At 42.6% G+C, this 126,543-nt stretch overlaps 3 protein-coding genes across 4 annotated transcripts; 2 read left to right on the top strand and 1 right to left on the bottom strand.

The window, feature by feature from the left end:
- Positions 1-20,724: 20,724 nt before the first annotated feature.
- Positions 20,725-41,567, bottom strand: KLHL15 (kelch like family member 15). Its single transcript, XM_054382951.1, has 3 exons — positions 41,533-41,567; positions 31,510-32,221; positions 20,725-21,981 (listed from the first exon to the last, which is right to left on the bottom strand). The coding sequence occupies exons 2-3, from the start codon at positions 32,212-32,214 to the stop codon at positions 20,872-20,874; spliced, it is 1,815 nt and encodes a 604-aa protein (XP_054238926.1). The 5' UTR covers positions 32,215-32,221; positions 41,533-41,567; the 3' UTR covers positions 20,725-20,871.
- Positions 41,568-45,863: 4,296 nt separating this feature from the next.
- Positions 45,864-64,385, top strand: EIF2S3 (eukaryotic translation initiation factor 2 subunit gamma). Its single transcript, XM_054391384.1, has 12 exons — positions 45,864-45,932; positions 48,134-48,197; positions 49,324-49,451; positions 49,583-49,704; positions 51,413-51,507; positions 52,731-52,889; positions 54,495-54,629; positions 56,224-56,318; positions 57,244-57,388; positions 58,007-58,176; positions 59,686-59,858; positions 63,611-64,385. Exons 1-12 carry the CDS (start codon positions 45,864-45,866, stop codon positions 63,672-63,674), a joined length of 1,419 nt encoding a protein of 472 aa, XP_054247359.1. The 3' UTR covers positions 63,675-64,385.
- Positions 64,386-83,881: 19,496 nt separating this feature from the next.
- Positions 83,882-107,882, top strand: ZFX (zinc finger protein X-linked). 2 transcript variants are annotated; one of them, XM_054391391.1, is made up of 8 exons: positions 83,882-83,920; positions 89,738-89,826; positions 90,288-90,854; positions 100,310-100,459; positions 100,660-100,803; positions 100,907-101,041; positions 103,226-103,366; positions 105,462-107,882. In XM_054391391.1, the coding sequence occupies exons 2-8, from the start codon at positions 89,766-89,768 to the stop codon at positions 106,646-106,648; spliced, it is 2,385 nt and encodes a 794-aa protein (XP_054247366.1). In that variant the 5' UTR covers positions 83,882-83,920; positions 89,738-89,765; the 3' UTR covers positions 106,649-107,882. The 2 variants fall into 2 exon arrangements, with proteins under 2 accessions (XP_054247366.1, XP_054247375.1); XM_054391400.1 differs by lacking the exon at positions 100,310-100,459.
- Positions 107,883-126,543: the final 18,661 nt, after the last annotated feature.

Raw genomic sequence — 126,543 nt, 5'->3', positions numbered from 1 at the left:
CTCCAGTTGGACAGCAGTAAGTTTTTTCTGCTCATATCTGCAGAGTGGGAAGGTCTGGTACACATCCCACACTGTCTGACCTGTTACTCAGTAGTAAAAGAACATTAGAAATAACAAGTACTAAATCATGGCCAGGTTGGATGAGGCCTTGAGCAACCTGGTCTAGTGAAAGGTGTCCCTGCCCCTGGCAGGGGAGTTCGAGCTAAATGATGTTTAAGGTCCATTCCAACAAAAAACAACTCTATGAATCTTTGAATCTCTGTCAGGTAAAATAAACCAAGGCAAGGTTCCCTTCTGATTTAAATAACAGGAAATCTGTTCTCATATTGCCAGTTAATAAACTTCTTTGTTTCTTCAGCTTTACTGGTCAGGAGTTTCTTCTTTTCATTGTTTAAAATCTTTTGCAGCACTGAAGGCCAAGACAGCAAACACATTAGAGGAAAAAGAACAGTAAATCCATCAAATGAAATTATTTATTTCACAGAATCATAGGATGGTCTGGGTTGGAAGGAACCTCCAAAGCTCATCCAGTCCAACCCCCTCTGCAGTCAGCAGGGACATCCTCAACTAGATCAGGCTGCCCAGAGCCTTGTCGAGCCACCTTGAATATCTCCAGGGATGGGGCCCCAACCACCTCCCTGTTCATACATCTTAATTTTCTGACCAGTTACTTGGATCTTTGTGCTTGTTATTTTTAACATTTTAAAATACATTTATCCTTGTACTTAATCTTGGCCACATTACCCTGCATTTCATATGCAAACGAGTGACTTGGTTTTACTAAATAATGTTCATTTTTAGGTTGCAGTGAAAAATTACCTTGACACTTAAAGACACAAAGATACTTGAAAGCATTTGCCTGTATTCTCTGCTCAGATTAACTTTTATGGATTGAAAATGCAGGTTCCAGAGGCTGAACAATACACTTGCCATCACAGTTCTGTTGAGGGGCTACGTTGGCAGGACTTTGGGTAAAGGGATGATTCAGGCTGCCCAAGTTTTTGAAACCTCATAGAAGCCTCTCCTGCCTTGGTAAGGATTGAGCATAGGCTCCAGCAGAGAGTTCACAGCACTCAAATTCTGATTTGAAATACACTCTCACCCCCTTCTTCTCCTTGGCACTGGGAGAGAAGTGTACGCTCCTACTTTCATAAGAACACCAAAATAACAATGTGGAACCTCTCTTTATGATGTCTACTTTTCAGGTCCCCCAAAATATTATCATAATCTGAAACAGTTCATATTCATTTTAGGATGTGAGGAACAGCACCCTGTAAGTCCTGGAAAATCCTAGAAAAAAAGAATTTTTATGTAAAAAGTAAAGCACCTGAAGAACATGGTAGCAAGTAGTTCATCAGGAAGGCTATTGTGGGAAGACAGACCAGGTATGCACCTTCTTACTGTCTTAGATTTTCTTTATGATGATAATTTTTGCTGTTCCCTCTTGAATAAAATTCCTACATGTCTTTACTGCACTTTTTATAGACTTGATTGAACCAGCTGTAGCAGGAACAAGTATTTTTCCAGACTTATGGGGATGTTTAACCATCACACTGCAGAATTGGGTGATGGCTTCTTGACGAGCTGTTTGTCAAATCCGAGCCCTTCTCATTTGTTAGATTACTGGCAGGAGCAATCTGAATTGAAATAAGATTTCGGGTTTGTGCCTTTTCTTTTTAAAGCTTTGGTTTCATGCTGCATTTCACAGGCAGCAGATGATGCTTGTGAGCTAATGGGATAGCAGAAATACCGTGGATAAATGGTACATGATGGGCTTCAGTACCCAAACCGCAGGATAACAGATGAGAATGGTATTTTATTATGCATTTGGTTATGAAGATTCCCTCTTTAGGGAAAAAGTTACATCTAAAATGCATATAAGTGACCAGTGGGTGAAGAACACTAATGAGCTTCTTTCTCCACTGCAGGATTCTTTGCACAGTCAGTCCTATCTGTGGAAAATAAGCAGCCAGGGTGCAGCAAATAGTTGTGGAAAATTGACTTTGCAGGGTTTTATGGCAATTCTGTGAGAGCGTGGAGAGTGACCAGGTAATTTGCAAAACAGTCACATTCCTTGATGCATTTTATTCATCCCTAAGGAGGAAAGAAAATTCTCCAAGCTCAAAATGGCAGGAGTGATGATACTGAGGTGAATAATAGCACCTGCTCTGGTTAGTCTCAGGATGTAGGTGGGTCTGGCTGTTTCCCAGTTTCACAGAGGACAGACATAGGAATATTTCAAGTCCATTTTCTTTCTAAGTTTGATACGGAAACAGTAAAGAAAATTCCAGTTGTTTCTGAGCACACAAAGTTACAAATTCATATTTTTGTGACCAATTTATATACACAACAATTAGTGATGCAGTTCTATAACACAGATAGAAATATCTGAAGAATAAGTATATTGTTTATATTTTTTTTTAACCAAACAATTTTATCAGCTCGAGCACCTTCAGTGTTTGGTTTTTTTTAACTTTAATGTGGAAATTAATCTTTAAAATTAATTTAAAATAATGGGGAAAGCTTTATAAAGCACAATACAAATATAATAGCTTTCATGTAGGTGTGTTGTTCTCTTGCAGTCTACCAGTAACCTGGATGAAAGCCCTTCTTAATTTGGTGGCTGGAATAACTGCTGGATAAGGTTGTCATTGCAAAATTTCCCTGGGGTAATGATAATATATTCCATAGTGGATTAGGCACAGTCCAAAACATCCTCAGACAGGCTGAAGTTGCTGCTGCTGAGACCACAGAACAGAGATATTTGACATGATTGACTCCTGGTTGTTTCTAATGTAAGAACCTACAAATTTCAGGTTTGTTTTGCATCCCTTTCCTTAATAAGTTGCTTTTCTAAATACTTGTCAAGAAAAAAAAATCCTTTAGAAAGCTGCAGCTCAAAGGAGCATGAAAATGTTGCCACATTTCACAAACTGTGGCAGCCCAGGCAAAAATACAGCAGAATGAGAAAGGTGATTCTGCCACTTTGCTCTGGTAAGACCTCACCTGCAGTGCTGCATCCAGCTCTGGAGCCCTCAACACAGGAAGGACATAGACCTGATGGAGGGGGTCCAGAGGAGGGCCATGAACATGATCCAAGGGCTGGAAAACCTCTGCTATGAGGACAGGCTGAGAGAGCTGGGGATGTTCAGCCTGGAAAAGAAAAGTCTCTAGGGAGACCTAATAGCAACCTTCCAGTACCTGAAGGGGGCTACAAGAAAGCTGCAGAGGGCCTGCAGTGATAGGATGAGGGACAATGGTTTGAAATTAGAGGAGATTTAGACTGGATGTTAGGAACATGTTCTGCACCATGAGGGTAGTGGAACACTGGCACAGGTTTCCCAGGGAGATAGTTGGGGCCATCCCTGGAAACATTCAAGGTGAGGCTCAATAAGGCTCTGAGCAACCTCATCTAGTGGAGGATGTCCCTGCTGACCACAGAGGGGGTTGGACTAGATGACCTTTGGAGGTCCCTTCCAACTCAAACCATTCTATGATTTACAGGTATGGTAGATAAAAAATGGATTTGTTGCAGATTCCTGTTACTATGTGAGTTTGTAACTTCTGTCCATTAAATGTCGGTGCAGTTACCTACTCATACTGATCACTAAACATAATCCTGAAAGGCTGACTGGCTTATTTTTATGTTCTTCTTCAGGATAAAGCTTCTTTTTTTTCACTATGCGTCAGTGTGAGCTGAAATTCCCACCCCCCACCAACAATAACCAGGCTAGCTCAGTCTGGAAGCAAATGCAAGCTGTATTTACAAGCAGATCTACAATCTATGATGAAATGCAATGAATATGTACAACTATACAAAATTCACAACATTTACAAATATGTGCAACCAACAGAAAAAGCACAACCAAGCTCCCTTTGCTTCCACCCAAAGGGGACCTTTCCCAAGGGGCCGCCTCTCTCCCAGGGGCTTCCCCCAAGACCTCCCTGGCAGAAAGCAGAGTTAGCTAAAGCAGAAAAGTTGTTAACTTAGCTCACCAAGGTCAGTGTGTTATCTTCAGCCAGAAGAGAAGAAGAAACAGCAGCCAGACAGCCCAGCAACTGCCCCCACTGCTGAACGCAGAATGTGCAGAGTGCCTACTTTGTTTTGGGTAATAGTTCTTAAACATTTCTCTCTATCCAATGGAAGTGTTTAGAACAATCGTTATTTTGCTTTCTTACACCCAATAGTGACTTATTTACACTCTTTCACTTTCTCTGCTTGAACTTTGAGAAGAAAAATTAAAGAGACAGTTTCAAACCATCACACTGATCACTAAACATAATCCTGAAAGGCTGACTGGCTTATTTTTATGTTCTTCTTCAGGATAAATCTTCTTTTTTAAAAAAAAAAAACAAACACATTTTTCCATGCACCTTTTCCTCACTAAAATGAATTACATTTTTTTTAATACCATGACTTGCCACTACAGTTCTATCAGCTTATTTAAATTTTCTTTTTGAGGTCTTTATAAAATAAACTGCTTTTCTAAAGCCTCTTACAGCATTTTGTGTGTGTTGTAAGTTAAAAGAATGCTGTTTGCCAGATCTCTCCAAGTTTGTTTGTGTTTCTGAAAATACGTAGTTAATAGAAAACACACAACCACAAGAGCTCAAATGAATTCAACATTAAGCAGCTTCACCTAACACCATGAGCCTGGCTTTCTAAAAGCTCTTCACAAAGCAGTCAGAGATGTTGTGGCAGGTATGCAGCTTTTCTAGATCAGTCTCCAAAGCACACAATCCATTTCATAGAATAGAAGCATAGAATCCAATCATAGAATCAAGACTGGAAAAGACCTTTAAGATCCTTGAGTCCAACTGGAACCCAGCTACCATGACCATTAAACCATATCCTGAAGCACAGCATCTACAGCTTCTTGAACACCTCCAGGGATGGTGACTCTACCACCTCCCTAGGCAGCCTGATCCAACCCCTCACCGCTCTCTCAGTAAAGAATTTTTTCCTAATGTCCAATCTAAACCTCCCCTGGCACAACTCAAACCCATTTCCTCTCATCCTATCACTGGTTGAGAGAAGAGACCAACACCAGCCTCACTCCAACCTCCCTTCAGGTAGGTGTAGAGAGCAATGAGATCTCCCTTCAGCCTGCTCTTCTCCAGACTATTTCTCACATTCTTAAACAGCTAATTGAACTGGCTTTTCTAGGGGTGCATGATCATAGATCTTTCCCAGTGCCTTTACAAAGGGAGTGTAGTTTGCATATTCATTAAAATACTCTTTCATTCTTTCTACTTGATTCACTTCCTAACTTGAAAAAAAACAACAAACAGGAGGTTGAACAGATTTATGTATTTAACAATACTGTTTTATTTGGAGTGAAACTTACCTTGTGCCTTTGCTTTTCATACTTAAGGTGAGTCATTTCTCAACGTTTGTCAGATGCTATTGTGGCAGCTACGAGGTCTGAAGTCATACATTCTGAAAGTGGATTGAATGTTAATCAGACGCCACTGCAGAGCTCTTTGTGCTTTCCCACCGACCTACCTTTAATCGTAGCAAAGGTGTTACTGCGTTCACATCTGGGCTAAAGCAGCACTCGAATTTCTCTGTGTGCTGTCTCATCAGCTTTGTCATGTTCTGACAGTGTCCAAAATAAACTCAGTGCTTTTCCCAATAGAGATCCTATATTCTAAGACATTGGACAGGTAGAAAAGGGAAACATATCATGCAAAAACCGCAGTGTAATCCCACTGCATATACTTTCCCTTTTGGTATTGCCATGGGTAAAACCCCAAACATTCCATCCCTAATTCAAATTCTCCACATCTTACTGCAGGCATCAGTAGCTCTAGAGCCACATTTGTCAATTACTCTCTTCCAGCAAGAACCCATAGCTCTATTATTTGTTGATACTACCAACAGAGAGCTCAGTTAATGTGTGGTGTAGCAATTCTCTTCTAAAACAGAGATACATGCTATAAGTATCAGTGAGAACACAAAAACCTTTCTGATGCTCTTAAGCAGGCATCACAACAAAGTCTGACTTGTTTCAAAATTCAAGTGCATTCTCAGATTTCAGTCAAACTGGATATGTGAGTCAGCAGTATACCCAGGAGGCCAAGGAGGCCAGTGGCATCCTGGCTTGTATTAGAAAGACCGTGGTCAGCAGGCTGATCATCCCCCTGTACTCAGCACTGCTGAGGCCACACCTTGAGTACTGTCTTCAGTTCTGGGCCCCTCACTATAGGAAGGAGACTGAGGGGGTGGAATGTGTCCAGAGAATGGCCATGAGGATGATCAGAGAGCTGGAGCTCCTCTCCTGTGGAGACAGACTGAGAGAATTGGGGTTGTTCAGCTTGGAGAAGAGAAGGCTCAGAGGAGACCTTATCGTGGTCTTCCAGTATCTGAAGGGGGCTACAAGAAAGCTGGGGGTGTACTTTTTAGGGTGTCAGATAATGATAGGACTGGGGGGAATGGATCCAAGCTAGAGGAGGGGAGATTTAGATTAGATGTCAGGAAGAAATTCTTCACCATAGAGCTGGTGAGACACTGGAACAGGTTGCCCAGGGAGGTGGTAGAAGCCTCATCCCTGGAGGATTTTAAGGCCAGGCTGGATGTGGCTCTGAACAACCTGCTCTAGTGTGAAGTGTCCCTTTCCCATGGCAGGGGGGTTGGAACTAGGTGATCCTTGAGGTCCCTTCCAACCCTGACAATTCTGTGTTTCAGTATTACATGGTTACTATATATACCTATACCATTGCATGATTATTAGAGTCTATTACTGAAGGCATTCTAGTGTCTTCATTTTTGCTATCAGGAAAGGGCATTCTAATGTTTCTATCAGGACAGACACTGGTAATAGTGAGGTCTATGGTCCAGTCTCATGACTTACCACTCACCCAGACACCATCTGGAGAATTCAGCACGTACCAGCACTTGCTACGCAAGAGTCTGCTTGATATGAGTTACTGCAAAATAGGCAAAGATTTGTGTACTTGAATAATGAACCCTATATTTACATCGTAAATTAAATCTTTACTGAAGCTCTAATTTGCTTTCCCACTAAGCCCCTAGGCTGGAGCTTGAAGCCTTGGATCCAGAAGAGCAGCAGACTGTTCTGCAGGGGTTTGTTGTGCAGCCTGAAGAAGAAAGGAGACAGAGCTGAGCAGCACATGATGAATCCTCCAAGTTGCTTCTTCAGTGGTGCTGCCACTATCACTTGATGTTATAAGAGAGGAGGGTAAGGGTGAAAAATTTATTATTCAGTTTGTAGAAGGCAGAATTTGGTTTCATGGTTTTATTTATTTAATCTAGAGTAACACCCTTTTTGAGAGGCAAAGTCTACATTTGGATTTTAAATATTTTCCCTTTCAAGATCTTCATTTCCACATGTTACCTCTTTGTTTTATTCTTACTATCCCACTACACTGTCCCTGAAGCCAGCCTGTTGCTCTTCTCAAGCTCAACAGAATCTAGCAAAAATGAAAAGGGCACACAGGACAGAGAGGCATGAGGCAAAACTGGAAGCAAGATGCCCTTTCCAGGACATAATCCTGTGTTTCTGTGGGGAGTGCTCATTAGCCAGGGAGTCCTACTTCAGCTCCTTGCTACCACAGCATTTGTTCAGGCTGGTTTTGCAACTTTACATTCCTTTGCTTGACATTTATCAAAAAAACCTGGTGTCTGCTTCAACTAGTGCTTTCATTCTGAGAGGATTTTCCCAAGGAAGTAACACCAAATCTTAAACATCCTTAATCCTGAAGTGCATACAGCAAACTCTAGGACTGGTTTCAAGAGTCCTTCATAATCACTGTCATTTTAATAGTTTCACAGAATAAAGAATTATCAGGGTTGGAAGGGACCTCAAGGATCATCCAGTTCCAACCCCTCTGCCATGGGCAGAGACACCTCCCACTAGATCAGTCTGGCCAGAGACACATCCAGCCTGGCCTTAAAAACCTCCAGGGATGGGCCTTCCAACACCACCTTGCACAACCTGTTCCACTGTTTCCTCCCGTGATCCCTTATATGTTTAACATGCATTATCACCTACAATTTCTCCAAACTTGAAGTTACTTGGTTCTGCACAACTCCTCCACACTCCATGGAGGAGGGCATGGAGCTGGCATAGTTGCACCTTAGGGAGTAGGAACTGAAGGAACACAGGGTAGCGGAGAACAGACTGACATTGCCTTTAAACTGTTTGTTTCTAGCACAGCATTTGAAACTACCTCTCCAGTATCTTTAAATTAGTACAATATGGTGCTGGCACAGGTGAAAACCCAATGCTTTACCTTGCTTTAGTAGTTTTATAGATGAGAAAAATGTCACAGTTTTCAAATGTGACTGAATAGGTTCCTACTCCTGTACATGTGGAACAATACCTGGCATTATACAGGTACAGAACTGGATGTTACAAATAGGAGCGAGTTTGATGAACACCAAGGGATGGCAATTTCATCAACTGAAAAGCCTGAGGCTTCTGTAGCTTCTATTGCTGCAGAAGAATGAAAACATGAAGCAGGTAAATTGTATGCCTGGTCCCAAGCATTATCTCTGGAGGGTACTGGATGGTTTCTATCCACAGCAGATGCATAAATCTTCAAAAGTTAAGGCACTGGAAAATTGCTAACCCTTCCAGTCACATTAATGGACTCTGCCCTGCTCTGAACAAGGCTGTAAATCTGAAAGCATAGCCTTCTACACTGGTTTAACAAGTTTAGCAAAACATACGTTCTTGTAATTGATTTGTACTATAGGAAAAGTAAAAACCTCCACACTGCAAAGCTGAGACAAAACTAAAACTGAGCAACTGTGATAATATTTTAACACCTGTAACTGCTGCAAAGTACAGCTGGCTGATTATTTGGGTGGTACAGAATCACACAATGTTAGAGGTTGGAAGGGACTTAGAAAGATCATGAAGTCCACCCCCCTACCAGAGCAGGACCACCTACAGCAGATCACACAGGAACACATCCAGGTCCCACTCCCTTCAGCATTTTTGTAGCTCTGCGCTGGACTCTTTCAAGCAGTTCCCTGAGGGCCTTCTTGACCTGAGTGACCCAGAACTGGACACAATATTCCAGATGTGGCCTCACCAGGGCAGAGTAGAGGGGAAGAGAACCTCCCTCAACCTACTAATCACAGCCCTTCTAACCCACCCCAGGATGTCATTTGCCTTCTTGGGCACATTGCTGGCTCATGGTCAACCTTCCATCCACTAGGACCCCCATACTGTTATTTCTTTGGCTGGAGTATTTAGTTTATCTAACTTACGTAGAAGTCAGCCTCATCTCCTTGTTTTCAAGGAACAGTACCCAGCTAAAATCCATCTCTTTCAGAAATCAGCTAAAACATTTCTAATAAGGTTGTTAATTGGATCAGCTCCCAACTTTAAGACTACAAAAAGCCATTAAATTAAAAGCTATAGTTCAGCTAATTATCATCACTTTTTTTTTTTTTCATTCCTGACTACATAACTCTTTTTAGTGTTTTGGATGATCTGTCAGGAGAAACAATGAAGGGAAAGCTATTACTTGACAGTAAGTCTTCCTGATTTCAATAAATGAATTGAGACTCAGCAGCAGAAGAAATATTTTTAAAAGGTCTTGCATTCTGAAATGTCTTCATTATAACAAGTTAAAATAAGTTCTTGGTATCAGGTTGCCACTCGTGTTAAATGAAAAAATATAAATCCTTGCAAAACTACCTGTAAGGGCCAGAGGCATAAAGCAAATCCCATGGAACATCCTCAGCTGATCAAGGATACCCAACTGACTAGGACTCCATCCTGGGAATAAATTAGCCAAGAGAGCTTTCTGAGAGATGTAAGATGACAGTAGAGCAAATTCTTACTTTCCAGGAGTGAAAATGAAGGCCATCAGGGAAAACACTTAAGCTGTGCCTTTGCAGTGTCACCACCACAAACACAACCCCATGCATTTTGTATGGCTTCAGCAATCCAGGAAGGTAAACACAAGAGGAATACACCAACCACCTTGGATTTTCTCCCCTGAGACTATGGAAGCTAAAGATGGGGGAAATACTTGGTTTCAGGTGGCATTATGCAAATTTTTTCCCAAAGAAGGGATGGTAAAGTCAGAAAGTCTCATCAGCAGTACTTAAATACACATAAACGTAGCCATAACATGCACGATTCACCACTGGAGATAAAGATTCTCACACAGAAAGAGTTATATGGTTGGCGTAACTCAGATTTGTGAGATGAGTCCCATGACAGAAAAGCAGAAACCAACCAATGCTTAGAAGATGCTTGAGGACACACTGAAATGGGTATGGGAAAGGAGGCTTGCTGGTTTAGGCCAAAGATGTATCTGTCTGGTAAAATGAAATAGAGCAGTGAAGGGGTTAAGTGTCGAAGCCATCTATCCCATCGGAAAACAATCATTGTTTCAGCACTGAGCTGACACTGAGCAACACATCCGTAATACAGGAGAGCTGTTACCAAGGGTGGCATCACCAGGAGCCAATCTGACAGACATCAGATACATGGCAAGAAGAGTATTGTTTCAGTTGAAGTACTGCATAGCATCAAGTCTAGAAGGCACAGTGCTTAGGACATCATGATGTTTAAGGCTAGCATTCATTCCAATGGACAGATGACTAAAGAGTCACTGGGTACTTAAACAGAGATCATGATGAGGTTTATTTCTACCTGTAAATATCACCTACAGTACCTGTCAGTGCAACTAAAGCATTGAATGTAGAAGTGGGAAGTCACAGAATCATGGAATTGTTAGGATTGGAAGGGACCTCAAGGATCATCCAGTTCCAACCCCCCTGCCATGGGGCAGAGACATCTCACACTAGATCAGGTTGCTCAGAGCCACATCCAGCCTAGCCTTCAAAACCTCCAGGGATGAGGCTTCTACCACCTCCCTCAGCAACCTCTTCCCTACCCTCATGGGAAGAATTTCTTCCTAACATCCATTCTTGATCTACCCATTTCTATTTTTGCTCCATTCCCCCTAGTCCTATCATTACCTGACACCATAAAAAAAATCCTTCCCCAGCTTTGTTGTATGCCCCCTTCAGATACTGGAAGGCCACAATAAGGTCTCCTCTGAGCCTTCTCTTTGCCAGACTGAAAAGCCCCAACTCGCTGTCTGTCTTCATAGGAGCGGTCAGACAGTCCTAAAGAAAACTAGAAACTACAGCTGTCTTTACACATATCCCCTGCCCTCTTTTATTGCCAGTTGATGTGGTCAGCAGAAGGGACACAGACACCAAGTTAAAGAAGTAAACTCATATTTTGCTTATGTAGAAGAACAAGCAATATAATAATACTGCAAGGACGAAGTAATACTACAAGGATGAAATAATACTGCAAAGATAAGATACATCATGGTAATGCACCTAACCATTACTTCAACAGGTTAACTACATTAAGAAGGATGCACCACTAATTGCTTTAATACTTTACCATCATCCAGATACACAGTGGCTGAGGAGCCCTGGTTACAGCAAGGCAACTTTCCTGGCAACTGGGAGGTTCTACACAGCGTCCACTCATAGGTGAGGTCTCCAAAGTCACTGCAAGAGGGTCCAGCTTTTTATATTGTTTAATAAACAAGCTGACATGATTTCAAATGTGGAAACATCTGACTTCACCCTTCTCTTGGATTTCCTCCACAGCCTGGGCAGGGCTCAGGAAGAAACCAAGTCTTTATCTGTTTAGCTTTGAGCACACCCCCACCTCCACAAAGCCAGGTATCTGACTTCATGGTTTGCCTCTGATTAGGGCATTTCATCCCCACTATATTTTGGCTAAGCTACATCTTTTACCAATAATCATCCATATCTCACTAATAATAAAATACTAGCAACAGACACTAATGACAATACAAATTTCTCTAATGATTAGAGACTATATAACTATATATAGAGATTATATAACGTGTGGTTGGGAGGTTCATCTAGAGGTCAACTTTGGTTCAATGCCTGTTGCTCAGGCCTCGGTACACTGCCTGTACCTTGAAAGAATGAAAATTTTGCACATGCCAACTAAGTGGCCTTGGACTAGAAAGCACTTTGATTGACAGATGACAGTGAACCATCAGTAAGACTCAGTACTCACCTGGAGAAGCATGTCCAGCTCTGAGGCACCCAACACAGGAGAGGCATGGACCCGCTGGAGCGGATCCGGAGGAGGGTCACCAAGTCCATCAGAGGACTGCAGAACCTCTCCTATGGGGACAGACTGAAAGAATTGGGGCTGTTCAGCCTAGAAAAGAGAAGGCTCCAGGGAGACCTTAGACCTACATTTCAATATGTAAAGGGGACCTACAGAAAGGCAGGAAAAGGACTGTTTAGAAGGGCTTGAAGTGACAGGATGAGGAGAAATGGTTTGAAACTGGAGCAAGGGAGATTTAGGCTGGACATAAGGAAGAAGTTCTTTAGAATCAGAGTGGTAAAATACTGGAACAGACTGCTCAGGGATGTGGTTAAGGCACCATTTCCTGGAGACATTCAAGATCAGACTCGATGTGGCCCTGGGCAGCCTGATCTAGTTGGAGGTGTCCCTGCTCACTGCAGGGAGGCTGGACAAGATGACCTTTGAGGGTCCCTACCAACTCAATACAATCTGTGAATGGGCTAAAGGCTGGGTGGGAGTTCCCATGTCCATGATATGTTATGAACTCAAAAGGTACAGAACTAATACAGTATTTGTGCAATATGCAGAGCAACAGCCTTCTCATATTATGAAGCTGATTGAACTAGGAAAGAAAAAACCCCACAAAACCAAAGCCCCAAACTGTAACAAAAGGAGACTATCTATTGAAATTATGAATTTCAAGTCAACAAGGGTGAATAACTTACACCAAAGAATCTGGAAGCAATTAACTGAAAAAACCCTTTGCCAAACAAATGTCAGTTTCTTATCACACAAACCAAGTGAACAGAGATGACTGAGCTACTGCCAAAAAAATAAGGCTGCATATTCCAGGGAAGTGAAGAATTTTGTATTGCAACTAAAATTAAACTGTGAGAGCTGTACTTAGTAAAAGAACGGAATCATTATTGGACATTCCTAATCAAGTCAGTCAAAACAGCCAGTGTAGCACTGTGGAAAAAAGTTATTGCCAAGAATATAACCTGGTTCACAGAGAAGGAAAATTAAGATGGTGAACAAACCCAACACTAAGTAACATTTACAGAGTGAAAAGATTGCTGCCATCTTCTCCTCCACTCTATCACTCCAATACATACTTTGAACTAAAAAATGGAGACAAATTACAATTAAAAGAGGGCCTTCCTCCCATTACACATAACATTGGGACCAGCACAAAGCCCTCAACACAGGAAGGACATGGACCTGATGGAGTGGGTGCAGAGGAGGCCACAAAAATGATCAGGGGGCAGGCTGAGGGATCTGGGGTTGTTCAATCAGAAGAGAAGGCTCTGCAGAGACCTCATAGCAGCTTTCCAGTACATGAAGGGGGCCTACAAGAAGGCTGCAGAGGGACTGTTTACAAAGATCTGCAGTGATAGGATGAGGGGCAATGGTTTGAAATTAGAGATTTAGGTGGGATGTTGGGAAGTTCTTTACCATGAGCATTGTGGAAAACTGCAACAGGTTGAATGGGGAGGTAGCTGAGGTCCCATCCCTGGAGATCTTCAAAATCAGGCTCAACAAGGTCTCCCCTGGTGTCTTCTCTTCTCCAGGCTGAACACCCTCAGCTCCCTCAGCTTATGCTCACAGCAGAGGTGCTCCAGCCCTTGGATCATCTTTGTGGCCCTCCTCTGGACTGGCTCCAACAGCTCTGTGTCCTTCTTATGATGGGGACACCAGAACTGGACATAGTATTGGAGGTGGGGTCTCACCAGAGTGGAGTGAAGGGGCAGAATCCTCTCTCTTGCCTTGCTGGCCACACTCCTCTTGATGCAGCCCAGCACACGATTTCCGTTCTGGGCTGCATAGCTCATGGTGAGCTTCTCAGCAACAAGTTTAAGAAGAGTTCCTTATCCGAGTAAACTCTCAAGCCCTGTAGAAAGTATTCCAGGTCCACCACACTTTCAGCATTACAAAGTTTTACACAGGAGTGTTTAAAGATTAAAAATATTTTATTTACACTTTTCTTTATACACATTTTATACATTTTGGTTTTTTTTTTTTTTCAGTTTAAAACCCAAACAAAGCACATATGCAACTCTGAGCATACTGTATCCATAGCTGGGGAAAATTACTTTATGCCAAAAAGAAAAAAAGACATGAAAAAAGGCTTTGAAACAGTTAAAAAGAGGCAATTCTTAAATTATTCAGAGGTTTATAGCAGCCCTGGGGTAATAATTAGACAGTTAATCCAAACAGATGTATGAGGTCATATATATATAGATACATAATTTTAATTTTCAGTAGGCAGAGTATTTCCAATTGATAGACACGAACACAGCACAATTTGAAAATAACTTCTCCTCTTAACTTATAAAACTTATCAAATACATTCTTTTCAATACAAACAATCTGATATTATACACTGGAATCAGGTGGGATAATACCATAGTGGAACTGCAGTCTCCAGCATAGAATTTGTTTTAAAAAGATCTACAAAAATAACAATATCTAGGGGAAAAAAATATTTAAAATAAAAACATAGCTCATTCTTCCCTTTACCTGCTCCCAGAACTGACTTAGAAGTTAGATGGGTCCCGCTGAGGTAAATAAAAGCCCTATACATATAGCTAACTTGACAGCCCTACGTAACACTGGATTTTCTAGGCTTACAATAAGGTTTTCTACCACACATAAATGAAAACTGCTATCTGCATATAGAAGTGGTTTTCCCCTAGTCACCAACTTAATATGAATCTAAAAATGTTTGAAATCGATCCTTGAAAGTTATTAAAAAAAAAAATAGACACTGAAACTTAAGGAAATGAAAAAAAAAATGGTAGAGGGAACTCCAGAAAAGCTGTGCTCAACACACATCCATTTTGCTGATGTGCCAACTACGTTTGATGACATTTACCCCATGAATGGAAATGTTCAAGTTACCAACTTGCAAAAATCAAATACAGATGCAAAAGTAGTCGCTAGTTTTTATTTCAAGCAGCTTCAGACTGGTTGTGTTACAAACATTAAAATGTCAAAATGTCAGCTAGAAGACACCAGCAAGCTTTGTTTTAAATAGATGCCATGTGCTTTCCAGTTTTGTTCTTTCCCACTCTACTTTCAGTGGACCACACTTACTCAAGTAACTTCACCAGCTAGATTTTTACTAATGGAAGAAGAGTAGGACACTTGAGCACATGTTTCGTAACAGTTGTGCTTTTAGGTTTTAAGTACCTTACAGTTTTCTGTTTTCTTTATACTGGATTGTTAACATACTTCAAGTGTTTAAAGAATGAGGGGCCTGATTCACTACTTCTTCTTTTCTACCTTTTGGGGGTAAGGAAAAATATAATAAAAAGGCAAAATACGCCCTATGAATGCCACTTTTTCTAAGACGACTGTCATATAAACACTGACACAAGCTTGAAGATTAAAGAGCCATTACCATGTCCAAATAATGCTATCCCTCCCTTTGCAAATGAATGAAGGTAACCATAAAATGGCTTAGGTTGGAAAGGACCTCAGAGATCATCTACTACAAACTCACCCACAATGGGCAGGGACACCTCTCAACTAGACTCAGCTGCTCAAGGCCTCATCCAACCTGGCCTTGGACACCCCCATGGAGGAGGCATCCACAGCCTCCCTGGGCAATCTATTCGAGTCCCACCACCCTTCTACTGAAGAACTGCTTCCTAAGATCCAGTCTAAATCTACTCTCCCTCAGCTTCAAACCATTCCCCCTTGCCCTGTTGCTAGACACCCTTATGAAAAGTCCCTCTGCATCCTTCCTGTAGGATCTCTTCAGGAATTGGAAGGCAGCTCTAAGGTCCCCAGAGCTCTTCTCTAGGCTGAACACCCCCAACTCCCTCAGCGTATCCTCAGAGTAGAGGTGTTCCAGCCCTTGGATCATCTTTGTGGCCCTCCTCTGGATTCTCCATCAGCTCCAATGAGTTAAGCAATGTTTTTCTTTTTCAACCAATTTGAATTTGTACCTGCTGAATTTTATTCTTTGCTTCCTGAATGTCAAGTGATGATGATTCCTCCCTGATGCAGGTAGTTACCACATTATCATAATGAATAAAAAGCAGCACTTGGGTTTGTAAGGCAGGAGGTCCTCAAGAAAAAAAAAACGGCTGCAAATCTCAGAAAGCAAAGAAATATTAGTCAGAAAACCTTGGAGCTAGTTACAAGAGGACTGCTATCAGTCAGCAGAAAAGTAGGGCATCCACACTTTTAAAAAGAGAGTAACATAAAAGCAGGTTGCCAGGTAGCTCATATGCTGCCACTACCCCCTCTTGCTAGCAGGGCTTTCTGAAATAGCAGTCTTTGTCAAAACAAGAACTGACTTTCTCCAGCTGAATCAATGCGGGGGAAGGGGGGTGGGGGGGGAAGGGATTAAATTCCCCCCCAATACCTCCCACTATGAAACTATCACTGACAATTTGTAGGGAAAAAATGAACTTTTTTTTAGCATTGAAACAAATCCTCTGTCCCCTAAAGAGAGAGAGAGAGCAGCATGTGCAATGGGAGCTGGCAGTTTCCAGTCCCTTTACAGGAGCACCATGGGTTTTTTGTCCGTTCTGGCTCATTTAAAAATAAAATTTGCTTCCAGAGCTTGCTGCTAAATCAAGACATGAAGCTGATATATTTACAACAAGGACAAGTGTGGAGTCGTGCTTCTGGGAAAGAACAACTCTGTGGACTAGTATAGGTTGGGGACTGACCTGTTGGAGAACAGCATAGGGGAAAGGATGTGGGAGTCCTGGTGGACAGAAGACTGACCACGAGCAAGCAATGTGCCCTTGTGGCCAAGGCCAATGGTATCCTAGGGTGTATTAGAAGGGCTGTGGTTAGAAGGTCCAGAGAGGTTCTCCTCCCCCTTTACTCTGCCCTGGTCAGGCCACATCTGGAATATTGTATCCAGTTCTGGGCCCCTCAGGTCAAAAATAACCTCAGGGAACTCCTCGAAAGAGTCCAGCACAGAGCCACAAAGATGCTGAAGGGAGTGGAACATCTCCCTGCTGAGCAAAGGCTGAGGGAGCTGAGGGCTCTTGAGCTTGGAGAGGAGCCTGAGGGGTGACCTCATGCATGTTGATAAAGATGCAAAGGGCAGTGTCAGGAGGACAGAGCCAGGCTCTGCTCAGGGATGTCAAATGATAGGACAAGGGGCACTGGGTGCCAGCTGGAGCAGAGGAGGTTCCATGTGAACAGAAGGAAAAACATTTTCACTGTGAGGGTGCCAGAGCCCTGAAACAGGCTGCCCAGAGAGGTTGTGGAGTTTCCTTCTCTGGTGACATTCCAAACATGCATTTCTGTGAGACCTGCTCTAGGTGCTCCTACTCTGGTAGGGGGGTTGGACTGGATGATCTTTTGAGGTCCCTTCCAACCCCTAACAATCTGTGATTCTGTGAAATGTGAAAAAAACAATTCCTAGGCTGTAGCACACTATGTCCTCCTTTTTAAGAAAAGCCAAGTATTTGCTGTTCAAAAGCAGGTCAGGTGTTAAATATGAGGGTGAGATTAAGATTTGCTGGTATTCCACCCTAATGGCTGGGAACAGAAGAAGAAACCCCTCCAATTTAATAATCAAAGATTGTAACTTACCTTTTCCTTGACAAATCAGAGACATTTAAATGTTTTTAATACTCATCTTATTCATTACAGTTGAAATTTGATAGTAACAGGCATTTCTTATTAGCTGGCTTAGTTTCATTTTTAACTAAACACTAAAACCAAGCACAGACAATTATTTTTGGTTAAAAAAAAAGAAAAATATCTCTCTGATATATAAAGTAACAAAATAACAGCCTCAAAAGTTCCTCTGCAATGGAAAAAAGGAGGTAAGCTAATTTTGCATTTCATGTCTGTAACAATAAAAGTACAGTGGAAATGTAAATTAACAAAACATTCTTGCACACCCCTGCACTAAACCCAAGCAAATTACAATCATTCCTAAAGCTTGGTTAAAGCCAGCTTCTCAATGAAGAGACAGCTTCAGAGAAGCTAAAACCAACAGTTCAAGTCAGAATTTCACAGAAGAATTACAATTACAGCCCTGAACAAGATCTTTCAGAACTGGGTATCTGATGATACAGACATTTAAAAACAGAGCACCTGAAACTGATCTGGTTCTTCATGTTTCAAGTGTCAATACTCACCAATCACTTTAGTGGCAGTTGCTCTGAGCAATAAAAAACTTCAGAAGGTGCTTAAATGCAAAAAACTTAACTTGAGACACTCCCATCCTTATCCTTATTATATTCTTGATCAAGTCTTGGCCATGTCTCTTTTCTACACCTGAATCATGGGAGACCAGATATCCAGAACCACATCTCCACCCTAGATAAAGTCCTCCATACACCCATGAAAGCCTACACACGCAGGATTAGTTTCGGCTACCACATAAACTTATAAAGAAATTAGCTGGTAACAAAAAGAATTAGACCAATTTAAAAAACAAACGAAACAACAAACTTGCTTTTTTCCCCCTTGTGCCCCAATATTCCATGAACTATATACAGTAGAACCTTTTTACTTGCAGAGTCACAATCTACTAGAGTCAGTTTATCTCTGCACCCATGCAGGGCAACATTACACACGAGTCTCACAGTGAAACTGAGGTAAGCCACACTGGCTTTAAGTTACACTATTAATAAAGTAATTCAGTAAACTGAATTTTGATTAAAATAGACTTAAATTTAACTGTAAGTTAGTCTGTATCAGAAGGCTGTATATCAATATTTGGTCCAGTCACTATTGGTGTAAATAACTTACCACTACAGCTATGATGGCAGGGATTCTTTCTTGCTGTTAAAACACATGGAAAGAAAACATTCTATCAATAAACCATTTGTAATTTAAAAATAAAAATAAAAAAATCTGCCAACATGCCATATAGCTCCAAACCCTCATATCTCAACCCAGAATGGAATTACTACAAAAATATCAAAATATAAGTATGAGGAGTTTTACACTTTAACTTCTATCAATTATTTCAAACTCAGTTTAGGCAAGAAGTTGTTATTTTTAACATTATTTAACATTATTTGTTATTTTTAACATTATTTTGGTCCCTTTTGGTCCCTTTGTAAGTGCATTCTTTTGAACTCCCTGAGTACTGTACATTCCTTTTCTACAGTGATTTCTGACTGGAAGATGCTGAATAAAGTGGTTTTGCATTGCTGCATATAAAGTAAAGTCTATTGCTTAAAGTGCAACACAGCAGCATCAAGATTTTACAAAATATGCAGGTGCATGTTTCAGCATTTTGCCCCTATGCATCTGAACTAAGTGTGAGCCTTCAGCTTCTCCAGATTTCTCCTTTAGATTCTACAAGTGGCTAATTTCACATCATTAAAGATGATCATTACTTAGGTCTTGGCAGACAATTCTTACCAATCTACTTGTCAGTAATATCTGCAAGTCTACACAATGGAGTTATTCAAAGCCCTCCTGGACCGCACATCTTGATTCAGGCACTCTGAGGTCAGTAGCTATAGCTGTGTAGGTTTTGTTTGTAGAAGAAATATAAATGGTACTAACTATCCAACCACCTAACCCCACATGTTCAAAACACAGTAGTTCATAGCAGTTGATATTTACTTCAATACAAGCACAAAAGAACTTGTACTGAAGCAGGAGTACAAGCAGAGTACTGAGAACAGACTCTGGTATTATCCAGTTCTGAAAATGACTGTGCTGAGCTTTTGCTTATTGACATTTTCCATTTTCATTAAAAAAAAAAACAAACAACACAACTGGGCAACACATTCAAACATGAAAGAGAGTCTGCTAGGTTGTCTTTACTTTTGGGGAAAAAAATTATAAAATAAATTCTCAATGGTTTGTTATGTAGCATCAATATAAAGAGTTTAATGTTACTGAATCAATCAGTATAGACTAAAGGTATTTCGATACCAAACTAGGCTCCCAGTTATTTAAGAATTCTGAATTACTTAGCTCATTAAAGGACAGTACTATACTTTAAATTCAACAGGTCTGGATGAATTTGTGCACTAGTTAAAACAGAGTATTGTAACTGCACATAAAAAGGTCTATTTATATTTTTTTTTACAATGTATGCAGTGTGTGCATATAATTTTTCACTCACCAACAAACACAATGCAGACAATAGAAGGCAGCAGAGAAATAGTGTTTTGAATATAAAAAAAAAAGTTTTGTTTTCAATTTAGTAGAACATGTGTAATTTGAATTTTGGCAGACTTACTGGTACTACTACATAAAACTAGGAAAAAGAACATGCAAAGGGGTTAAGATTATTCTTCAACATATATAAGGGAAAACAAAACCACCTAGTAGATTCAAGAATACTTGGCAATTAATGGGAAAAGCATCCAAGACAGAAATGGTTCAGTTTTGATGTTTTAGACCTGGTTGTACTCTAGTACAACCAGGTGATGAGTTTTATTTTAATGCTCGATAAAAAATGAAAATAAAGTCCTTCTTCTTCCACAAATATTTTGTCAAACTCAACTGATTTCAGAAGCACAGTTGTATGTATGGCCATTTTAAAAAAAGGAAGAAGAAAGTATTATGGACATAAAATGTTACTCCCCCCCCAAAAAAAAAGCACACTGAGATTTTTTTCCCCTACTTAGAATTATATTTGTTAAAAAAACAAAAAACTTTACAATATCAGACCAACTTATTGGCTCTTCTGATGAACTTGGTAAGTATACTCCCTGTACATCCTGTTTCTCTCAAGCTTTTAGCAGTTGTTCTCACACACAAGGTAATGTCTCTGAAGGAATTGTTTGTATTTTTTAAACAAACTGGGTATAGCTTTTTGCATTTCACTGAGTTGTTTATTTTAGCTGCAACGTCTGACATGCTCCAAAACATATTCAGGAAAATGCAAGCTGCAGACTTGCAAGCCATCCAGCTTGCATGGCATCCTTGGATATTCATCTTCTTTCCATTTGTTTTCCTCTGGATCAAAGGTGAGAATCGAATCACTGTAGTGACCATTGTAACAAAGGCCTCCAAGAACCATTATCTGTTTGTCCAGCACAGCTACACCATGACCGCTCCTACCAATCGGCATAGAAGCCAATATAGTCCATTGATCAGTATCTGGGTCATAAACCTCTGTAGAAGGACATCCTTGAGATTCAAAGGAGGCCCTCAGGATCACACAGACGCCACCAAAGACATAAAGCTTACCATTGTAAGAAATCATTTTGTGAAAGCATCTTGCATAATTCATTTTGCATTTGTTCTCCCAACAGTTAGTGACCACTTGAGTTCTCCTTGTTCGCTGCTCTACTGTCCCTTCTTTACTGGGATCAAACACACACACTTGCTTAGAAGTTGAAGATGATGTAATTCCACCAGTGATATACAACTTGTTACCAAGCACAGTCCCTTCATGTCCGTATTTATTGACGGGATAGGGATCCACAAACTCCCATTTATCTTCAGTAATATCATACCGTTCAGTTGAGTAAAACGTTTCATCCCTGGTCCTCCCAGCCACTGCATAAACATATCTCCCAATAACTCCAACAGCAAACTCTGAACGTGGAACAGACATGTCTGCCATTCGTAACCAAGTGTTCTGTCTTGGGTCATATCTAAACACTTTGGATGATGCATGAAACTCACCATCTGGTCCCAGTTCTTCCCCACCTAACAGGAACACAAAGTTATTCACAATGGCAAGGCAGTCTGGTCGTAAAGGTACTTGAGGACCCTCTAGTTCCCACCAGACCCTTGGTTTGTGCAAGAGAAGGATTTTACTGTTTACCATACTGTGTCCTATCATTCCTCTAAATACTGCAGTCTGGGGTTTGGCAGAGCGAATTTTGTTCGATTTCATTTCCATCAAAGGCTGTTGGTGAACGCTATGAAAGTAATTCATGGCTTGGTCAACCTCATGTCGCAGCTGCCGGGAGTAGCGATAAAACTCTGATGTTTTTACCTATGAATACATTTAAAAGACATTAAAATTCCGACCAAGAGAAACGATCTAAAACATCTAAATGACTATGTGTCATCAGAAGATTATTTTACTTCTTTTCATTCAGGCAATCTTGACAGCAATTGCATTTGTGCACAGAGGCTTAAGCTAATATACTGTTACCCAAAATCCAGAAGGCAATTTAGCGATTAACGGCGGTGACTAACGTTTTCAGAATACTCACATGCAGAATTTAAGCCAGAATTAGACACAAATGAAATCCCCAAGTCTAAGAATCATTATTCCTTCTCTCAAAAAAAGCCTCTGCTCATCTTCTTCTTAAGCCATGAAGCACATAAATTACAAATGGACTGTTTTCCTGGTTTTGAAAGCATTCTACACACCTCTTCTGCATTTACCAAGATCTACTCTAGTCTAATTACTGCTGAATTCCCACAAGCCCAAGCAGGTACTCCCAAATGCCAGGCTTGCTCATAAGACTGTTTACTTGGGGTGGAGTGGGAAGGGAAAGTACCCAAACCCCTTCCTTCAGAGTACATGATTGCACTAACCACTTGCCATGATGGTTGCCTTCATGGTTTCCCCTCTGTGAGTCTCCACGTTACAAAATGCCTTTAACACAAGAAGAAAACACAGCAACCTTGAATCTTTTGGTTGCGTGTTTATTTAGTAAGCTGTGGAGGTAGGTAGGTTAGAACTTCCACTTTCCCATAGTCACAACTTTTGAATTACCACACAGTAGTGAAGTGCTCCTTCTTGGTGTCATCTCAACTTGAAAAGAGTTCTCTCTGATCAGTTTTATTGGAGTTGGGAGGTTGTAGGGGCAGACTGCAAGAATTTACCTTTCCAAAACCCCCTCCTCCTATCTAAACCAATTTAAGTCCTTGAGACTGGTCCTGAAAAACCACATCCCTGTCTTGAACAGTTTAATAAATCTAGCTCCAGGCAGCCCTCGAGTCACTGTGTGATTCTCTTCAAAGACGCTTCGCTCTTCCTGTAGAGTCTGGTCTAAACCAGCATTCTAAATTACATTTCTAAAAAACAAATGAAAACCCTCTAGATACTGCCAAATCCACAAATTCTCTATCAGATTTGATCCTAAGTCACAATTTCTTCCACATAAATCTGGACTGCTTTCAAACACTCTGAATGCCTTTAGTTACCATCAGCTCCAAAGCAAAGAAGCAATGCTCTGAAGAAATGTCAGGCCACTGGCATTTCAAAGCAGCCACAAGATAGTATCAGGAGCTACTATTTTTTCAGTATCTGTTCCTCCACCTTCTTCTATTCACCGTCCCAAGGGACAAAAGCCTGTACCACCACTTGCCTAAGAGCAGTAGTGCAAGTTTTCACAGATATGAAAAAGAATTTGGAAATGGTTTTTATACTATGTGAATGAAGTAGTTTCTTGTTCCATAAACATGTATCAATCAAATTTTGTTAGCCTTCTGTTCATCATTTCACTTCCTTGTATAGCAATTAAGATATTCTGCTGTTAGATGAAATGGTGTTATTGGATATGATTCACACAGATTGTGATACTGGTTTACAGATCAGATTTTCCAACCCCCCTGATTACTAACCTGCCATCATAAAGCACTGTATAGCTCAAGAGTTACATGATATGATGATTTTATTTACACTTTTTCTTTCCCCTACTTTGTTTTCACAAGTTTGACTTATCTTTGTTTGGGAAAAGAGTATGGTTACATGAAGACTGTATATATTATTCTTGGGGCAATATTCAACATCTTTCGACTGTTTTTTGGTAGCTCTGGAGCCCTCAATACAGGAAGGACATGAACATGATGGAGTGAGTCCAGAAGAGGGCCACCAAGAGGATCAGGGGGCTGCAGCTCCTCTCCTATGAGGACAGGCTGAGGAAGCTGAGGTTGTGCAGCCTGGAGAAGGCTCCAGGGAGACCTAATAGCATCCTTCCTACCTGAAGGGGGCCTACAAGAAGGCTGCAGGGGGACTGTTTACAAAGGCCTGGGGTGATAGGATGAGAGGCAATGGTTTGAAATTAGAGAAGAGGAGATTTAGATTGGATGTGAGGAACAAATTCTTTACCATGAGGGTAGTAGAACACTGGAACAGATTGCCCAGGGAGATAGCTGAGGCTACATCCCCGGAGCTATTCAAGGTCAGGTTTGACAAGGCTCTGAGTAACCTGGTCTAGTGGAAAATGTCTCTGCTGAGTGCAGGGGGGTTAGACTAGATGACCTTTTGTGGTCCCTTCCAACACAAATCATTCTATGATTTTTACCAGTTTGACGATGGCACAGAAAGGTTTGCTTAGGTGTAGTGCTTTACAAAACACACAGAATAAACCAAACTCTTCTCAGGAATAACAGATCTATTTTCTTATTGCAAACAAAGACTATATTATACAAACATTCCTTGCCTGACTGAAAAGATTGAACAGAAATTACAGAAAATACACTGGGGCAGGGATGGTGGGAAGGATAACAGCACAGAAAAATGGTAAAGGAAGCCTTAAAGGTTTTAAAAAGAGGAAGGGAGGGGAGGGAGGGGAGGGAGGGGAGGGAAGGGAGAAATCCAAAGTTAAAATAACAAAGAATCTTGGACAGGTTACTTTTAAGGATAAAGTAACTTTCCAGTTCTACAAAATTAGGACTATTTCATGCATTCCCAAACTGGAGCTATCATTTTTGGAATGAAATAAAAAGGTGATTTTTGTTCCACCTACATGCATTTCAAGTTTTCTTGGATGATTATGGAAGACAACAGGATCAACATGCTTACAACGTGAAGCATGCCAGAAAAGCCTGGCACAGATGGAAAATGTTTTTTCTTTCCCCTCAGCATTTACAACTCTGTCTTTAGATCTAGAAATTGAAATGCCAGCCAGAAACTAGAATTAACATAAGCCTTATATATCCTCAACACTCTACTCCTTCGCATAGCCTAAATCTCACCCCATGAGAGCATGCAAAGGAAACAAGGAAGATCTCTAATTCCAGAGACAGTCTCAAGACTAGTACTTGATGAAGGCATTAACATCAAAGCAAAACCTCACTCCCTCACCTAAAGACGTCAGGAAGCAAATGCAACTACCAGATATAAACAGCTCTTTAGACTAAAGTTCCTGGGGAAGCTATTTTCAAGCATAACCCTGAAGAGATGAACACGACAATATGCAAGTACTAAGAATTCTTAGAACATTCAGAGAAAAAAAAAAAAGGCAAACCTATGCTTTACAGGAGCAGTACCACTTATGAGGCTGAAATAATGGTCTATGACAAATGTTAGGATATGCCTGTATGAAAGTACACTTGCTTGTAATAAAGAGGACAAAGCAAATGTAGGTCAGTTTGCTCATTTTCACACCCACACAGTATCTGTGGGAAAGTCCTATTCAGCCCATAGTAGAGGAAAACCCACCACCTACACTTCTGAATAATTTTCACAGAATCATTCACTGACCCTATTCTACAAAGTTCACCCCTAGACCAGATCCCCAAAACCCACATGCAAAAGACCTTTAAACACATCCAGGGATGGTGACTCAACCACCTCCCTGGGCACCCTGTTCCAATGCTTGACCACTCTTTCTGTGAAAGATTTTTTCTTAATTTCCAGTCTAAACCTACCCTGCTGCAGTTTTAGGCTATTCCCTCCTGTTCTATCACTAATTACCTGTGAGGAGACCAGCACCAACCTCTCTACATTGTGCTTTCAGGCAGTTGTAGAGAGCGATGAGGTCTCCCCTTAGTCTCTGCTGCTCAAATTAAACAGCCCCAGCTCATTCAGTCGCTCTTGTAAGTTCCCCAGGCACTTCACCAGCTTTGCTGCCCTCCTCTGCACTTGCTCCACCAAGTGTGTACAATGAAAGAGAAACATTAAAACTTAGGTGTTTAAATTTTACAACACAACTTCAAGCTGTGCACATATTTTAGTAGATTTTAGCCTCATCAAGCCTTTTGTGGGAACTGCTGACACCCAAAATACACTGAAGGAAATCCCTCAGTGTTCAAAAGTAGACTTCTGGCATTTTCCTGTAAGCAGAAAGAAGCAGCTAACCAACAAATGTCTAAGTGCTTACCAAAAGACCAATTTCAAATTAGACCAATTTCAATTAAGTTCAAACGGAGAGGCTCTAGAAGGAAGATGCAACTCCTAACCAACATCCTCAGCTAGAGACAATACTCACAAGTTTCTGCAAAATATGTAGAACTGATGGAAACTATGATGAACCTTCAAGCAAACCAAAAGGGTGTTCTTGAGAGTACATTGGCAACTCTAGAACTGATAAAAAATATAAATGCTTCACAGCATTTTCCAAGTTTAAAAACCAGACTGTTACCTTGCTGAAGGGTCTCCAGGAAAGTTTAAGTTGGTCTTCCTCACAAGCCCCAGTTATATTTTTAAAAAGGATTTAATTCAAGTATAAAGCTTTTCCTACATTCCTTCTACTACTGCTCTTCAGTTTTCTGGACAAAATCTTACAGAGGGTCTGCTAGGATACAGCACTAATGTAAGAGGTCCCCAAAGAATTATCTCATGAGAACTGTCTCACTGCATCACCTACCAGTTACAGTGGTTCACAATCAGACAGAGAACAGAATAAAATCAAACGTGTAATTTCATTTAAAATAACAAAACAAAACATCCATTCACTCCCTAGGTAGTCAACACGAAAAAGATCCAAGGCTTCACAAAAATCACCACCACTCCTCCAGCCATAATAAATTTTGAGCTTGAATGCATTTTCTTCATTTTGAATCAGTGAAATACTCCACGAAAAGTGCTGACTTTCCAAATTAATGTAGCTATAATCATTGTCTATTTTTTTTTGCTGTATTTCAATGCATGCTCTTCTCGTTGCAGGAGATATGCAAATTTCAAAATTTTCCATCTAGGAAAAAGTAAAGCAAAAACTGTAAGCCACTGGTTCTAATTTGCAAAGTGATCCTCACAAAACACACCTGATGTATCCCATATTAATGTTTGTCATCTTCCTACCCCCTTAAAACAATCAAGCTGCAGGAAGAACAATGAAATGCAAGATAAATGTTGTATAAAACAAGTCTGACTTCAGTATATAGGGTTTTTTTCCCCCCTTTTTCATCATACAAATATTTACAGCCATTATATTTTTGTTGCTTGGGCATTTAGCAAAAAGCTTTCAAAACCATGAAGAAATGCCTTTTTGGGTTTTTTTTAAGTGCCCAAACTAAACATCTATTATTTGTACAACTGGCAACTAAATTTACATGAGGTATATATGTATATGTTAGTTAATAACTGGTTATTATATGGAATAGATACTAACTTGGTTCCTTCTGCAGAACTGGTTAAAAAAAAAATACACAGAAAAAAATCTGGATGGCTCATAATCTGACACTATCATAAAATCATAGATGGGTTTGGGTTGGAAGGGACCTCCAAAGGCCAGCCAGTCCAACTCTGCCCTGCAGTCAGCAGGGGCATCCTCCATTAGATCAGGTTGCTCAGAGCCCTGTTGAGCCTCACCTTGAGTATCTCTGAGGATGAGGCCTCAATTACCTCCCTGGGCAACCTGTTCCAGCGTTCCACCACTCTCATGGTAAAGAGCTTCCTTCTAACGTCCAACCTGAATCATCATCTCTAGCTACATAAGCAGAGAAATATATCAAAGGTTATAAAATTGTGCTTACCTAAGTTTTCAAAACCTGCCAATTCTGAAGCTTTAATTGATGCAACTCAAACTCAGCTACTAGCAACAGAGAAGCTATGCTACACCTTTTCAATTAATAATGATGGCATTTGTATCAGACTTCGAGAGAGCACAAGTTGATATTTTACTACAGATTAAATTGAATTTAAACTAAAGATCCATCAATGCTACTAAGATCCTTATTATTTCCACATCTGCTTCTCTCTGGCCATATTCTAAGCACAATTGTAAGCCTGTCAGCAAACACTACCAAATTGTTAACAAACTTATTCCACAACAAAACACAGTTAAATAGAAAAATACATATGTCTCTAAAACAGCAGCAATCAAATGATTTTGCAACTAAATTGGAAAAGCTGCTGTACTTAACTTCCCCTTTTTCTAGCATGGGGCATTACTTAGCTACATCTCTTGGCCACCACAAAAACTGGTCAGCACCAGCACAGAGTATTCTGCAAGTGCTACAAAACACTCGCTGTTTTTCACACTAATGACAGAAAGTCAAGATGACATAGCCTCTGTGCTGAAAGGACAATGCCCTCAAACTGAGCATTTTGCTGTTCCTTTTTAGAAATTGGCAAGAGAAATTACTACACATCAATCTAACTCTAACCTCTCAAATCAAAGTGGAACAAACAACTTATATGCCAGAATTGAGAGGCTCAGCTTAAACAGTAAAGGAAATCATGACATGGCTGACCCCAGTAACAGAGATTAATTCGAATGATCTAGGAGAAATGCCCTCTCAGTTTTATCTCCAACCTTCCTCAGGACTTACTGATCCAAGGATATGTTTCAATAAAGTGTAACACGGATAGTGGAACTTGTGCTTCTACCCATATACTTTGCTTTATTTTGTAACTATTCCTCAAATCCTTACTTCATTCATCTTTCCATTTTCTCTCATACACCTATACCTATTTTAAGGGCTGAGGAACTAAAAGGAGTATATACCCATACTTCAGAAGCAGTTTTGCCAGAACAGTTCAGAGTAAGCAAATAGGCTGAACCATCACTTGTGCAGTCCAAACACACATCAGCCTCAAGGTCTAAGTCTAGAGTCATTACCTCATTTTTAAAAGGACAAAGCTATCCCACTCAAAATCACTTTTAAACAATTATGTAAGAAAGAGTGGCTTGAGAGGCCAAAAGTATTCTTACTGTAACTTGCAAGGTTATGTAAGTTATTCATATACTACAATGACAGGCATCTTAGAAATATGTATTAGAAAGATTACATAACAGTACATATGACAAGCCAGACAGTGTACAGTGAATACAGTTTGCTGAACCAGAAGAGTCAACCTCAGATTGTATTTGGTACATTCATGCAGGCCTTCAGTATGTGCTGGCTTCAGGAAAAGGGTGAATTCTGCTTGTGAATCCCAGAAAAAAAATGAAAAAACATCCCCTTGCAAAAAACAAACAAACAAACAAAAAAAAACTGAAACAAAACCAAAAAAACAACCAACCAACCAAAACTCACAAAAAATGAAGAACAATCAAACCATTTAACCAACACATCTTCCCCTTCTACACACAGAAGAGACATTCCCTCAAGTTACTTACAGAAGAATTAATGGATATATTTTGGGTTTGGGTTTATTTTTGGTTCCCCTCCCCGGAAAAACTCCATGGTCTATATTTTAATGTTAGCTCCAACTGCACTTGTCCTTTGTCACCTGTCATACTGGACTACTCAGCACTATCTAGCCAAGGCAAAACACAAATACCTTCCTGGCTACAGTAACAAATGACAGAGTTATTTATCTGTATTGTCCTGCTTCAGAATCTCCACTTACCATTAATGGAAAAGTTGCTCACAGATAAAGCTTTTACATGTAGGTGTATGAACTGTGATGCTGAAAATTACTTCTCTCCTTAAGTCAGACCTATCTGGTCATCTGGTAGCTGCCCAGGTAAAATATGAGAAGCACAGTATGCGGGATTTATACAACTGATACCAAAACCAGCTCCACAAGTTACACCTAAACATGCTGAAGACCAGCATGTATTCTTCACTTGTGCTTACAGAAATGTAACTGAAGACAGCTCGATGCTTGAATTTTTATCCCAAAAACTCAAAGAGCTGAAGCAGGCTCTTTCACAACACTCTTACACTATTAGACTGTCCTTAAGAATACTCTGAGAATCATAGAATGGCTTAGGTTGGAAGTGACCTTAGAGATCATCTACTCCAACACCCCTGTCATGGATGCCTTGGTAGCCCAAGGCCTCATCCAGCCTGCCCTTGAACACCCTCAGGGAGGAGGCATATACAACCTCTCTGGGCAGCCTATTCCAGAGTCTCACCACCCTTGTATTGAAGAACTTTTTCCTAAGATCCAGTCTAAACCTACTCTCCCTCAGCTCAGAACCATTCTCCCTTACCCTATGGCTAGACACCCTTATGAAAAGTACCTCTCCAGCCTTCCTGTAGGATCCCTTCAGGTATCGGAAGGCAGCAATAAGGTCCCCCAAGTTAAATCTATCAGTTTAACTGCTGAAGGGCTTTAGAAGATGTAATAAGGTAAAAAAAATTACAAAAACCAAGACACTACACATTATCTTGCAGAGTTCAGCTCTGACTAGCTGGAAATGTTTTAACCCAATATAAACATTACTATTCTAAAACATGTTGAGTATTTGTCTATAAGCTAACACAGAACCATAAACATGCTTCATGCATTACTTCTATATTCACACACAATCCATAATATAAAAGCTCGCTAGTCTCTCAAGTAATAGCTCTTATAATTTAATATATGAAAATGTGTAAGCATAAGCATTACCACTTAAATGATTCAGTAGCCCTTAAAACCACCAAGAACAATGTACCATTATCTGTATATTCACTAGGTACCAAAGTAAAGCGTAAAGCTACACAGGAAAGTGATTTGTAAGAAGCCCCAAAAAATCACAGGGCTTTGAATCCTATTAATTCCTTGAGGGGTGAAAAATACACAAATTAAAATTGTACCTTGTCACACAAGATTAACATTGTTAAAACAAAATAGCAGTTTAAGTAATTCCTACCCTGAACACTCTTACTGTTACTAGCTGCTTACTAAGTTTTGTAATTCTCAATGGTTGACAAATACTCAAGATTCTCAGGAACTAGAAAACAATGTAGTTTTTTTCTATTCCTAACAGAACAGTAGAAAAAGCAAGCTCTCTTTCAGCTTAATACATACAGTGATCAGCTGAACTTCAGACTATCGGTTACAAAGATTCCTCTGACACTTAGAATACACCATTACATTTTACACCATCCAATAACTTTTGATTGCATTATGTGCCTTGCGTAGAACCAAATGCATGTGTAACTTTGCAGCATCAGGGCTTGTTTCTAACTGTCGTGTAGCAGCATGAGCACTAAAAATACAACAACAAATCTGCAGATTTAACAGCAGCTGCTAGTTTTCATCCGTACCTAAACCACATAAAATCTAGTCACTGTTTTGATCGTATCAATAATTATCATGGCATATGCTCTAAATACTATATGTAGCTCTAAAATCTCTGGAAAGCAAGAAGCAACTTGTTGAAAACAGTAAGAATGACTGAAAGAAAACTTGTTACCAGTGACCTTATATTAAAACGTCCTTTCCATATGAAAGTCATCTAAAAACATGCATTGCAAACCTACCTGTTCTCCAGTCACTGTACATACTATTATCTAATAACCAGTTGACAATACTTTTAGATGTCTGTCTTCTATAGATTTATTAGAAAAATAAATGCTATCTTTTTGTTACTCCTAATAGGTTTGGAAATCTTACCTATTTAATGGCATGCTGCCCTAGCTAAAGGCTGAATCCTGTCTATTGTTTTTCAAATGCACCAACCTTCTCAAAAACACTGGATGGTGTCATCAAACAAAACCTGATGTTCTGAATGATGGTGTCCGTATGCCTCCAGCGTCTTCTATCATGGCGCAGCCAGGCCTGAACAGCTTCATACAGCTCTATCTCTGGAAACCTGCTCAGGTGATCATTATCCAAGTAAGACATGAGCTTCTCAAAGCTCAGATATGAAAGGAAGTCAGGTCTGGACATGAGTGGCACAAAATTCTCTAGTAGAAAGGAGTCCAACTTTTCTCTGACTCCTTCGATGTTTACACCAAAATCATCCAGAAGTCTCATAATTTCTGCACAGTTTTCTAAGCAGATTTTAGCTAAGAGAAAAGAGCAGCAAAATTTTACAACCTCTATAAGCTGGACATACATGGCAGCCTGAAGTATTTCATGAACAGTGTTCATACTCAGTTCAATAGTTCCATAGTACATGAATTGGAGGACATGACTGAAGCCTGTAGCTGTCAGACCTTTCAAATGGATTTTGTCCTGATCTCGTTCTCGCATATCAGCTGTGAACATAATCCTGAAGTAATCACTCTGGGTGGCAAGCAGTGCTTTATGAGCCTGAAACTGGTGGTCTTCAATGACAAGTGTGACATCAAGAAGCAATCCCTCCTCATACAGTGCTCTGAATCCCGCAGAGACACTAGTGTCATGGATGGAGGAGCTAAACCCTTCCACGTCCCCTGCCATGAATCACCTGGGGGGAAGAAAACATAAATAAATAAAAATAGTATTTTTTTTTTCTAGTAACATATCACAAACCCTTCCTGATCAGGTAAGAATTCAAAGTCTTCACCATCCTTTTTTTTTTTTCTTTTCAGCTGAAAAATCAACTTAAGAAACAACATAAAACACAAACTTTAGATACTTCTCCCCCCCAAAACACTCTCTTGTTAATGAGCAAAAGTAACTATGTGAAACCGCCAAAGTGATTCCTTATTGCAAGCTACTTACTGGTCAGATAATTAATATGCAATGCTAAAAAGGTTGTTAAGTTTCCTTCCTTTCTCCCCCTCAATCTTTCTAAAGAATTTATCTCAGGGAGCAATAAAACACCCACTCTTAAATACCAAAGATTTCAGAAAAAAAGCTGAGCTTCCTTAACTTCAGAAACAAGCTCCAGTAGATCTGTACAAGGTATAACCTAAAAAAAAAGTAAAGTCTCTTAAAAAGATGTATCAATTTACTCAAAAGTTATTTCTAGGAAACTCAGTATTTTCAGAAATACTGTTTATGTATTTCACTTCTGTAACAGCATAGTTCCTTTCCCCTGCTGTTTCTTGCTTTAGGGATTAATTGGTGATGAGATTTATGAAGTGCAAAATACTAAGGCACAAGAAGCACTGACAAGATTAGGTCACAATAAATAATATTCTGTACACTAGGTTTAGTGAAGCTTAATTGCTTATTAAGCATTTGAACATTTGCAGATGCAGTGTTACTTACATGCAAGCTATAGTCAAGCTGCAGAAGAAATTAAAGACTACCAGGATCCCTGTTAAAGTTAAGGAAGATAAATATTCAATAAAAATATGTACCAGAAACTTTTCATAGAATCATTAAGGTTGAAAAAGACCTCTAAGGTCATCAAGTCCAATCGTCAACCCAATACCTCCGTGACCACTGTCCTGACGTGCCAGGTTTACATGTTTTTTGAACACCTCTAGGGATGGTGACTCCACCACCTCCCTGGGCTGCAGTCTGTTCCAATACCTCACCACTCTCAGGAAAGATTTTTTTTTCCTAATATCCAATCTAAACCTCCTCTGGTACAACTTGAAGCCATTTCCTCTTGTCCTATCACCAGTTACTTGAGAGAAGAGACCAACATCCACTTCACTACAACCTCCTCTCAGATAGCTGTAAAGAGCAATAAGGTCTCCCCTCACTCTTCTCCAAAAGCCAGGAATTTCCCACAATCTTGCTCATCTTTCCAGAGTTTAGGTATGATAAAATTGCACAAGGCTGCTTGAAACACATTAGTCAAAGGACAATGGCACACTCCCTTCTCCCTCTCTGTCCTCATTCTGGGGTCTGAGCTCCTGCTGCCTACTTTAAGCAATTTCTATGGCTCATTGAGCTGCTCTAGAAAGCCAATTCAACCCATGAAACTGATAGAAAACTAAATAAAGGCAGAGGGGATGACACGCACCACCACTCCTCAGCACGCACACACAAAGCCTCCAAACCAGGTTTTGAGCTTTCTGCTTATCAGTGAGCTGACTTCTAACTTGACACTGCAGGGGATATGGCACAAGAATCAACCCTGCAGAGGGAACAGGACATCACACTTGAGCAGGGACAAGAGTAACATCTTCCCCTTTTGGTGTTAATCAGTTACTAGAATTGGTTCAACCATTTTCTCTTTGCTTATTGCCTCCTTAAGTTACACTGCAACACTCACTCAATTCTTTGTGCATTTACCTCTGAATTTCCTGTAACAATGAAGGTTAACATTTTGGTACTGGTAACCTATACATCATACCAACACATTTTGTAAAACCTGATTTTCCAGGTTACTTTACAGCAGTATATGAACTTCTCTAGGTTAGACCACACCTCACAACTTCAGAGGGTAGTTGAGTTACTCCCACTTCCTCAAGCACCACATCCTTGCTACCACTGTTAACTACAATGTATTATATTAGATGCTATCAATAGTCGTCATCTCTCCTTAATTCACCACCACACATCCTGGAAAACAAAGCTGGAGATACTCTTTTGTCTATGCAAAACTAAAACCTTGAGTGGGTGTTTGTAGCCACACCTCATGGAATTAGCACCGCTCCCCACTGTTGAAGCCTGCTGACAGGTTCTGTGCACAATAGTCAATACTGGGAGTGTTCACATGACATTTAAGGCCCTATTACAAAATTCAAATTCCTGAAAGTAAGAGCAGCAGCAAGAGAACAAAAGTGACAATCCAGTCGCTTTCTCACCAATGTCCATGATAGCACACTGCCCTCAATGTCACTGGAGAGAGAAAAATGCAAACTCCTTTGGAACTTCTTATCCTGTGTCTCTTATCCTGAACACAGCACATACCTAACAGAAAGAAAAATTACCATCAAATATTCTTCTTAGATGTTGCCAATTCTTACACAAAAGCAGGCATGGAAAGAATTACTTCACTAACTCTTTCCTCCTCAAAAAGAAGCAACAATTTGAAGAGAAGGCATAAAGCCTTACCTTACAGAATTTTGTTTATAATTGCATTTCTGGTATGTGGTAAAAAGGTAAATATTAATACTAGTTTTTATTCTTCTTTCAGTAGAGCACTTAAAACACACAACCCCCTTTCCCCAGTTCTCTAAGGTTTAGTAATAGTTGAGCTCATAGTTCACTCTTCCCTGAAAGAGATTAAATGGTCACTTGCCTTCAAATGGACCAACCATTTTCTTAAAATACACAGCAATTTGAAAGAGCTCTCTCGAATTTGAAATTGGCCAAGATGTCCAAAGGCTACTAGAATTCTCAGACAGCACAACTATCTAGGTTATAGAGGTCTCTTTCTACCAACCAAGAGGCACAGCTCAGCCATTGATCAATGGAAAAAGCAGGACAGGACACTTTGAATTTGCAAATGTGAGACATAAACAGAGTAACACAACGATTGGGGGAACAAAAAAGGTCAGAAATGAAGCAACATATATTATCTGAAAATAATGGGATCTGCCATCATATAGGCTCATGCAGGCAGCACTCTCTGGGAAGGCATCTCTTTAAAACAGTACATACATTACTGCACACATGAACAACATAGAAGAACCATACCAGTAAGCTCCAAACACATATTTCCCTTTAACTTGAGAAAGATAATTACATTACAGGTATGCTGCTAATAAAAGGAGAAATTAACATTTTCATAGGATGGCTTTAAAAGGCTTCTTTCACCACCTTTAAAAGAAACAAAAAAGCAAAAGCTGGCAAGTGAAGGTAAGCAGAGACAAATGTACCAAATCCAGAGAGGCACCTCCAGTGTTCTTTCGAAGGATCAAAACAAATAAATAATACACAACCTCCTCTCAAAAAAAATAGAATCAGAGACAGTCCTAGGCAACTAGCTCTAGGTGGCCCTGCTGAGCTTGGAGCCAGTCCAAGTGACCTCCAAAGGTCCCTTCTAACCACAACCAGCCCGTGATTCTGTTATGAAGTCACTTTTTTTTTTTTTTTGCAACTATCCCTTTAATTCTGATTTAATAGAAATAAGACACAAACACACAAAATCAGACATAAAGGACTACACTTCAAATTTTAAATCTATCAAAAAAATAATGTTAGTAATCACCAAAAAACATTTTAAACCCCATGCATTGAAGAGGCATGTTTTAGGTTTTCAGTTTTCACATCGCCCTAAAACTGTCCATTTCATAAAAATATATTAAAACCAGAAGTAAACCACAAAACTTTACAATGGTAACAAAGTGGTCAAAACTCTGGAATTATTATTTCAAAATGTTTTTAAAATGTAGGGGTTTGTGTCACTTAATCCTTCTTTTCACATCACTTGTTATATTATTTTTAGTAAATCTGCAGTTTTCATGTCAATAATATTTTTCCTCCCTAACATCACACAGCATTTAATGGATTATGAGACAAAACCAGTAAAACTTCTCCATAACACCATCTAAAGAAGCTTCAGAATTCTGTCATAGAATCATTTTGGTTGAAGAAGAGCTTTAAGATCGAATGCAACCATTATCTGACTCTGGTGGTGTGAGTGAATAGCAAAGGATTACTTGTCTTCCTGCATGAAACAAAAAGAGTAAATACCCCTTTTTTGGCATAAAGCCATACACAGTATCAGTAGAAATATTTTCCTTTACAAGACAAAAATGTATTGGCCAGTCCAAATTGACAAGAAAAAAAAAAAGGCACAGAAACCAAGAAAGGAGACTGTTAAATACATATGATGATCAACTGCTGAAAAAAAATCTTAATTTCTATAGCTAATATCCTCAGCCAAAAGCAGAAAGCAATGTGGTAGTTCAAATATTAAAAAGGTAATACAAAATACTCTCAAATGAAGTCATTTTTCTAAAGTATAGCTATGCCATTCCTCCCACACACACACACTTGCAATCTTAGATGTAATTCTATGCACTATTCAAATGCTGCAGCTTATTTCCCAGAGGACAATAACGTAATGATTTTTTCCCCTCTATTTTCAATAAAAATGCAGAATTCAGAGTTCGATTTTCCTCATGCATGCAAATCACAATAGCATACTTAACCCAAAGGAAAGCGCATAGCCTACAGTAGTCTGTAAGAAAACTGGAACAAAAAAATTCTAATGTATAAAAAGGGAAAAAAATTAAAAAAAATACTGAAGTTGATGCTCTGCATTGTTCTGCGCAGTATAATGCAGCACAGGAACTAACATTTACTGCTGAAAAGCCGAAAGAGAAATCAGCTTAACCTTATTAGCTTTGTCCTGACATTTCTTCCTCTTTTAGCACATAATGCATTACAGAGTCTACTCTGCTGTGACTGTTAAAGCACTTACTTGGAACACTGATTTCTCATCTTTAGTCTGCAGCTGCAATAAAAGTCTGAAAACGCTGTTCCAGACTGCTTTTTCCTGCTAAACAAGGAGAACCTTCTTTCCTCAGGGTGTCTGAGGCTCTTAGTCACAAGAAGAAGAAATGGGAGTCCAAACGCACAATGCTACTGAGAAGGAAGTTCTGGAATACCCTTTTTTGGGATCATGCCTTGTTTGTTTTAAAAATCTATACAAAAGCAGTACTTCCTGAAAAATCAGCCTTGAAACAGGTGTGCAGTTTATGTAATTAGTAAGCTTATGTGGACTTTCTAGGGATAGAAATGTATTATTCCAGGCAAGTACTGACAATACCAACTTCAGCACACCAGTTGAAAGCCAGATCTCTGCTTTACTGTTGTTCCTTTAATAACTCATTTGAGATGCTGAGACAGGAGACAGAACTAGCAAGTTCCTTTGTTTAGAGATTATGAAGTACTTGTTCATTCACCCTAGCTCATAGAAATTCTGAGAAAGCACCTATGTGAACACAGCTGAACAAGGGATTTTCACACACAACACTGTATCTATGAGTTCCATGAAAAGATATTTCACCAGAAATACAGAACCATACTTTTGTTACAAAGTACTGAAATAAAGCTTAAAAGCCAAGCTATCCCATTCCTTGCATCCATCAAGTGCATGTGTTTAAATGGGAATTTTAGAGCCATTACATATGCTTTATGTAGTAAGGTGCATAGCAAAGACGTCATTGAGCAGAATTCTTCAGCTCTAACTTTGTTAAAACACTTTCCTGCATAGAATATTTCACAATAGTAAAATGTTATACACATGTACGAAAACACAATACATACAGGTATTTGCACAGACATGCAAAACTTTCACAATTGCACATATTCATCACTAAAAACTGGGCCTTCGAATGCAGTGTACTGAATGCGTGAGAATACGATGAGTGTACAAATACACTGTGAATTATTCACAGTGTGAATAATTTATCCCCAAAATGAAACCTTTGTTTACATGCTTGGACACTAAAATCATTAAATCTTGCATCAACTACCATTTCTCCTCATGACTCCCTACTAACAGCAACAGAACAAATGAACTAAAAATAAGATAGATCAATAATGAGTGGATATCGAATCTATGCAGCTGCGAATGAGCGAAACAAAGAAACACATAAAGATCAAAACTATCCAACTGCTAATATGAGAAACAAAGAAACACATAGAGCTTATATGTATTTTAGCATATTAATTACAAAGAATTTTACATTAAGCCTGGGAAACAATTTCTCTTAAACACATCAGTAGGTTCACACTAAAGACTTCATGTGATCCCTGCTGAAAATTATAAAGTCACCTGGTTACTTCAGAAGCAAGGAGGACCTTACCAATCAATGTCAACTCAGGGTAATCAGAGTGCTAGAACTCTTGAAATTAAAACTTGGGTACTCCTGAAAATTGTCCACACTCCATGAAAAATTTTTAAGGGCACGCATCTGACCGTAACAGCTCCTCTCAGTCTCTGCCCATGTTGCTACCTCTGTCTGCATCAATTCATAATGACAGTGGCACCTTTAAAAGACAATTGCCTCCAAGGTCACTATGGTTATGCTAGAAGCATTACTAGAACGAGCTATAACAAATCATACTAAAACTCAGTATGTATTGCATCTTAGCTCAGTATGTTCATATGTCACTCTCTAAGTATGCTAGAACCCTGAGTATTCTTCAGCTGCCTTCATAGAGTACAGTATGAGAAGAGAGTGTTTTGTTGTTTTCTTTTGCATAAATCTCTAGTTCAAGCTGCTGTGTTGGTGCTCTCATATGCATATATTCATAATGGATAGTTTTCTCAGCTCTTATTACTCTCTAAACAATTATACTATAACCCAACTAAGTCTTTCTGCAAAGAAGGATGCAAATGTTAGAAGAACATACACAAAAGGTTGGAACCATTTTTTTTTTAATCCTGTGAAGAGTATAGCTCCACATGTATTTGATGTAGATGATATCTGATGTAGATGATCACTAATCAATGATATAATACATCAGAAACTTCCTTCTACAACCCTAGCTACCAGAGGGGAAAAAATATGCTCTCCAGCTCAGCCCATAAATCCAGCCTAGGATGACTATCAAAAGGATTCTCATTAAAATACATGCTTGACAAGCATTTTAAGGCTGCCAGACACATTCATCTGCTGTAGTTACTTGACCAGTTTAACTTCACCTAACCAAATCCAAACTCAGCTTCTGTCTCATGAATTAACATCAATGAGATACTCATTAGTTTCTCATCATATAAGTCCATTATGTGGAAAACGTAACAGCACTTCACAGACATTAAGATAAACTGGATAAAAGATCATTGCATCACTACATCTGTACACAAAAACGCACTCCTGGATATAGAGCCAAGCTCAGCTCAATGCTCTTCCAATTACATTTACTGATAACAGGTGCCCGGTATAAAATATTTTTGATATATCCATGAGAATTGTCTTTAGCTAGAAAAGATGGTATCACTAATACCTAAAAGTAAAATGATAGCAGTGTTGAAAAGTACAGATTTGCCACTGCTCTCAAAGTGGACAGGACTACTCTTGCCTGGCAATATTCCTTTTTTTGGTGGCTTCTATAATGATTAGATTTTCCAAATGTAAGAAAAAAAAGTATTAACAAAGAGTGATTTTCTCATTGTGAAGATATTTCTCACGGAAATCATGGTGTATTTACACAGAAAAGTAGGAAGTTAAGAATTTCTTGGTTGCAAAAATATAACCCTGCTGGTTTTGACTTGTCACAAAGTTTTGGCATAAAAAATGGCCACAATCTACAAGGAGTATTTGAACTATATTTGTAAAAATAATTTCAATCTAAATTATAGTAGTTTAGCTACCCCTTACAATTCTCTTTTTGTTACCTGTGTATTTACTGCTAACTTAGTTAATACTTTTGGCATCTTCTGAAAAAAATGTATTCATGAGATTGCTCCTTTTGTTCAAGACACAAAGCTTTTGACCTCATTGCCAAATGTCAGCTTCACTTGTCAATAAGACTGAAATCTCAAAGAAATTAAATGTTTACAAATTTCCCCCAAATTGGCAGTAAAATAAATGAAAAATATCTGGTGTCTCCAATGTGAACTTAACAGTATCCATACTGCTTTGCTTGCTGAAAGGCAAATCAACACGTGTAGATTCTAACCAGCCATAGGCTATAATTAAGGAAAGTGAAAGGAGATGAGTGACAGTGGGAAAGTTTATAGGACATGGTAGAAATTAAACATGTTGGCTAGGTGTTGGAAGGAAAATGACAGAAAGGAAGTTGATGCATGCTGAGAGGTTCAGAATGTGAACTGGGGCAATGGTGGTGAAAAAGCTGGGTTATTATCTTTGGGACAAACAAGTCAACAGGAAGCCAGACTTCAGAAGTTCTGCCCTTTTATACAGTAATAGCTTTACAGTTTCCATATTCTTCCAAAGGGAAAAAAACCCAATACAACAGCCAAACAAAAAAATAAAATGAAACAAAACAAAACCACACAAAAAAAACCCACCATAAAGACATCCTACCCCAAAATCAGTAACTTTACAGTTGCAAGCGACATATAAGTATTTACCAAATTGGTCAACGCGCCAGTACCAATCCTGGGCGGCACCTTCACCCTTCAGCTCACAGACACTTTTTCTCCCCCAGGTCGCGAAATACCCATTTTCAGGGTAGGAACTCAGACGACCTACTTCAGCATGTCGGTTTGACACGTTCAGCACCGCTCTGCTCTGAGAGCTCACGGGCCGAGCTCCCCGGCGAATGGGGCAGGCTTGCCCGGAGTTAAGAGCACCGCCTCAGGAGACCGCAGCGCCCGGCTCTGGGCCGCAGCCGCCTCACCAGAGGCCTCCCTGTGACGGTCCGCCCCGCGGGCGCGCAAAGCCTGTCGCCGGTGCCCGCCCGCCGCGAAACGGCCATCCCCGCCGCTGCCGCTTCCATCCCCGCCGCCCGTGGGCACCCGGCCCGCCACCCCCGCTGCCTCGGCCGGCACAACAGGAGAAGGAAAATCCCCGAAGGCCAGGAGGGGACCCGGGCTGCCCTCAGTAGGGTACGCAGCGGCGTGTGGGCCCGGCGAACCCCGACGGCGGCTTTCACCTACCTCTCGGCAGCGGCGGAGCTGAAGACGCGGCTCCTCCCGCTGGAACGGCGGAGAGGGGGGCCTCGGTGTAACATAAAGCCGGGGGCGGCGGCGGCAGAGGGAGGCGCCGGGGGGCTGAAGAGAGGGGCAATGACTGAGGCAAAGCCGGGAGGAGGAGGCGGAGGAAGAGGGGGGGGGGGGGGGATCCTGGGCTCCCTCCTCCTCGCGGTCCGTGCTCTTGGGGAGGTTGGAAGCCGCGCCGTGCTGTGCCGCGCCGCCCGGCTACCGGCGCTCCCGGCCCTGCCTGATCTGGCCTCGCCCCCGGGGTCCCTACCGCTCCCGCCCGCTCCCCGCCTTTCACACTTGTTTACCTTCTGCGATGCCTAGCACGGCCGCAGGCGCCATCTTCCCCCGCCACAGGCACCCCGCGCCGGCCGTCACTTCCGCCGCCACCTGCGGGCCCGGCCGGAGGCGGGCTGCCCGGGACGGCAAACTGCCACCGCCTCGCGGCGGCCCGGCCCCGCTCCCGGCAGCGTGCCCGGTCCCACCAGCACTTCCCTGCCCCTTGCTGTGTCAGCCAGGAGCAGGTTCGATCCTACCGCCGCCAGCCCGCACCGGCACCCGCGGCAAGACCAGGCACGCCCTGGGAGAGCAGTCCCTCACCGGTGCCTACCGGAGGCCGCGCATGGCTAAGGCTTGGGAAGGCGACACCAACAAGCATTGTCTGCGTCAGGGTCCTGAGGACGCTCATCCACAGGCAGCCACTTTTGGTAGCTCAAAGTTGTGCCTTTCATCCCTCTGCATCCAGGCTGGGGCTCGCCCCGCAGGTGCCACGGGCGGCCTTCCCAGCCAGCGTGGGAACCAGGTCAGGAGAGCCTAGCGGGTCATGGCTGCCGGCCACAGGCGCCCAGTGAAGCTGCCCTCGAGCAGCTTATGGGGAATGGCAGCCCAGCACAGAGTGCTTGGCCTCTGCACAGATATCACCTCCTTGCTTTCTCTATCTTGCCTTTACCTGTCAAACTCTTACTTTAAGAAGTGAACTAAACTACGTGCATCATTGGGTTGCCATTGCCACCCCACAACCATTTGCTGTTATGTACCTCCCCATCACCTTCTATGTCACTCACTGCTTTAAATAGCAGGCCACAGGCTGCCATCCTCTCCCCGTTAAATGCTGTTCCCATCCCCTTCACTGCCTATTTTCAGTCTCTCATTACCACCCCCACCATACTCCTGATTATAAAACAGAAGCGTACGTCCTCTATAGCTGCCGCCTCCAAAGCTCAAAGTCTTTCCCACCTTTCACAGCTCTACACAATAATGAACGAGCTATTCCATACATCCTTCACAAAAGACTTCCAACTGCTATTCCCACTCTGCCCTCTTACTGCTCCCACTTATTCCATGCTACAACCAACCTGCTCCCATTCATTCCCTTGTTCCAACAGCCTGACCCCTCTCTACTTGGCAAACTCCACACTATTCCACCTTACCGGCTCACACAGTAAATTTACCCTGTCTCCCCAGTCACTGTTTAAAAACCTGTTACTTGTGTACTTGGAGTGCAACAACCACCCCTCACATACTGACTCTGCCAAGACAGCTACAGTTCCTGCCGCCTAAGTCTCAAACTACGACGTCCTCTCCTTTATTTATAGGATATGTCTGCTGCTGTACAAGCACATACCCACTCACATGTTATGCTTCAGCAGAGAAAAAAAAGAGAAAAAAAACAAGTTTCTCATATACAGAAATGATCCAACCAACACTCCTTTCTGCTCTCTTCAGACTTGTAACCTTCATTGGCCAGCAAGGACAGAAAAAGCTCAGCAGGATTGTTAGGATAGGTTTGGTTTTACCTGACTGTCATCTTGCTCTTTGCAGTTTGGGGCAAGCTGAGGCACAAGATGATCTTCAGGTCTCTCCACACTGCCACAGAAGATGACCACAAACCTGGCCAAAACAATAACAAAAAAAGCCCAATAGCTTTGATATACTTAGTCTCAACATAAAAGCACACCGTCCCTCCATCCCTTTCTTACAGGACAATTTGCCTATACCAAATTAAAAAAAAATTAAAATATTTTTAAAAAAACCCACAGAATCACACAAACATTCAAGTTGGAAAAGACCCTCAGGATCACCAAGTCCAAACAGTAAGCCTACTCTACAAGGTTCACCCCTAAACCATATCCCCAAGCACCACATGCAAAATATGTTAATACCTCAATTCCAATCTCTTAAATAAAAATGTGAAACTGATAAATCTGAGGCCTCAACAATGGACAGCAGTATCAACATTACTTTACTTAACTTAGAGAGATTTGGGATGACCTGTACAAAGCATCTGTACAAAGTTGTTTACTAAGTAGTTCCCACTGGAGTTGAGGCTTGCAATAAATAAAATTCTGGACGTAGTGTTTTAATGTAACTCCAAAATGTTACTTACCATCTAATCTGAATAATTTTAAACTTCAGTTAATTTATACTTACATGTACTTAGCAACTCATATAAATGTTTTGACCTACTTTAATTAGACATTTGCAGTCTTTCAACTTTTGTTTTTTCTTCATACTACAAATATTTCCAAATACAGTGACCAGACTATTTCAGATGTAAAATTTATCCCCCCATTGTTAAAATAGAAGCAAGAGTTTGTGTTTTTTGTGGGTTTGTTTTATTCTGGTTTTTTTTTTCTTCTTAGATTCCTGACAGGGATCTTGGCAAGGATTAAATCCTTTCTAAAGGCTGCTGCAAAAGTGACAACAAAAACTGTTTCCATAATTTTAAACTGCACTGCATTCTTGCATAATTTAAATGGCTAACTACAGAGTCTAGTATTTTCAGTTCATTTAAGAGTGATTATACATGCCTGGATGTCGAGGCAACCACAACCAAGTATTGCATCATGTTCCCACTACACTTAGTGTATCTTGGTCTATTATTTTTGCCAGAAGTGTGATATTTTATACAAAATTGAAAACATCATGTGGCCAGATGAAAAATTAGATATGCAAATTTATTTTCCAGACTAATGTGCAAAAATTATTGGGTTGCAAGACAAAATACACTTTGTCATTTGCAACACCATTATACATCCTGTAATGTTTCTCACCATGTTCCTATTAATTTCTTCAAAACAATCATGTTGGCTATGTATTTACTATAGGGATATTCAGCAGAATTCACTAGCTCAGGAAAGAATGGAAATAGTAGCATTTGTGAAAGTGAGAAGTTACTAGCATTGTTAAACCAGACACACCAGTTTCCATCACTGGATTTCAATCACATCATTGCCTGTGCCAAACCTGGGGTTGACTCAAGCAGTTTGCCAGGCAAGATCTGAAAAACATCGCTTTCTCCAGCAGACAAGGACACTGCTGATGAATGTCCATGTATTTGACGTAACTGGTTACTTAAACCTATTTCTCTGATCATAGAAGAAATCCTATTAATAGCATCACTTATGTCTTTACAAAATTTCCATGAGGAGAAGCTAATTTGATTTCCCACAAGGAAAACTTGTGAATTTGGCCTTTAGTCTCTGTTGAACCTATAAGCTGCCTCTCATCATGTTTATGTTGTACCCAGCTCTGAAAACAGTACACATTTGGTGGAGTTTTTAGCTGTTTGGTACAAAAGCTGTTCCTGGGCAGGGATTTATATCCATATAGTCTCCCTAACACTAAGTACTAAACACCCTACGAAAAAGAGTAACAAGGGAAAGGTTGAAATTCAAAATCTTATCAGACTGACAGGCAGCAAAGATTACTAACACATATAATGATGTGCTACTAGTCAAGCAGGCAAGCTGATTAGATATCAAGTTAGATATGTCAATTGGAAATAAGTACATACAAGCATTATCTTTTAATTTTACCCCCACCTTCCTTTTTGCATCACTCCCACTCACTGCCCCAAATAAAATTACAGTGCCGTGCAGAAACCATGAACACAGGACCAGCCTTCCCTCTTTGGTGTATCTTTGCACCAAACTAGGTCCCCATCCTGATCACCCTACCGAAGCGATGGTAATATTTTACACACGAGGTACACACAGCACTAGCACACAGTAACCGCGGGCCCAGACGGCCTGTCGGAAACACAAAAGACACGAACGCTTCCACATGAACGCTTAGAAGCGCGGATTCCCCACACAGTCGTTCCTGCAGCGGTAACTGACAGCTGTGTATAAGACCACCCACACGGACTACCCAGCGGTGAGGTTTAACCAGCGCATTCTCTACCCCGGGGTCCCCCTTCAGCAGCCCCTCACCACCCTTGGCCCACGACCGTTACCCGCCGGCGGGCTCGAGGCGCGGGCTCGAGGCGCGGGCTCGAGGCGCGGGCGCGCCGCGCGCTCCCGCCGCCGCTGCAGCTCCGGCCTGCGCACGCGCAACGCGCTCGCTTCCCTGGCGGCGCCAGCGCACGCGGAGCGGCCCCTGCGGCAGGCTCGGTTGCATCACCCGGCGTGAGGGCCACGAGGGTCCTTCTCTGGGCTGCCCCGCGACGTGCCTGAGCCGCTGCTAGCCCCTCGGCGGGGCCGGTGGCGGCCTCGAGCCGCTCAGCGCGGCCAGTCTCCGAGCTGGACGTCTGCTCGCCGGTCGGCGAGTGCCGGGCTGCGCGCCAGGGTTGGCGGTACCGAGCGGAGCCGGGGGTCAGGCGGCTGCGCGGGCTTCCTCGCTTCCTCTTCGGGCCAAGATGGCGGGGGATGAGGCGGGAGTGACTCTGGGGCAGCCGCACCTCAGCCGGCAAGACCTTGCCACCCTGGTGAGACTCGCCCGCCGGGCGCCCAGTGGACTGGGGCAGGTGGCCGCGGGTGGGGGCGCCGAGAAGCAGTGGATGCGGGGGGCGGCTGGGCGGAGCAGCCATTGAGAGGTGTAGGGGGTTGGTGGCGGCGTTCGGAGGCACAGGGGATCTGTGCCTTCCTCCAGGCCCCGCCGCGGCCTTCGGAGCTGGTGAGGTCTAAGAGGCCACTGAAGGCGGCGGTGCTTTGAGGGGCTAGGGTGCAGCACGCCGGGGCTAAAGGAAAGCATAGATGGAGGTGGGCGCCGGGCAGAGTGGCGGCGCTGGGAGCAGGTTAGGCTGGTCGCAGCGTGTTTGAGTTGGCTGGATGAGGCGCTTGGCTTGTTCGTGAGGTGAGTCTGAGGCTCGATGGGCTGGCGTCCCGGCTTTTAGAGTAAAGCTTTTGTGTGACAGTGCCGGAGACACAGAGTTTTCTCCTTGTAAGGGCTGTCTTGCTTAGTACTATTAAAGGCTATTTCCTCCCCGAATTAGAACCATACATTGGTTTTCTGTTTCCTCAGCAGGTTAGATGGATCGGTTGCTCCCCCCATCTTGTTTGGGCTACGAAGAATTTTTTTTTTTTTTATTACTCGAAAAATCGCTTGCAGTGATGTCTTGCTGGGCTAGTCTTCCCTTTTAATGTCTCCCCTGGGCTGCCTCACTTATTACACATATATGCAGACAAACCAAGTTGAAAATCCTATTGCTGCCTCCATGGTGTTCAGCAAACTAGATATTCTTGGTATTTGAGCCCAAGAATTCTTTCTGTGTTGCAGCTAAGCATGGCGATATTCATTGGTGAGGGACATTAGTGATTTCAGAAAGTTTCCTTACTTGCTTTTATTATTGACCATGGCATTAGCCAGTTGGAAAGAGATAAGCCTGCTTCAGAGGTCAGTAGGAATTGCCTTTTTAAGGCCTATTTTGTATTTTTTCAGTTGGCCCTTTAATGCATACAATTTTATAGCTGAACTTAGTCTTTTACCAGTCTTGAGGGGAAAAATTGCATGCGTGCACAATTGTGTGCACCAGGAACAATAATCTTGATGACAGGATCTGCATCATGCTTACGTGCCTGTCATCTTACTGCAGGGTGCCATCTGCAGGTCGTTGACTTTGGTGCTTGTAGTAGTTAATTAAGATACAGAAGAAACAGAAATTGAATTGCCTGTGGAAGAGAACTTGGTTTTGTATTGGATGTGAACGTTTTGCTCATGTAATGCTTAAGAATAGAACGTGTGAGCTTTCATTAGTACGGAGATGAGGTTAAGTTTTGATTGTCAATCACAGTGCTTGTTACGGTATAAACAGTATATGCTTTAAAGTCAATTAATATGTGTGTGTGTTATCTCTATATTAGCAAACTATTTGTGTCCTGTCCTGCACTGAGGACTCTCTTGTCATTGTCTTTGCTTGAACTGAGCAGCTCATCCATATGAATTCAGTGCAGGGTGAAAATGCAGGGTGAAGTGTAAGTTGTTTCAAAAATAGCACAGAGGCATTTCAGTGGGTTTCAACGTTTGTCCAATATTTGGACAAACAGCTTTAGAAAAACACCAAAACAACTCTTTGCACTCTAGTATCTGTGGTTGCAATAGTGGTACTTGGGGAAAAAGTAGCTGCTAAAAAAACCAAAAAAACAACCCCAAACCCACAACCCAAAATTAAATTCATGGCACTAATGAAATCTCTTCACTTACTGACTCCAAAGTGTTAGTTGTAATTATGTACTGAATGTAGTGCAACCTTATACAAGTTATACTGTTTATTGACGAGCCTTTGGTTTTAAAACATAGTTGCAGCTCACTCTGTAGCCCATGGAAAGCTAATTTGAATTTGCCTGTTACATGTAATTTAAGTTTGGGGGTAGGTAAGGAGTTTTTTGTGTGTGTCAGCTTCTTTTGAGGGGTTTTGGTTTGTTTACTTCCATCCTTCACACCTTGCAGCCTGTGCCAATTTACAGTCAGTGTTTTGATTTGCAAGCTATGCTGATGTGCAATCACAATTTTATTCTCTTTTTGTCCTATTTCATACGCTTAAAAGACAGGAATTCACATCTATAAGTATTTTAATGAGCTTAGTTGGATTTTGCTGAACAGAATTACTGGATAATTGTTACGAACATACTTGTGCTCTGTAAACATTTAGATGCAAGATAAATAATTTTTTAAATCTCCCTCATACAGGATGTTACCAAGTTGACGCCTCTCTCACCAGAAGTCATCAGCAGACAAGCAACAATTAATATAGGTAAAAATAAACTTCTGAAAAAGAGGGGTGCATTAATGTGACTCTGGTGCTCATGCAACAGCATATGGTGCCTACACAAGAACATTTTGAATAATTATTTTACTGAAACAGACTGTAACAATAGTGGTTTTATTACAAATTTTATCAAGGTAAAGGAAGACTTAAGCTGGAGAGTTGGGCAGGAACAAATGTAATGAAATTCAACAAGGACAAGTGTAGAGTCTTGCACCTGGGAAATAACAACCCCATGGATCAGTCCAGGTTGGGGACAGGCCAGTTGGAGAGCAGTGAAGGAAAGGGACCTGGCAGATCATAGTGAAAGGAAGGTTGACCATGAGCCAGCAATGTGCTCTTGCGGCCAAGAAGGCCAAGGGCATCCTGGGGTGGATTAGAAGAGCTGTGGTTAGTAGGTCAGGAGAGGTTCTCCTCCCCCTCTACATCTGGAATATAGTGTCCAGTTCTTGGCCCCTCAGTTCAAGAAGGACCTCAGGGAACTGCTTGAAAGAGTCCAGTGCAGAGCCACAAAAACGCTAAAGGGAGTGGGAAGGCAATGGGTGGAAGTTAGATAGGAAGTCCCATGTAAACACGAGGAAAATTTTTTTCACTGTGAGGGTGACAGAACACTGCAACAGGCTATCCAGGAGGGATGTGGTGTCTCCTTCTCTGGACATATTAAAAACCCTTCTGGATGTGTTCCTGTGTGACTTGCCCTAGGTGATCCTGTCATGGCAGGGGGGTTGGACTGGATGATCTTTGGAGGTCCCTTCCAATCCCTAACGTTCTATGATTCTGTGAAGAAACTTGTCAAAGCCTTTTAACTGGAAAAGCACCAATTTTACAACTGGAAGAACACTGTCGAATGAAGTGGGGAATAGTTGCTAAAGCGAAGTTTATTTTACATTAAAATTAAACACTGAAATGAGTTTGGTGAAATTGCAAAGATCTGTCCGTTGGGAGCTCAATTTAGGATCTTGTTTGTTTAAACAAAAACCTTCACGAAACCCATACACGTTTCTGGACTTAGTGTTTACAGAGAGTAATTGAGGTAATTACATGTTGATCTGATTGGAACATTGCACAAAATGAAACAATGGTTTATTGACAAATGTTTGCTTTTAAAACCTAGGTACAATTGGTCATGTAGCCCACGGAAAGTCAACAGTAGTCAAAGCTATTTCTGGAGTTCACACTGTCAGATTTAAAAATGAACTGGAAAGAAATATCACAATCAAGCTGGGTTATGCTAATGCAAAGGTGAGTCATTACCAGAATCTAGCAAATATGTTGCCAATGTATTTCAAGGTGGATGTAGGCTTATAGGTCACTAATCCTTGCTGACTTAATTTTCTATTTTTTTTTCTCAATTTTTAAAAATTGCTCTACAGATTTATAAGTTGGATGACCCAAGCTGTTCCCGGCCAGAGTGTTACCGATCCTGTGGAAGCAGCACCCCAGATGAGTTCCCTACAGATATTCCTGGCACTAAAGGGAATTTTAAACTAGTCAGGTAACTGTGTGTGTGCTGTGAAATGAATGGCATAGTTGTGGGGGTTTTTTAACATCCTTTTACAAAAATGAAGATAATCAAAGCTGAGCTGTAAGCAGAATTATTGTTGTGGCACCCCTGATCTAAGGTATCATCTAAACTGCCTTGGTGTTAGTTGTGACACACAATCTGTGGCAGAGCACAGCTGTGTCTTCTGCCCTCTGCTATTTGCAGGACTCCAAAATGAAATTTTTCTGCTATTAATACAAGTATATTTTAAAGCCATTAGGATGAGAACTAATGTGAACCTCACAAATACATCTTTAAAATTCCTTCGTGGAGAGTTACTTTTGTTAAACTTTTTCTTCCTAGAGGCAGAAAAGTTTTCCAAGTTCTTAAATATGTGAAAGCCTGATGCATAATGTGAGATCAGGACTCTAAATGGAGGCCAGATGTTCTTTATATATTTCTTTGTATGTTCTTTATATACTATTTCTAATAAAGCATAGCATGGTCATTATGCAGGCATACTAATTACAACAGTTGTTGCATAAGTCTTTACAGTGATTGTTCAAATGAGAGTAGTCACAAAGACTCTTGTAGGAGATTCTTGCTTTATAGGTGTAAAATACACATAGTGCTGTAATCACACATTTCTTTCCTTTCCTCAGATTCCCAGTCAAGCACTTGTTCTAACAATAACTTCACATGCAGTCATGCAGCCATTATTAAACTATTGGTTAAAAGTTTTGGATTCTTTATCTTACTGTTTATTTGCTTAGAGTAGATTTTTTAGCATTGTCAGTAAAGCAGCAAATCAGTTCCTTGGTTTTTGGTGGCATTCCTTGGTGGAACCAAGAATTCCACACTGAATAGGTTTAGGCAAGAATGTAGTGAATCAGCTATTATGGTCTGCACAACAAAAATTTGGAATGAGGAGCTGTGACGTTCATAGATTCATAGAATACCAGGTTGGAAGGGACCTCAGGGATCATCTAGTCCAACCTTTCAGGGTAAGAATATAGTTTAAGTGAGATGGCCCAGTACCCTGTCAATCTGAGCCTTGAAACTGTCTAATGTAGATAAACCTTTGAAGTCAAGTGCAATTACAGCTTTGTAATTAAAGACTGATCATTTTTTAACATAGGAGAACTGGATGCATCCTTTAAAAGAGACAAATCTTGTGATGCTTGTGCGTGTTTGAGGGGTTTTTTGTTTGTTTGGGTTTTATTTTGCATTTAAATGTAGTCTACATTTGTGAAATATTAAAGCAGTACCTAATATGGATATATGGCATCAAATCTTAAAACTCAGGAAAACCATTCAGTAGACTGTTGTATTGGCTGAGCTGGAGTTAATTGTCCCAAGAGCATCTTGCTAGTGCTATGTTTTGCAGTGATGTAGCTGGGTGTTGATAACACAGTAGTGTTTTGGCTGCTGCTGAGTGAAGCACCAAGGCTGTGCTTTTCCAGCATTCCCCTGCCCCAAGAGTATGCTGAGGGATGGGCAAGATTTTGGGAGGGGACACAGCCAGGCCAGCTAACCCAAACTGACCAAAGGGGTATTCCATGCCATGTGACTTTATAACTTTTCAGCAGCTGTCTTGAAATGTTTCTCATTTGAAGGATGCTTTCAACTTTTGTGTCTTCCTAACCATTCACATAAATCGGTCAGAGAAGCTATTGATAACTGGCTTTTTGGACTTTTTTGTAACCTTTTTCTACAACAGGCATGTCTCTTTTGTGGATTGTCCTGGCCATGATATTTTGATGGCTACTATGTTGAACGGTGCAGCAGTAATGGATGCAGCTTTACTGTTGATAGGTAATGATTGCTACACAAAAACAGAGCTCTGGGTTGTGGGTTTTTTTTTCAATATCATGAAGCAACTGTATATGGGTTTTAAAATTTAATGGTGTGGGGTGACTGATTAAAACAAGTGTTTAAGAAAATAAAGTGATGCTACAATAAAAGTGTACCCTAACAAGCTGGGTTTTTTAAACCTCACTAATACTCATTAGTTCGGTAACAGGCCTAATTAATAGAAGATTAGTTAGGTAAGGTGAAATCTTGTAGGTGATATAATACTGTAAAATTTATATCCACTCTATGGAAATCAATTGCCTACAGGTACATTTTAAATTCCTCTGAAGCTTCAGTTTGCTTTAAATACGTACGCAGCCTTTGACACGCAGGAGACTCCACAAACATCATTATAAGCAGTAATCCCAGATGAACACAGGTAAAGTCAAGGTGCAGGAGATTTACCTTGATTGGGTCAATTTTTGTTCTGATTTGCAACCAACAGGAAGTGAGCAAAACTTTTTTGTATGCCAGTAGAACAATATAGTGGTCGGCAGTGACAATAGCAATTATCTTACCTGTCTAAGGCACATCAACAAACAAGAAAAACAGCTTCAGTAGTCTGAGATAGCTCTGAGATGTCATTCCTGCTCCCTGTTTGAATCTAGGAAGTGCAACAGACCAAACTTCAAGTGAGATAAGCCACCATAATGGCACATCAGCCAAAAGCTGGCTTCTTGGATGGCAGGAATCCAAACCATGCTGATAGCTTCCCTATTCTCATATTTGATATATTTAGTGTGCTACAGAGTTTGGGGATCTAGGCATTTCTGTGGCTTTAGTGATAACAGAATGCCAAAGAATTGTAAAATATTGCTTGGAAGGTGAACTGCAGTCAGTACTGTGATGTTTGAAGACCTAAAGGATGGAATAAGTCAAGCAGACACAAATCAACTGTCAGCATCTTTGGAAATTTTAAATGTTTCAACTGGGAGCAAGAACAGGGAAACTACTCTGTCAGTCTCTCATCTGATATATTGTGTGGATGCTACAGTTCAGGGGAGGACTAGGTATTTATTAATTTGGATGCTTCATGTACTTATTAATTTGAATGCTCCACATGTAGTTCCCTGAGAGGTGACTGTCTTTTTTGAATAAAGATGCAGTGGAAAGTAAATGTTCTAACTGCAAGAGTTTTGTCTACCTTTATAGTTTCTATATCGTAGTCACTTTTCTTCTTTCAGCTGGTAATGAATCATGCCCTCAACCCCAGACCTCAGAACATCTAGCTGCTATAGAAATCATGAAACTGAAACACATTTTGATTCTACAGAATAAGATTGATTTGGTGAAAGAGAGCCAGGCTAAAGAACAATATGAACAGATTCTTGCTTTTGTACAAGGTAAGTTTTCATCAGCAGAAATCCAACTAGTGGTGGAGATGTGGTTTTCTGTGTGTTTGGAGAAAAGCTTCTCTTATTCATCTGATGCTAACAGATGAGTCTGGTAATCTTAAAAATGGACCATTGGAGCTCTGCTTCTTGTCCATTTCAGACAACTTGGGTACAACACTCTTGAGGCTGTTGGTGGGAGCTTTTCATGTCAAATGAATAGCAATGGCTCTTATCTAGTAGTTTTCACTGATACTGAGGTTTCTTAGAATCATAGAATTGTTTTGTGTGGAAAAGCCCTCCTAAGGTCATCAAGTCACCCTAACACCACCATGGCCATTGAACCATGTCCCGTAGTGCCACATCTACAAATTTTTTTTTAACACCTCCAGACACAGTGACTCTGCCACCTCCTTGGGCAGCCTAGTCCCAATTCCTGACCACTCCTTCCATGAAGAAATTTTTCCTAACATCCAATCTCAACCTCCCCTTGCACTGTTTCAGGCCATTTCCTCTCATCCTATCACCAGGGACAAGAGGCTGACCTTCACCTCAATACACCCTCTCTTCAGGTGGTTGTATGGAGCAGTGAGGTCTCCCCTCAGCCTTCTTTTCTCCAAACTAAACGATCCCAGGTCCCTCAGCTTCTCCCCATAAGAGTTGTTCTTGGTATTGTTTGTTCTTGGCAGAGATTGTACTGTGATTTTACTAGAGTGCAGGAGAGGATAACGCAGTACTTGTTAGGGGCACCTTGTAGGTATAAATATGTTAGCTTATCTAATCACATGAGACTGGGCTTTCATCTCTCTGTAAGTCCAGTTCAGTGTTACCCTACTCTCTAAAGTTCTGCTCAGTGTTAGTCTAGTGCTTGGAGTTCCATCTTTACTAGGAGATTCCACTTACCTGCTTTAGCTGGTGTATGTGAGAAGCTGCAGAGCTGGATTGTCACCATCAAAAGTCATCAGTGGTTCTGTTTGGTTTTTTTCTAGTTCTGAGTTGTTGCCTTGCGTAAGCTTTTCATAACAGTTATGTGAGAGTGGCTTGATGTGTAAATTTGGAGTTTGAGAACTGAAGCTACATGAGAAATATTAATAATATTTAACAAGCCTTCCATAAAATGAGGTTGTTCTCAAATACTTATTTGTATTGCAACACTTAGAAAATACAGCTCCTTAAATTGATAGGAATTTTAGTCTGACAAAATGAAATCTGACTGTAAAAGTGAATAGTGATGCATCGAATACTGAGCTGTCTGATCTCTCTGAGGAAATTACCATAAGAATATTTCAGATCACAATGTAGGAAGTGAATTAATTCTCCCTTAGAACACAAGATTATCTTGCACAGTGTTCAGAGAGCAACAGTAAAGCTTCATCAGTACACAGTTACCCAGAAGCAATATGAGGGCAGTTTCAGAAAGCCTCAAAAAGTAGGTCTCAGTGGTCTGAGTTAAAATGTTGAAGGGAAGGGTGAATGCTCTGATAGTTGCCACTTTGGGAAATACACAGAAATTGTGACTTGAAATTTAGAAGTATTTTTAACAGTGACAGAACACTTGGTCATGTTGCTGTAAGTACTGTATTAAGGCTTGATGTTGAACTTGATTTTTGGTTTTAGGTACAGTTGCAGAAGGAGCTCCAATAATTCCAATCTCAGCACAGTTGAAATACAACATCGAGGTAGTTTGTGAGTATATAGTGAAGAAAATCCCAGTTCCTTTACGAGACTTCACATCTGAACCAAGGCTTATTGGTATGTAAATGCTTAGGTCTGGGCTTTTGTAGGTAACTATTGACTACCTGTATCTGCACTTAAAACAGCATGTTGCTGAACGATCTAAAAAGAGGTAGGTTTAAAAGGAGCATTTAGTGTGCTCTTATTTTAAAAGTTGCCATGTTTTGGTTTTTTTTTTTTATTCCAGTATTGTTTGTTCATAGTTCATTGTTGTAGTTATATCTCTTCAAGGTAATTGCTGTCTTTTGTACGTATTCTGTCTATATGACAGCACAGAAATGGAATAAAGACTTGATATTTATGTCTTAGCAAACAATCCTTTAGTTGCTCTGAATTTAAATTTAACAAATAAAGACTCGATATTTGTGTGTCTTAAAAATATTCTTTTAGTTGCTATGAATTTAAATTTGATTTAACAAAGTACTGACAAACTGCTGAATTTAAACATTAAATTATTTCCATTAAAATCTTACAGGTAACCTGGTTAGATTTTCTGTATTAGTCTCCTATCTCCCAGGTATAATCATCGAAGTCTGTGGTCATGTCCAGGATATTATAAAATTCAGGTGCCTGGGGATGAAACCATTTGTTTGTCCTTTTCATAGAACCATAGAATTGTCAGGGTTGGAAGGGACTTCAAGGATCAGCCAGTTCCAACCCCCTGCACGGGCAGGGACACCTCACACTAGATAAGGTTGCTCACAGCCACATCCAGCCTGGCCTTAAAAACCTTCAGGGATGAGGCTTCCACCACCTCCCTGAACATGCTGTTCCAGTGTCTCACCACGCTCATGGTGAAGAACTTCCTAACATGCAATCTGAATCTACCCACTTTAGTTTTGCTCCATTCCCCCCAGTCCTATCACTACCTGACACCCTAAAAAGTCCCTCACCAGCTTTCCTGTAGGCCCACTTCAGATACTGGAAGGCCACAAGAAGGTCTTCTTGAAGCCACCTCCTCTTCAGGCGGAATAGCCCCAACTGTCAGTCTGTCCTCACAGGAGAGGAGCTCCAGCCCTCTGATCATCCTTGTGGCCCTTCTCTGGACACATTCCAGCAAAGCCAGAAGTGGATGCAGTACTCCAGGTGGGGTCTCACCAGAGTGGAGTAGAGGGGGAGAATCACCTCCCTCATCCTGCTGGCTACGCTTCTCTTGAGGCAGCCCAGGATATGATTGGCTTTGTGGGCTGCAAGTGTACACATAAAGAATGGGAGACCTACAGAATATGTTCAGAATGCATAAAAACTGACCACTTGTATTAAACAATGTCAAACTGCTTTACAAAACCACTTCCGATATTCACAATTGACATTGTTTCCTTTTCAGATACTGATCTTTAACATAATGTCTGCTATGTAGAAACAGTTTCAAAAGACATTTATGCATATAAGCAGCTTAAGTGGTTTTGAGAACAAAATCAACCATGTGTTTAAAAATCTGGAATAAAATGTTCTTCAGTCTTTAGTCTTCTTCCTGAATTATGTTTTTCTAATATTTAGAAATATTTATCTGCCTTTGTAAGAATATTGAAGCAGTCAAAGTTGCTAAAGACACTAATTATTTAAAAACCTGATATTAAATACAAGCCTGGTTATGGTTTATTCTTTGCAGTAATTAGATCTTTTGATGTCAACAAGCCTGGCTGTGAAGTTGATGACCTTAAGGGAGGTGTGGCTGGTGGCAGTATTCTAAAAGGTGTCTTAAAGGTAACCTTTTCTCTTTCTTGTGTGGAGATTTGTAATAATAATAACAACTAAGAGAGTTTTTCCTTCCTTAATGCAAAATTAATCTCTGTAATTGATTTTTAAAGTCCCCTCTGCCTGTACCTCATTTTTAGTTTCCTTCTCTAAAATACCAGAACAAGAAACACTGATGTTTATGCTTTTCAATCCATTTTTGTTAATCTGATCTTAACTTCTGCTTATAGCAATACTTATTTCATTGCTTAAAAAACTGAGGGAGCTGTTGTGGTTTTTTCTGTCCTACGACTTAATTCCTGAATTAGTGGGGGGAAGAGGCGAAGAAAATAATTTTATAAGCACCTTGGAAGTGTGTGTGGGTTCCCACAGGTCTCACTTCCCCATTTAGGTATTCTCTATATTTTGATCTTTTATTTTACTTGTGTGATATTGTCAATCAATGGAAACTTGAAAAGTTTCTCTGCTAGACTGGAAAGCAAACAACATCTTCAGACATTTATATCTGTTAGATTGGAAAGCAAACCACATCTTCAAACATTTATACAACCTGTATTTATCTTGTTTACTGATGCTGATCACTTACACTGGTCGAATTAACTCAATTTATCTCAGTGCTGTAACATTTCTAAATGAAGTTTTTTTTTTTTAAATTAAATGAATTGTTAAAATGTTGGAATTAGTGCTGATAAAGATCCTTTGCTAAAGGAGTTTTATGAATAGTTTTGAAAAGAAAATCGCTTGGTACATTGGCTCTAAGATACAGAGCTCTAAGAGTCGTTCAATTTGCAGTAAACAAGGGCAAGAGAACCTTCGAAGCCCTAGAGCAGCCCACAGCCAAGAACTTGTATGAACAGTAGGTCTTGATTGTGACTAGTAGTTTTATGTTGCTCTGTAACAATCAGTAAATCACTTTATCACTTTTTTTAATTAGGTGGGCCAGGAAATTGAGGTCCGGCCTGGTATTGTATCCAAGGACAGTGAAGGAAAACTCATGTGCAAGCCAATCTTCTCCAAAATTGTGTCACTCTTTGCTGAACACAATGATCTGCAATATGCTGCTCCAGGAGGTCTTATAGGTAAGAACATTCTCCTGTGGAAATATTTATTTATTTATTTATGCATATTAAGATCACTTGGTTATGTTCAACAATGTGTTTCATCGTGGAAAACAAACAGCCTATGAGAAATTTAAAATCATGTATGTGGAGAGATACAACATGGGTGTGAAAAGTAGATGTTTAATAAATAAGATGTATTTCTGAGTGTTACTGGCCAGTGCAAATCAGCTTGCATTATTAACTATCAGCTTTAACAGTAGAATGTTTTTTCATCTGTTTAGACAAAGCTCACAGTCTTGCTGGCATTCTGAATCACAGAATATTAGGGGTTGGAAGGGACCTCCAAAGATCATCCAGTCCAACCCCCCTGCCAGAACAGGAAGAGCTAGAATAGGTCATACAGGAATGTATCCAAGCAGGTTTGGAATGTCTCCAGAGAAGGGAGACTCCACAACCTCTCTGGGCAGTGTGTTCCAGGGCTCTGGCACCCTCACACTGAATGTGCAGTTCAGGTAACAGGGGATTCCCAGTACATACTCAAATTGTTGGGTTTAGAGCTCCATAAAATGTTTTAACACATAAATGCAGCAGCTACCTTTCATTTATTCCTTGTGACTTTTCCTTATTGTATTTTAGGTGTTGGAACTAAGATTGATCCAACTTTGTGTCGGGCTGACCGAATGGTCGGCCAAGTTCTTGGTGCAGTTGGAGCACTGCCAGAAATATTTACAGAGCTAGAAATTTCCTATTTCTTGCTGAGACGACTATTAGGTGTTCGCACTGAAGGAGACAAGAAAGCTGCAAAGGTCTGTACTCCTTTTTTTATTTGGGTTTGTTTTTTTTTCCCTGATTTCTTTTCTTGTGCTAAGTTGTATATACACTTTTTGATCTTCTGCAGTAATTCAAAGAATCACAGAATGTTAGGGGTTGGAAGGGCCCTTAAAAGATCATCCAGTCCCAATCCCCCTGCCAGAGCAGGAGCACCTAGAATAGGCCACACAGGAACACACCCAGGTGGGTTTGGAATGTCTCCAGAGAGGGAGATTCCACAACCTCTCTGGGCAGCCTGTTCCAGTGTTCCATCACCCTCACAGTGAAAAGAAATTTTTGTTATGTTTGCACGTCTGCCTGTTCATGTCAGTTTGTCCGTAAACTTACCTGCTTATTTAGAATCACTGTAGAATCATAGAATGGTTTGGGTTGGAAGGGCCCTCCAAAGGTTATTTAGACAACCCCTCTGCAGTCTGCAGGGACATCCTCCACTGGATCAGGTTGCTCAGAACCTTGTTGAGCCTGACCTTCAAGATCTCCAAGGATGGTGCCTCAACTGCCTCCCTGGGCAACCTGTTCCAGTGTTCCACCACTCTCACAGTAAAGAACTTGTTCCTAACATCCAATCTAAATCTACTCTTTAATTTCAAACCATTGCCCCTTGTCCTGTCACTGCAGGCCTTTGCAAAGAGTCCCTCTGCAGCCTTCTTATAAGTCCCTTCCAGGTTCAGTAGAGAGGAGTAGGAATTACTGTCAGAGTAGTTTAAAGCAGCATGTAAAGTATTTGTGCTTCCATGTTAGTCTTAAACATACTGGAAGTTGTTTTGCTATGTTATAGGCCTGTCCATTTATGCAATAACTGGCTTTATACACAAACTCATCTACTTCCTACTTGCATGCTTTTTGTAGATTCTCTTTCTGAAGAACTTTTTAAAGTTAAGTATTTTGGAAACACTATGGTTGAAAAGAAACTAAAAGATCATAGATTTTCTCTGGTAGTGTTAAAATCTAGAAACTGCTTCATGCACTAGTGAATTAAAGTGCTTCAGTGCTCTTTTTGTCCTGTGAAAGGAATTATTTTGTTGAGAAATCATTTTGCTGTGTGTAGGCATAAGGGAAATGAGAGAATATCCAGATGATTTAAAAGAATGATGTTAACGTTCTGATTTGCAGCAATATCTGAGACTGTTAACACTTTTCAACACAGCATGTGCAATCATCAGGGTGTTATAATTATATGTTCTTGGGCTATCTCTCTGCTTTCTATCATACCAAGAACCTGCAGAACTATGGGTGCAAGATGTTTATAGATTTGTCCTTTCACATGCAGACTTTACTCACTGACAGTGTTGTGTGTGGTTTGTGTGTGTGTACATTTACAGTTTTTACATACCTCATCTATTTTTTTTTTTTTTTGTGGCAGGTAGGTACAGAAGATACTCAATATTGTCTGTGGGCTTGGGGTTGGGAGAGTTGTGGTCTTGTTTTGTTGGGTTTTTTATTACTAAAGCAAGTATTTCAGAGCTTTGTATGTCTTTCTTCAGGTGCAAAAATTATCAAAGAATGAAGTTTTAATGGTGAACATTGGATCCTTATCTACTGGAGGGAGAGTCAGTGCAGTTAAAGCTGACTTGGGGAAGATTGTGCTTACTAACCCAGTATGCACAGAAGTGGGAGAAAAAATTGCCCTGAGTCGAAGAGTTGAGAAACACTGGCGGTAAGTTGGTGCTAACTTGGTAGAGTACCTGGCTGTTACGCTGCTAACAAAGAAATAGGTGACTGATTTTTCACAGATTGCATTGGATTGGAAGGGACTCTCGAAGGCCATCTTGTTCAACTCCCCTGCAGTCAGCAGGGACACCTCCAACTACATCAGGCCATGCAGAGCCACATTGAGTCTGAACTTGAATGTCTCCAGGGACAGGGCCTCAACCACATTCCTGGGCAGCCTATTCCAAGATTTTACCACTCTCATTGTAAAGAACTTCTTCCTTATGGCCAGCCTAAATCTACCCTGCTTCAGTTTCAAACCATTTGTTGTCATCCTATCCCTACCAGCCTTTCTAAACAGTCCTTCCCCAGCCTTCCTGTAGGTCTCCTTCAGGTATTGAAATGTAGCTGTTGAAATGTAGCTATTTTGTCCTAGAAATAAGTAAGTGTATTCTGTTTTTAAATTCCTCTGGATTCTTCTAACTCATGGACACTTATTATCAAATGCTTCATTTCATTACCATGCTCTTCAAAAAAAGGAAGCCTTATAACTGGGTAGATAGCTACTAGTTAACAGACAAGGAAGGTTCATGGTTTGTTGAGCTAACAGTGGGTAATCTTGGTAGAGCAGTTTGGAAATTTTAGTAGTGTTAAGCCAAAGCCTGTCTTTATCCTCACCTCAATCAGTGGAGCTCTGCCTGTGGACCTGTATGTGATTTCTAGTGCAATCTTGAAGTAATAGCAGGGGAATAGTGAAAGGACATTTTAAGGTTTGAGTGTTTAATATACTGTGAGTAAAGAGGAAATATAAAACTACCAATTGAATTGACCCATTCAAATTACCTAAAATGTCTGACTGCACAGAAACATCCAGAGGCTGAAAATGACAAGCAGAATTTGTTGATGATTCATTTTAAGCTCAGCATCATACCTTTTTCTAAATGATTATTCCTCCTGTGCCTCTTGTGTTCCATAAGATTTATGAAGAATCCTCCATCTAGGAAGTAGTAATAAACTGCAGCAGTGCAGGTTAGGAGCTGATCTGCTAGAGAGCCTCCCTGTGGAGAAAGACCTGGGAGTCCTGGTGGGACAGCAACGTCCCCTTGTGGCCAAGGAGGCCAATGGGATCCTGGGCCGCATTAAAAAGAGTGTGTCCGGCAGGTCAAGGGAGGTTATTCTCCTCCACTCTGCCCTACTGAGACTTCACCTGAAATACTGCATCCAGTTCTGGGCTCTCCGTTTCAAGAGCGTCAGGGGTCTGCTTGAGAGAATCCAACAGAGGGCTACAAGGATGATGAAGGGACTGGAGCACTGCCTGATGAGAAAAGACTGAGACACCTGAGGCTGTTTAGTCTGGAGAGAAGACTGAGAGGGGATTTAATAAATGTCTACAAATATCTGAGGGGCTGAGGGGGTCAGGAAGGAAGGGACAGCCTCTGCTCACTTGTGCCCTGGGTTAGGACAAGGGGTAATGGATATAAACTACAGCACAGGAAGTTCCACTTCAACATGAGGAGGAACTTCTTCACTGTGAGGTTCACAGAGCACTGGAACAGGCTCCCCAGAGAGGTTGTGCAGTCTCCTTCTCTGGAGGCTTTCAAGCCCTGTCTGGATGTGTTCCTGTGCAAGCTGTACTAGATTCTATGGTCCTGCTGTGGCAGGGGGGTTGGACTTGAAGATCTCCAGAGGTCCCTTCCAAACCCTAACATCCTGTGAATACCATAAGAGCATAAGGGTATTTAGATTCACTTACTTTGCACAGGTCTTGTCATATAATGAACACAGCCATAATTTTTACAAGCAGTGGTTACTGTATGAAAAAGAACCAAGCTTTAAATGAAAACCCATAGAGGTATGTTTCTTTTTCAGATCAACAAGAAAGCTTACACAGAATTTAATGCTTGCTTTCTCAGAACTGGCTGACAAACTAGGGAAGAGATTATTCTCTGAAAAAAACATACAAGGAAAAAGACAACATGTCTTGAACAGTAGGAAAGAAATAAAGGAAGACAGAACCCAAATTAAATCAGGGAAAGCAGAAGGAAGAGGAGAAAAGAAATTTATACTGGAAACTATGGGGGGGGTTGAGCTATAGACTGATAGCCTGTGCAAATTGTAATGTGAGTTTTGTTTCTGCTGTAGATTACTTCCCACTTGAGAAACAAGCAAATTTTGCCAAGAAGTCCACTTGTCTCTGGATTATGGGGTGGGCAAGTAGTGGCAGCCTGCTATAAAGATCCTGTTATTAAAAAGTTGCCTTCTATGCTGAAGGACATAGGACAAAGAGACAACATAAGGAAGCTCTAAGTTGAGAAAAAGGAAAGGAGCAGCTTAATAGAATCCAGTTGGAATAAAGATCATGTACAGCTGGTACTGTCAAAAGGAGCTTGTAGCCTGAGACAGTGGAGTACTGGAAAGATGGAAGAAAGAGACAAAAAGGAGGTATTAAATAGAAAACAAGTATATAGAGGTATAGAGGTTAAACTGCAAATGGCCACACAAACAGGATACACTTGATGGCAAGGAACCATAAATTCAAAGGTGGACTAGTTATAACCTATAGATATGGTTCTAAAACCTGGTAAGTGCTGGGGGGGATATACTTTAGTTTCTCTTTTGTTTTCCAGACATAGGCTTTACTGCTCAGCAAGTAAAATGGAGATGCAGTTGTGGTTCCTGTGTATCTCCTTGCCACAAACTGGAAGTATTTTCAAGGCAGTTATATTAATAATGTGGACTGCCTGCTGACTGGGAAAATGGACATCAATTTCTTTTTAGAAGCGCATTTTTATAAGGCAGCAGTGGCCTATAAAAGGGACTTTAATTTTACTGAATATAAATAAATAGTAGAGCTTAGCAGAGGGCTGAGTTGCCTTTCTGGGTCAGATGTTCACTGAAAGGTACTCTGCTTATAATCTTACTGTTGTTTTGTCTGAATTCTCACATTTTCATTGCTGTTTGAAAGCAATGAAGCACATCAGGCACAGGTAAAAGAGATAGAGCTGTGAACAGATTTATAGTCCACCAGTGCAATGTAAGTTACAACATAGTTTATTGTTCAGGGGTACATCATTAGCTGATTACAAACACATGAATGTTCTCTGTCCCTCATCCTTTTTTCTTCTGTTTCCACTAACCACTCTTCAATCTGGGTTGGACGATGCCATCCACAACCTGGTCTAGTAGAAGGTGTCTCTGCCCATGGCAGAGGGGTCAGAACTAGGTGATCTTTGAGGTCACAGCATCACACAGAATTGTCAGGGTTGGAAGGGACCCCAAGCATCATCTAGTTCCAACCCTCCTGCCATGGGCAGGGACACCTCACACTAGATCAGGTTGCTCACAGCCACATCCAGCATGGCCTGAGAAACCTCCAGGCATGAGGCTTCTACCACCTCCCTGGCAACCTGTTCCAGTGTCTCACCACCCTCATGGTGAAGAACTTCTTCCTGACATCTAATCTAAATCTCCCCTCTAGCTTGGATCCATTCCCCCCAGTCCCATGACTACCTGACACCCTAAAAAGTCCCTCAGCAGTGTCTTGTAGGCCTCTTTCAGATATTGGAAAGTCCCTTCCAACCTAACCCATTCAATGAATCTTGTAGGATGTTTTGGGTGGGAGACAAGGGGAGAAAATTCAAAATCTGGAAACTGAAGGCTTAAGAATGAGAGGATTTTTTTTTTATTTATCCTGATTTCTGACTACTGTTAAAAGTAATCTAAACTGGTTTTTTTTTTTTTTTTTTTTTCTTTTTGCAGTTTAATTGGTTGGGGTCAAATCAGAAGAGGAGTGACAATCAAGCCAACTGTTGATGATGACTGAAAACCAAGAGAGAGTGCTTCATTTTTACAGATGAAGTGCCTATTTCTATTTTGGAGGGGGTCTATTTTCCCAGTGGAATTGGAAGCTGTGCAAACAGTATCTTGGGAGTTGTATGGCTGTCCTTGTACGTTTTATTGAATTTTACCCCTCTTACTAAAATACTAGTCACTATCACCATTAAAAGCATACAAGAATTGGCATAGAAGTGGGTTTAATTATCCACATTTTAGCAGAAATTAATTGTACATGTCTCCTGGCATGTCTAATTTATCTTACTTTGTGTTTCAGACATATCTGTTTAATATCAGCCAAGCCAGCCCCAGTGTAACACGCAAACCATAAATCTGGTCTGGAAATAAAATGTTGCTATTTTCATGAATCCATACCATTTTTGTGAGTAACAAAAGACTGCAGTGATTGTCCAACCAATGCAAGAACTAAAAGGAAAAACAAACCAACCAAACTAAACTCTTCTTGAAGACTACTGCCCTTTCAGCACAGCATCTTTTGTCAAGACAGCTGTTTACAGCAAAAATCTTCCTGCTTTGTATGGTTCTGACTTTAGGATTCTACTTGTATTACACTTTGTAATTAGGATGGCAGCACTGACTGACTTACATTTGTCACTTCCACTATTATGAGTTTTGGTTAAACCTCCAAAGAAAAACTACAAGTAAACTGGATCTGAACTGGCAGTACTGGTTTTGATCTTATTTTAGAATGAATTTATGAAAAGAATGTGATGAATTTTGAAGTGTAGCTGTTTGTCACCATGGATCACTGTGTGGGTGATCTGGGAGCTCTTTATATAGTAGGAGTAAACTGCTTATTTCAAAGTTCTATTGAGCAAATATTAGCTGTCATCTTGGAAGTATAAAGTATCTGGAAAAAGAGGGGAGTCATGGTGGGGAAAGGAGATGGAATTCAGAATGAGATGAGGAAAAAGGTATGAAACCACTTCTGCTTAGCTAGCCTGAACCACACTCCTCGGGGGAAAATATGTAATAAACTTACTGTAGAGTGCTAATAGCTTCATCCATTTAGGTTTAACTTCATTTGTACTAATGTACATAGTTTTAGACATTTTATATAGTAGACTATTGAGCAAGTCATATTACTTCCCATATTTTTATACAGAGCACTGTGTTCATTTTCTAAGCCCACTTTCAGTGGTATTTAATATCTTCAAAGGTATCCTAAAGGTAAATAACATTTCACTCATCCAAATGGACTTTGCTGAAGCAGCTTGAGTCTTATTCCTGATTTCACTTTGTATTTTGTGTTCCATTTTCCCATCTACATTCCTGTTTCTCCATTTGTAAAGTACTTCTACCTCACATGGTGTCGAGAGTAAATGCACTAATTTTTGTATAGAGTTTTTTCCAACTTGGAGAGAGATCTGGGGTTACTGGTTGATAGTCAACTGAACATGAGTCAGCAGTGTGCCCAAATAACCAAGAAAGCCAATAGCATCCTGGCTTGGATTAGGAACACTGGGGCCAGGAGAAACAGGAAGGTAATCATCCCCTTGTATTCAGCACTGGTGAGGCCACACCTCAGGTGGTGTGTTCAGTTCTGGGCCCCTCACTACTAGGACATTGAGGGGCTGGAGCCTGTCCAGAGAAAGCCAATGAGGCTGGTGAAGGGCCTGGAGCACCTGGCCTACCACAAGGATCTGAGGGAGCTGGGGGTGTTCAGTCTGGAGAAGAGGAGGCTGAGGGGAGTCCTCATTACCCTCTTAAAACTACCTGAAGGGAGGCTGGAGCAAGGAGGGGGCAGTGTCTTCTCCTTGGTGGCAAGCAGTATGCAGTTTCATTTCCAATGGGCTGGCTAACCAGGGCATGTATGGAATTGGCAGCTGTCACACTTGCTACATCCTGGAGCTGGATAGATCTGGGCATCTTGGATGGCACCAGTACTTATACTTGTAACTGAATCTCTTGCAATAATCTGTCAGAACTTAGCAACTGGTTTTGGGAGAGTGCTAGCATAGTAGTACCAGGAGGTGAAAAATACATCACCTCAAATATTTTGCAAAGTACTTCTCCAGTCTAAGAAACCAGATTAGTGCAAGTGAACTGAATTGATACCTGGTTTGGTTGTTTTGATCAGTCTGTGATTGGTTCTGTATTTAAACAAGTAAATTGATGGCTGTCATACCAAGGAGCTGAAATGAAAGCAGTAAGATGAGCAGTTCTCCATCATGTTTATTCACATCACAGTGTACTGCCCTGAAACCTGCTCACAGGTAAAATACAGATTGGGTACCTGGCTCATGTATAAGAAATGAGATTTTTAAGGAAGCAAAGGTGAGCAAAATTTGAGGTTCAGTAAGGCAAAGTGTAATGTCCTGCACCTAGGTGAGGGCAATCCTAGATATCAATACAGGCTGAGGGATGATGAAGTTGAGAGCAGCCCTGCAGAAAACAACTTGGGGGTTCTGGTGGATGCAAAAGCTCAACATGAGCCAACAGTGTGTGCTTACAGCCCAGAAGGCCAACAGCATTGTGAGCTGCAGGATACAGCCTTGTATCTTTGATGCAGACAAGATAAAGCAAAAGAGTTTATACTTATGCATTTGAAGGTTTGTTCTCTGAAGAAACAGCTATAGAACACTGAGCAAGTTAAAAAGTCTCCAAAGAATGAGTGGGCTTAAACAGGACGAAGTGCAGGATGATGTTCTATGTTATGGCTTGGTATACCTTAAAAAGGTTTTAAAAGTTGGTTTGCAGTCATACCTATGAAGGCAAAAAAACATTGTTTCTTTAACCACCTTAGCTCTAGCATGCAGGACTAGTTCCTAAAAGTTTAAGCCCTATATAATCACCAGAGCCCTGTGGTTATATACTGAAGTCTAAACTTTGTTGTTGTAAGGGTTAAATATCTACTTCATGGTGGGGCAGGCAGTTGTTTGGGTGAGAAGGTGGTTTCATAGTTCATTTTCTGAGGGATAGTGCTCTCACGGAACCACAGAACGTTAGGGGTTGGAAGCGACCTCAATCATCCAATCCAACCTCCCTGCCAGAGCAGGAGCACCTAGAGTAGGTCACATAGGAACAAATCCAGGAGGGTTTTGAATATCTCCAGAGAAGAGGACTCCATAGCCCCCCTGGGCAGCCTGTTCCAGTGTTCCATCACCCTCGCAGCGAAAACCTTTTTCCTCATATTTGCATGGAACTTCCTATGCCTCAACTTCCACCCATTGCCCCTTGTCCTGTCATTGGGCATTGAGAAGAGCCTCTTGGCACTCACCCTTTACATCTTTATAAACATGAATGAGGTCACCCCTTAGTCTCTTCCAAACTAAAGAGCCCCAGCTCCTTCAGTCTCTCCTCACAAGGAAGATACTCCACTCCCTTAATCATTTTTGTGGCTCTGCACTGGACTCTTTCAAGCAGTTCCCCAAGGTCCTTCGTAAACCGAGGGGCCCAGAACAGAACACAATACACAATAGAAGGGAAGGAGAACCTCTCCCCAGTGTCTTAACAGGAACTCCTTTAAACTAACCAAATAAAGTGGGGCGGTGGGTGGGAGGGGGAGTGAAATGAGAGTGAGTGGTGGTTCTGCCAGTTCAACAGCCATTACATCAGCTTCTGTCTCAGCCTGGTGTTGTGCTTGAGGCACTGAGTGGTTTTCAACAGTCTAAGAAGGAAGGAGGTTTGACCCATCCTACAGTACTTTGTATTGGCACGCGTTGAACTGAAGCATTGTTGAAGGATACAATGCTGAGTGAAGCCACTGCTGTGCCAGCCTGCATTGCTTCGGTGTTTAAGGGGGCAGCGTGGTGTAACACATTGTACTTCCCTAACACAAATAAGGAGGTATCTTGTGCAATGGTACAAAGCTAAGGAGTTGTGGCAGTAAGGATTTCTGAGACCAGTATGCATTAGGGAAATACTATGGCCAGCCAAATCTCAGATTTTTCTTTCTCCTGAAGGGATGAGGGAGGCATCAATCTTCAATTCAAGTTTTTGCCAGTTTTGTTCTAGTATAGACAAAATAAAGATTTTTTTTAATTATCGTTCTGTATGAATTTTGTAGCACTTTCAAAAGTGCTTCTGGAAAAGAAGTTTATTGAAGAGGAGTTTACTGTCAGGGTCACAGAGCACTGAAACAGGCTGCCCAGAGAGGTTGTGGAGTCTCCTTCTCTGGAGACTTGCAAGACCTATCTGGATGTGTTCCTATGCAATCTGTGCTAGATTCTATGGTCCTGTACTGGCAGGGGGGTTGGACTCCATAGGTCCCTTCAAACCCCTAACATCCTGTGATCCTATTTCTCCTGGTTTTCCACGCTGAGTCATCTTGGCAACAGCGTCGGCATTGCCTACGTGAGAAATTGAAACCTCTGTCCCCAGCCTGTTCACATGCCAGTTTCCCATCAGTGCTTCCACCAGCTCAATGCCCCGGCTACATCATGCCCCTGCTGTTCTGGGTCACTTCTTGCTGCAAGGCCGGAGCTAAGCATTTACAAAGCGTCAAGGAGGTGCCTAACAACAACAGCATTGCACAAGCTGCTGCTTTCCAGGCCCTGTCACCTGCTGACCATACGATGGCGCCTGTGCATGCCTATCTTCAGCCTATCTGCAGCTACCTTTTCACTGCAACCCCCAGACTCTACCTACAGAAGTTGTCATTCATCAGTTCTTCCACTGCCATAATTATTTCAGCACTGTTGCCTTTTGGCTTAGTAGCTCATACACACTTACCATGATGCTGAGGTTACAAATGTGCTCTGGCTTCGTGTTGCTGCTCTTGTTTCTGTAAGCTGCGTCTACACTCAGTGCTGTCCAATGATAGGGCAAGGGGCAGTGGGTGCAAGCTGGAGCAGAGGAGGATCCACGTGAACGTAACAAAAAACTTTTTCCCTGTGAGGGTTCCAGAGGCCTAGAACAGGCTGCCCAGAGAGGTTGTGGAGTCTCCTTCTCTGGAGACATTCCAAACCCACCTGGATGCACTCCTCCGTGACCTATTCTAGCTCTTCCTGCTCTGGCAGGGGGGTTGGGCTGGATGATCTTTTGAGATCCTCTCCAACTCGTAACATTCTGTGTGATTATGTGATCTGTATGCATACCTCATTTTCTACACATCTCCATTCCATCTTGCTGGCATAGTAAAAGTACTTGTTTCACATCCCAGTAGGAATAAACATTTTTTGAGAGTTTTTGGCATGCAGTGAGTAATAATTCAACTGTGGCAGTCAAAATCTGTATGTAAGTCATACAAGTATTTAAGAAAGTTCTCTTCCTTTCTTACCCTGAAAGAATGAAAACCCAAACAAATAAACAAACAAACATGGGCAGTGTGCAATGAAGGAGCAGGTAAGAGAATTTTGGTGCCAAGGAACAAGCATCTTGTTGAAGGAATTATGCTCAACAAGACCAAGTGCAGGGTCCTAACAATCCCTTCCAGTAGCTGAAGGGGGCCTACAAGAAGGCTGCAGAGGGACTGTTTACAAAAGCCTGCACTGATAGGATGAGGGGCAAGAGTCTGAAATGAGAGAACAGCAGATTTAGATTGGATGTTAGGAACAAGTTCTTTACCATGAAGGTGGTGGAAGACGGCAACAGGTTGCCCAGGGAGTAGAGCTTCAAGGTCAGACTCAACAAGGCTCTGAGCAAGGTGATGTAGCGGAAGATATCCCTGCTGACTGCATGATGGGTTGAACCAGATGACCTTTGGAGATCCCTTCCAACCCGAAGTCCTCTTCTGTAGGGCTGCTCTCAATGACATCATTTCCCTGCCCCCCCCCCATTTCAGTTTATTTAGTTTATGATGAAGACCTGAAAAACATTTCCTCCTGCAAATGTGCCTTAAGGTTCCCTGATTTTTTCCCTTCTCTTTTTACTTCATCATCTATTTGATTACACCACCTATTGAGAATCCCAAAATATTCCATTTGCAGCACTAACTACTTTATATACAAAATTAAGTTACAGCTTTTGCAAGTTTTCATTAATGAAGCTGCCTTTTTTTTTCCCTCAGTGACTAGTACAGAAGTAGGATACTTTTTCTTTTGTGCCTTTTCCTGGCTAAAGTCAAAACACTGTTGGCAACATGGAGTTTAGCAAAAAGTGTTTTTCTTTCTTTCAATTCTCTCTCATTTACAGTAATTGTATACAACTTAATCCTTTCTAAATCTAACATGGAGCCATGCTTTTCATCAGCAACAAAAAAAAAGGTATGAGAGTGTAATTAGTCCTTCCACAGCAATCACAAGCATTCATGTATTCTCCATATGTTTTTGGCCTCTTACCTCTCACCTCCTTGCCTGCCAATCCTTGTGTTAAATACACTGAGCCAGCGGACGCCAGTACAGCCCTGCAAACCAGGTACCTGTAGGCACACAAATTGTCCTGTTAACACCAGTGGCACCATTATGCACTTAAAGGTAAGCTTGTGCTCTAAGTGTTTTGGAAACTGTGATCTTAAATGACTTCCATTGTCCCAAAGGCCTAATTCTTCCTTTACCTCCCTGCTTCATGCTGTTTCTGTTCTACCGATTTATGTGTGTTCACGCTGGGAATTTATTTTTGCAGTTGAAAGTTCAAATTTGCCTTTGAAAGGATCTTGAGTTTTCTGGGAGAGTGTCTGTTTTGACAGGTAATGTCACAGCTGTACTTCCCAATGCAACCTGGCAGGCTATGGACTGCTGGAAAGCTGCTCCACAAATAAACAGATCACAAACCTCCTATCAGACTCCACACCTCCAATCAAATGAGGATAGGAAGAGGTGAGTAGCTTCTTCAGGCATCTCTTTACTTTTTAAATGTAACTATACTTTGCTTCCTACCTTTACTCCATTCTTAGCTTGAGTCCCATTGGTCCATTTCTCTGAGAGCTGGGAAAAGAGGAACCTAATGAGGTTCAACAAGGCTAAGTGCAGAGTCCTGCATCTGGGAAGGAATAATAAACTGCAGCAGTACAGGCTGGGAGGTGATCTGCTGGAGAGCAGCCCCAAGGAGAAGGAGCTGGGAGTGCTGGTGGACAACAAGTTGTGCATGGCACAGCAATGTGCCCTGGGGGCCAAGAAGGCCAACGGGATCCTGGAGTGCATTCAGAAGAGTGTGTCCAGCGGATCAAAGGAGGTTCTCCTCCCCCTCTGCCCTGCCCTGGTGAGACCTCACCTGGAATATTGCATCCAGTTTTGGGCTCCCCAGTTCAAGAGGGACAGGGATCTACTCAAGAGAGTCCGACAGAGGGTTACAAGGATAATTAAGGGATTGGAGCACTGCCTGATGAGGAGAGGCTGAGAGCTCTGGGGCTCTTTAGTCTGGAGAGGAGAAGAGTGAGAGGGGATTTAATAAATATTTATAAATATCTGAGGGCTGGGGGCCAAGAGGGAGGGGACAGCCTCTTCTCAGTTGCACCCTGTGATAGGACAAGGGGCAATGGATGTTAACTACAGCACAGGAGGTTCCACTTCAACATGAGGAGGAACTTCTTTACTGTGAGGTTCACAGAGCACTGGAACAGGCTGCCCAGAGAGGTTGTGGAGTCTCCCTCTCTGGAGAGGGAGACTTTCAACACCCACCTGGTGCATTCCTGTGAGACCTGCACTAGATTCTGTGGTCCTGCTCTGGCAAGGGGGTTGGACTCCATGATCTCCCGAGATCCCTTCAACCTCTAACATCCTCTGATCCTGTGATTAGGAGAGATTGCTCCTATCTGTGATGGAGCAACTCAATTTTCAGTGTCACACAGGATCTTTCACCTGAGGATTTCAAAGTATCCTTGTAGCTCATCCACAGCACACTTGGAAGTAGCTCTGGAAGACTTTTGCTGGAAATAGAGTAAAAAACACAGCTTTGAACTGAGAACTCTTAGCAGTTCAAATATAATTATATTTTGCTTCTTACTTTTACTCCTTTCTTAGTTTGAGTCCCACTGGTCCATTTCTATATGATGTATGTTTACATAAAGATCAGGAGAGATTGCTCCAATATGTGTTGGAGGAACTCAGTTTTCAGTATTTCATAGGATTTTTCAGCTGAGGATTTCAAAGTATCCTTGTAGCTCACCCAGAGCACAGCTGAAGTAGCTCTGGAAGAGTTGTGCTGGAAAGAGAGCAAATAACACAGCTGTGAACTGACAAATACATCCCTGGAAATCAGTGTTGTCTTTACTGCTACTCTAGCAGCAGATTTTGTTCCTATGAAAGCCTCACTGAAAAAGGGGTTTGTCCCTCAGTGTAATGGTTTGTTTTGCAATGCAGCACTGTCTCCTTAAACTATTTATTAGAGAAACAGGGAGGGCCTGGCACAGTCCTATTTCAAAACACAGAGCTTATGTAGTCACTGAAGCAGACAGCCCTCAGGGCCATCTACAACTTTATAGGCCAAAAAGAAAAAAAAATAAAAACAGAAGTACCTTTTAACTTTTGCAATCTTTTCTAGCCTTTCTTTTTCAAGATATGACTTCCAGAAGTGCGTTGAGTTGAATATTTACTAAGTTTTTACATTTATTACATGTACTCAGCAACAGTTCTGGAGGTGGTTATCTTTGCTTCATGCATAAATAAGGCAAAGTAAATGGGAACTTAGAGAATTCTTTGGTTTTTTAACCTTCCCCCCCCAAAAAAACTAAGGAGTTTAAACTAAGAGGAAGCCATCTGCAATTGTAGAACAAATAATTAACTTCCCTACCCAATTTAAAATTCCTTTAAGCTTGCACAGCACTTAAAAAGTAGGTAAAATTGCCTATGAAACCCTGCCTTTAACAACTAAACATTAAGAAGCCTATTCAATATTTGTAAAGAAAGACATTTCTAATATTTTAATGCAGCCAAATAACTTTGTCAGTTCTCCAGAGGATGCTAGGGACTCCTGTCCAACACAACGACAACTCTGCTGTTTAAATGTAAAATATTTTTTTCAATCATGTTTCTTTAACTTTTAAATTTTAAAAAAGAAATTTTTTTTTTCCCCTTCTTTTTTTTCTTTTTTTTTTTTTTTGTTTGGTTTGGGTTTTGGTAGTTGTTTTTGTTTGGGTTTTTTTGTTTTGTTCTGGGGGGGTTGTTTCGTTGGGGTTTTTTTTTGCTTTTTTTTCCTAACAAGTGCATTTTGCATTTTTAACAACCTCATTTTGATCTCAGGCAGCTGAAAAAAACTGTGTCTGGAATCTTTCCTCCTCCCAAGAAAAAAAAAAAATCAGTTTGAGGCCAACACCCCTTATGGAAAATTTCAGAGTTGTGAAAGCTGGCAAAGTTTTCTGAGCAACTAAAAGCCTGTATAATGTAAAATGTCAGCCAGCTTCAAACTAAGTGACACTGCTCTGCAAATCTTAAATTGGAGGAAAAAAAAGGGTCATTGCTCAGGAGCTTGTGGGGCTCACTGACAGAGATTTAAAAGCAGATTTGAAGTGGGACTGAGATAATATCAGGCTTGCTGGTGACAAGCTGTGGCATGCCATGCCATGGTTAGAGGGATGGTGTATTAATGAGGGCCCTCAGCCTGTTGCTCTGAGGTGTGCTGAGGACAACACAGCACATTTGAAGTCTTACTGAGAAGAGCCAGGGGCTCTGGAGGTAATAGCAGCCAACAGGGAAACACCAGTGAAATACCTCACAGGAATTAAGGTGAGCTCCTCTAAGAAGGACCAACAACTGTATCTGAAGGGGGCCTACAAGAAAGCTGGGCAGGGACTTTTGAGGGTGTCAGGTAGCGATAGGACTGGGCGGAATGGAACAAAACTAGAAATGGGTAGATTCAGATTGGATGGTAGGAAAACGTTTTTCACCATGAGGGTGGTGAGACACTGCCACAGGTTGCTCAGGGGGGTGGTGGAAGCCTCATCCCTGGAGGTTTTTAAAGCCAGGCTGGATGTGGCTGTGAGCAACCTGATCTGGTGTGAGGTGTCCCTGCTCATGGCAGCGATGCTGGAACTAGGTGATCCTTGAGGGCCCTTCCAACCCTGACAATTCTATGATTCCATGAAATGCCTTGACACCAGTGCACACACCATTGGCAACAAATGTGAGGAGTCAGTAGCCACTGTGCTGCCAGAAAGCTACAACCTGGTTGCTGTCACTGAAACTTGGTAGGATGAATGCCATGGCTGCAGTGCAGCTATCGATGGCTACAGGCTGTTCAGAAGACACAAGTGAGGAAGCAGGGGTACAGGCATTGCCCTCTAGGTCAAGAAATGGATAGAGAGTGAAGAACTGTCCCTGAAGAATAGACACAAGCAGGTCCAAAGATTATGGGTAAGAATGAGAGACCAAGACAGCAAAAGGAACCTTGTGGTTGGTGTCTACTACAAGCTGGAGCCTATTGATGAATCCTTCTTTGTCCAGCTATAGGAGACTGTGTTTGCAGGCTCTTACCCTGCTGGGGGACTTCCACCACCTTGACATCTGCTGCAAAAGCTCTAGGTGAGCTCCAGGCAATCCAGGAGACTCCTGGAATGCATGGAGAACACTGTCTTAAGCCAGAAAATAGCCCAGCCAGAGGGGATGGGGTACTAGACCTGCTGGTCACCATCACAACAGTGAGGCCAAGACTGGAGGCAGCCTGGGCTGGAGTGATCACTCAGTGGTGCAGTTCACAGTCCTGAGGGATACAGGTCAGGCAAAAAGTAAAATTAGGACTCTGAATTTTAGTAAAGCAAATTTCCAGCTGTTAAAGGAGTTAGTCAGCAGGATCCCTTGGGAAATGTCCCTCAGGGACAAGGGAGCGGAACAGAGCTTGAAGGATGCTTTCCATAGAGCACAAAAGCTATCAATCCCCAGGTGTAAGAAATCAGGAAAGGAAGGCAAGAGACCAGCATAGTTGGGTGAAGACCTGAGTCAAAACCTCATCTGAAGGGGCAAGAAGGAACTGCACAGGCTGTGAAAGCAGAGACAGGCATCCTAGAAAGAATATAAGGACACTGCCCAGATGGGAAGAAATGGGGGTCTGGAAAACCAAGGCACAGCTGGAACTGAACTTTTAATTTATTTGATAATTTGGTATTTCTTCAAGGTTGTGTATTGACACACGACTGCTCAGGTCAAGCTTTGTTTCATTATTTGACTCATTGCAACTAGCTTTGTCATTAAAAAAAACAACATTTCTTACAGCTTCATTCATCTTCCTTTGCATTTGAGTCTTTGTCTCCCAAGCATCTGTATGCATGGGCAATTCAGGGAGCATCACAGCTTTGGTTAGCTGAATTTGCCCTAGATGTGGAGACTGACAGATATCATCAAATTGGACCACGGTGGTGAATAAAACAGGAGGGTACTTATGTGCTTAAAGGTGATTATCAAGCTACACTCCAGGGTGGCTCAGTATCCCCAAGTGCATATGGCACTTTTCACAGAATCATAGATCTGGTTGGAAGAGACCTCCAAGATACTCCAGCACTGAAGGGTCAACACTAAACCATGTCCCTTAAGCACCAGCTCCACACACTGCTTGAACACCCCCAGGGATGGCAACCCCTCCACTGCCTTGGGCAGACCATTCCAGTGTTTGACAACCCTTTCAGTGAAGAAATATTTCCTAATATCCAGCCTGAACCTCCCCTGGTGCAGCTTGGAACCATTTCCTCTGGTCCTGTCACCTGTCATCAAGGAGTAGTCATAGAGATCAATGAAGTCTCCCCTCAGCCTCCTCTTCTTCAGACTTTTGTCCCTAACTTTCTTGGGTTGAAGTGAGCTGGTGGCCTTGAGCTGCACGTGTTAGTATGGCTGTAACATGCCTGTCTCACTGGCCCAGTCATTAGTTCTGACAAACATCAGGCCAGATACTCTGAAACCCAGGCACTGTGGCAGCCTGGGCACCCTTCCAGGCCGGGCTGTGCCTTCTAAGCCTTGTCTCCCAGAACCTATGTGAAGCTTCCTGCCACTACCAAGACAGATCTCTCCTCAGGTCTCTCAGGAAACACCCAGTAGACCAGCAGTGACTGGAAAAGTGCAGATGGATAGGTCAATGTGCTTTCACAACCTCTCAGAGGAAGGTGATGGGCAGCACTTAGCTAGGACTTGAGCTCCATGGTGAGAATACTGCCTGGTGGGAGCAGGTCATGCAGCAAAGGCAGCCCTGCTAGGTGCTGAAGCTAGGGCATATGGCAGGTGGCTGTCCTGGATTTCTGTGCTGATTTTATCCTGCCTCTAATAAGGCGGATAACTAATAGAGCCACTTGGAGAACAGAGAAACCTCTATTTATGAGCAGCCTCTGACCAGTTTAGTGACAAAGTCAAACTGTTTGAACCATGCCTTGGGAGAGGAATGCAACTCATAAACCACTTGCCCTTTGCTACCTATGGATCACACATGCATAGTGAGACCTAGGGAGTTTTATAGGCTTGTGATCTATCTGCAAGGAAGATTTATCATGGACACTTCTCTTACCCTTGTCCAGTAGGAATATCAAGCCCTCACTCCTCACAACTTCACACCTTGAAGTGCTTTGTGTCCTTTTTGTCTGACTGCATCTGTCCTGTGCTGAGATTTTGCTGGATGTGATGATGTTGGTTCCTTGGCCATAGTATGATTCAATGCTTCACAGTGTGGGTAAAACCAGATGGCCTGAGCTTTTTGTAGGCACTTTCAAGGGACTTTCTTTTATCCATTGAGATTTTCTGCATAGCCACATGCCTCTGTCACAGCAGACAGCAATAATCAGCACTGCACTGCTTTGGGACTTTCCAGCAACAGTTTCCTTGCCAGGATTTTTTCCACAAGCAGAAGTTAAAAAACCTCCTCTCCAGACCCATTTTTGGGCATGGTGGCTAGAATCAGATAACCTCTGATGCACTTCCTTCTGTGGGTCACAGCCTATTCTTCACTGGATGTTTGCAGGTCCTACATGGAAACCCTTGAGACCATCTAGCCTGGGACAATTTTGGTGAAGGAACAAGTGGTTGCCAGGAGGTAATGAGGGGATTGTGATGCCAATGTGGTGGCAACATTCTCTTGTGGTGGCCACAGAAAGACCATTTCTTATAGCAGTCAGCAAAGACCATCAGGTCCATATCCTTCCTGTGCTGGGGGCTCCAGAGCTGAAGGCAGTACTCCAGATGAGCTCTCACCAGAGCAAAATGGCAGAATCACCTCTTTGGATCTGCTGGCCACGCTTCTTTTGATGCAGCCCAGGATGTGATTGGCCTTCTGGGCTGCAAGCTCACACTGCTGGCTCATGTCCAGCTTCTCATCCACCAGCACCCCCAAGTTCTTTTCTTTTCAGCCCCTGGCCTGTATTGATAATGAGGATTGTTCCAACCCAGGTACAGGACCCTGCACGTGGTCTCATTGAACGTCACGAGGTTCACTTCAGCCCACTTCCCCAGCTTGCCCAGGTCCTTCTGGATGACATCCTGTCCCTCTGGCATTATCAACAGCACCAGTCAGCTTGGCATCATCTGCAAACTTGCTGTCTTTTAATTCGTTATCGAAGGTATCTTGTGTTTTCTTTCCTTTACTTTGCTAAGGACTGACTTGAACATGAGGTTTATTAATACCTGACTCATCCTGCTAAAACAAATGGGAACTGGCCCTGATCTCACTCTTTCTGAAATGGCTCAAGCCCTTTGAGATTTGCATTTATTACTGTAAATGGACCAGAAACCTCTGCTGACAAAGACAGGCAGGAGTGTATTCCGAGGCATGCACCACTCCACATTTTCCCTCTGAGTGTATAATCATTTTCTGCTGGTTACTATCCAGAAACAGCTGAGGAGGTCTAACAGACCTGTAGGCTGACAGCCTTTGTTACATTTACTTCTAAGATTCTAGGGTTATCTGGACCTACAGACTAAACAGCATCAATGGAACAACTGCTTATCCCTCATGCTTCCTTCACTTGGGGACATACTTTTACAAGGCTTCCTTTTCAGCTGATCTACCCCAAATACATTGTGCATGACAAATGCTCCTAGGACGTGGGTAGCTATCCTGAAGCACTTCAGCTGACATGCTTTATGCCACACTCCTTTCCTCCTGAGCAAATCAATTCTAGCAGAGGACCTGACCTTGCTGGCAAACCTGCCCCAGCACAAGTTCACAATTTAAACCTTGCAGAGTGGTTTGTAGACTGGAACTCCTGTATTTAGCCTTCATGAACTACAAATATATTTTGATTTTGTCACACAGAAACCAGAAACATTTACTCCACAACCTCTTTTTCATCTACTGATGGAGACATTTCACAGATTAATAGAATGGTATAGGCTGGAAGGGACCTTAAAAATTACGCAGTTCCAACCTCTCTGCCATGGGCAGGGACACCTTCCACTCAAACAAGTTGCTTAACACCTCGTTCAACCTGGCCTTGAACACCTCCAGGGAGGGGGCAACCACAACAGCTGGGCAACCTATTCCAGTGTCTTACCATCCTCCTCACTATAAAGAATTTCTTCCTAATTTCCAGTCTAAATCTCCCCTCCTCAAGCTTCAAGCTATTCCCTCTTGTCCTATTGCTACAAGTCCTTGTAAAAAGTCCCTTCCTGGCTTTCTTGTAGTCCCCCTTTCAGGTACTGGAAGGTTGCTATAAGGTCTCGCTGGAGCCTTCTTTTCTCCAAGCAGAACAGCCCCAACTCTCTCAGCCTGTTCCCATAGGGGAGGTTCTCCAGCACTCTGATCTTCTTTGTGACCCTCCTCTGGACCCACTCCTTCAGTCTGATGTCCCTCTTATGCTGGGGGTGCCAGAACTGAACACAGTACCCCAGGTGGGCTCTGTGGTTGCTAGCATATTACAAAGCCCTTTGTCCTCTACAATACTTGTTAGGGGGAGCTTTAGTAGTGATTCAAGCAGCATGAAATCAAGAATGTTAAACACTCAAGTGTTTGGGTTCTTTTTAAATCCATATTTTGTAAAAAAATGCATGTAGTTTTTGAAATGTATCATGGGCTGCTTGGATGAATAGCTGACATACTAATAGCAAAGGTAACTCGTGGTATTAGTAAAAGCAGCAAATGGTTTGGTGGATAACAATATGAAGAGCACTGCCTCAGAATCATATATGCAAATGTGTGTGTTTAATTACACAAACTCCTGTTTCTTGTGTAGTTAGTTTCAAAGGTGGACCAGAGCCAGCTTAAAAATAAGATGCTTTTCCCAGCTCTTCTTCAGAATCAGTCAACAGCTACTGCTACTGCTGTTATGAAGTAAACCTTTTTACCACTGTTACAAAACATCTTGTTAATCCTTCTGAGCCATTCCTTTTCACTCAAATAATTGCAGGTAAATACTGGTGCACAGGCAACATTATTAACAACTAAAATAGAACAAGACTTTAGATTCTTGGACAACAGTATTCCCTTTTTTTTTTATAGACAAGTTTTAAATAGAACCTGGAAGACAGAAAAATTATTTGTAGAATCTCCATGAAAATACATTAACAGAAGACTGTTTCTGGGAGAAATTAGAACAACACACACACACTTTCTTTCCTACCCAGCCTCTAATTTCCCTCTATCACTGTGGCTGCAGAGGAAAATATGAATAGATCACTTCAGCAGGCTCAGTACATTTACAGCACAGTGAAGGTTACCTTGATTCAACTCAAAATGACCACTCGTTCCCAGGTGATGGCTTTGTCAAGGTTGAAAAATTGCTGCTGTTGAAGGAAACATGGTAATGGAACTGGATGATAATTCAATTTCATTGTAGATTAAGAAGCAAAGGCCTTCAAACCAGTCAACACAAAGCTGATAACCCTTAGTTTAGCATCTTGTAACCTAGGGCTGTTAGCAACAGAGGGGAGAACAGAGCCAGGCTCTGCTCAGTGATGTCCAATGACAGGACAAGGGGCACTGGGTGCAAGCTGGAGCAGAGGAGGTTCCATGTGAACAGAAGGAAAAACTTTTTCACTATGAGGGTGACAGAGCACCACAGAAGGCTCCTCAGTGAGGTTGTGGAGTCTTCTCCTCTGGAGACATTGAAAACCTGCCTGGATGTGTTCCTTTGGAACCTACTCTGCTCTGGCAAGAGGGCTGGACTGGATGATCTTTCAAAAGGTCCCTTTCAACCCCCAACATTCTGTGATTCTGTGAAATCTGGCAGTGTGACTCAGCACACTGGTGTTTGCTAAACATGTTGCCAATACCTGAAAAGGGATATAAACAAGTCACAAGATAAACAGGAAGGAACTGTGACTAAAAATGGCTTTGTCCTGATTTTTACAGTGTATTCACAGGTAAATTTATCAATGAGATGGATGCAAACATTATCAGCCATACTGACATACAGCCATACCAATTTTGGTTGACTTGAAGGACACAGTAAATATTTTTAAGACTACCTAGATGGAATCTCATTGCAACATCATCATAGTTACCATGTGATAACTAAGTGTCCAAATTACCAGCACCCATAGAACGGTTTGGGTTGAAGATACCCCCCAAGGCCATCTAGTCCAACCCCCCTGCAATAAGCAGGGACATCCTCTACTGGATCAGCTTGCTCAGAGCCTTGTGGAACCTGACCTTGAATAGTTTCAGGGATGGGGCCTTAACTACTTCTTAGGGCAACCTGTTGCAGTGTTCCACCACCCTCATGGTGCAGAACTTGTTCCTAACATCCAATCTAAATTTGCTCTTCTCTCATTTCAAACCATTGCCCCTCATCCTACCACTACAGGCCTCTGTAAACAGTCCCTCTCCAAAACTAACTCCATAACTGCCAAGAATGAGTACAATTTTAAGAGGACATTGAACAAAAGTCACCAGTTCTATTGGCTTTTGTGAGGACAAAGTCAGATACAGCATAGCACCTACTGCTAAAACAAGCCCTAGGGAAAAATAGAGCAACACTGGATCACAAGTAAAATTGAAGTTGGAAGGTAAAGGCTCTGTTCACAGGACTCTGAACAACTAAACTATAAACTTTTATATACAAGCTATATTCTGTCTCTGGTGCATCAAAGCTGACAATCTAATCACTAATTAAGGTCAGAAATCCTACTGCTTACAATGTACTTTCACCATTTGCCTATTCCACTCCAAGAAGTGCAAAACGTTTGTGCAAACAAGTTAATCTATGTTGTTCCGAAGTGATGCAAACATACACATTGTACCTGCAGTTGCTCTTGGACTCCTGTATTAGCTGTGAGAGCAGAAATGGCTGTAGCAGTTGTAAACATGGCTTCCTTTCTGGCAGCTCCACTGATGGCAGTTACTCTGTTCCAGATCGCACCAGGGTGGCCTACTGGAAACCATTCTGGCTGTGGACAACATTTAGGCGATGGCTGCATCAGGACCATGTCTCTCTAATGACTCTAAAGGCTGCTGGAATCCAGCTCCTGAGTAGTAAAGAACAAGGGGATCAAAACAAGTGTAGCCAGCAGGTCACGAGAGGTGATTCTGCCACTGTGCTCTGGTGAGTCCTCACCTGGAGTACTGTGTCCAGCTCTGGAGCCCTCAACACAGGAAGCACATGGACCTGATAGAGCAGGTCCAGAGGAGGGCCACAAAAATGATCAGGGGGCTGGAACAACTCTGCTATGAGGACAGGCTGAGGGAGCTGAGGTTTTTCAGCGTGGAGAAGAGAAGGGTCCGGGGAGACCTATGAGCAGCCTGCCAGTACCTGAAGGGGGCCTACATGAAGGCTGCAGAGGGACTGTTTACAAAGGCCTGCAGTGATAGGATGAGAGGCAATGGTTTGAAATGAGAGGAGATTTAGACCAGATGTTAGGAACAACTTCTTTACTGTGAGGGCAGTGGAACACTGGAACAAGCTGCCTAGGGAAGTAGTCGGCTATGCAAGGTCAGGCACAACAAGGCTCTGAGCAACCTGATCTAGTGGAGGATGTCCCTGCTGACTGCAGGGGGGTTGGACTAGATGGCCTTTGGAGATCCCTTCCAATCCAAACCATTCTATGAAAGCTGAAAGTTTTATGCAGAGTGAGTGGCCAACCAGTCAAGAAGGAAGATCCAGGTCTTCACAAAACACCTAGCCATGTGCCCTTCAATGGCATCACAGCTCTTCCGAAGTCTTCTGCTGCAACACCATTAATATGCTGAATCTTTGGAGGTAATGTGCCCTATACGCTGGACTTCCAGTCCCATGGGAATGACAGTTTGATTAATATGTCTTTGGCATCAGATCCTACAAGATATCCTGCTGTTTATGAGAATTTTCTATGTACATTTGTTGGAAAAAGGCACTTAAAATCCATAGACTCCTTTAAGTTAGAAGGTACTTCTACAGATCATCTAGTCCAACCCTCCTGTTCAGAGCAGGGTCAGCTACAGCTGCTTGCTCAAGGCTGCATCCAGTTGGATTCTGAAAATCTCCCAAAGATGGAGACATCACAATCTTTCTGGGAAAGCCATTCACTCTTTGAAAAATCTTCTCCAGCCTGACCACTCCAAACTCTCTTAATTTCTCCTCATGCATCCGACGTTTCAGTCTCTTAAGCATTTTAATGGCCTAGCTCCTATGAAAGCAGCCTACTAGAGCCACATTCCAACCAAGGCTTTTACCAATGTGTAAACAATCAAGAATCTGACCATTCTACACTCTCCTACATCAGATCAACCTTGTTGTTATCAATCTATCATCATCTTTCTCTGCTCTTGTTTCTTTAGCTTCTTCCATGTTGACAAGAATATTTACTTAGCATTGCATACATGATTAAGCTCAGCAATTTTTTTTAAGGTATTTTAGGGCACTCTCCTGCAATACAGGTCTATTCTAGAAGTTTAACTACAGCCTTCATGGAATTAAGTACAAGGAAATAATTTTTAAAGTACTGTGATTCCTTTTCCATTTTCAGTATCATGGTTAAAATCTGCTCAGTGCAGGGCATGTGTTTACAATACCTTATACTGAAATAAACTACAAGGGTAGCCCAAATTATTTTCTAAGCCTGTGTGTTAAGATAGAAAAGACTAGTGGATACAATTAAAGCTGAGTCAAAGCTGAACCCAAGGGTGTATTCACAACAAACAGTGCACATGTGCTGTTCTGGGCCAGTTAAGTCACATTTGCATCATTTGGTAAGTGTGACAGCCAATTCCTTTCCAGTTTACTTAACTGGTAAGAAGAACACACGAAAAAGCCTCCTCAAACCCTGACTCCGCAATTATGCAAGAATTCCAACCAAACTGGATGTACTTTATCTCCATGAGGTTACTCATGGTATGTCATTTCTGATGCCTTCAAAACTTTAGGATGTATCTCTCATGGATCAATAGCAAATATTTTCTTAAAAACAACCAACCAACAAGCCAATATTCAATTCTGAGACACTCTGACAACATGGATGAGAAACCACTGCTAGCCAGGACTTCAGTTTCAATGCCACATTATTTCGTCCACAGAAAGCGACTCCCCCCTGCCCTGCCAGTGTTGTTCTCGGGTGGTGCAGCGGGGACCAGGGACGGCGGCTGCCTCTTACATAAGAACGGGCAGCCGCAGGGAACGGAGTCCTGTCACGCGTGGAGCGGCCGCCTTCCCTGTGGAAACCCGGGCACCGGCTGCGGCCGCCGTTTTACCGTTGTTACTCGCAGTAATTCCGACTGCTGGCCGCGCCCCGCGCCAGGGTGACCCGAGGCCATGCAAGCCCCGGCCCCAAGGCCCGCGTCCGCCCCAGCTCGGAGGTCCCCAACTCTTAAATTAAAACACACACCTGCCCCCGCCCCTGGCGCACAGAACCGGGTTAAACATGCCGGAGGGACCGTGGAGCCCGCCGGCCTGCACCTCCATGCCAGCTGCGGACCGGGCCGCAGGCCTGGCGCCCAGCATAGCGGGATGGCGGCCGCGGGAGGCGGAGGGCGGGGGAGGCTCGCCCGGGCGGCGCCAGCATGGAGGGGCCGGGAGGGGAGGGGGTCCCCGGGGCAGCCGCTCCGCTTCGGGGGCGCACGCCGAGCCCCGAGCGGCGCTTCGCGGCCGAGCTGCGGCGGAGGCGGCAGCAGGAGGAGCTGCAGGGAGCCGGGCGCCGCCGCGCCTCGCGCCCCCCCCACCCCTCCCTTGCCGCCACCACCACCACCACCCCTACCCGCGCCGGCTCGCCTCGCCCGGCAGCGGCCCCCGATCCGCCTGGCGGCCCCGGCCCCGGCGGACGGCTGGCCCGAAGCGGCGGGCAGCGGCGGCGGCACGCTCCCTTCCGCCTTTTCCTGGGTCTCTCTCGGGCAGTGACGTGACGTGCTGACGGCGGGCCCGGCCCGGGGAGCTTGGCCGCTTCCACTCAGCTCCGAGCTCGGCCCCTCCCTCCCCTCCCGCCCGCCCGCCCCGCCGCAGCCGCCGCCGCCGCCGCCGCGCTCGGCCCAGTCGCGCTGAGAGAGGCCGCGCCGAGGCGAGCGCCGCCGCCCGCCACCAGCACGGTAAGCAGACCCGGGGCTGGGCCCCGCCGCCTGGCCCGGCCCGGGCCTTCCCCTGCCCGCACCAGGCCGCAGCACAGGCCCCGAGGAGGCCGCAGCTAGGCCGCGCTAGGGCTCAGGCGAAAGAGCGGGCCGCAGGGCCCGGGCCGACGGATTCCGCATGCCCGACGCGGCCCTGGGCAGCGGGGGCAGCGGCGTGAGGGGAGCGGAAGCAGAGAGGGGTGGTTGCGGGCCCGGGGGCAGGCGAATGAGGTCGGTGCCAGGCCCCGGGCCCGGCCGAGGGGGGTTCGGAGAGTGTCTGGAGGAGGAGACAAAATGGCGGCGCGCGCGGGGGGGGGAACCGAGGGCGCCGGGCGCCATCTTGAATTAATCGCTCGCCATTGCCCGTGCCTCCGCGCAGGCCGGGCCGGGCCGGAGGGGGGAGCCCCTGGCCCCGCTCATCAGCTCTGGGCCGCAGGCTCCGAAGAGGGAGAGCCCGTAGCTTCCCCACCCCCGCTTCTTTCCCCTCTCCCCCGCCTCTCCCTCTTCCCTGCCTCGGCGCCTGCGAGCCAGCGAAGTCGCAGGGGACCTCAGCGTTTTCCGGCCCGTGGCGGCTTCCTGTGCGGCCGCGCCAGAGCTGCCAGCCGTGATCTCTCCTGCTGCGGCTCTCGGCGCCAGCCCCGCGATCTCCTCGACTCCCGGCCAGCAGAGATTTGGGCAGCGCTGAGAGATTCGTCCTTAGCCTCCTTGGCATAGCCACTCTGCAAGGAGCTGGGTGCGGAGGTGTGGAGTCCCCCCAACTCTCTTGGGGTCCTTCCCTTGGTGTTGGCTTCTACTCCCCCTTGGCTATGCTGTCTCCTACAGAGGCCCCTAGCTGAGTGGAAAGTACTTTCAAAGGGGCGCTAGGAACTGGCTACTTCCCTAATTTAGGTTTTGTTAAGAATTAGCTTAGGTGTCCTCTGACGTGCAACATCTTAATGAAATCCGGAGAAAACCCATTTATTTAACCGGTTTCTGCAAATACCCACCCCACTAAACCACAGTAAAGAGGAAAAGTCTTGAGATTTTTTTACAAAATCGCAATGAAATCAGCGGTTCTGATTCGTCTGCCAAAACTGAGGGAGATGAATCAAGAAATAAACAGCTAAATGATTGCATTGTCGCATCTGTAACATCGTTTTTATTCTTCCATTTATTCACCTAGTAATGGGGTTATTTCCAAGACAGGAACTAGATACTTTAGGAGTATAATTTTTTAACCTTTCATGTACGTGTGATGGAGAGTGTGTGTGTGTACATCACATTCTCCTTAAGTGGGTCACATAGGGAGAGTTATGACACTGCAGCAGTCGTGTAGACTGAACCCATAGTCCTCAATAACCACAGCGAAGCTTCGGGTAGCTCGGGGCTCTAACCCAATTGGGACATGCAAGGCATGCTGCAATTTTTAATGTGATGTAGCAAGGCACGATGACAACTGGTTATGATAGTACACTAAGGCATTTCAGTGTAGATTGGGGCTTCGACATGGACTTTTTGTTGTTTATGCTTTGATTTTTCTGGGAAGCGTCAGAGTTTTGCTGCATGAGTATTTTGGTTTATGCTCTTACCACAAATAAACAGATGTTCTTTCTTTAGGAGTAGGCAGAGGAATGTTTTTTTTTTTATTTCTTTTTCATAAGGATGGCTTTTCATATTTTTACTTTTTTTCCCATTTTCTTTTTTCGTGAGACCAGAAAAATGGACTGTGCCACAATAAAACTCTTTTAAGAATCTCTGTTGCTCTCTCTTTAAAACATGGTGGCTTGTGTATTTTTTAGTTATTTTGTCTTGATTACCTTGCTAGGCCTATTGAGTCAAGGATTTGTAATGTGGCAGGACTAGTGCACTGTCTGCGTTGTTTCTCTTGACATTGTACTCAAGATCAGATTTACAGAAAAAAAATATTTTGGGAGGTTACTTTATTGCTAATAGCTTAATACTTTTTTTCATTATTATATAGATTTTTATCTGTTCTTCCACTGAAAATACTGGTTTTCATAAAACCAAACCCAAGCAGCTAAAAATCAGTCTACAAGAACTAACTTTACAAACAATTGGGTGTTCTTCAGAGTTGAATTAATTCTAGAGCCATCTGAAGTTGGCACAGACTCAAACCAAGGTCATGCAGATGTTCTTTTCTGAGGTATAAAACCTAGTGGTAGAAGTTCACAAAGTACTGAGATTTGAACAAAGATTTCAGTCAACACCATATACATTTGAGCATTGAGAAGGACGAAGGGTGGGGACATGGAGGTTCCCAAATCCAATCTGAAAATTGATTCTGTCTGCTTTAGTGCCAGAACCTGCTCCCGAGGTAAGTGTCAGCAGGACTGTTTTGGAAGAACTGGGAGACGTTTCTGCCATTCTTGAAATCTTGCTGAGAAATGAACTGCTGGAATTCATTCTTGGTCTTGTGGTGCCACAGAGCTTAGTGTGCTTGCCAAGGAATTGGAAGGTGCTCAGTGTGATGCTTGCAAGAAGCAGCTCTGGTATTTCTTGTGTTGAAGAGTGGTGCCTTCATCACAAAGTTGTCAGTTGGTACAGAACCATGTGGCATGCCTTCCTTCAGCTGAATCTTGGGTTTCTGTGTTGTCCTGCTCAGAAGAAGAACAAGCAGGAGGAATCACAGTGTTTTCTCATCTACTGATTAGAATAGTCAAACCCTGAAAAGATTTTAGGAAATATTAAGGATTCCCCACCCCATCCATGGACCAAATGCCTTGATGCCTTTTTGAACTGCAGATTTTGATTTAGGTACCTGTACCGTTTTAGACAGTTCAGTTAAATCCTGTTGTAAATGCCTGAATCCTGTTCTGGTCCTCTTTCCACAGCAAATTTCTGTGGAGGTGGGGTCTGTGGCCTAGCGGAGCACTTTTCAAGTCTTTAGGGTCTTGCACAGGGATAAGCATTTGTGTACATAAATTTGTTGGCTGGATGCAAAAGTGTGTTGTGGGAAACTCATTTAGGAAGAAACTAATTCAGTGCGAGGTTTGGGTATTTTTTCTTCTTTGGAACAATTTACAAAACATAAATCTGTGATCCTTTAAAAACTCAGTCTTGAAAAATCATGTGCCCAGAAAGATTCTTCAGTTCATGTAGAACCTGAGCCTTTGTTTTGCAACATACTATGTCCCTGTAGGTGAAAAGCCCTTGCCAATACAGAAGAGGTCACATGGAGAGTGCAGGCTCAGTCCACTGGGCTGTCAGTGCTGGTAGCAGTGTCTTTATGAAACTGCACTCTCATGAGCACCACAGACACTGGTTTTAGCATCTGTCGCCTGGAATCTGGGCAACAGGGAGAGCATCAGTGAAGTGGTGGTGTCAGCAGGCATATTCTGAAAGCTGGGAAGTAATGGTGGCAGCCACTGAGTCGCGTGGGTGAAGGAGGCAGACAAAAGGATGATGGAGAGCCGAGAGCCTTACTCAGAGACAGGAATTTGAGGACGGTATAGGAAAGGATAGGATAGAGAAAGTATATGCATGAATCATTAGATGTAAGAATTTGTGGTGGAGTGCTGGTCAGGTGGATGATGAAAGCAGGAAGTGGAGGAAACGAATGCCAGTTCTTCCAGTAGCTAGTGGTGAACTGACACTTCAAGCTGGTCGAGTCCCAACCGGTGAGAGCCTGGTCTCTAAGATAATACAGTCCTCAAACGCACAGGCAGAACAGTGTCTTGGCTCTTCCCAGAGAGCTGGACAGCAAGTGCTGTCTTATGTGTGTTTTGCCCAAGGAGAGGCAGGACTGACCCTTAACCCCCCCAACTCCTGACATACTGGTAGAATCTTTGCATAGGTGGTTTTGTGTGAGTGAAGGGACTATGCTGTAGGTACAAACTGGAGAGACAAAATGGGCTGGCGGGGAGGTAATGAACATAAGTAGAGGCAAATAAGAAACTGGAGAAGAAACAACAGGAAGAAACCAAACAATCCAAAACAGAAAAGAATGAGATGATTAATAGGAAAGACATTTGTAATAGACTGGCTAGATGTATTACTGATGGAAATAAACCACTTTGGGTAGGAATTACTCTTGTTAAATGACTGCATGAAACCTTGTTATTCAGTTCTTGTTTCTGTGGTGTGGCTGAGGTCGATTGTCATCAGTCAAGCTATGTATTGTGTCTGAAGCTGAGATGCTTTTCTGCTCTTGATTCTGAAAAAGGCATGTGAGAAGAGCAGTTCCTGTTAATAATGGGTGCTTCTGAGAGAAATGCTTGACAGTCAGAATAATTATGAGGTTGTTTATGCCCAGCTGGACACCACAATTATTTGTTAGTAGAGCTGTCTTTAAAATATAGGATCCTTCCAACTGAGCATCACACAAATATGTGACCCCTTGGAAAATTATTAGACTGCTGGTACTTTTCCTCTAGTTCAATTTCTGGCTGTATTTCTCCATCAACTTGTAAAAATACTTCTTCTAATGTATAAATTAAATGGTTATATGTGAAGAGTTGAGAAAACTTAAGATAGAAAAACGGTGAAATCTAGGCTACAGGTCATGGTTGTAGGTTTGTTTTGGAGAACTTTTCATATAGAAGTTTCCTCCATGAAGACTTAATTGGCACAGTTTGTAATGTTTATGGTTCTTATGGAAACTTGGGGAAGAATCTTAATGTTTTATCTAGTCTTTTCTGGAAGTACCACAGGAATGGGGAGATGTCTGCCTGTCAGTGTGAAAAATATTTGGGGGAAGGAGAATCACATCTTCCACTCCTACAGAAACATGCAGCAGAAACATGTAGCAACGTTCTGTTGCATCCTGCTGGTTCTGCTTAAGAAACTGGTTGGACTGAGTGCCAGGGAGTTGTATGAGTCTTTGTTGGATCACGTTTTGCACAATGAGGATTGCCTAATTAGAATGCATATTTTCATATGCAAGCAGCAAAATTTCAGATTTTAGTAAGTGTTTTAACTTCCTGGTCTCATTTGATTCTTTTGTTAAGATGTTGACATTCTGTTCAAAGAAATTTGATAGAATATGACAGTTGGTAATTTTTGAGAACTGGTGATATTTTTTAATACAAAAGCAAGTATGTACTTTTAAAATTATTTACACACCTGGAGTTTGAAAACCTATGAAGTTGATGTTTTGAAAGAATTTTACATTGATGGTTAGAATTCCTGAAGTGACATAAGAGTAACTTCCTCACTGGCCTAGTATGAAAACTGTGCATTTCAAATTGTTATCTGTTTGTCTTTAATTTACCTTCAGTGACATCCTTACCTAGGATTACTGCATTTCTTAATTTATTATCTCTTGAGTTCCTTAAATAACCTTTTGTGCAGCCATGTTTTGAGTTTATATGAGGTACAGTTTATTATCTGGGAAAGCAATGAAATGGGATAATGGCAAAGTATGGATAACACAAAATATTGTCAAATTAAGCTGCAGGATCACACAGAGGTGAAATAGGTGACCTGTATTCCCCATCATCCAAAAAACACTTGAGTGTGAACATGCCTAGGCTTTGTCTTAATTTTTTTTCGTCGTAGGATTATGAGTAACTCATTTTCATATCCCTTTGTCAGCTGCTTCTGTATTTGTGGGCCTGTGAGCTTTTGAGAAACAGACCTGGAGTGTTGGAGCTCACACTCCTCATATTCAGGCCCTGGGTGTCTGGTATTCTAGAGTAGTATTTCTGGAATTCCAGACTGAGGTACCCTGAGTGAACTCTGGTCCATCAGAAAGTTGAGGTGTTACCTTTTAACTTCCTGCAAGTTCTGCTTCTCAGTGCGCAGGCAGAAGCCACCTTCATAGCATAACGCAAGTTAACCTTTCTTCTTTACCCTCTACAGACGCTGTGACTGATGAGAGTTAAAGGCCATGGATGAAGATGGGCTTGAATTGCAGCCACATGAGCCAAATGCATTTTTTGATCCAACAGGTCTGTCAGGAGATAATCTGTAGATGGAAGCGTTGACATTAGATGCAATTCACTGTTGTTAATTTTATCTTTGCTTAGAAGTGCTGTGCTGCATCAGTGCTTTTGTATAGAGTAGTCGCTTTTGACTTTTCGTTGTTTTTGTTACTCAGAGCAATGTGAATGAGCTACTGTTCTGTCGAGTAATAGTTGTTTGGGTATTGGGGAGAGTCTAAAAATTCATGAACTTTTCCAGGGGAGAAAATGTTGTTCATCTTAATTGCTTTATCATCTACTGAGGACTTGCTTTATCAGCTCCCCATATATATGCCTATCTTAATTGCTCGTAGGCTATCATGCCTCTCTTACTAAATTGCAGCATAGTGTAAAAGTTGAAGGGAAAAAAAAGATAGTAATTTCAATTATTAGCCATCTAACCTGAGTTAGTTTTACAATTTAACTGCTGTTATAATTATGTTTTTCAGGAGCTGATGCAGCACATATGGATGGAGATCAGATTGTTGTGGAAGTACAGGAAACAGTATTTGTTTCAGATGTAGTCGACTCAGATATAACTGTGCATAATTTTGTTCCTGATGATCCAGATTCTGTAGTAATCCAAGATGTCATTGAGGATGTTGTTATCGAGGATGTTCAGTGCCCAGATATCATGGAGGAGCCAGACGTATCTGAAACTGTCATTATTCCTGAACAAGTGCTGGACACAGACGTAGCTGAAGAGGTTTCTTTGGCTCATTGCACTGTCCCAGATGATGTTTTAGCTTCTGACATAACAGCAGAAGCAATGTCTATACCAGAACATGTACTGACGAGTGAGTCAATGCATGTACCTGAAGTTGGACATGTAGAACATGTAGTTCATGATAATGTTGAAGAAGCAGATATTGTCACTGATACTCTGGGAACAGATGTTGTTTCTGAGGAAGTCTTGGTGGCAGACTGTGCATCAGAAGCAGTGATCGATGCCAATGGAATCCCTGTGGAACATCAAGATGAGAAGGGCAACTGTGAAGACTACCTGATGATTTCCCGTAAGTGTCTGGATAAAGCCACCAAAACTCTCCATGGTATGGGCATGGGTGGTGCTTGAAATGTGAGGGAGGGCTTACAACAATACCAAACCCAGATTTCCTGCATTATTTAATGAAATGCAGATCTCACAAACATAGTCAGATGTGGGAGTGTTTTTTAGCAACATGTACCAGCTTAAAATTCTGGTGAAGCTTAGTGGAGATAAATACTGGCAAATGCATGGCTGGTTATAAATTATTTCTGTAGCGTTTTATAGCATCTGAACAAACCAGTAAGAATTCCAGTAAACCAAATGCCAAATACTTAGTCAAAATGTGAAGAAAAGAAACGTGACATTGTTTGAAAACACGTGTATGTGCAGGTTACTAAGATTACTGCCAAAACATTAAAAAAACAAACCAAAAAAGTATTTAGTTGAAAAGTGAAAGTAAAAACTTCCCTTGTTGGCAAGTCCAAATGATAATTTGTTATCCTTCTCTTGTTTTTTTGCTAAGCCCCTACCCCTTTCCCCCTATTTGTGGTTAGATACAGGCAACAATGTGGTTTTCTTTGCTGTTAGGATGTGTATTCTTCTCTTGATTAAGCAAGGTATGGAGTTATGCTGCTAATAAAAAAAGTAGCTGTTGTTGGTCATAGCTGAGAAGCAGCCATGATTCTTAATCTTCCTTAGGAAGAGTGGCACAATCCATTGAATTGTATTTCAAAAGACTAAGTAGAGGGTGGAGAAAAAAGGAGCATATCATCAACCCTTTTTCTACTAAGGATATCCATTTGTGTGAACTAGAGGTTACTCTTAAGTATGTTACTTAGAATGATTACTCAGTGCAGCACCTAGGAACCTCAGAGTGTCACAGCTGAGCAGGGTGTCACACAGAAAGACAAAAGGTTTGTTAGGCTGCTGTGTTTAATTGCCATTTCAGTGTCTGCACTTCACTTTTGTCTAGCATCAAATGACTCAATTGATGAGGCATACTTCATGCACTGCTTTAGTTACCTTTTTTCTTTTTCTTTTTTTTTTTCCTTTTTAGTCTTATTATTATTTCTCTTACTTTGGGCACTTTTTTGGAATGTGTAATAATGTGTTTTAATTTTGTATTCTGTACTTAGGGATTTTAATATTGCTTCTCCTTACCAAGGATCACTGCATTTCTTAATTTATCATCTCTTGAGTTCCTTGAGTAACCTTGTGCAGCCATTTTTTGAGTTTATATGAGGTACAGTTAGTTCTCTATTACCTGGGAAAGCAATGAAATGGGGTAATGGCAAAGTATGGATAAAACAAAGTGTTGTCAAATTAAGCTGCAGGATCACACAGAGGTGGAATAGGTCAGGAATGCTGCTCTGTGAAATAGTATTTACCTGAACTAGGAAATGCACTCTCTGCAGTACATTACAGATAAGACTTCCTGATTCTGGACCTGAGTTAGATCAGATGAAAGCAGCTCAAATGTTTCTCTGCCTGCAGCATAGTTAGGGAACAAAGTGGATTACTCATTCACAGACAATTGTGACTTACTCTAGGTGCTCCTGCTCTGGCAGGGGTGTTGGACTAGATGATCTCTCAGGGTCCCTCCCAGCCCCTAACATTCTGTGATTCTGTGAGGCATGACAGTGTAAAGACTCCAGTAGAGATCCTTACCTGTTTCTTCTCCCTGACTAGCTCTTTAAGATGCTGTTGCTCCTGTCTCTCTATTCACTGTTCCCCTGCAGGTTGTCATCCTGCAGCATGAGCAGCAGAGTGAGTTCTCTGGGGCTGCTGTCATAGGAACACTTTGCAAACTGTGTCTGTGTGGGTCGATGGTTGGACTCAATGATCTGAAGGGTCTTTTCCAACCAAAGCAATTCTGTAAATTTTGTGATTCTGTAAATTCAAGTGATACAAGTCCCATTCAACCATTACCAGTGGCTGAATGAGGACAAAATGTCTTGAGAGATGCCATATTGCACAATCTCTGATACAAACACCCAGCTAGGAAGCCTTTGTAGATCTACCAGTCATCTCCAGATGGTAACTGGAAGAAAACACAGGAATTTAATTGTTCAGCTGTGCTAGGATATTCTTCATTTACAGTCATGTATTTCTGCAGTTTCATACTTTAATATTAAACACCTCTTGATAGTCTTGCAGTGTGGTTTGTTTAGATTCAAAACCTGAGATAAGCCAGCATTTAAAACAATCATTATGCTACAGAACATGCATCCCTTCTACTTGTGTTGAAAATGCTAAGTATGTTCTACAGTTCATTTTAAAGGGAAGTTCCCTATTACCACCTACTGTGTTTAAAGCCTGCATAACAAGTTCTTCTGGTTGTGAAGGCAGAGCCTAGTGCTTTTCCATCAAGTAAAAACTAACTTGCCAAGTAGTCTTTTCATTGGATGGAAAACATTTGAATTAATTTCCCTTTTTTTTGCGTTTGTGTTTCATCAGCAGTATATAAGTTTACTGGTTTGTTGACTGTTTCAGTTCTTCAGTTGAATTTAGTAGCTTTTAAAAGATAATAACATCAGCCCAATTTGGTTGGTTGGTTGGTTGGGATTTTTTTCATCCTGCTCTTGTGAATTCATGCTTAATTTTGGCGATTTCCCTGAAATGCTGGGGCAGATGCATAGATTGATAGAATGTTTGAGTTGAAAGGAACCTTAAAGGTCATCTAGTTCCAACCCCCCTGGCATGGGCAGGCACACCTTCCACTAGACCAGGTTGCTCCAGGCCTCATCCAACCCGGCCTTGAACACCTCCAGGGAGGAGGGGGCATCCACAGCATCCCTAGGCAACCTGTTCAATGTCTCACCACACTCACTGTAAAGAATTTCCTCATTCAACCTGGCCTTGAGCACTTCCAGGGAGGGGGCATTCCTGACCATTTCAAACAGTACATTGCCTGTGGGTGTCAGTCTGTGACTTTACTTCAGTAAACTCAGTATTTTAATATTTATTTTCCCATTTGGATTTACTTTAGCTTCTCCAGTGATATGCTTTTGCTTTTTAAATTTCCAAGGTAATGTTTCTTGGCACAGCTTCTGTTACCACATTTTGATGTACTCACCTCCTTTCTTGAATACTTTGTCTTTGCCCTCAAGCTTATTTTTGGTGCGTGGTAGGTTTGGGATAGTTATGGCAGGGCAGAATCAGGTATTTATTCAGCAAAGAGTGCACACTGCTTCTAGTTAGTAGCTTGGAAATGATTCACGGTGGTTTGATAAATCAGTTTTTCTTTCACATATGCCGTAACAGGCTGGTTCAGGAGTCTAGGCAGGAAAGAATTATTTGTGTTCTGGCTCACATTGGTACTGATTATTTGGTAGCAAATTTAAAGGCCTGGAAAACTTTTTCTGTGTAAGTGAAACAGTAGTGGTGAGATGAGCATTAAAACAATAACAGGAAACCCCCTGCATTTATTAACCAAGGAATGCAGTGCCTTAACACCTAGCCATAAAATGGAAATTAAAATTTTAATGTGTCTGATTTTACCCAGTTTGTCAAAGTTAGACACATTCTGTGGCATGAACCCATTTCCATAAGACAAAAAGGTGTACTCTGATATATTTAATTGCAGTAAAAGTTTTAAGGCACAGAGGTGGTTTGACAAGGGGAGTCTGGAAAGAGGAGGGTAGCCTCACAAAGTTTATGCTGCAGTTTTAGGAAGTGAAATGATGTTTACAAGTACAGAGACTGTTACCTCCATCCACATCCTTACTTTGATCTGAATTAGATATGTCTTTTGTTTATTGCATCTAAATGAACACTTTTCATTACAGGAGTCAGAACCCAGGGTACTGAGAGACAGTATAATGATTGCATCTTTTCATAGGTTTAGGTGAAACTAACTTTTTCTCATCCTTGTTGGATGTTTAAGTTGACAACAGTAAACTTCTAGTCAAGAAAACAAAAGGCTTGTCATTCACTTTTTTAGCATAAATAAGTACCTCCCTCTTTTTTCCCTAGATGTTCTTAAAGGTGTTGGAAATCACGTTTTTCTTTCTCTGAGGTAAAACTTGCTGCTGTGCTTCTCCCTGACCACTGGAATGGGACCAACAGCTGCAGCCAAGGCTGCTCAGGAGGTCACCATGAGAGATGACAGAGCTGAGAGCTTCCTTGGGCTGCGTGATGCCTCTGTCTCAGAGCTTAGTCCTGATTTATGTGCTGGGAAGAGTAGGACAAGAAGAACAAGTGTTAGATAAAATGTTTGGAGCTTGGGAAGTTCTCCTCTGCTAGATTGCTGCCCTGAGGGGAGTTTCAGACCCATAGGGTACGCTGCTGCTCATACGTAATGGCAATGGCATTAAAATAAAAATAGCAGAGATTTCTATTTTCTCACAAGTTAGGAAGCTTGCTGTGCCATTTAAGAAATAACTGGATGTAAAAATAACTTCTTTGGTGTACTATGAACGTTCTGCTATCATGTACAAGTAAAATGTTTCTATCACAGATAACCAAGTCTGGGCAATAGAGCATGCTTTTAATCCATTTTAGAGAAAATAGAATAATTAGCAGTGGCCTTTTTCATCAGGAATGGTTAAATGTGGTTGTTTGTTTTGTAAACAGGCAATTATCCCCTGATACACATTTTCTATTTGGAACTAGGAGAATCATTTGGGAACATAAAGGCTGACAAAATAGATTATTCTCTTCTAATTGCTCCATAGACAGATTTTTAGATGTGCTAAACTGGTGTAGAGACAGACTTCTTCTTAGAATGTTTGTAAGGATTGTTCTGGTGTGTTATTTCACAGATTCATGGAATGGTTTAGGTTGGAAGGGACTTTAAAGATCATCTACTTCTAACCCCCCTGCCATGGGCAGGAACACCTTCACTAGACCAGGTGGCTTAAGGCCTCATCCAATCTGGCCTTGAACACCTCCAGGGAGGGGGCATTCATGACCTTCTTGGGCAGCCTGTTTGAGTGTCTCACCACCCTCACTGGAAAGAATTTCTTCCTCATCTCCAGTATAAATCTGCCCTCCTCAGGGCAGATTCAATCCATTCCCTCCTGGCCTATCACTACAAGCTCTTGTAAAAATTCCCTTCCTGGCTTTCTTGTAGGCTCCCTTCAGGTACTGGAAGGCTTCTCTAAACCTTCTTTTCTCCAGGCAGAACAGCCTCATCTCTCTCAGCTTGTCCCCAAAAGGGAGGTTCTCCAGCCCTCTGGTAATCTTTGTGGCCCTACTCTGGACCCACTCCTGCAGCTTTCATGTCTATCTTATGCTGGGGGCACCACAACTGGACACAGTATTTCAGGTAGGGTCTCATGAGAGCAGAGTACAGAGGCAGAATTTAGCAATGGAAGGTTTGTCAGTGCTTTGCAGTGTTTTTGTTTTCCTCATTGATCCCATATGAAGGAGAAATGGTAGGAAAGAATGAATGTAAAAGCTCACAGAAACCATTAGAAAACAATGACAGTTACAAATATTTGCATTTTTGAAACAGGAGTAGAAGACTGCAAGGCTGCAAAGTCTGTATCTGGGGACCCATTGAATATTGGATATAAATTTGTAAACCCCAACTTCTTAGGGAAAGTGTACGTGTCACAATTAAACTAAAGCTGTAGCTTTCAAGCAAACACAGTATACAGGATCCTAGCATTTATGCTCCTGTATGGGGAAACAGGCCTCAGCTGGGTTTTAAATACTGTTTTTATTATCAGTACACAGGAGCTTGTTTGTGTCCCCAAAATGCCAATGGACATTTTAATGGCAGGGTAAAGATATAGGAGATAATTATTTGTTGGACGTTACAGTTTATAGGTTTTTTTTTTTATTAGATGTAATATTTTCTAGGAGACAAATGCTGTCCTCATGATAGAACACATATTATTAAACAGTCTGCAGTTAATGTTGCCTGCAGCTTTTATTTCTTTGCTTTACTCTTTATTTCTTTCATCCGTTGGTCTTTTGTTTTTCATTATTTCCTTGCAATGTAAATGATAGCTAGGCAGGATTTAAAGATAGCACATTTTTCATGTTGTGTGACACATTTCTCATCTGTTTGTTTCTCTTAATAAAAAATCAAGCATTATTTTTACATGGTAGCTATTAATTTATGATTTTATGACAGTGTCAGAACGCCACTGAACTTCTATCTAGCATGTGACTTGTGATTAGTTTAGTAGAATCACGGAATGGGCCGGGCTGTAAGGGAGCTCCAAGGTCATCTAGTCCAACCTCCTCTGCAGTAAGCAGAGGCATCCTCAACTAGATCAGGTTGCCCAGAGCCCTGTCAAGCCTCAGTCCAGGGATGGGGCCTCGAATACCTCCCTAGTCAACCTGTTGCAGTATTCTACCACCCTCATGGTAGAGAACTTGTTCTTAACATCCGATCTAAATCTGCTCTAATTTCAAACCACTGTCTCTCATCCTATCACTCCAGGTCTTTTAAACAGTCTCTCTCTCCATCCTTTTTGTAGGCCCCTTCAGGTGCTGGAAGGTTGTTATTAGGTCTCCCCAGAGCCTTCTCTTCCCAGGCTGAACACCCCCAGCTCCTTCAGCCTGTCCTCACAGCAGAGGTATTCCAACCCCCTGATCATTTTCATGCCCAGCATCTCTGCTTGAAAGGAAGTGTCTCTAACAAGCCTAACTAATTCTTTTAAGTACTTTTGGAGGTGCTGTTGGGGGAGGGGGGTAATTTCGAAGGGGAACAATGCAGGAGATGTCACACAAGATATTTGTGGGATCCCTTGATGGGCTGTGAATTCAAATGAAAAATTCAAACATCATCAGAGTTCCAACTTGAAACATTGATCAGCCAAGTGTTTATGAATATCATTTCCTCTGATTGTGAGACTGAAATACGTTGAGAATGCAGAAACATAGGGGAAGTGTTAAATAGAAATCAAATTTCATTAATGCAGCCAGACCATGAATCAGTACAGATAAATGCTTATGTACCATAGGACAAACTGCCATGGAAATAGTACTTTGTGTGATAGATATCCATTTTCTTTCATGTTGTTTGTCTCTTCTTCTAACTTTTATCTTGTTCTCTACCTTTTTCTTTCCATCCTACCATTCTTCTACTGCAATTGTTGTTACTTTTCAAGCCCTTCAGGGACTTTAGATTTTCAAGTATTACCACCTGTCAAGAGTGGTATTTTTTTTTTTTTTTTGTTTTCGGATGAGAAAAGTTAGCCTGATACTCCTACCCATCAATTTCCTTGTAGTTTAATAGTGCTGTTAAAAAACGTTAAAAGCAGTTGTGACATTTTTAAAACAGTGTTGAATACAGAGGCAAATCAGGGATAAACAAACACTAAATTGTGTAATGATTTACTTTTTTTTAATCATGTTGTATAAAAGATGACTTTGAACCTTGGATAATCCAAACAGTAAATGGAGCGTGATTTTAAGATCTCTAATTCCTCTGTTGTGAATGTTATCAATGGATACTTCCATACATGCATGGAAGTAAAAAACTCAGTTTTGGTTAAAAGTAACCAGCCTGTGTCATGTGGTGCTTGTTGCTTTGTTTTCTCTCTAATTACTTCAGTCATAATTCTCCTTCTTTGACTACGTTCCAGCATCAGTGAGCTTGGTAGCAGACTTCCCTTTTGGCTTCAGTGGTGTAAAATCAGTCTAGGCTGATCTGAAAGCTTTCCAAGTACACATGTGTAACGCTGGAAAGAGTCAACTTAAAGGACTACACAAATCTAGTGTAGGGCACAAGTTCCAGTGACTTTTGGTGTTTCATGCATATACCAAAGAATTTACGAAAGTCTGCTCAGTAACTGAATATCCTTGCTGTGGAGCTACGTTGTTAACATGACTCACAAGAACATCCTAAAGTTTTTCACTTTGGAGTTTCAGCTACAAGATGTTACATTGGTCTGTGATTTTTTTTTTTAAGCATCTTACTGTTTTAAAAATTCTTTATGGTGGCCATTGAGTATTTAATGTTTTGGGGTTTTTTTCTGCTGCTGCTCTTTTGGTGAGGAGATAAACTAATTGATTTTCGTGCTTCCTAATTTAATGTCACTCATTTTTTTTTGGTGTGTGAATAATGATTCCTGATTGAGAAATTGCACTTAAATACAGTTGTGTTTGATACGTGAGACAGAACATGTGCTATTTTATTGGCTTCTTGGCAGGAAAATAATAGCAATAATATTTTGAGCTCCTTTTTTAATTTTTAAAGATCTTAAAGTAAATGGAAGAGTTGCAGTTACTGAGTAGTAAAGCTCTGATTTAATTATGAGGGCAGTTTAATGGATGCCAGTAAAATAAGCCTACTTTATTATTTTGTATGTGCTAGGCATGGTGGTTAAAAATTCTTGCAGCATTTATGAGACAGTTCTTGCATTTCCTTTAGTATAATTTTTATGTCATCTTGTCATGAATTGAAGTTATGCATGGCTCTGAGGGAGCTGTGTCAGCCTCCAAAAGTGATTTTATGAAAAAAAGAAAGCCACAAATTACAAAAGCATGTTGTCATGTTAAGATTTCTTAAATGATGTCAACATTCAAGAAACTTCTTGGGGCTTCCAAAACTGGAACACTCACTGATGGTCTTGAGATGCTGGATTTCATTTTTGTGAATGCATATTTAGGTTTTGTGGTTTTTTTCTTGCAAACTCATGCTTGTTAAGGTAAGATGGGGTTGTGTGTGTGCACATGTCTGTGTGGAGTACATCTTAAAAGTCAGAAATATATTCTTCATAAAGCTGTCTGTTAGCCATGTTTATGTGGGAGGCCTAGGCAAGTTATGGTAATTCAAACTGAAGAGTGGTGTTGGTGAGAAAAAAAATCTGAGGTGATAGGAGACCCTCTAGGGCTACAGGCTTAAAACCCAGTGCAAATCCCCTCCATTAAGGGCACCATGAATCCAACTGAATGGATTCACCAGTGCTGTAGCATCAGGGCAGCTCTTGGGCAGTGCTTGAACCTTCAGGTGTTCAATGGATGAGAAGAGCAGAAGGTTGTCTTCCTCGTTTAGGTTTTCTCTCTAGTCTGCTGAAGAAGCATCATTAACACTGCTTTGCGAGGAACCAGGTCTGACTGGCAGCAGCAGTACTGCTTGCATTAGAGACAGAATTGAGCAACAGATAATGCTTCTTAAAAAAAACAAACAGTTAATAGCCTTATTAATTGTGAAAGAGAAAGCAGTTAAAACTGAGACTAAGTGAAACTATGCCACACTGTAAGTACTAAACTGCAGTTTCTTCCTACCATAATCTTGCTGCAGATGACTGTTTCTCTGTTGGCATAGCCTGGTGTGCTCATGCTTCTAGTCATAGCACTGCAGCACTCTTGCACTTCCCCTTCAAACAGAAGACACGAGTTTATTTTTTCTGGTTCATTGTCATTGTTTGCAAGGATATGAAAAAAAATATTTATGGGTAGGTTCTTTATCACAGCTTTTTAAGTTTAAACTGCTTCCAAATTTGAGTAATAAACTGATGCAGTCTTTCATATATGTCTGTCTGTATATGACTGGATAATTGTAATAACTTGTTTTTGTAGTGGATGATGCTGGTAAGATAGAACATGAAGGTTCTGCTGAAATGACCATGGAAGCAGAGTCAGAAAGTGGCTCTTGTAAAGTGGATGGCATTTGTCCAGAAGTCATCAAGGTCTATATATTCAAAGCAGATCCTGGAGAAGATGATTTAGGTAAAATATGCTCATTTTAGAATACTCCAACCCGACATTTGAAATTTTGCATAATTAGAGGCTGTAGCTTCTCTCAAAGTGATCTGTAAAGAGCTGTAGGTCTAATGTTAACGAGTGACAAACTTTCAATTTGCTGCGGTTTAGCACAGAATTTGGAACCAAATGGATTGAACATCCTTTGCTCTGTTCTTCCTAATCAGGGGGCACAGTAGACATTGTGGAGAGCGAGCCAGAGAACGACCATGCAGTTGGATTGCTCGATCAAAACAGCAGTATTCGTATTCCAAGGGAGAAAATGGTTTACATGACTGTAAATGATTCTCAGCACGAAGACGAAGACTTAAGTAAGTAGGTGGCTTTCGTTTGGGAGCAGGGATTTTCACTTTCAGTAGTGCAGTGTTTCTATTAATTTTTTTTCTTGATTTTTTTTGGTTTTTTTTCTCTTAGATGTTGCAGAAATAGCTGATGAGGTTTATATGGAAGTGATTGTAGGAGAGGAGGATGCAGCAGTAGCCCATGAACAGCAAATTGATGACAACGAAATTAAAACTTTCATGCCTATAGCTTGGGCAGCAGCTTATGGTAGGTAATACTCAAAAGAATTCTTACTGATGACACTGCCTGTAGCAAAACGTTGCGGACTGTGCTTTGCAGGTTGTCCTTTTCTGGTTTTTTTTAAGTTTTTAATGTATGAATTGTTTCTTGCCATAACGTGCCTTAAAAAGAGAAGAAGAGAGAAACTGTAAGGCAGGCTGCTTCTTACTCCTATTTTAACTGACATTTTCCTTCATATTTTCATGATGTAGAAGGGGAAGGGAAGCACAGGAGCTTTCAGCTGAAAAATTGCATCTCAAGTACATCTGTCCTTCACAGTTTTAGGACACAGTAAGAGCTGGCTTGGGAATAGAATTGAATATTTTTATTTGGGGGTAGGGGGAGGGAAGCAGATGGAACATACAAGATTCAGTTAACAGTAAAAAGCAACACTAACCTCTAGCTTGATTTAAGTGCTTTCTGGAAGGAACATGATTATGTGATTTCACTAACAGAAGTAATCAATTGATTAACAAAAAAGAAGCCAGATGGAGACATCTTAAAATTCCAGCAGAACCTTGAGATTATTTCCAGCCTGCAGAACCATTTTTCACAATGGTTGGTATATGAGCACCAACTGGTACACAAATTGATTTCCAAAACTTATATAAGCTGGTAGATAAAATCTCATCTTAGAGTTGTTTCCATAGTGTCCTTTCTCATTCTAAGTGAAGCAGAAGAAATAGTGGATTAAAAATGAAATGAAGTGAATTTGACTCAACAGATGTAGGCTGAATATTTGGTAATTTTGGAGAAGGAGGAGAAAATTGAACAGAACGTGTTAAAACAGAGAGATGGAATTGAAAGAGAGTTTTAGAATGTGGGAAACGGTGGAGTGAATGCATTGTCAGTAAACAACCTCTACATGCAATGTAAGAAGCAGTCAGGTAGGGATGAAATAATGAAACATGAGGGCACAAAAGTGGCAGATGTTTGTTATCTGCACTTCTTGGAAGTCTTCTTCATTTGAGGAGTGTTTAAGAACTGATAACAGTGTCTTGAAATGTTAAACTTGTTTAGTTGCTGTATTGTAGCAAAGCCCAGTCCCACTGTGTCTTACATTCCAGAAAGTTTTTACAATTTTACTCTTGTATTAGAAAATGCTTGGAGCCTGTTCAGTGTTATACTCCAGAAAGGGCTCTCCATGCATACTACTTTCTGCATGTAAGATTGTCAGCTGGGTTTTAACTTTCAGTGTTTGTCACTTGCCACATTTGCTGTGCAACACTTGAGCAGGTATATGGATCAGAGTTTTCAGGCTCTGCACATGCCTGTTCCTTGCCCTGAGTTCTCAGCATTCCACAAAGGGAACAGCTATTGAGTGTCCTGCACTTGCTTCCACTTCAATATTCTTGTCTTACTTGTGTGCTTTGCTTGCTCTAGGAACTGTTACCTTAAAATACTTAACCACAAAGTCTGTCATTAAAATTTACTTATGCCCTTAAATCACCAGTCTTAAGCTGAATCCCAATCAATACTTTCCCAAATATAGAGATGTATTTATTTGTACCTTTCATCTTTGTTTTACATCCAGTGATACAATTTGTGTATTAAGCTTCCAGTGATACCATTTGTCTGTTAAACTCAATGCCCTGTGAGGCAAAAACTGTTTCCTTCTTTGTATTACACAATACTGAGCACACTCTTTGTTCCCAGTAGAAAGAATATGTAGGTGTCAAAGCATCAGGTGTGCAAATAGTGAGTAGTGTGCAAGTTCTGGGCTGTTCAGAACTATTCTGTCATCACAGTTCTTGGTGTGTGAGAAGCTTCAGTCAGGTGAATTCAGATGTCCAGAGCAAATGGGAGCTCACACGTGAATTTATTTCAGGACATGCTGTTGTTTACTGATGTTAAACATTTTGAGCATAATTAGCATCTGAAAAAATACAAACCCCACTGCATCTAAAAGGAGAACTCTTTGTGAAATGGAAACAAATTAATTCCTGTGAATTGTGTACTGTAAAATGAGGTTAACAAAGCTTCCAGGTTCATAATACCAAACATAATTCCTAATTTATGTACAGAGAAGTTTTGCAGCTCATCCTGCACATTATTATGGTTTGACTAATTGTCCAGATAATAGGTTATAATTTCTTTTATTACCATGGTAGAGACTGTTGCTGAAATAATCTGTAGAATGATGACAGTAGGTATTTCTTACCATCTTTTTAGGTAACAATAATGATGGCATTGAAAGTCGGAACGGCACCGCAAGTGCTCTTTTGCACATAGATGAGTCAGCTGGACTTGGGAGACTGGCTAAGCAAAAACCAAAGAAAAAAAGGAGACCTGAGTCTAGGCAGTATCAAACAGGTGAGTATCTGGTGGCTGGCTATGCTTATTCCTCCAGGCACTTACCCAGAAACAGATGTGCTTTTGCTGCTAGCATGGGCAGCGTCTTGTAAAAAGCAGTGATTATTTGGGGGGTGATTTTGGTGACAATACTTCTCCATCATAAATGAAGATTCAGAAATGCATCTTTTATTTTAATAAATGTAAATAGACATTGTAATAAATATATAAAAATGCCTATTTTATTTTAAAGTTTGGGCTTTGGGGGGGGGCTGTCTGACACAGGAAAGAAATTAGTAGCATAGCAAAAAGTTAGAAACTTACATACTTAACCTGCCACACCAATTTTAATGTTGAAGGTAACTTTTTAAAAGGTGATGTTAGATAAACTATGTTCTGTAATAGTGCTTTTTAAAAACCCTTTTTTTGGTCTGTATAGAAAATATGTAGAAAGTTCTATCTAAATATATTAGCACAAGTAACTGGAAGATCTGAACACGACATACATTACATTGGGTACTGTAACTTCTGCACCCTTTGCTGTTTCAATTGTGAAATAAATTGCCTTGGTGTTCAGGCCAATGTTCTTACTTGCATGTGTAAGGAGGGGTGAGCTGTTCTGGCACTATTTTGTTTCTGCTGTTACTGTGTTAAGATCTGAAAGATTTATTTGGTCTGATAAACCTAAAAAGTGCACAACTGTTTTTCTTTAGTCTTGCCCTAAGTTATAGTAAAAGTTTCTCTCCCAAGTTGTGACTGAGCTGTAGGAGTTCTGTTTTGTCTAGCACTGAATCGGTAAACCAGTTAAATTTTAATCTTAAAAAGTTGACTTCTATTCCCAGCTGCCTAGTCAGTTCTTTTTCTAAAGTAGTTTTGAAAAAAAAGAGCTTTTTAGCATGTCTAGACAAAGTCAGGATAAACAAATCAGGCTGCTGGAGGAGTGCAAATAAGTTCCAAAGCCTTGAGGTGTTTGTACGTTAAATGAGTTCTCACTGATTCCTGCTTGGTACCTCTTCAGATTGTGACTGTGACAGATGGCACAAGAAGGAGGTGTTAGTTTGGGGACATGTGAATTGTAGTCAGTGGTAGGTGGTTAAACTTCCTGCTGAAGATCATGTGCAGTGCTTTCTGTGTAATGCAGAGTTTAACATGTGGGTGGCTGTTCTCTGCACCAGTGTCAGTTTCTGTGTGTATTTAATGTATGAAATCAGTCAGAGATCTCCAAGATAGAATTATTTGAGGTGAAGAACAGCTGGATGATCCTTTGGTTGTCTCTGTCAAAAAGCAGTATTTCCTTTCTCCTGGTAATAAAAATGAATGGAAGCAGCTATTCATAGAATCATAGAATGGGTTGGGTTGGAAGGGACCTTCAAAGGTCATCTAGTCCAATCCCACTGCAGTCAGCAGGGACATCCTCCACTAGATCAGGTTGCCCAGAGCCTTGTTGAGCCTGACCATGAATATCTCCAGGGATAGGGCCTCAACTTTTTCCCTGGGCAACCTGTTCCAGTGTTCTAGCACCCTCATGGTGAAGAACTTGTTCCTAACATCCAATCTAAATCTATTCTACTTTCAAACCATTGCCCCTTGTCCTATCTCTGCAGGCCTTTGTAAACAGTCCCTCTGCAGCCTTCTTGTAGGCCCCTTTCAGGTATTGCAGGGCTGCTAAGAGGTTTCCCCAGAGCCTTCTCTTCTCCAGGGTGAGCAACCCCAGCTCCCTCAACCTGTCCTCATAGCAGAGGTGTTCCAGCCCCCTGATCATTTTCATGGCCCTCCTCTGGACCTGGTCCATGTCCTTCCTGTGTTGAGGGCTCTAGAGGTGGACCCAGTATACCAGGGGAGATCTTAACAGAACAGATCAAAGTGGCAGAATCACCTCTCTTGATCTGCTGGCCACACTTCTTCTGATGCAGCCTAGAATGCCATTGGCCTTCTGGGCTGCAAGTTCCCTCAATTCCTTCTACCAAAATCAGTACCAAGCTTTTTTCTTATGTAGTAAAGTGTACGTGTCTGATCCTTAACAACTCAGCTTACTGTTAAGGTTGAAATCTGACATTCATTGAAGTGTAATAGTGTTCTGTAATATTGATGAAGGGTGGGTTTTGTTGTTTTTCAGCAATAATCATCGGCCCTGATGGTCATCCTTTGACAGTCTACCCCTGCATGATTTGTGGAAAGAAATTCAAGTCTAGAGGTTTCTTGAAAAGGCACATGAAAAACCACCCAGAGCACCTTCTTACCAAGAAGAAATACAGATGTACAGACTGTGATTACACTACGAATAAAAAAATCAGTTTACACAACCACTTGGAGAGTCATAAGCTGACCAACAAAACAGAAAAGCTTATCGAGTGCGACGAGTGCGGGAAAAGCTTCTCTCACGCAGGGACTTTATTTACTCACAAGATGGTGCACAGGGACAAAGGAGTTAACAAAATGCACAAGTGCAAATTCTGCGATTACGAGACAGCAGAACAAGGATTGCTGAGTCATCACCTCTTAGCCGTCCACAGCAAGAACTTTCCTCACATTTGCGTGGAGTGCGGCAAAGGCTTCCGCCATCCGTCGGAGCTGAAGAAGCACATGAGGATCCACACCGGCGAGAAGCCCTACCAGTGCCAGTACTGCGAGTACCGCTCCGCCGACTCTTCCAACTTGAAAACCCACGTAAAGACTAAACACAGTAAGGAGACCCCTTTAAAGTGTGACATTTGTTTCCAGACTTTTTCAGATACCAAAGAGCTGCAGCAGCATACGCTCATGCATCAAGAAAGCAAAACGCATCAGTGTTTGCATTGTGACCACAAGAGCTCGAACTCGAGTGACCTGAAACGACACATCATTTCGGTCCACACAAAAGACTATCCTCACAAGTGTGACATGTGTGACAAAGGCTTTCACCGGCCCTCCGAACTGAAAAAACACGTGGCGGCTCACAAGGGGAAAAAATTGCACCAGTGCAGACATTGTGACTTTAAGATCGCTGATCCCTTCATTCTGAGCCGCCACATACTCTCCGTTCACACAAAGGATCTTCCCTTCAGGTGCAAGAGATGTAGAAAGGGCTTTAGGCAGCAGAACGAGCTGAAAAAACACATGAAAACACATAGTGGCAGGAAAGTTTATCAGTGTGAGTACTGTGAGTATAGCACTACAGATGCCTCGGGCTTCAAACGGCACGTCATTTCCATTCACACAAAAGACTACCCTCACCGGTGTGAGTACTGCAAGAAAGGGTTCCGAAGGCCTTCAGAGAAGAACCAGCACATTATGCGGCATCACAAAGATGTTGGGCTGCCTTAAAGTCTCTTTCACAAACAAGGCTTAACAGGCTGGAATTTAGAAAGGAATTTTGCCTTTCAGGCAGTTAGCTTATTTTAAAGCCAATCACCCAGGATCACACATACAAACAAACAAAAAACCAAACAAAAAAGGCAAAACAACAACCAACAAAACAAACCACCCAACAGACATACTGTGCATTTGATTCGTTGCTGTATAAAAAATAGGATTATCTGCTTCTAGATGACTTTTATACCTTTTGTTCCATAGCGTGTTCTGAATTCTATTCAGTTTGTTTAATAAATGAAGAAAGAAAAAAAAAAGATGGCAACAATAAAAGTTGCATTTAATAAAAGTAAACCCTGTCTCTTACTGAATTTTTCAACCCTTAATAGTTTATTTAAAGTAATATTTATCTTAACTGACCTCGTTGATAACTCACGGTGTCCATGTTAATGCAGTTTTGTTGTGAATTTAAACAAACAAAACCTATGAAATTTCTCTTGGTAAAATTGTCAGAGGTGTGTATAAAAAAAGGGGAGTTGTGATGTTAAAGAAGTTGCTAGGGCCCACCTGGTTGTCTCGTTTTGACTCTACAGACTTTGTGGCAGGTTAACTATTTTCCACGCAAGGAGTTGCTCTTCTTTATTGCAGAAAATCCTGTGTTGTTAATTCAGGTTTCAGAACAACAACAAAAAAAACCCAAAAAGCTGGTTTGGGGCATTTGTTAACTTTCTTTGCCTGGTTCAAATGTATGCTCAAAATATCACATTTATTGTTCTGTGCTTCTTCTTTGTCTTTGAAAAGGTTTTGTGTGTTACAAATGAATTGGGGGTTTCTTTGTGTTTTTTTTTCCCTGGTTTACTACTGTCTTAATGTAGGAAACATGAAATGCTCTTGTTCCATTTGCAGAGTTACTAGATGACAGCTGTCCGTACGTGCTGGTAAACGTACCTCAGGCTTAATGCTCTTGTGTGTGTGTGTCTGTGTTAGTATTTCTTTAACAAACAAACAGTTTGTGGTTCAAGTCACAACTTTTATGTGAGTTGCTTCAGAATAAAATTTTAAAGACCAAGAGGTGCCTCGATTTTGGAAGTGAGATATATTTTCCAGTGAGAGCTTCAGAGGGGGGATGGAGTGGAGCAGAAGTGTTGATAGAGAAGTGTTTTAATGTAGAAAAGTTTAGTTTGAAAGTTAACAAAGGTAACAGAACTCTTTCTAAATTGACTGTTTTTTATTCCCCTGAGCCATTAGCAGTTGTATTAAGCTGCTGTTTATTAATTAGTACACAGTATCCAGAATTAACCCAGTTCTTTTAATCTGTTTTGTAAACAACTGGGAGAAGGTGACAATTATTCCATGCAATTTTCCCACCTGAAGACTATTATAAACCAGCGCCGTATCATTTGCTAATTGCAGCGGAAACCTTCCCCAAGCACCGAGTCCCTGTGTACCTTAGCAACAGCTCTGGAGTGAAAGCTCAAATCATTTCTTTACATGCCCAGATGTCAGGACCTGGCTCTGCTCCCCTCACTCAAATTCCCACTGAAGCTACTGGCTGGTGATGGACTGCAAAATGTGGACCCAGCTGCCTGCCAGATTAGGATAGATTCGTAGATTCACTAATGGAAAGAGAGTTCAGAGCCTGGCTTAGTGTTGGCTCTCATTCCTAGGCAGGTAAATTTGCTGTTTAAACCCAAGAGGAATTTTAGTCCCAATTTCAGGTGTGGGGTGATAAAAGGGACAAAGGTTTCCTTCCAGATGCACATCTGCTAAGCCTTTTGTATTATGTTCTGTTACTGACCCCAGCTCCTGCTGCTCAGCCCTTGGGTAAACTGAAACACACTGGTGTGTAGTTCACAGCTCAGGACAGTCGATGGCCATGTCACCACCACCACCTACAATGGTTTCTGTTTCTTTTGATGCCTGCTTGGCAGTGCCCCCAGCCTTTTCCAGCGTGCTCTTGTGTAACCGTGACCCTTCAGTGTGTAACCCCTAGGTGTGCTGCACTGTGCCTTGGCTGAAATCCCCGCCCAAGTCAGTGGATTTCCTACATGGCTGTAGCTGTCTTTGTCTGTTGCCTACCGATTGCCAAATGGGATGCAGTATAAAACCCAGCAGAGATTTTACTATCTGTGTCTTGCAGCGTACTCTCTTGTGACATTGGGGTTGTTTGTTGGGTTCGGTTTCCCCCCTCACCTCCCTTTCTTCTATTCAAGTATTTTCTAACTAGCAACCCGGAAAAAGTGTACAAACCTGCATCACATTGCTGAGGATTTTAGCCATTTTGAACTTTATTTTTTTAAATAAGCTGAAAGACAAAGAACACAATTTTACATATTTTCCTTTCTCTTAAGTAGCCTGGAATCATATATACTTCTTTTATGTTTGGGGTTTTTTTCCCTTTTTTTATTTTAAAGCACAACGTTGGATTTTTTGTTTTGTTTTTTTTTTCTTTTTTTTTTAATAAGGGTTTGGTCAAGTGGATTTTGTAAAATGTATTTGTCTGTATAAAGAGAAAAAAATGGAATTATAGTTCTTGTTAATGTACTGACATTAGTTACAGGTTAGTTTTAATTCTGAAATGATTTGCTTAGCAAATGCTATGAAATGGATGTTTCAGTTTAATGTTTAAAAAAACAAAACAAAAAAAAGGTACAGATTTTTACAAGGACATAATATAAATTATTTGTTCTGTAGAAAATACCCTGTTAAATATTGTATACGTCCTTCCCTCTGTACACTTTGTAAAAAAGACAAAAGAAAAAAACACAAAGTACATAGAATCATATAGGGATGTGTGACATTATTGTAATGGTGTACTTGAGAATAACGTGGAAAAAAAAATAAAATTCAAAATATTTTCCTGTTAATCAAACGTTCGGTCTGTTTGATGCCCACTACTGAGAGCAGAGAATCCTAGAGAGAAATGCCAAAATCTCCATGAGCTCAGCCAAAGCCTTCACATCACAGGATCATTTGGGTTGGAAGAGACCCTTGAGATCACCAGGTCCAACCATTAACCCTACACTACCAAGGTCACCACCACTAAACCACGTTGCTGAGCACCACATCTAAACCACCTTTAAACATGGATGACTACACCACCTCCCTGGGCAGCCTGCTCTAATGCTTGACCACTCTTGGCAGTGGAAAAATGATTCCTAATGTCCAGCCTAAACCTCCCCTGGTACAGCTTGAGGCCATTCCCTCTTGTTCGATCCCTAATTCCCTGTGAGAAGAGATCCGCACCAACCTCTCTACATTGCCCTTTCAAGGTAGTTGTAGGGGGTGATAAGGTCTCCCCTCAGCCTCCTCTTCCTCACACCAACCAGTCCCAGTTCCCTCAGCTTCTCTTCATCAGACTCATTCTCCAGGCCCTTCAGCAGCTTAGTTGCTCTTTTCTGCACCTCTCCAGCCCCTCAATGCCTTTCTTGTACTGAGGTGCCCAAACCTGAACAGAGCACTCGAGGTGTGGCCTCACCAGTGCTGGGTACAGGGGGACAGTACAGATCAATCGTTCTGGGGGACAGAGGTCATCTGCAGCTCTCCTGCACTTTAGCTTATTTCTCTACTCCCCATTTTTCATCTTGTGTAGTACTGGGGTGTGGATGATCCAATCCCTCCTTTGATTGAAACCTTCACAAGAAATTCTGCCAAAGTGTAAGGCTGGGGTGGCGGGTCTTCAACATCCATGTAATGCCTGGGTTTATATTAAAGGATGCACAAGCTGTGAGACTTCTTAGAGTGCCTTAATGTTTTTCAGCAAAGGAATTACCCACTAAATGTTCTGTCATTGTCCCCAAAAGCCCCCACCAAACTAGAGGCTGTCACTGAACCAGTTTAGTGAAATGTGTTTCCCTGTGCCTCTCATTTTGGCTCACTGAGCCCTCACAGGCTGGTGGGTCCCAGGCTTCCCTCTCCTGCCAGGATGGGTAAGCACAGTGAAGCTCAGGCAAGGAGATGCCTGGGCTGGGTCTATGCCCACCCTCAGGCTGAGTCTCTGCCCACCCTCTGCCCCAGCTCCTCCACTTGCTGCTCCCTGGCAGGGCTGGCACTGGCCAGTGGTGGGGCTGGAGACAACTTAGGAAGTTTCTCTCAGTGCTCTATGAGTGCTTCAGCCCTGTTAAACTAAACTGTCTTGGTAAGAGCTCATCCATCACAGGCCATCCCACTTTAATGGTGCATGTGATCTGATGTCCAACTCTTGTCCCCCACTAACCTAAGGACAGAATGCTGCTGGCTGTCACTGCCTCAGAAGGGAGGAGGTGAAATGTGGTGTGTCTGCTGGCCCAGGTAGGGGCAGGATATTTAGTCTGGTTAGTTCACTCTCACTGGATACCTTTAGGAAATGTTGACTCATTCACTCCTCATCTTGTTTCATTGTGCAGCCAGACTGGCATTGGGCAACTCTTCACAGTAAGAGGCTGTCAGGCCAAGCTGACAGCAATCTCCTTTTGATTTCATTCATTTTCTTGTTTACTCCACCTACCTACTGTTCCTCAACTGCTCATCATGAAACAATGCAGATACTCAGGGCACCGCAGAATAAATACACCTACATCAGGCTGCTCTGAGGAGGAGCCAGAGCAAGTTACCAGTTCTAGCTCATGCAAACTAGCACATCCCACCCTCCCCTTGGATCTAACCCACTTCCTCTTGGATTTACTCGCTGCTTCACTGCCAGGCTCTGCTGAAAGCTCCCTAGCTTGCCCAGGTGCCTGCAGCCTGCACAAGCAACGTCCCTCTTGCTGGTACACGGCAGCAAAGGCACTCAGAGCCTGGATGCCAACCTAAGAGTTCTTTGACAGCCTAATTTGCAAGCCAAAAGGCTGTGTCACTAATTAGGGAAAGCAGCAGAAGGCTAAGAGCTCACTGTGGTTCTCTAGCTTTAATTAAAGGTAGCAATTAACATTAAATAATATGTCATTAACAGGAAACACAATGCATTAAAACTTACGACAGGTAGAAAACTGAGCAAGGAGTGGCTGGCTGGAACCAATAAGCACATCAGCATGGGGGTCAGGAGCAAACAAGTTGTTGCTCCTCCAAATGCTGATACAGAAAAGTCAAGATTTTATCCAAATCTTGTGACTTTTCTAAAGTAGCAGAAGTACCAAACGAGGCTGAGGCTTCCAGACCTGCTAATAAATTCTGTAGCCATTGAGCACTTTAGGAACTGCAGGTGCAGGTGGTTCTCAGGCCATGTAGCATAAACTTTTGTAATGTTGACCAGAATCCCATAGAAACTCCACAAATCCAGAAAAATGTTACTGTTCTATGGAAGACAAAACTTAGCAGGACATCCCAGCATGAGCCCAGGCAAAAATATCAGGATAAAGAATGGCTGTCATTAGGACTAAGAACCCGAAAGGAACAGAAAAAGGGATTCATAGAATGGTTTAGGCTGGAAGGGACCTTGAAGACCACTGAGTTCCAACCCCCCTGCCATGGGGAGAGGGTACAGCTTTAAGCTTGAAAAGGGCAGATTTAGGCTGCAGATTAGGAAGACATTCTTCACAGTGAGGGAGGGGAGACAGTGGAACAGGTTGCCAGGTTGAATGAGGCCTTGAACAACCTGGTGTAGTGGAAGGTGTCCCTGCCCATGGCAGGGGGGTTGGAACTAGATGGTCTTCAAGGTCCATTCCAGCCTAAACCATCCTATGCATCTGTCCCGAGGCTGGATAGTTATAAGTGGCCGGATGTGTGAGAAAGTAGGAGCAAGTGCCCAGACTAGCACTCACCTCTACTGTTTTGAAACTTCACCCCTGAACAATTGCAGAATCCTAATAAATTGGTAAAATATGTGGGAAAATATGTTGGCAATTCTTGACAGACTCAAATCACAGCAATGTGCTAGGGCCTTGCCCACACCTACTGAGGGGCATGTGAAAAAGGAGGTTACGTGGACCTGATTGTTCTCTTGCACTGGCATGAATCGAGAGCTTTGTTAAGGCCAATACTGGAAAGTTAGCTGTAGGAAAACTGGGACATGTTTTGCCTGACATAAGCAAGGAAAACAAGGAATGCCAGGACTGTATCCATTTGAAAGGATGAGTCATAACTAACAAGCGCTCACAGGCAGGGCAGCTGGGATGTTACAGCAGGGCAAAGGACTGGCAGAAGCAGAGAGTGCTAAGCATAAAGAAGTACTTGAAACTGAGAAAATTAATACATTCTTTATACATTTACTGCATTAAAACATATAATTATGGCATCATTAATACCATTTTGCCTATCTATCATGGACCTGCTAAGAGAGTAGCTTCATTTCCTTAGTCATTACAGAATCACAGATTTCTCAGGGTTGGAAGTGACCTCAAGGATCATCTAGTTCCAGCCCCACTGCCATGGGCAGGGACACCCTCCACTAGATCAGGTTGTCCAGAGCCACATCCAGCTTGGCCTTAAAAACCTTCAGGGATAAGGCTTCCACCACCTCCCTGGCCAACCTGTTCCAGTGTCTCACCACCCTTACAGTGAAGAACTTCATCCTAATGTCTAATCTAAATCTACCTTCCTCTATCTTGGATCCATTTCCCTCAGTCCTATCACTACCTGACATCCTAAAAAAGTCCCTCCCCAGCTTTCTTGTAGCCCCCTTCAGATACTTTAAGACCACAAGAAGGTATACTCAGAACCTTCTCTTCTCCAGACTGAACAACCCCAACTCTCTCAGCCAGGCTTCCGATGCAGCAGTTTTGCTAAGAGGAATGTGAATTCTCTGTGGGCAGTTGAAGCAATGCTGATACTTGATGAGACTCACTGAGCTCCTTTGCAGCTGTACACAAAGCTGTCACCTCACTGGACACTTGACCAGTATTACAATAAAACTAACATGAGTTCAGGAAAAGAAGCCCCACAGCCTTACACTGCCCTACACCAGACCATTCTATAGTACAGCCAGCAAGCCAGGCTGGGAGTATTGCCTCATGGAATCACAGAATGTTAGGGGCTGGAAGGGACCTTGAAAGATCATCCAGTCCAACCCCCCTGCCAGAGCAAGAGCACCTAGAGCAGACCATACAAGAACATATCCAGGTGGGTTTTGAGTATCTCCAGAGAAGGAGACTCCACAACCTCCTTGGGCAGCCTGTTCCAGGGCTCTGGCACCCTCACAATGAAAAAAAATTTCCTTATGTTTCCATGGAACTTCCTGTGCTTCAACTTCCACCCATTGCCCCTTGTCCTGTCATTGGGCATCACTGAGATGTCCAGTAACTGCAGAGCAAGAGGAGCCCCAGCCTTCCTCTTTTTAGAACAGTTCTGGGGATCAGGGCTGTCACCACAAATTCAGATGCTTCACATGTGCAGGCACAGAGCTTGGGAAGCATCAGGAGAAGCCTACTGCAAAACGGCAAACCGCCTGTGCCCCAAGTGCCCTGTGCTGGGATTTCCGTGGGAGTCTAAAGTGAACCACCAAAGGAGAGCATGATCCCACCAAAGGGGAGGGATGATGGAGCCATACTGCGGAGGCCAGATAGCTCTTACCTGGAAACACAGACCAAAACCTGTCCCGTAAGGTAGGCATGAAGTGCCTGCTCCTGCACAGCCGGCAAGCAGGATCCTTGTTCGGCCGCCTTCCTGGGAGTCCTGACGGCTGCCTCTCCTCCTCTGGCTCCATCTGGAGGAAGGAACAGCCACTGGGCTGGCAAAGACTGAGCAGCGATCCTTTTTCTTATCAGATGTTCCTCTTCATAGCTGAGAGCTTTTGAAATGAGCTGCACACAACCAAACGTAACCCAAGTACAGGCTTGCCCACTTAGGGGGAGGCCAGTTGTGGAAAGGACTGGCTAAAAAGAGATTTTCTTTCTCCTGCGGGAAGACAAGGAGCCTGGGGAGAAGACACCAGCAGTTAGCCACCAGCTGTGTCTCATTTCCTGGTGCAGAAGAGGTCTACCATCCTTGGCTTCTCAGGAAAGCAAAGGACTTGGTTTATTCTCTGTGTTCAAATACAAGTGGAAGAAGGTAAGTGATGTTCCCCAGAACACGCACCCACCCATGAAACACATCAGTGATTGAGAGGTAAAAGTATTTGACAAGTGGCCTCTGGTCACGGTGTCACAGGTCTTAGTTAAAAGAAAACTAAATTAACTTAATTAACTTGATCTTGACTCTAAAACTTGAAACCAATTCTGGGTTACAGAGGATTAAGCCTTTAAGGATTAAGCTTTAGGTGCCAAAAAATGTAATTCCCCACCACCATTCTTCATTTATTTATATTCTTTGAAGAACATACAATGAGCTGTAATGCAGAACACAACTAGTCCCAAAGGCTCTGCAGGATGGGTAGTTAGGAGAGGACATGCAGAGGAAAAGGGCACCATGTCCATCCTTTCAGTCATCTCAATGGGTCTTGTATGGTTTGGATGCTCAGGGCCACTCCTGGGCTGCAACATCACCTCTGCAGTGCTGGGGACGCCCTGAGTCTCATGGTGTTGACAGCAGCTGAACATGAGCCAGCAGTGTGCCAAGGGGGCACAGAAGGCCAAGGGCATCTTGGTCTGGATCAGGAATAGTGTGGCCAGCAGGACTAGGGATAGAATTCTGCCCCTGTACTTGGCAGTGGTGAGGCCTCACCTTGAGTAGTGTCTGCAGTTCTGGGCCCCTCACTGCAAGAAAGATCTTGAGGTGCTGGAGTGGGTCCAGAAGAGAACGACAAGACTGGGGAAAGAACTGGAGGGGAAGTCTGATGAGGAGAGGCTGAGGGAGCTGGGGGTGTTTAGTCTGGAGAAGAGGAGACTTGGGGGAGAGCTTATCACACTCTACAACTACCTGAAGGGAACCTGTAGTCAGGTGAGGGTCGGACTCTTCTCACAGGCAACTCATGACAAGAGAGGGCATGGCCTGGAGCTGTGCCAGGGGAGGTTTAGGTTGCATGTCAGGAAGCACTTCCTCATGGAAAGGGGAATTAGACACTGGAATGGACTGGCTGGGAGGTGGTGGAGTCGCTGTCCCTGGAGGTGTTTAAGGCAAGATTGGATGTGGCACTTAGTGACATGGTCTGGGCAGTGTGGTGCTGTTAGGTCACAGGCTGGACTTGATGATCTCAGAAGTCTATCCCAGCCTCAATGATTCTGGGATTCTGTGTGCCCTGTGCCTGCACCCCTCAGCCAAGCACCTTGCTTCCCCATTGGCAGGTTTTTCTTCTTCATCACAGGATTTAGTAAATACTTGTATTCAAAGCCTCATCAGACCTGCCAATGCTTAGCTCATTAGCACTCAGAGGCTTGTGGGCTTTAAATAAATGATCCCATTAGTGAGACCAGTGGTAGGAACTTGTAAGAGTCCTGGTCCCTCTTGGGGCTGCCCAGTTCAAGAAATCACAGGGTTTTTCTTCTGGTTTTCAGTTGGCCTGGCCAGGATCAACCCTAATGACAGACCGGGTGATGGCTTTTCCTCAGTCACCACAGAGGAGGCTCCATCAACATGTGATGCTCCTGGATGCAGACTGGATCTGAATGCCAAACCAACCCTGAAATCCACCCCAATGCTTGGAGAGCTTAGGGCAGATGTGGTGAGGGGTGTCTCCACACAAGAAAAAGACTGTGCAGCTTTCCTGGATGATAGGTGCTTCTAACCTGCTTGTGGTGCTTCTAACCTGCTTGGGGTGCTTCCAACTTGCTTGTGATGCTTCCCACCTGCTGGAAGCCTTTCTGCTTGGAGCTGTTACAATCAAGAGGTAGAAGAGGTAAGAAGTGGGAACTGTGCCAGTGGAGCTGGCAAATGCCCGGCAGGCAAGGCTTGCCCTAGCTCCTGCCCCTCTCACAGACTTCCTGGCAGCAGTCCCTCCTACAGCACTGTGCCCTTCCATGGCAAAAGCGCCACAGTCACCAGCTGGCCAGTGCCAAACAGATCCCCACAGGGACTGCTGCTCCCAGACATGGTCAGCAGCCACTTGTGTCTGCAGGTCCTGCACAATGACAGGACAAGGGGCAGTGGGGTGGAAGCTGAGGCATAGAAGTTCCATATGAACATGAGGACAGATTTTTTTTCACTGTGAGGGTGATGGAACACTGGAACAGGCTGCCCAGGGGGGTTGTGGAATTTCCATTTCTGGAGACATTCCAAACCAGCCTGGATGTGTTCCTGACTACTCTAGGTGCTCCTGCTCTGGCAGTGGGGTTAGACTTGTTGATCTTTTGAGGTCCAGCCCCTAACATTCTGTGATTCCATGAAAGTCTTGCTGGGCCACCCATGGCTGCAGCACCGGGTCTTGAGGTGTCCTGAGGTTTTCCCACCTGGGCTTTCAGACCAATGTCATGCTCCTTGCCCACCTGCATGAGCCTCTGCCTCCCACAGAGGCCTGTGGGACCCAGCAAACCTCCTTGCCACCAAGGCTGGAGCCCTTCATAGAATCATAGAATTGCCATGGTTGGAAGGGACCTCAAGGATCAGCCAGTTCCAACCCCCCTGCCATGGGCAGGGTCACCTCACACTACAGCAGGTTGCTCAGAGCCACATCCAGCCTGGCTGCAAAAACCTCCAGCGATGAGGCTTCCACCACCTCCCTGGGCAACCTGTTCCAGTGCCTCACCACCCTCATGGAGAAGAATTTCTTCCTAACATCCAGTCTGAATCCACCCATTTCTAGTTTTGCTCTGTTCCCCCCAGTCCTATCACTACCTGACACCCTCAAAAGTCCCTCCCCAGCTTTCTTGTAGCCCCTTCAGATCCTGGAAAGCCACAAGAAGGTCTCCTCGGAGCCTTCTCTTCTCCAGACTGAATAAGCCCCAGTTCTCTCAGTCTGTGCTCACAGGAGACACTCTCCCCTGCCCATCCCCTCAGCCCTCCCTCGCGGACGCCCTGCCCGGGCCCCGGCGCAGTGCGGGCGGCCGGGAGGCGCCGGGGCGGTGGGCTGGGGCCGGGGGGCGCTGTCGCTAGGTGGCAGTGTCGGATAAGGCCGGCGGCCGCACGGCTCCTGGCGTCTCCGGGAGCCGGGGGCAGAGACCTCCCCGTACAGAACCGGCGCTTCGGCCCCGCAGGAGTTAGCTGCCTTGTTCTAACCCCATCTAAATCGCATCTTGGGCTGCACCAAAAGAGACGTGGCCAGCATGTCGAGAGAGGTGATTCTGCTCCTCTGCTTTGCTTTGCCCTGCTCTGGTGAGACTCCACCTGGAGTACTGCGTCCAGCTCTGGGGTCCTCAACACAGGAAAGACATTGACCTGATGGAATGGGTCCAGAGGAGGGCCACGAAAATGGTCAGGGGGCTAGAGCACCTCTCCTGCCAGGACAGGCTGAAAGAGTTGAGGTTGTGCAGTCTGCAGAAGGCTTCAGGGAGACCTCTGTCAGCCTTTCAGCACTGACAGGGGGCCTATGGGAAAGATGGGGACAGACTCTTTATCAGGGAGTAGTGATAGGACAAGGAATAATGGTTTCAAACAGAGAGAGAGTAGATTTAGATTAGATATATGGAAGAAGTTCTTCACTTTGAAGGTGGTGAGACACTGGAACAGGTTGCCCAGAGAGGTTGTGGACAAAACAAAGATGACCACCCTATGGGCCATGGCAGTGAACAAGGTGACCAGGACCCCATCTCATGGGAAAGCAAGCTCAAATCAGTGCCAGCAATTCACCAGCAAGGGATGTTGGTTAATGCAAAGCAAGGCTTGGGATTCTCTGTTGTCTCCATCATGCAGGCAAATACATTCATCCCCAACTACTGTTGTTACAGCAAGTAACAAAAGAATTAATGAATTTCCTTAATTTCCTCTTCCCCTGCTCCCTCCACCTTTCTTTTGCTTTAACAAACTGGTCTGGAGCCAACTGCAGCATCAGGTTAGTGATGAGTTTAAGCACCATTTATGCTGCTATCATGGCAATTTAAATTGTCACTTCCTATTAAAAAAGTCTGACTCCAAACAGCTTTAGATGAATGCATTGGCACTGACAGTGCAATTAAATAAAGGAGCTCTTTTCTTGGGATGTCAGTGCAAACACATTTTAAATAAGGATTCAGAAGCACTTTGCTAATTTGAACTACAGTATAGCTTTCTAGAGAAGAGTAGTACCTGATGCAGGGATTTTTTTTCCCCATGCTGTGTGACAGTTTTCATTGTCATTGTAAGACACTAAAAAAGTGATGTGTCAGAGGAGTCCACGAGCCTTTGGAAGCCTCTTCTCCTCACAGTAAACACAGGCAGTGCTGCATAAGCAAAAGCCAGCATTTCTCAGCAGATACGCAGGGAAAGAAACTCAACATGTTCCTAATGGACTCTGATTTACAGTCCTGCTTCTCCCTACACAGTTTGTAAGAAGGTTTTTCTCCCTCTCCACTCTGCCCTAGTGAGTCCACACCTGGAATAGTGTGTCCAGACATGAGAGTCCAAGGGAGAGCCAGGAGGATGCTTAGGGGACTTGAGCACTCCCCCTATGAAGAGAGACTGAGAGCCCTGGGGCTGTCTAGTCTGGAGAAGAGAAGACTGAGAGGGGATCTGATCAATGTCTATCAATAGCTGAGGGATGGGTGTCAAGGGGAGGGGGCCAGGCTCTTTTGGGTGATGCACAGTGATAAGACAAGGAACAATGGATACAAACTTGAACATAGAAGACTTCACCTCAACATGAGGAGAAACTTCTTTAACAGTGAGGGTGACACAGCACTGGAACAGGCTGCCCAGAGAGATTGTGGAGTCTCCTTCTCTGGAGGCTTTCCAAACCCACCTGGATGCATTCCTTGCAGACTACCCTGGGTGATCCTGTGTTGGCAAGGGGGTTGGACTGGATGATCTCTGGAGGTCCCTTCCAAGCTCTAATGTTCTATGATTCTATGAAATCACAGAACATCTGGTTCTTTGTCTCTAGCTGCTCCAGTTATCTTTCAGAAACACACTCTGTGTGATGCACTTTGCATGTCTCACATCCCTTTCAGCTATGGCTCTTAAGTCATTTATAAACCATATTGCTCTGCAGGAACAGAGACTCCATCTGTGCTGTAGCTCACCTGCGAAAATCACAGGCAGTTTTAGAACTGGCTGCAAAGAAACCTCTGCAGCAGCTGCAGTGCCCATGCCAGGCTGGCCAGCCCACTCCTTCCCCACCTGCTCTGCCTCAGCTTTGCCTGGCCCTTTCTTTCTGCACTGGGCACAGGCTGGTCCTCCTTTAGCAAACACCTCTGGGCTCCTGAGCTCTACCCTACACATTATGCTGTTTATCTTTTGGTATCAACTATAAATATTTTTGTTTCAAGAGGGAGGAATGTGCTACTCTTTCATATGTAAAAACTGCTGAACATCATAACCAAATTACCTAGCATGAATATTACAAATCACAGCATCACAAAAATACATTTTCTCAGCTTAGGTTAATTTTCCTTATTCCAACAGAAGCAGCAGCCTGACAGCACAGCCTTTTTAGGGTTTTAAAGACTTACTAGACATCAGGCAGAATAATACAACTGCAATCTTAGAGTAATAGAATCACAGAATGGTCTGAGTTGGAACTGACCTTCAAAGGTCATCTAGTCCAGCCTCCTCTGCAGTCAGCAGGGACATCCTCAACTAGATCAGGTTTCCCAGAGTCCTGTCAAGCCTCACCTTGAATATCTCTAGGGAAAGGAGTCTCAACTCTCTCCCTGGGAAACCTCTTCTAGTGTTCCACCACCCTCACAGTAAAGAACTTGGTCCTAACATCTGATCTAAATCTACTTGTCTCTAAATTCAAATGTTAGTCAGAGCAGGGGAGGGAAAATGAAAGAAAATTGCAGGGGAAAAAAGAAAAAAAAGCTGCTCCCTTCATTCTGCACATATCCAGATTGGGCTGAATGTCAGGCAGAGCCTGATAATACTGTATTAAAGCAGGGTGCTACATTTAATAGCATCTCACTAGCACTAGGTGTTGCCTTTCCTGAGGAGCACAGCTTCATCCAAGCCCTGGGCAGGTTGCAGAGTGCTCCAATTTTCACAGCAGTAGTAAATGAGAGAACCACACCCAGGTTTCCCAAGGAGATCCTCTAGTGATATGTTTTATGTAGCTGTTTCTTGAGCTGTTTCTGTGGTTAGATGGACTGAGTGCCTCCTCTCTCCACATTTCTGCTCCCCCAAGAGTGCCCAGGGATTTTCCATCAGTGAAAAAGTGACATCCCTGGTGTTGGACCCTTAGAGGCAGATGCTGCAGGCCTGGAAAGGAAGGAGAGAAGTGCTGGAAGGTGTCCAGAGAAGGGCCATGAGGATGATCAGATGCTGGAGCTCCTCTCCTGTGAGGACAGACTGAGAGAGTTGGGGCTGTTCAGTCTGGAGAAGAGAAGGCTCTGAGGTCACCTTCTTGTGGCCTTCCAGTATCTGAAGGGAGCTACAAGAAAGCTGGGGAGGGACTTTTTAGGCTATCAGGTAGTGATAGGACTGGGGAGAATGGAATAAAGCTGGAAGTGGGGAGATTCAGACTGGATGTGAGGAAGAAGTTATTTACCATGAGAGTGGTGAGAGCCTGGAATGGGTTGTCCAGGGAGGTGGTTGAGGCCCCATCCCTGGAGGTTTTTAAGGCCAGGCTGGATGAGGCTCTGGCCAGCCTGCTGTAGTGTGAGGTGTCCCTGCCCATGGCAGGGGGGTTGGAACTGGCTGATCCTTGTGGTCCCTTCCAACCCTGACTGATTCTGTGATTCTGTGATTCTAAGTGGCTTACAGACAGTAGATGTGTGTGCATGGATGTGTGTGAACTAGCCAGGAGTGGCAGAGTGCCAGGTTCCTTGGCGCCATCTTTCCCTGCCCTGTTCCTGCTGCCAGTGGGTGATGATCACCACAACAGATGACAATCACCATGGTGAAGGTGATGATCACCATGATGGATGCCCGTTGTGGGAGGCAGTCCAGCCCTGCCTGGTGGCTGACATGTTGTAAGGCCCAGCTAAGCGTGGAGGTGTCCCTGTGTTGTCTCTGCTGTGTCAGAAATGTACCTGTGGCACAGCCCTGGCCTTCTGCTGTGATGTCTCCTTCAGCAGTGAGGTCAGCAGAGCCTACAGCCTGGCTGTGGGCTTCAGGGCACACATAACTCTTCTCTGGCTCAGGCAGGTTCACCCAGAGGGACTTCCCCTTCACCCAGCTTTAATCCCACTGGGGCAGGCAGAGGTTCCAGTGTCACTGACAAGGAGCTTGCTCTTGTTTGGAGCCTCTCTGCTCTTTATGGAACACCTTTCATTTTGGGACCTAACCCAGGTTGCACAACCAGTAGGAAATATTTGTTCCTGGGCTCTCAGCACGGTGAAACAGCACTGCCAAAGAAGCAGTCAGACAGGATTGTACAATTAATGGCTTTACAATGGTTTTGTCAGAACAACCCTGACTGCAGGGAGTGGTTCTGTCCTGTAATACCCAAGGAACCTGCCAAAATTGAATCAAGTCAAGAGCTGCAGATAGTAGCAATCCAAAGGTGCCTCTTTTGCCTCCTAGCCCTTCTGCCAGGGCTTGCCTGGGAGGATGAAGGGACATAGTTGCATCAGGTCCTTTGGCTCTTTCCTGTACTTTTCATCCTCCATGAGAAATGATTCATAGATTCATACAACAGTTTGACTTGGAAAGGACCTTGAAGATCATCTAGTGCCAACCCTCCTGCCATGGGCTAGGACACCTTCCAGTAGAGCAGGCTGCTCAAGGCCTGCATCCAACCTGGCCTTGAACACCTCCAGGGAGGGGGCATCCACAACCTCCTTGGGCAGCCTGGTCCTGTGTCTCACCACTCTGTTAAAGGTTTTGCTGTCAGGTTTCTCCCCAGTAAATAAGGAAGTGGTGGTGTTGGTGTTGGTTTTGGAGATCATAGAATCATAAAATTGTTTGGGTTGGAAAGACCTCTAAGACCATGGAGTCTAACCATCAACCTAACACCACCATGGCCATCAAATCATGTCCCAAAGTGCCATGTCCACACATTTCTTGAACACCTCCAGGCATGGTGACTCCACCACCTCCCTGGGCAGCCTGTTCCTATGCCTGACCACTCTTGCAGGAAAGAAATTGTTCCTCATGTCCAACCTAAACCTCCCCTGGCACAATTTCAGGCCATTTCCTCTTGTTCTATAACCTGACACTAGGGAAAAGAGACCAATTCCCACCTAACCATCCTTGTGCTCAGGGAATTCACTGCCCAAACTCATTCTCAGACATAAATCAATTGCCTTCACAACATTATTTTAGCTGAGGATAAAAAAAGAAAACATTTGCAGGGCCAGCATGAAGAACAATGTTAACTTACCTATGTTTATTTGTATGTTTTTTTACCTTCTGTCCTCCAGTGGGGCAACTGTCCCAATGTCCTCCAGGTCAATCCTATGGTTTGGGACCATGAGGTGCTGTGGCTTAAGCTGGCACACTAGATCACAGAAACATTCATTCAGGTTGGAAAAGAGCCTCAGGATCACCAAGTCCAACCAATAACCCTACTCTACAAGGGTCACCCCTAAACCACATCCCCCAAGCACCACATCCAAACCACCTTCAAACACAGCCAGGCTTGGGGACTCCACCATCTCCCTGGGGAGCTCATTCCAGTTCCTGACCACTCTTGCTGGGAAATGTTTTTTCCTAATGTCCAGTCTAAAGCTACCCAGTTGCAGCTTGAGGCCATTCCCTCTTGTTCTCTCACTAATTACCTGTGAGAAGAGACCAGCCATGTGAAGGGCCCTTTTCTAGGCTCTTGTGCTGTTAGCCACACTTTGCTCCTGCTCACCCAAACACACAGGAAAGCCTTGGTCTCCACTCTCATGTTTCAGATCAGAAGCTGCAGCTCAAGCAGGCAGCAGGGACACTCTGAGCTTCCTTAGCTCCTCCTTCCTTGGGGCAGGCAGTACTGCTGTGCCCAGTGCTGGAGCTCATCTCCCCATCCATTTAGTGCCAGACTTTTTGGCAGACCAGCTGGCCCTGGCCCCTGGGCTCTGTTGGCATGAAAAGCTTTGCTTCACTTTAAGGGATGACTCTTAACAGAAACACTTCTCAAACCTAATGAAACAGCATCAGCCACACTCACACTTACTGTGAGGCTGATCAAGCCCTGGCACAGGTTGCCCAGAGAGGTTTTTTATATCCATGGAGATATTAAAAACTCAGATGGACATGGCTTGGAGCAACCTGCTGTCCCTGACCCTTCCCTAAGCAGGGGGGGCAGAATAGATGATCTCTGAGGGTGCCAACCCTCCTCAGCTTGTCTGCAGTTCTGCATAATGCAGCAATGCAATGTGGTGTTACACTAAGACAACACCACTCCTCCTACACGTGGGAGATAGGGCTGGATAGAACTGTGCTGGAACAGGGCTGGAGAAATGCTCTCCACTGCTACACAGAAGCAGTGAGTTGTTTGGGCACAGACATAACCTTAATCTCCTGAAATGGTTACTGATTTTGCAGCATTATACCTTCTCTGGGACTCTCTCAGCTCCACACAATTTTATACAGGTCAGTATTTTCCAGTGAGACAGAAACAGCTTCCACAATGGCCACTGCAGGCAGTGGGAACTGCAGGCAGAAAGCAAGGAAAGGCAAGGAAACCACTCCTCCTTGCAGAACTGCAACAGCCAGAAGCACATGAATGCATCTGGGAACCATACTGAGTATGTAACAATGCTGTGCTTCATGTCTATCTACTTTTAAACCCTGGAGGCATTATACCTGGCTTTTAAAAAGGGAACAGGTTTGTCAAGTGTGGCAAAAAAACAGCCCAAGAATCATTAAAAGCATACTTTTGGTTTGAATAAATTCCCTTCTGTATTCTAGCTTATTGGGCTAAGCTGTTAAAGCCTGGTTCACAGGATAAGGAGATTTAAAGAGATATACACCTCAAGAATGCATCCAGTTCTGGTGTCCCCAGCATAAGAAGGACACAGAGCTGTTGGAGTGAGTCCAGAGGAAGCCACAAAGATGAGCCAAGGACTAGAACACCTCTGCTGTGAGGATAAGCTGAGGGAAATGGAGTTGTTCAGTCTAGAGAAGAGAAGACTCCAGGGGGACCTTAGAGCTGCTTTCAAGTACCTGACAGGATCCTACAGGAAGGCTGGAGAGGAACTTTTCATAAGGGTGTGTAGCAACAGGACAAGGGGGAATGGTTTTAAGCTGAGGGAGAGTAGGGTTAGACTGGATCTCAGGAAGAAGTTCTTCAGTACAAGGGTGGTGAGACTCTGGAATAGGCTGCCCAGGGAGCTTGTGGATGCCTCCTCCCTGGGGGTGTTCAAAACCAGGTGGATGAGGCCTTGAGCAGCTGAGTCTAGTTGAGAGGTGTCCCTGCCCATGGTGGGGAGGTTGGAGCAGATGATCTCTAAGGTCCTTTCCAACCTGAGCCATTCTATCAGTCTATGATTCTATGATATGCCTTTTATTGTGTTCTGTTGGGGGCTTTTTTGTTGTGATTTTGTTGTTTGGGAGTTGTTTGTTTGTTTTAATATTTAGGATATAAATCACGTTTCCAAAATTTTTTTTTTCCTGGTAAAAGTATCTTCCAAAAATGAATTTTTATTTTGAGCAAGAGCTGAGATTCTTGCAGAAAAATGAGACTTCAAGAAAAAAAAATACCAAGTATTACAGTTTCCATTTTTTTCTAGAGAGCTTGCACTGTGGCTGTTTGTAAGCATTTCACTGAATTAGTTTTACTGACATGAATGTTGTCAGCCAGAGTTGATTCCAAACAATTGTTGTCAAATTACTTTCAGGCCATGCAAATGTTTGCACTGCAAAAAATTGGAGCCTTTCAGTCAGGCAAGATATTTTTTTTTTGTGTTATGAGGCTTGAAGACCTCCCCCTTAAAAATATATTTGGGTGGAACTTAACTCAGCTTCCTGCTCCAACTTACAAAGTCAGAATGAATTGCTAGGGAGTAAATATTGGAGAAACTGTTAACTGACTACGGGAAATTGGGAGAAAGAGGGGAAAAAGAAACAAAGGACATCAGAGAAATTATTCTCTGAAAGTTATCATGTGGGAATGACAGTTCTGAAACAGGACAGATAGCATAATACTCAGCTGTCAGGAAGGGCTGCAAGATGCTGGGGGAGAGGTGGTAGTCGCTGTATGAAGGTGCTAGTCAGCTTGTCAGATGCTAGCAAAGAGGAAATTGGTGGCAATAGGAGATAATAGAAGAGGGAAGTGGTGGTAATTCAGAAAGGTGTTAGGCTAGGGGAGAGCTAAGAGATGCTGCCATGGGAACAACCAAGCAAGAGGAGGAAAGCTTGGGTGTCTGATAGACCACACACTCTGCAACTTGCACATTAACTCAAACAATTTATCCTGTAAAACAAAAAGATATTCTAATAAAATAACAGGAGGATGAGGGGAAGGTAGATTCAGGCTATCAAGAATGTAAGTAGTATCTGAAAATACTTAATGAACTCATCAAACCAAGAGAAAGGAGTGCAGGAAAGGTCTGTCTAGGGGCTAGCTGATAGTATGCTAAAATTGCTTCTGTCTTTTGATCCTAGTTGCAGTTCAAAAAGCTGCCTGAAGTGGCTCTATTTGAGCTATAAATATTCTTGGAGAAGGAAATGTATCTATTGACATGACACTGACACACTGCCTTTTCTGATGGTTCCTCACATCTGAAATCCTTCCTGTTTTTTTCCCAGCTTACTCAAGTCGGGCTAAGAAAATTATCTCTTCCTGCAAATTTGCCTCATGAGGATGCAAAACACCTGATTCTCTTTTCTTCTTGTGACAGAACCAGAAGGAATGGTCTGAAGTTGTGCCAGGGGAGGTTTAAGTAGGAAATTAGGAAAAAAAATATTTTCTTGAAAGGGTTATGGAGTACTGGAACAGGCTGCCCGAGGAAGTGGTTGAATCACCATCCCTGGAGGTATTTAAAAGCTGTGTAGGTGTGGTAGTGATGGACATGGTTTAGTTGCAGATTTAGTAGTGTTAGATTAGTGGTTGGACTTGATGATCTTAAAGGTCTTTTCCAACCAAACCAGTTCTATGATACTATGATTTTGGCAAGGTTTGTAAATCC

This window comes from Indicator indicator, chromosome 1 (assembly GCF_027791375.1).
Source record: "Indicator indicator isolate 239-I01 chromosome 1, UM_Iind_1.1, whole genome shotgun sequence".
NCBI lineage: Eukaryota > Metazoa > Chordata > Aves > Piciformes > Indicatoridae > Indicator > Indicator indicator.
This window is presented reverse-complemented; position numbering and strand designations above follow the sequence as displayed.

Excerpts from the sequence above, each read along its gene's own strand:
- KLHL15 (XM_054382951.1), bottom strand. The coding sequence starts at position 32,214 with ATGGCAGGGGACGTGGAAGGGTTTAGCTCCTCCATCCATGACACTAGT. Across the intron at positions 21,982-31,509 it reads CATCCAGTGTTTTTGAGAAG|GTAAAAACATCAGAGTTTTA; the intron begins GTTGGTGCATTT and ends ATGTATTCATAG.
- EIF2S3 (XM_054391384.1), top strand. The coding sequence starts at position 45,864 with ATGGCGGGGGATGAGGCGGGAGTGACTCTGGGGCAGCCGCACCTCAGC. Across the intron at positions 52,890-54,494 it reads GATTCTTGCTTTTGTACAAG|GTACAGTTGCAGAAGGAGCT; the intron begins GTAAGTTTTCAT and ends TTTTGGTTTTAG. Across the intron at positions 54,630-56,223 it reads ATCTGAACCAAGGCTTATTG|TAATTAGATCTTTTGATGTC; the intron begins GTATGTAAATGC and ends TATTCTTTGCAG.
- ZFX (XM_054391391.1), top strand. The coding sequence starts at position 89,766 with ATGGATGAAGATGGGCTTGAATTGCAGCCACATGAGCCAAATGCATTT. Across the intron at positions 89,827-90,287 it reads TGCATTTTTTGATCCAACAG|GAGCTGATGCAGCACATATG; the intron begins GTCTGTCAGGAG and ends TATGTTTTTCAG. Across the intron at positions 103,367-105,461 it reads GTCTAGGCAGTATCAAACAG|CAATAATCATCGGCCCTGAT; the intron begins GTGAGTATCTGG and ends GTTGTTTTTCAG.